General features: G+C 43.2%; 1 protein-coding gene across 4 annotated transcripts; it reads left to right on the plus strand.

Moving 5' to 3' along the window:
- The first annotated feature begins 7,145 nt into the window (after positions 1-7,145).
- Positions 7,146-104,270, plus strand: ARHGEF12 (Rho guanine nucleotide exchange factor 12). Of its 4 annotated transcripts, none has more exons than XM_072155626.1 (41): positions 7,146-7,473; positions 27,344-27,367; positions 27,576-27,682; positions 30,581-30,637; positions 36,002-36,100; positions 37,970-38,019; positions 40,232-40,289; positions 40,681-40,835; positions 41,016-41,093; positions 41,176-41,295; positions 42,488-42,577; positions 45,433-45,504; positions 45,969-46,061; positions 46,834-46,947; positions 47,997-48,095; positions 48,259-48,301; positions 50,509-50,614; positions 52,634-52,771; positions 53,191-53,223; positions 58,804-58,918; positions 60,655-60,760; positions 61,628-61,828; positions 61,913-62,036; positions 62,511-62,546; positions 63,976-64,130; positions 65,812-65,958; positions 67,037-67,122; positions 67,222-67,347; positions 71,154-71,268; positions 72,482-72,582; positions 74,809-74,886; positions 80,559-80,634; positions 82,142-82,309; positions 83,583-83,670; positions 87,039-87,134; positions 93,375-93,454; positions 95,299-95,454; positions 96,536-96,898; positions 96,985-97,226; positions 97,899-97,968; positions 102,467-104,270. In XM_072155626.1, exons 1-41 carry the CDS (start codon positions 7,442-7,444, stop codon positions 102,496-102,498), a joined length of 4,329 nt encoding a protein of 1,442 aa, XP_072011727.1. In that variant the 5' UTR covers positions 7,146-7,441; the 3' UTR covers positions 102,499-104,270. The 4 variants fall into 4 exon arrangements, with proteins under 4 accessions (XP_072011727.1, XP_072011728.1, XP_072011729.1 ...); XM_072155627.1 differs by having other exon boundaries at positions 46,837-46,947; XM_072155628.1 differs by lacking the exon at positions 30,581-30,637.
- The last annotated feature ends 17,626 nt before the right edge of the window (positions 104,271-121,896 follow it).

A 121,896-nucleotide genomic window follows, 5' to 3' on the forward strand; every position in this document is an offset into this window, starting at 1 on the left:
ATCATTTTTTTTGTTTGATACTTAAGCAAAATATTGTTTGCGGCTGAAGTAAGGCTTTAATTTGGTATCCAAACAACATATAATGGTTTATAATTTTTTAGGTTTTTATGGCAAAACATGGCAAAAACAGGGAAAAATTAAACATTTTCTGAAGTTTTATTAAAAACATGAAAGCTTTCTAGCACAGCAGAATCCCAGAATTCGGCTGGTGATGCTCTATTAAGTGTAATCTTCTTCCATTCTGTCTTTGCTAATATGAACACTGTTATACTTCTTTTCTGACATCCTTGATTGATCTGCACAACATCAACCTGTCTCCTGTGAACTCTGCTCTGGTTCGTTAACAGTTAATCCAATGTTAAGGACAAAATCTCTCCCCACTCTCATTGTTGCCCTGTCTGGTGGAAGAGAACTTCTCCAATCATCTTCTGGACCAGGGCTTTGGCATCTTATAAAAGGTTCTGTGGACTAGGTCTCTTTGCTTGGTATAGTCTTGTACTGAGCTAGTGTTTATTATGTCTTCTGGTCTCTTTGACCCTCTGCCGGATTCTTTGACTATCCATTTGCCTTGTGATTTTGTACTGCTTTTTCATCTTGGTTCTGACCCATATTTGACCACAGTCCTTCATTGTTTGTATTGTCTTGTCTTTATCTCTGTGTTTGCACTTTGGCGCAGGAAGGAAACATTAACCAGTTGGAGTAGGTAGGTCAATTATGGAGGGACAGCTGGGAAGGAGGTTTAATCACTGTCTGTCACATGGATACATTTTGTGCACTATGATTTATTTCTTTTGACAAGGAGCTGACAAGGACTGTAGAACTTGTGGCAATAATTTGCCACGTAAACTTCTTGGATGCCACATCCCTGTGCAGTACAATCTGCTGTTAAAGTTAAGACTGTAGCGAGAAGTGCAGCCTTGTTCTCAGGATCTGTAGGGAAGCCAGAAGGCAGATCCCATCAACCAGCAAGTTATAGTCTATCCTGTCGACAGGTCATAACTTGCTTCAGTGGCACAACCACTTTAAATAATGACTTAAGTGATCCTTGTTTTCCGTCCCCTGGATGATATCTGGCACTGGTGGCTTATTAGCGAGCGCATGAAAGTAATCTCAGACACTTAATTTTTTTTGTTGAAAGATCTTGTGTTGCAATTCTTATTTTTATCAGATATCATGCGGCGTTCCCTATGTAGCTTTCATGAGAGTTCTAGATACATTTTAGATAGAAAAAGTGTCTGGATATCAAGTTTTATGAAAGTAAAATTCCTGGGAAAACATGCTGGGACTTGTAATTCCACAACAGCCTAATCCTACGCTTTGCCTCCCATTGATTTACAGTGCAGCAGAAGACAAAGGATTTATTTCAGAAGGGTTTGGGTGGAGTCTTTCCGGGGAATACAACCTTTAGCACTTTTGGCACTACGGAGCACAATCCATGCACCTTTTTTCCTCTCCTAACATCTTAGAGCCTCCAGAGACAACTCTACATTACTTCTGGAATGTTGTTAATTATCATTAGATGACAATTTAATGAACTGTGGAGTGATATGTAGAGCATATAAAAAAGAAAGCACATGGTGTACCCCATATAAAGAAGAATTTGCTGCTATGAGGGGTCCATGTCTTCAGATGGCTGCAGATTATATTCCTTTTCATTTCAATGGGAAATAATTTTCTCGGCTCAATCACACACGTGAATGTAGTTAAGTTCGATGCATCAGAAACACAGAGCTGGGCCGGCTCCAGCAAAGCCACGTGCAAGGAGAAGCGTATAGCAATCGTTCCATTTAAAAATCTGATACATGACATACACCCAACTTGAAGGAAAAATAGGAGAGCATCAATCCACCTGACAAGTTTTGGACATTGTGTTGTCCTTAAGGAAAGAACTATTAACCCCTTAATGACCGCCGTATCGGGTTTTTACGGCGGTCATTAAGGGTACTTCTTCTGACGCGTACGCCTTTCTACGGCGCCGCGTCAGAAAAAGATTTCGGGACATCGGGTCAGTATAGTGCCGGTGTCGGGCTGTGATATCACAGCCCAGACCCGGCACTAACACCCGGGATCGGAAAAACTCCGATCCCGGGTGTTTAACCCCTTACACGCCGCGGTCAAGCATGACCGCGGTGTGCAAGTGTGTCCCCCGTGGATCGGACTCCCCCGGTGTGCTTACTCTGAAAACTTCCCATAATATACAATTTTTCATCAAACACCATCACAAAAAATGTTCTAAAAAGTGATAAAAAAAAGTTACATTACCTAATATGATACGACTGAAAAGAACAACTGTTTCGCAAAAAATAAGCCCTCAGCCAGATCTGACAACAGAAAAATACAGAATTTATGGCCCTGAAAAGTTGTCAATAGTAAAAACAATGCGATTTTCTCCAATATTGGTTTTGCTCAGGAAAATTGAGCAAAAATAAGAAAAACTATATAAATGAGGTATCACCGCAATCGTAGTGAACCAGAGAATAAAGATAAAATATTATTTTTACGTTACGGTGAGCGGGGGGAAAAAAATGCTAACAATCCAAAATAAAAATTGATGATTTTGTTTGTGTCCCCCTTGAAATAGTTAATAAAATCTCATGAATAAGCTATAGACTCCCAAAATAAATTATCTATACATTGTATCTCATCCCATAAAAAATAAGCCCTCAGATGTTCGCATTACCAAAAAAAATAAAAATGTATAGGTCGTACAATGTGACAATACAAATCTGCTGTGAATGGCGCCTCCATTCATCCTATACTCGGCCGTGCGCCCGTACAGCAGTCACCACCACATATGGGGTATCAGTTAACTCGGGAGGAATTGGGCATCAAGCGTTGCAGTGCGTTTCATCATTTAATTTCTTCTGAAAATGTCAGTTTTGGCCTAAATGAATGTATTTTCCAAAATCGCAGGTCCATATTTTTTAACCCATGTGAAACACTTAAAGGGTTAATAGACTTAATAGAAGTTGTTTTACATACGTTGAGGGGTGAACTTTCTATAGTGGGGTAATTTATGGGGTTTTACTATTATTTAGGCCTCTCAAAGTCACTTGAAAGCTGAGTTGTCCCTCAAAATGTGAGTTTTGGCAATTTTCATGAAAATAAGAAAAATCGCACCTAAAGTTCTGCACCTCATAACATCCTAGAAAAATGACCAGAAGCATAAAATATCATCCCAACATAAAGCAGATATTCTGTAAATGTTAATTATCAAACTTTTTGGGTAGTTTTACATCTTGTCTGGAAACCAGAACATTTCAAACTTGGAAAATGAAGAATTTTTACAAACTTTTGCCAAATTTTCACTTTTTTTCAGAACGAAACGCAAAACTTATCACTTAAATTTTATAACTAACATGAAGTACAATGTGTCACGAGAAAACATTCTCAAAATCACCCGGATATGTTAAAGCGTTCCGAAGTTATAACCACTTATCGTGAGACATGTCAGATTTGAAAAATCAAGTCTGGTCATTGAGCTGAAAACTAGTGTCGGTGATAAGGGGTTAAAGGGGTTATCCGGGTTTTAAAAATTACTTGTGGCCGGGCTGGGGAGGGCTATTTAAAAATAATAACCATGTACTTACCTCGTCCGGCACCGCCGATGTCCCGCGCCGCGGCCGGTCTTCTCTGTGCGCCGGTTTCATTACAAGGGCGCACAGGGAACTTCCGGCCGGCCGCACCATCTCCCAGCGCTTACAACGCTGGTTTTTGCTGTCATGCAACAGGAAGCTTCATCGTTTACTTCCTGTAAATAAACACTGGTCCCTGGTCATGTGATGTCACACAGGTGCACGGCTCGTTATAACACACAGATATGATTACATTGTGAGTTATAACGAGTTGTGCACAAAAAAAAAGTTAAAAAAAATCCATTACAGTATTGATGATTTTCTACTCCTCCGACCCCCCAAAAAAGTTTATAAATTTTCAATATTAGGGCATAGAACCCCCAAAATGGTACCAGTGGAAAATCTCATCAAATGGCCCCACTAATAGAAAACCTAAAATTTTATAGCTCACAAAAGGGGCGGCAATGGGGAAACTAAAATCCACTAAGTTCTATATTCATTAAAGGAAACCTACCATTTAGAATGGCAGGGGTAAGCTGTAAGTACCGAGCACCAGCTCAGGGTGAGCTGGTGCCGGTACTTACTTTAGTTAGTGTTATAAACCGCGGTAACGCGGTTTTAACACTTTTTAAACTTCAGAGCAGAAGACGCTTCGGCGCTGCGTGCGCGCGCCTACATAGGAAATAGCGGAGATGTTGCGCTCGCACGGTCGCGCGCAGCGCCGAAACCCCTTCTGCTCTAAAGTTTAAAAAGTGTTAAAACCGCGATACAGCGGTATATAACACTAATGAAAGTAAGCACCGGCACCAGCTCATCCTGAGCTGGTGCTCGGTACTTACAGCTTACACCGACCATTCTAAATGGTAGGTTTCCTTTAAGGGATCTTATAATTTATTTTTCTAACTCACTTAAATAAAAAAATGATCACAAAAATTTTAATGTACAAATTTTGGGAACAAAATGAATATCTCTGTTCGAATTGTAAGCTCTCAATCATCATATACAAATAAAAGGACTTAAAAAATAATGAAAATATAATGAATGTTGAGATATGGGATTTGTAGGTAACTCATTTTGGTGGTAAAATTATCAATTTCAAAATCAGATCATTTCAAAATTTGAAAATCAGGAATTTCTAAAAAAAATAAATGGCAGATTTTAGTTTATTTATATATAAGGGCAAAACATGTAAAGCAAAATTTACTACTAACATGAAGTATAATTTGTCATGAAAGAAACCATCACAAAATCATTTTGGTAAGTTATAATGTTCAAAAGTTATAACCATATTAAGTGACTGGATGAAAGATTGTATGCAAATGAGCCTGAGGGGCTCCAGCCTTCATTAATACCTATGAAGCTTGGAGCCACTTAGGCTCATTTGCATATAATCTTTCAGGCTAGTGAGTGGAAGCTGCTGGGCATCTCACTATTGATTTGAGGCTTCTGGATATTTCATTACTAGGGAAAGTTGTTGGGCATTTCACTAGTGAGTCAAGGCTGCTCCGCATTTTACTAGTGAGGGGAGGCTGCTGGGCATTTCACTAGTGAATGCAGGCTGCCGGGCATTAGAGAGAGGAGGTTGCTGGGCATTACACTAGTGAATAGAGGCTGCTGGGCATCTCATTAGAGAGGGGAGGTTGCTCAGCATCTCATTAGTGAGCGTAGACTGCTGGGTAATTCACTAGTGAGTGGAGGCTGCTCGGCATCTCATTACTGAGGGGAGGCTGCTGGACATTTCACTAGTGAGTGGTGGCTGCTGGGCATTTCACTAGTGAGTGGAGGCTGCTGGGCATTTCACTAGTGAGTGGAGGCTGCTGGACATTTCACTAGTGAGTGGAGGCTGCTGGGCATTTCATTAGTGAGTGGAGGCTGCTGGGCATTTCATTAGTGAGGGGAGGCTGCTGGGCATTTCATTAGTGAGGGGAGGTTGCTGGGCATTTTATTAGTGAGGGGAGGCTTCTGGGCATTTCATTACTAGGGGAGGCTGCTGGACATTTCACTAGTGAGGGGAGGCTGTTAGCCATTTTATTGGTGAGAGAAGGCTGCTGGGCAGTTCATTAGTGAGGGAAGCTGATGGGCTTTGCATTAGTGAGTGGAGCTTGCTGGGCATGTCAGTAGTGAGGGTGACCATTGCATTTCCCACCCTAGACTTATAGTAAAGTCAATGGGGCTCATTAACTAAGGGTCGCGCGCTGCTCACTTTTGTCGGAATTTGCACCTTTTTTCGGGGATTGCATGGCTGTGACAGGTATTTAACAACAAATGTCTGTGCTGGTATTGTGTTGCACGTGATCGTTTTTTGGCGCAGCTGCGCTGGCTTTCATGTGCCACAAATTTGGGGGCGAGCCGCCAGACGATCCGACTGATTGGAACTGAGTGCGGAATGAAACTTTCGAATTGTGTCGCAAGCCAAAGCACCGAGATGCAGGATATCGGGCGCACAATCTTAGTGAATGGCGGCACTAATAGCATCAGACAATGCACTTTCGGTGAAGGCCGGCGCCACACAGGGCGCTTTGTCTGCGTTTGCGTTCGCAAGCGCAGACAAAGCGCCCTGTGTGGCGCCGGCCGAACTCTAGCAGACGGGTGAGTAAATGTGCCCTAATAAGTGGTGAAGTCAGGTGCCTTGGCTTATATTCAGGTTTATAGAGTAATGATAGTCACTAGATACACTTAATGCACCACAAATATGGCAGTGTGTGAAAAAAAAAAACCCTCATACAGTGGTGGCAATATAAAAATAGAAAAGTTAGGGGCTTGGGAATATGACATTGACAAAAATTAAAAAGAAAATCCTCATAAAGTGACAGCAACAGAAAATTTAAAACATTATGGGATGGGAAAATAAAAATAAAATAGGCTTTTAAGGAGTTTATGTTATGTTTATATTATAAAAAGTCACACAATTTTCCTATATACTTTCTGTATCAATTCCTCAGGGTTTTCTAGATCTCTGTTTGCTGTCACTCTATAGAAGCTTCTATGTTTACTTCCAGGGGATAGAGATCTGTCCATGGTCACACAAGTGCACAGCTCGTTACATCACACAGCTCTGATTAGTCTCTATGATATAGCGAGCCGTGCACCTGTGTGACCATGGGCAGCTCTCTATCCACAGGTAGTAAACATAGAAGCTTTCTATAGATTGACAGCAAGCAGAGATCTAGAAAACAGTGAGGCATTAATACAGAAACTATATTAGAAAATTATATAACTTTTTATAAAAAAAAACATTAACATTAATGTGCAGAAATGGGACAATTTCTAAGCCAACAAGGCTCATAAAATGGAAGCCTTTACAGGGCTTATACAGGCCACCAGCATACAGCGCATGCGCGAAATATGTCTCACCAGAGTCGCATCGCGGCCATCGCGAGATTTGCCCGCCTAAGCTTTTTTTTTGTATTTGAGTGTGTATGTTTTTCCCCAGAGCCGCCAGTAATTGGTGGTGACGTGAGAACGCATGCGCACTCCGGTGCAGGAATCCTGCCGGACGAGCCGAGCGCTGACGCCCACTGCGCAGGCGCGGGCCTTGCTCACGTCTAGGGCGAAATCTCCCGCCGCGCGAGACTTCAATCTCCCCCCACCTTCCCCTCTTCCTCGGCGCATGCGCGCTCTGCACGATGAGTCCCGGAGAGGTGCTGGTACTTAGTACCCTTGAGTACCGGCAGAAGAAAACTCTTGTTTTGGTGACTTTTAATGCCTAGCTCTCCGGTCTCCGTTACCCCGTTGCCCTTATGAGCTACTGCTTGGAGTTACCATCCCCCTGCGGGACGGGAAGGGTTGCCCTAAGCTTGCAAATCTAGCTAGAGTTGAACTATCATGCAACTTAGCTAAGGTAAGGACTATCCCAAGGGAACCCAATGAGTGGAACACAGTCTGCGGCCTCGGACAGGTGAGTGCAGCTTTTGCATGCAGGGAGGGGGGCACTTACTTTTTTTGCAACAAGGAGATGACTTGTGATTCTGCAGATCTTGCAAGGAAGCAAAGTCAGGATGTGGAGATCTGCAAAATCTGGAGGAATTTACCTATAAAGCAACTTATTGTAAGCCAGCTGGTGTGAAACTACAACTCCCAGCATGCCCTGACATCTGGAGGCTGTCAGGGCATCCTGGGAATTGTAGTTCCTCACCAGCCAGAGCCTTCCTGTTGAATTTGGATGATTCCAGACCGCTCTTGAATTTCCCTGACGCCTTAAAGGATGCGATTTTTAAGTCATTTAGTAATTGTGACAACGCTGGCACGGAGGAGAATCCGTCATATGTCTCCAATATCATAGAAGCCTCTGACGGTATTGACATTGTTACATGTGACTCTGCCTGTTACATTGTAGCAGCTCCACCCCGGCTGCTACGTGACGCTTTTGTTTTGTTACATTATAGTTCTGTTTTTTTATTTATTTTGGTAGTATTAAGACCTTGCTCTGCATAAATGGTGTTGATTTTCATAGATTTCTGTACAGTGCGTTTGTACCTTTTGTGATTGTGACAAGGCTCAGTTCATATCGTGTTTTGGCATGTTAGGAAAATCTTGCAAAAATGACTTCTGTTTGAGGCCACGTGATGAAATAAGAAATTACTGTGTTTTGGCTGCGGTGGCTGACCCATACTGATTTATAGTGCTACGGTAAATCCCATCTATAGCCTGCATTTATATGATATTTATCTGGTAAACTTCTGCGTTGTGCCTGATGCTCCTACAGGATAGGAGATAAGTGACAGATCACTGGTGGCCTGACAACCCAGACCCCGTTGATCACAACATCAGGGCCCTGGTCATTTCTGAATGAATGGAGCACATCTCTATGGGACAGTCGGAGATAACTGATCACATGTGCTGGGATATCATTGATAGCTTATGTTTCCTATATATAACATTGAAACAGGCAGTGACTTGTGTCATTAGAGGGGAACTCCCTTTAAGGCTACTTGCAGTGCACAGGTTTGTCCACGCGTCTCCACGCGTCACCTGTCTGTCATTCGTTTTTGGAGAAAGACTGGCAAATGATACCACTAGCTTGTCCCAACCTCTTGCAGAGACATTAAATTTTCAGCAAACCATAATATAATTGGGGTTTAGGGTCCGAAACATTAAAGGGGTTGTCCACTTGATATTGTTTGTGTAATGGAAAGTTATACAATTTTCCAATATACTTTCTCTATCAATTCCTTGCAGTTTTCTAGATCTCTGCTTGCTTTCATTCTATATACATGGTCATTGTTTACTTCCTAGATCTCTGCTTGCTTTCATTCTATATACATGGTCATTGTTTACTTCCTAGATCTCTGCTTGCTTTCATTCTATATACATGGTCATTGTTTACTTCCTAGATCTCTGCTTGCTTTCATTCTATAGGAATGGTCATTGTTTACTTCCTAGATCTCTGCTTGCTTTCATTCTATAGGAATGGTCATTGTTTATTTCCTGTGGATAAAAATCTTTCCCTGGTCATGTGACGTCACACGGATGCATAGCTTGTTATATCGCTAGTCATTAGATGTCACACAGGTGCACGGCTCATTAAATCGCACAATCTCTGATTACTCTCTGTGATACTAATGAGCCGGACACCGGTGGGACATCACATGACCAGAAACAGATTTCTGTCCACAGGAAGTAAACAATGAAGCTTCCTGTGGAGTGACAGCAAGCAGCGATCTTTTTATAGGTGCTAAAACGGTAATAAAAGTGAGTAAAATTGTAAAGTAAAGGGTTAAAATGATCTTTATTGTGTAAACATCACTTGGGGATTAATATGTAAGAACTTTCTTTCATGGGCAAACCCCTTTCAGCTCGCCCTACCCTACAAAGGGGTAAACTGTGGTCTACCTACATACACATTGGGCCTCGGTACACCTTGATACAATTGAAGGATCACGTGATTGTATTACCTAGTAACTGATCCGCAAATATGGACCGCACATAGGTGGCACCTGAGTGGCATCCATGCTTTTCTTCTATGGGAAGGCTTAAGCTGCAAACATGGGCAGGAATAGGAATTGCTCTGAATTTTCTACATCCGCCATAAAGATCTGTGAATACAGGTTCATGTACATGGGTCCATTGCAGTGTGCCATCAGTACATACACACAGATGCAAACAGCAGTTGTGTGCCTGTTGCCCACAAGCAGTTCAGTTTGAGAAACTCGCTCTAGCAAGATTTTCACTTCTGTGATACAGGGTTTGGTCCAGGAAATCCCACCAGCACATGGCGTGAGCTTCATGACCTGAACTTGTGGACAATCGGCCCAAGAACTGGTTTCAGATAGATCTTGTGTAGTTATTATAAGATCACCTAATGCCAAGTACACACTGCGGCATGTATGGTAACCCTGGTGCCATAGCTCACCGCCTGCATGGTACGTGTTGGCATACTGTATGTAGTATTGGACAGGTGTAAAGGGAAAATGCAGGCAGTCCCCTACTTAAGGACACATGACTTACAGACAACCCCTAGTTACAGACGGACCCCTCTGCCCCCTGTGACCTCTGGTGAAGCTCTCTGGATGTTACTTTAGTCCCAGGCTGCAATGATCAGCTGTAAGGTGTCTGTAATGAAGCTTTATTGACAATCCTTGGTCCCATTACAGCTAAAGTTTTGAAAATTGTCACTGGGACAAAAAAACTTTTTTGTCCGGAGCTACAATTCTAAAATATAAAGTTTCGACTAACATACAAACCGGTGGACCCTATCCTGTACATAACCCAGGGACTGCCTGTATATTCATCTTACGATGGCTCCAGCTTTGTAGTCCATGGTCTGTTCGTTGGCCCTTCAGTTGTTACCTGACCTGTGTATAGTCAACACACTCCTGGTTATGTGCAGTTGGGCCAGCTAAGGGTGCTGTCACACCGGGCATTCTTGGACTGTTTTTGGTCCGTTTTAAATCGTATGTGTTTTCAGTCCGTTTAAAAAGGCTTGCGTTTTGTATGTTTACCATGCGTTTGGCTGGATTGAAACTGTTTATCTTAATTTCTAGAAATGTAGGCAGCCATGAAACGGATTGAAGCCTGCAAAACGCATGGTAAACATACAAAAACGCATGCGTTTTCAGTCCGTTTAGAAATGGTCCAAGAATGGCCCGTGTGGCAGCACCCTTAGGGTGAAGACACACATGGCGTTTTTTGGCCGTTTTTACTAAGTGCGTTTTCAGATTGTAAAAAACGCATGCGTTTTTTGAAACCGCATCCGTTTTTGTCCGTTTTTAATTGCGCAAATTCGGAAAACCGGACAAACTTTTTTAAAAACGGATGCGTTTTTTAACACATGCGTTTTTTTACAATCTGAAAACGCACTTAGTAAAAACGGCCCAAGAACGTCCCAAAAACGCCATGTGTGTCTTCACCCTTAGGGCGATGCCACACGTTAGCGTTTTGATTCCGATTTGTAACAGAATCAAAGCGCACACAGGGTGTTTTTCGTCCGTTTTCAAGCATGCGCTTCAATCCGTTTAACAACGCATCCGTTTTATACCCTTTTCCATGCGTTTGGCTGCTTTGAACCTGTTTGCTTTTAAGATGAATATGTTCAAAGCAACCAAATGCATGGTAAATGGTAAAAAATGGATGCGTTTTTAAACGGATTGAAAATGCATGCTTAAAAGCGGACCAAAAAACGCCACGTGTGGCATCACCCTGACGGTAGTGTGCAGGTGTCTCCTCATGTATCCCCCTCCCTCCCCTGCCTGCTCAATGCACATGACAAAATGAGGGAGGGAGAGGGAGCTGCCTAAGTTTTGAGGAGACTGCTGCAGCTACCTCCCTGGGAACTTCTCACATGCAGCTGGCAGGGAACCAGATAATGTGAAATAAAGTTTTATACAGTAGTGGCAGTATTCAAAATGCTGACAACGGCATTTTTAAAAATCAGGCTATTGGAACTTGTCACCAGCTAAAAATCACATTCCTGATGACGGGTTCACTTTAACTGTATGAATAGTCCAGCTGCATGATCAGCCTTTGGGCTAAAGCACATGGCCGTAGTGGGTCCATGAATCATGGACTGGTTATGGCCAGATTTCATGGACAGACCCCAGTGCGGAGAAGGCACTTTGAACAATATAGATACATATAATCATGATTACAGTTATGGTGCACTTATTTCTATACGTAGTGTGGTTCATTCATGAATTCTGGACAGTGTACGCTCCACTTTTTGGACTGCAAATTATTCCACATGGACTTCCACCATACTGGATTAGGGTACATGACACATGAACAGAGTTTGTCAGAGCAAGCTCAACCATGTATATCCTGGTCCTATGGCACTCGTAGGGTTTTTAGGATAACAATGGTGCGTTCACAAAAAAAATATTATACATGTATTTGGGATTCAGAACCTGCATCATAAATTCAAGGCCGAGAATTACGCTTGCGCTATTGAACTGGTTAGGGTCATACACTGACAATCCCTACCTAAGGCTCCATCTACAAGTAGAGTTAACGCATGTGTTTTGAGAACAGCTGAATAGAGGAGATTTGCCTAATTATATTGCTGTCAACATTACGTTTACAAAACGCATATGTTAACACCCTGTGTGTATGCAGCCTAATGGGGTAATAATCTACATGAGGCTGCCAGTCACATGGTATCTGACCATTTAGCCATGTAAGGAACTATATTTACTGAGTATTATTACATTATTAGTAGTTACCATCACAATTCTGGCAGCAGATAAGAGTATGGGGCCTCTGTGGTGATGGCCACTACCTGCTGGTCGTACCTCCTTGAATCTGCTCTATAAGGATGGTGTACTGCCCTGTATGAGGATGGACACTTACTATTGCTGCTCTTGTCCTCCTCGTACCTGCTCTCTAAGGATGCTTTACTACTCAGTGTGAGGATGGGCCATGCCTGCTACTCATATCCTCCTCATATCTGTTCTACAAGGATTGTGTACTTACTCATAGGAGGGTGCCCACTGCCTGCTTCTTGTTTCATCTTCATTTCTACTGTATAAGGATGGTGTACTGCTACTCATTTCTTCCTCATTGGTGCTTTGTAAGGATGCTGTTCTGCCTGTTACTCCTATCCGACTTGTATCTGCTCTACAAGGACCATGTACTGCCCAGTATGAGGATAGGAACTTCTTCTACTCATATGCTCCTCGTATCTGCTCTACAAGGACCATGTACTGCCCAGTATGAGGATAGGAACTTCTTCTACTCATCTGCTCCTCGTATCTGCTCTACAAGGACCATGTACTGCCCAGTATGAGGATAGGAACTTCTTCTACTCATATGCTCCTCGTATCTGCTCTACAAGGACCATGTACTGCCCAGTATGAGGATAGGAACTTCTCATATGCTCCTCGTATCTGCTCCATAAGGACCGCGTACTGCCCAGTATGAGGATGGGAACTTCTTCTACTCATATCCTCCTCATATCTGCTCCACAAGGACCGTGTACTGCCCAGTATGAGAATAGGAACTTCTTCTACTCATATGCTCCTCGTATGTGCTCTACAAGGACTGTGTACTGCCCAGTATGAGGATAGGAGCTTCTTCTACTCATATGCTCCTCGTATGTGCTCTACAAGGACTGTGTACTGCCCAGTATGAGGATAGGAGCTTCTTCTACTCATATCTCTTCTACAAGGACCGTGTACTGCCCAGTATGAGGATGGGAACAACTTCTACTCATATGCTCCTTGTATCTGCTCTAAAAGGACTGTGTACTGCCCAGTATGAGGAAAGGAACTTCTTCTACTCTTATCCTCCTCGTATCTGCTCTACAAGGACTGTGTACTGCCCAGTATGAGGATGGGAACTTCTTCTACTCTTATCCTCCTCGTATATGCTCTACAAGGACCGTGTACTGCCCAGTATGAGGATGGGAACTTCTTCTACTCTTATCCTCCTCGTATCTGCTCCACAAGTACAGTGTACTGCCCAGTATCAGGATGGGAACTTCTTCTACTCTTATCCTTTTCGTATCTGCTCTACAAGGACCGCGTACTGCCCAGTATGAGGATGGGAACTTCTTCTACTCTTATCCTACTTGTATCTGCTCTACAAGGACGGTGTACTGCCCAGTATAAGGATAGGAACTTCTTCTACTCTTCTCCTACTTGTATCTGCTCTACAAGGACCGTGTACTGCCCAGTATAAGGATAGGAACTTCTTCTACTCTTATCCTCCTCGAATCTGCTCTGTAAGGACGGTGTACTGCCCAGTATGAGGATAGGAACTTCTTCTACTCTTATCCTCCTCGAATCTGCTCTGTAAGGACGGTGTACTGCCCAGTATAAGGATAGGAACTTCTTCTACTCTTATCCTCCTCGAATCTGCTCTGTAAGGAGGGTGTACTGCCCAGTATGAGGATAGACGCTTCCTACTTGCCATCTCTTCCTCCTTTCTGCTCTGTAAGGATGGTGTACTGCCCTGCCTGCTGCTCTATGTTGTACTCTGGTATTACACACCGCATGATGTGTAACTAGAACTACTGGCTCCACAGCGACTAGGATGAGCGTGCAGGAAGTGTCGGCGCGTAAACAAAACCCTCCCTGCTCTCCGCATCTCCACATCAGGGGATTTTGTGTTTCTTCAGGACAATGACTGCATGACATTTACTTATTTTATGTAGAATAATGTGTACACTTCTATAGATACTTTCATCCAGTATGAAGACATGAAAATGACATCTAAACCAAGCACACTTACCTGCTGGTGTGTGCCCCATCTGGCAGGATCAACTCTTCTTTAAGCTTTCTATACCCTTGTCTTTATGCAAATGAGCCTGAGGGGCTCCAGGCTCCATTGACACCTATGGATCCCCTCAGGCTCATAATTTAAAAAGACTTTTTATATAGAAAAAAAAAAATAGGGCATAAGAAGCTAAAAGAAAGGCAGATCCTGCCGGAGGGGGCACACACCAGTATGTCAGTGTGCTTGGTTTACAATCCTTCATCCTGGTGGTAGATGTCCTTTAAGAGTAGAGATTTCCCACTGCGCACTCTCCCACTTTCCCATTACTGTAACAATAGAGAGAAATGCGCAAATTCGTTTTTCGGGATTGGATAAGGAAAACGTTTCCTCTTGGCTACCTTGTAAGGCAGACCCCTTAACATCAAGCATGACTTTCAAGAATCCTAATAACATGATGTGGGATGACACACTGGCGCATCCGCTTTTTCCATTCACCGACTTATACCCTTTTACATCTTATTTATAAAGAGAGCGCGTTTAGTAGAAATTATTTATAATACAGATCAGCCGTTTTGGCATGTGCGCTGTTCCCTTTATTATTTACTGTTCTGCACTTTTGGGACCATTTGTGCCTAGTATTACATCTTAACACAATTTCATTGTATTCAAGTGAATGGCACTGAGCTGTAATAACTGGCACAGCCATGAGGTAAACAGTGAAGGGCATCCTGCACCTGCTTGTATGCCATTGCCCCCCGAACTGGCTGATCGGAGAGCGTGCTAGAAGTCCGAGGCCCATTGATGTATCAGCTATTAATTTTGGAAAGCGAGATTAATCCCTTCACAGGGCACAGGCATATTTCCCTCAAACACTATTTGATGTAATCGAGAGAAAGCCATGTGGAAATTTGCCAGTGATCTGCTGATGTCCACCTCCGGTGCATGTGCGTTCAGCCTCACAACACCTTTTTGTTTGATATTGTTTGAGATTTTTCTAAATTCACAGGCAACACAACCGTGTGCTGGACTGGGCCACAAATATTCCCATTTCCGCCTAGTGAAGAATTAGAATTTAGAATTTCTAAGTCAGGCATGGGACCCTTAAGGTGCAGTTACGCATACCACTAGCGCTGCACCTACAAACACAACATTAGAGCCGGAGGGCGGGCCTTTGCCTGAATGCATATGCGTTTCCATAGAAATGAAAGCGATCGGTAACCAGCACCTACTGTCTTGCATTTAAACAATACAAGACACTGGGTGCTGGTTATTGAATGTGTTTCACTGAAAATGCGTAAGTGATTAGGCCTAGGCTCCCCCCCCCCCTAACTGAGGGTGTGACTGCACCCTCAGTTAGGAGACGAATCATCACCCTGTAATAGTATTTCAAGTTGTTAATGGGGTTGCACCAAATTTGATTGTTATACCCTGTCAACAAGATCTTATCCCATTATCCCTAATTGATGGAGTTGCAGGTTGAACATGTGACCTCTCCCACATTGCGGAACTCCATGCTCGGTTACCTCCCCCGCACTCAAAGACCGTGAAATGAAAATGATAAACCAGATTCGATTTCACTTGACCGGCAGCAGGACTCAGGACTTCCTGTGACATCCCATGTCCTGCTGTTGGATGGAGGTGGCCGAGCAGTGATTATTTTAGGCATGCCCCCTCCCTGGTCACCACTCCAACAACTGATGTGGGAGTAGTTAATGGAAGTTCTTGGCGCTTCCAAGCAATGATTTGGGAGGGGTTATCATGGAGAGGACGTGTATACAGTAATGTGGTTGCCAGCGACTACACATAGTTTACCAGGGTAAGTATAACATAGATGACTCTATACTTTTGTAGCAGTTAGTAACACCTTTTTATATAGATATTCAGCTTGTAGAAAATAATCCAGACTAGTAGTGGCAGATTTAGTTTTGTATGCTAATAAGTGGAATGAAAGAATATGAGAACTCTGATCTTCTTATCAGAGGGGTTACAGGAGTCTTTAAATTAGCAGAAACTTGTGCCAGATTTTTTCATAAGTATTTAGTGGGAAAACCCCTTTAATAGTAGTGCGGGTGCCCACGCTACACTGCACACAGAATTTGAATGCCAGGTGCACAAGTCCCATTCATTCAAGAATAACCTGCAAACCAATAGTAAGAACACAGGACTATCATATATGGTAAAATTAAGGCAGTGATTTCTTTTTTATTGAGTAAACTAATTTATTAATAATATAAAATATTCATAAATTAGTTAAATAATTAAATTAATACTGTAAAAACTGAATCTCCCCGGCATTAGCTGGGAGATGAAACCCCCTACTAACGAAACATCCCAACCCTCGGCCGGTAGGAATGTCTCTCAGCTGAGGCTCGATTGAAGACTGGGCCAGATGATCACGGCTTTTATAGGTAAGTAGCCAGGCTATGTAACCAATCCAAAGAGTGGCTGCAAACATAAGCCTGGAAACAGCATTTCTATTCGTCCATCTTGTGACGAATCACAGCTTACCTTTTACTATCACTAGGCAGGAAAAAAGTGCGGGAAGAACCAAAACCAGAAATTACCTCATAAAATACGATTACCTCATCCTGAGGTAGATTTAAGTAGCATCTAACTAATGATGGGAATTCTGGCTCTTCTTAATGAGCTGGCTCATTAGGCTCCGCTCACTAAGAAGAGCCAGCTCTAATAAATGTATAATACGGAGCTGCAGGCCAGTCAGTCACCACACAACACTCTATTTTTAACCCGATTTTATCGGGTTAAAGGGGGCGTGGTGAGGCGTTTAGGGGCAGGATTTAGTGAGCCATTGAGTCTGTTCACATTGTTCATGAAAATGAGCCGGCTCTTTGTTCAGGCTCGTTTTGCGAACATGCCATCACTAGCTATAACGAGAAAACCTGAAAGGACCGTAAAAATTACAAAATTCATGAGGGGCTATGACACCATGTTGTCCCCTCACACAATTAGTTCCATTATCTCAAATGAGGACTTGCTGGTTGACATATTTCCTTAGTATTGATAGCTGGTGGTGTATATTGCCACCAATTTTCATTTTCACTAGTTTAAACCAGATAACGTGTCACTTTCTTGTCTAAGATTATGGAGGCGGCCATCTTACCTGTGCTCTAGTAACAGCAATTGGTTAAAGTGTTTGTAGCCTGTTTCCATGGAATCCTATATATTTGCAGTAAAACTATAAACCTAACATCTAAGTTACGTATAAGCGACTACCTACAGAGATTACTATACTGGAGCAAAAAATAATTGGTTACAAAATTTGATGTGGTCTTCAGTGGGACTCTGTCTGCTCACAAATCACCTCACAAGTAAAACCAGCATTATGTGGGCCCTTTTTCCAAGTGAACCTTTCCTTTTCCCTAGATATGTCATATCAGAGAAAATTCAGTTTTTATCTTTATGTAAATGAACTTCTGAATGCACCGGGGCTGTGGCTGTAAATTATTTTCTAATATCACAGATCTGTGAGAAACGGCATAGGTATGTATGGAAAGCCTATAAAGTGTCCTACACACTGCTGGTTTACGTGTGGGGATGATATGGGTTAACCCTTTGGGTTAACGGGGTCTTCCTAAATCCTGGTCAAGATTTGTAATTACCTTACTCTGGCTCACCGCTCCACTGTCTTGTGTCAGGACCGGCGGCGGCCAATCGGTAGAATTGGAGGAACACAAGACAGCTGCTTCAACAATAGAACGGAGAGCCTACTTCTTGCTAACCCCTGATCTACTCCAAGAAGGGGTTTCTAGGCTTCCCCTTTAAAGGGGTTCTCCATTGACAACAAGTTAGCCACCATGCTATTAACTGACTAACTTGCTGATTGGTGGGGGTCTCCGTGTTGGTACCTCCACTGGTCACAAGAATGGAAGAAGTGCTGAGGAAGCAAGTGGAGAGTGAGAGCAGTGTAACAGCCTGTAAAGCCAAAGGGTAGATCTCTTCTGGCACATTAGCATTTTTTTTAAAGTTGATTTTAGAATAAAGGAGGTCATGGATAACAAATATAAGATGATTACCACAGTCCGGGTGCCTGGATCTATGAGTAATGTCCCCGGTTTATCATGATGGATTTTGATGGTAGGTTTCCTTTAAAGGGGATAGTCCCTAATAAGATACTCCTTCAGGGCAAGTACAACACAATAATAGGATCACTCACATTGTGCTTACCTCAGTAAAGTTTTCTTGATGCTTGTGGGAGTCTTGAGTCATGTGACTTCCCTGGCAGCAGGACACAGGACATCACAGGAAGTCCTAAGTTCTTCAGTCATGTGACCTGTGGACTACAGGCAAACTGGGATATGGTAGACCCTATAAGTTTGTTATTGGTGGCCAACCTAAGTCTAGAATCCCCTCAGATTTAAAAAAAAAAACAAAAAAAACCCCACATAAATCCAGAATGAAATAACGTAACAAATACTAACTTTACTGAGCTACTGCTGTTTCGGCAAATCTGTCCTGAAGACGAGCAGCAGTGCAGGACTTTTTTTTCCTTCAATTTATTGTATGCCTGGCTGTACAATCCCTTTAAATCTATGCATGTGCAGAGGGTTTGGAGATCTGTGATAGGAACTAAACACATTTATCCACACACCATTTAGAAACGTTCTCGTTATGTTGGTGGCTCATATATATGTATGTATAGTGTGTATGTATGTGATAGCTCGTTGTGTACCCTCCCCCTGTGTCTTGGTGTGTAGGGCAGTGTGTAGTGACTACTCGCTGGAGTACACAAGGCCTCTTCTGTGTCTAGGAGATGTTCCAACAGTGCTGCACCCTACAGCCAAGCTATTATCCCATCACTTTTTCCATGGGACTGGGGACACTCAGGTACTGTTCCTTCAGTTTTCTTTAGAAAAGTACACAGCCTCAGACATTGGATTTTCCATGCATGGTCTGTCTAATCCACTTCCATTACTGGGGGGAAAAAGCCTTCTCTCATATTATGCCACATTTTTCACTTCTGTTTCTCTGAAAATCCTCAAACTTTCTAGATTCTTGCAGCTTGGACTCCGTTCACATCCAGCCTGTGGTTTACGTCGGAGCACATGTAGTATATTAAAGTGTTAATCTGATCACTACACTCCTTAGTATTACTGTAGGCAGAATGCAATCCCGTGAGAAAAGACAATCCCGAATGGATATTTTCTGTGGAACGCTATTTATTTATTTATTTTTTTTTTTACATTTTTATTTTACCTTACTAAAATAGATGTGGCGACCGGTCAAAGCAAATTCTCAAGTTATCGCCTATATTTAGGAGGCCGGGACAGGTGATGCTCATTGGTGAGGGATTGATCACTGGATCTCTAACCAATCGTGGGATCAGGGTGGTCCTGATTTCAATGTGCTGGCATGTTACTGCTCCGTTCATCTCTTTAGGACTTCCTCAGATAGTGGAGTGATGTATTCTTCCATCTTTAGGAATTCTTGGCTGTAAATTGATGTTTCTGGTTAGACACGTTCACCAAAAAATACAAGATATTTTTTAAAATTTGGTCGAGCCCCGTTAACCGGATAAAGTTGGCGCTGTATAAGGCCAGGTGAACGTTTTTTAGTCGCACTGTATGTTGGCCAAATTTCCCAGACTGTTCTCTTTGCAGGTACATTGAATTGAGACATCATAATTGCCTTTAATGCTGCTGTCCCGCAGTATGTATAGATGACTAACGTGCTTGGCTTGTGAATCCCAAACAATGTGGTGGCAACATTTGGTTGACTAAACACTACAGATGAGCGTACCCAGTTTCAGGTTTGGCAGCTCACCTAACGCGGACATGTTGCTTGGTGGGCTGTAGAGCAACTAATCGGGCAGCATTACGCACCCCTGAAACTAGGCATGGCTGTGATTGGCATCATAATTGCCTTTAATGCTGTAGTCCCGCAGTATGTATAGGTGACTAACGTGCTTGGCTTGTGAATCCCAAACAATGTGGTGCCAACATTTGGTTAACTAAACACTACAGATGAGAATACACAGTTTCGGGTTTGGCAGCTCGCCTAACCCGGACATGTTGCTTGGTGGGGTGTAGAGCAACTAATCGAGCACCATTACGCACCCCCTGAAACTAGGCATGGCTGTGATTGGCCAGATAGATACCTGGTGGACCCACCTGGTATATCATACCCATGCCTAACTGCTAAGGGCGTAAAGCTGCCTGTTTAGGTGCTCTACCGCCCATCACAAGGGACATTTCCGGGTTAGGCGGGGCTGATGATTTGGAGGAGGCCGAACCTAAAGTTCAGGTCCGCTCCTTTCTACTAAACGCTGGACGGGAGTCCAAGCAACATAAGTGTGCATGATGCAAAGAGTCCTTTCATCCCTGCGGGACAACCACATGTTTCCTCCTTCACAGATCCGGACTGTGCGTGTGAATAAACCCTTATGCTACATTCCGACTAACGTAACGGGGACAAATATACACCCCCCATAGATGGCAATGGGCCTAGGCGCCCAACGGGAGCGCTTCGGTGCGGCACCATACTGCACAGTACCCCGTAGAAGGATAGGACATGTCCTATCTTTCAACGGAATACGGAGCCGTGTGCCATATAATCCTATGGAGAGAGGCGGGGATGAGCGGTGCTCACCACCTCCTCCTCCTCTCCCCTTGCGCCTCTGTGTGCCCACCGTGCTACGGTATGGCGGGCAACTGCCTTCTGAATGTAGCCTTAATACTCTGAACCTGAGTGGCAAGCAATGTTCAAGATCTATGGTCAACTGTGTTTTCACCAAACATGGTTTCTTAGGGTGACACGATGATCCTTAGTTGGGTGACGGGCATAGATCTTTAACCACCGCACCTTATTGTAAAAACAAATCCTAAAATCTTTAGGTAGACCATATTATTTCTGCAATTAAAATTTTTGCCTTTAAAACTTGAGCGTTGAAGACAATGGTCACTAAATAGATAATTATACCCTTGGCGGCCGGTAGCCCACTGTTGGACGTGCTTGCGGTTCTCCCATGGAGTGTAATTATGTTTCTAGAAAGCGCCATTGACTGTAGGCCGGTGTTGTCGCACAATCCTGCTGTTTAGGCCTTCAGAGCGGCACTAGATGTTATGTACAGGATGGTATATGGCGACATAATTATTGTTATCATTGTGTAATTATTGTTGTACATGGTTTTTATGCTCTGCCTCACAAGTTATAGTAACTGTACTTCACTGGTGACGGATGCCGTCTACCCTTGAACACCAGGTTAAACTGGTATTGTGTCTGGGGATGTGATGTGTGGAGACAAAACCTGAATAGTCTGTCGGGTTCATATAAGGTTGTTACACTAAAGCTTTTCATATATAACGTGTACTGGAGATTTATTTTTGGATCTAAAAGCCTTGCAGCGCTGGGGTCCTTGGTTCAAGTTTCACCCAGTTCAACATCTGCAAAGAGTTTGTATCTTCTCTCTGTGTTTGTGTGGGTTTCCTTTGGGTCCTCCGGTTTCCTCTCACACTCCAAAAACATAATATTAGGTTAATTAGATTGTGAGCCCCATGGGGACAGGGACTGATTTGGCAAGTGCTGTGCAGCGCTGTGTAATCTATAGGTGCTATATAAAGAGTCATTATTTAGATTGTGTTGTCGAAATGTTTTAAAAAGCATTAATCAAAAAAAAAATCTACAAAAACGTTTTTCCTATGCACAAAGTACAAGAATCGAGTCTGCTGTATAATCTAACACCACATTCACCATACAGAGATCCGCCGCTGCTCCCGATACGGCGCAGTCCCTCATCACACTTCCTGGTTCAGTGATGACATAGGTTCTTGTTATCATTGTAGCCAATCATTGTCTTCTAAGGTCACATGACTGGTGACGTCCCCCTTTTGTCTGGATGTCATTGCTAAACCAGGAACCATTTATGTGGGGAATCGGTGAGGTTTAGTGTGGCCTTTTCTCTATTCTTACACAGTCTTTTTAGATAAAAAATTTTAAATAAAAGACACCTTCAATTATGCCTGGTCTATAGTCCCAAAACATAGCGAAACACCCATCCCCCCTTTATCATATCTCAGTCATGCGGTAGGAAACTGAACTCTGTCTGTGTCAGAGTGAAGGTGGAAGAAGGTCCCTTGAATCGGCCCAAAAGTTGGCTGATTGGTAGAACTTCTTTAACTACATAATTTAGTTGATTACTTTTCAGGCCCTCAGACAATGCCTCATAGTGAGACACTAACTACCTTCAAGCTAAACAGGAAAATTATTTTGCACTTTTTCTACATGGCTCATGGTCTTCAGACGACCATGAACCACTCAAGAAACGGGATCCGTATGGCAGCCATGTTTCCTGGTCCTAGCTCCATGCTTAAGAAAAGGGGTTGAACACAGAACCTGTTAGGACCCATTCAGACAGCCATGAATTAAGTAAAATGAGCAGACCCCAACTATAGGTACGGCATCGTCCAGTACATCCGTTACGTCTAACCCAGGCATGTTGCTTGATGGGGTGCCAATCACAAAATTTTGTGCCACTAACAACTAGGAATGACTGTGATTGACCAGTTATGTCCTTCAGATCTCCATCAGACCGATTACTAACATTCCAAGTTGCTAGCGGTGGAACTGCCGAACCTAGTTTGGATCATTAAATATAATAAATGATAATAGGGGTTGAAAAACATGACTGTTTCGTTCCAAAAACAGTGCCACAACTGAGCATGGTTTGTGCTGGTATTGCACTGTATAAAGGTGACTGGAGCGTAACAGCAGTGCCGCACACTACCCATGGTTATTAGAGGAGCTGTTTTTGAAAGAAAGAAGCCATCTACTTCTTCTCTCAAAAATTCTCATAAATCTGCTGCACTGTATGAACCTGACCCCAGTTATTTTCAGTGATGTCTCAGTAGATAGAAGCGCCGGGCTGCCTGGGAGTGCAGATAAATGACTCTCTCCAGGGAGAATGTGGCTCCCACTGGAAACCTCTTGTACTCCTAGTCATGTGATGACACGTCTGATTTGACGGTGATGTTCGGAGAGTTTTACATCCAGTGTTCAGTAATGTTACTCCTTTCTATTGGAATTGTTTTTTTTTTTTTTTTTTTTTACTCCTCTGTTGTGTGTTGCGTTTCAAAATGACATGTGTAAACGCACCCCTAATCGTACAGAGGTAGGTAATAGTGGATATTGTAGCCCACGTTTTGCATATTTGTGTTATATTCAGCTATTTTGTGGTTTCCTGGTTTTGGATCTGTATCTTTCCTGTGGTCACTAGAAGACCATGGTTTGATGTAAAGTTTTTTTTTTTATTTTTTAATAAAACCTTTTAGGGAAAAAAAAAAAAAAAGTTGAATAATTCCAGCAAACTTTTCCCCTTTGTAGTCTCTCCTCCTGACAATGGCTTCAAAAACATCATCACAAAAAGTTCCTGCTATGTTGCTGAACATGTTCCGTCACGTATCTGATTGAAGTGACCGTCCAGTCTGAGGAACGAAATGTAACATTAGGTAGGGAATTCTTTGAAAAGAATTTCCACTCAAGTCTGGTCTTCTGACATGACCATCACTGATGTTCTCAAATCTCCCATGCGTGCCACGGGGTCCGTTGGTATTGTGATAGATAAGTTTGCCTTTTCTAGGAATGGTATAAGTAGTAATAGCCAAACCCAAGACATGTGGAGTGCCTCAGACTATCCCAGAACAGTGACCTCAAGAAGTCTGAGAAGAACTACCTCCCATGTTGGGAGAAAACAAGAACGGCCTAGAAATCGTTCGGTGGCACAATTATTAAAAAAGAAAGTGCCCCAGGTAACTTTATTAAGCACCCCCTACATAATACATTATTTTGTTAGACTTAAATGTTTTTTTTTTTTTAATTTTATAAATCCATCAGATGGACTTTAACCATTGGCCCCAAGATCCATTCACTTTCTGGACTTCTCTGGGATAGTGTTATGTCCACCAACTACAAAACATGGTCTTGGGAGACTTCTCTTCTATCCTAGGTCTGAAGGAGCTCCCCTACCTTCTTTGCAGAAGATTCCCGAGGTTACGGGAGGGTGGGTGAATATGGCAATAGTACCCCCTGGAATTATATTTTGTGATGTATACTCTTCATTGCCAGGTTTTTGATCTGGATATTGGTGGGTCTTTATGTCAGTATTTTCAGATGCGCTAGATTCAGGTTGTGTAGACTCTTGGGTGGTGATATTATGACTAGGAGAGGTGAGGAATAACACATTGGGGCACATTTACTTACCTGTCCAAGGAGTTCAACCAAAGTGCATTGTTCCGACGAATATGCACTGTTTCCCTAAGATCGTGCCCCGATATCCTGCATGTGTCGCTTCCCCGCTCAGGTCCGACAGAGTTCACCTTCTTCTTCCTGGTGCATGTAATTGTATTGTCTTGCAACACAATTTGAAAGTTAAATCCCGCGCTCAGTCCGAATCAGTCGGCCCGCCCCCCGATTTCTGTCGCATTAAAGACGGTGCGATAGAGAAAAAAATCTGATCGCGTGCAACACAAACCCCTTCTAAATACCATACAATCCCCGAAAACTTTGGGATGTCCAACAAAAATGCGATCCGTGGACCCTTAGTAAATTAGCCCCATTGTATTTCTTTATGTCGGCAGATCTTCCCGCAGCTCGTGGGCTTGGTTGGCTTCAATTTCTAATTGTGTTCTCCTTTGACATATTTAGAGCTCAGCACTCATCCTACCTGGAATTGTGCCTACCCCCTCCAACCCACGGCCTTGTTAATCCACCGGGCTTAAAACCTTCGTCTCTGCAGAATATTGGAAAATCCCACATTCTATTGTGGAAAGGATGGGCGCTCGCACGTGTGGGCTGCCGAGACGAGTACCTTGTATTATCGCAGTTGCAGTTCCAGATAAAATATTTTTGGATGGTTTCCAAGGCAGGTACACACCCTTCTAGCTTCAACCTGAAGAAAACATATCTGCGCTGTTGACATTACACGGCTGGAGTTGTGTTTATTAAGACGGACACACTTGGGTAGAAGTTTCTACTTATCTGCCAACTTTCTACGTAATGGTAGACTGTTTGGATTAAAGGTGAATGTTTATATGAGATTGAAAGAGGAGATGTCCTAAATGTCTGATACGTGTGACTCCCACCTGTTTCGCCTGCTCTTACGAGGTGGGATATGGATCAGGGGACCCCCATTATATATCCTAATAGTTCTACTATGCTCTCTTGATATGTAAATTGTGGTGGGCGGATTTTGTGTGTCCCCACATCATGATAGTTATATATTGGGAAGCTTGATCTCATTTTGGCATTTTTGCCTAGAGGCTCTGCGGCGACTCCTTGCATCATGATACATGGAGTCCAGTCCCTGGCTTAGTGTTTGATCCTTTAAAAATCCAATCGCCACCCGGTCCTTGATTCGCGGACTGGGCATGATCAGGATTTTTAGGTCTTAACCAGTTAAAGTACTGAGTGAGTTCTCTGGTATTGAACATGGTAGTTATGCCCTTTATTCCCATGATGTGGACATGTTATAGTCTAAACTTTTACAAATTGGACTTCTCCACTATCCACAAATATGAGTGTGTAATCGCTGCGCCCACCAGTCGTCATGAGAATTGGGGTGTACATGTGCTCAATGTAAATGGGTGGTACCACTGCTTCTTTCACATGGGGTTCTTGTTTTTTGTACTTTGGTCTCCTCCCTAGTAATAATTCCACCGGATCTTTTCTCATGTTGCACCATTTTCCTGTTATTCCTGGATACTGATGAATAAACTGGCAACAGGGTTTTAACATTCCTTTTATTTTTATGGGGTTTCCCTCTAAGAACTTATTAGCAGGTTAACATTGATCGGTCAGTATCAGACTGTGAAGCGGCACACCCACTAATGGTAACACCCACTTGTCAGTGTAGATGTATTTATACATAATTGATAATTTTTTTTTGTTTTGTTATTATTCTATGGGGCCAGAGGTGCTAGTACATAGTGGTGACGCTCAGTGATGCTTTGTTAGCTATAGTGTTATAGAGTAAACTCTAGTATGTTGTGTAACACTGGAAGGCACCAGGTGACATGTTACTGACTTCTCCGCGGACCCTGGAGAAGAGATTGAGTGGCCGGGGGATTATGTCATGGAAGGAGGCCAGACCTGTATACAGATCGGGCATTAGTGTCCTTGCGTAGCGGCAGGAAATGCAGACGTCATCCCCTTTCACAGGCTCCGGAGAACCTGCCCTCCGCCTGGCAATGAGCCCAGATGTTACTTGTAGGGAACGGGATGAGGACAGCGTAGTGTACTGGAGGCTTAACTGAGTCTCATTCATCTCCAGTGTAATACTGTAAATTACAGCGCGTGTAGTAAAGTTCTCGTACAAGACATATCTGCATCCACAGCTGAGAAAAATAAGCCCTGCCTGTGTAATAGGCCAAGCTGTCCATGCGGAAAAAGCGGTAAAATATTATGGAGCTAAAGAATGATGACGCCCGCGCTGATGAAGGCCCCTTAGCAAGCTGGAACAGTAGGCATGAATTTTGTGCCACAAATGGTGGATGGAAGCTGAATGGAGTAGTTATACCACGTTGGAGTACAGCAATGGGGGGGCAGGGGTGGGAAACACAAGAAAGCCTTCTTACTCTGCTCTGACTCCCAGTTCCTCACGTCAAGCCAATGCTTTCAGTTTTTCAAACTGCACCCGGACAAAGGTTCTGGAGGACACAGGACTTTCTTTGACCGATTAAGTGGCCTCTTCAGAACAATACTTCGATGAGCATGGGAAGTCTCCTTCCGTTATTGTCTACAAGTTTGGGAAGGCCACTCACTGGCTGAAGCAAGTTCTCCAGAACCTCTGGAGGGTAAAAACGTAAAGTACTGTCTTCTACTGTCACAAGCAAAAAACCCCACACCGATTGCACAAAGGCTACATACAGTGGACCACAGAGCCACTGTTTGTGGCCTGTGATGTGCGCTAGAGGCTAAACCTCAATGGCTAACCTGCTGTGTCTACCAACCACGGGACTTGGCCTTACCGTTACTAAGAAACTCTGATTGTAAGCTGTGGTGTCCAGACCTTCTCCGTTTCATAGACTTGTCAGTGGTTTATATGTTTCTGAAGTGCTAATATAATATACATATTCCCCAAAATAATATCCGGATTTATTTTATTTCAGGTTTCATGGAAGAAAACCAACCAGGTGAGTTCTCCTTATACTCTATTATGCTTATATACTATTTCTAGTTTATTTTTTGCTTCTTAATTTCTGCGCCTTATGTCTATTACTGTAAGAACGAAATCGGGATTTGTGGGTTTAAGGGAATATGTCATCACTTTCCACAACATGGACACCACCGGTTTGATCCCCTTCCATTTGTAGTAAGACATTTTTGGGTCTCTCTTTTCAGGCATGGGAGCGTTCTGAGCAGTGACTCATCCACTGACAAGAAGCAGAAAGTTGAGCGGAGCTTCAGCTCGTCCCATGACTTCCCATCTCATGATTTTGATCCTACAGGTAGGACTCATTTTTTTCCTTTATAACTTGTAGTTCTTGAGCTTGGCCAGTCATCTCACATCATCTCATGACCGTTACACGTGTGCGGTGAGCTGTATTCAATGGGGCGAGGTTTACATAAACCAGACAGGAGGAGATGTGTCGATCACTTGGTATTTTCTGTATTACAGAACTGTTCAAGATTTTTATTTATTTTATTTTTTTTTAATTCTCTAAAAACAAAAACCAGAACCCCTTTTTTTGCTTCCAATTTACTACTATGCATCAGTGGTCCGATGCTCTGTGTGTTAACCAGCTATGACATGTGTCCATAAAAACATCTCGTTTTAATAATTTAATTGGGTTGGCCACTTACTGCAAACTTTAACTGGGTAAGTATAAAATCCTAATTGGGTCAGCTGTATAATAATTACCCCTGTTTCGGGAGCCGCAAGGTTAACTTACCCCGGGCAGTAGGACTAGGACTTTAAGTGATCCTCTGTGTTCTGCTGGTTTTTGCCAGATGATGGGGGCCATACAGACATTACTGTATGCACGCCCCCTCCATGAACGCCGCTAACACAGGGGGCGTGCAGATGTCCTTGACACCCAAAAACTGATATGGAGGTGGTAATGATGGAGGGGGAATGCAGACAATAACAACTGCATGACCCTCTCCATCTGCCAGGAGCCAGCAGGACATGGGACGGCATAGGAAGCCCCGAGTCAGCGGAAAACGGAAAACTTTAAGGGGGTAAGTATAATATTGGTGGGTTTTATACTTGCCTTGTTAAGTAGCTAACCCCTTTAGTACACTTTTTTTGTTGTAGAAAGTCTCAAATTAAGGCGCAAACATTTACTTTACAAATCTGAGACCTTTTGCTTTGCTCTTAACAAAAAATGGGCGTGGTTCATAGAGGAGGCGGGGCCTCCGATGCCTGAGCTATTTTATATTCCACATCATGCTAGGATGAAAAAAGACACATCGCATTCTTTTTGCTTGTTTGTTTTTTAAAAAAAATGTTTACATTTGTTTTCTGATTGGTTGAAGCTAAATAACATGAAACCAGATGAATAAAAATTTGTGCTGTTTTTCTCGAAAGTTTTTTCTTTTCTGCCGATTTCTGCCAATTTTTTTGTTTTTGTTTTGTTTGGTTCTTTTTCTGTAAATCTTTGACTCCAGAAGTCTCCAGTAGTGGGGTAGAGACTTGGCAGTCAAACTATTCTCTGTGTCCAGTTTTTTGCTGCAGTTTTGTGTTATTGTTTATTTTTTTGGAATTTTCTCTCTAGCCCCTTTGGTTCAATAGAAATGAAAAATTTTAGTGGGGGTGTTTATGAGGAGTAAATATCAATTTCAGAGAGTCCCAGTTGAGTTACCCACCATTACAAAGAACCTGGATCCTTTGGTGTCTTAGAGGTAGAACCTTGTCGTCTATGTGGTTTACTATGGACTTTTTTTGGTTTGACTTGCCTTCAAGCCGTAGCGTCCTCGCTTCCACACCATTGAATATTATTTCTTACTGATACATTTTGTGTGTTGCAGCAGAACTCAGAAAATAAATCTATATTTCAAAGTTGTAGCTGGGGATCGGTGAAGTGTCTCCTGGGAACTGGAACCCCCACTGTTAGGGTTATTCTCATTGTTAACATTTCTCCCATATCCACAACATGGAGGATAAATATCTGATTGGGATGGGGTGGGGTGGGGGGGGGGGCGGCAACTGCTGGGACCCCCTGGGATGGACAGACTGTTGGACTGTAATTTCCCCTGAGGTGCCCTTGTATTTTTGTCTTTGAAATTCTGCTTGTCACTTGAGCCATATCGGAAGTCCCATAGCTATCTTGGAACAAAGAACTTTTGCTAAGCTCACAGAATTGCATGGTAGCTAAGAAGCTAAGGAGGACTTGCCACCCCCCCCCCCCCAATTTGCATACTGCAGGGGGTCTAGACAGTCTACCTCAACCCTCTATTAAACATTTATTCTTTAAAGGGAACCTGTCACAAGAGACCTCATTTTCACTAAAGACCCGTTACAGAAGCCCATCGCACCGGCATTGCAGAAATGCCTTTCGCTAAGCATTTGCATTACAATATAATTGTGTGTTATAACTTACCTTGCACCCTGACAGAATCCTCTGTGTAGTCCCAGAGGTATGCGTTTCAAGAAATAACATGTGACTTGTCTGTGCTGCAGACTCTTGGTTCAGCTCTTGGCCCCCACCTTTGTGCTCCTGTACAGCTCCTCCCTCCACCACTGATGTCAGCTCACCAGGCTGTGACCTCTGTGAAGGAGCAGGAGGGAGGAGCTGTACAGGAGCACAAATGTGGGGGCTGAGAGCTGAGTCGTCTGCAGCACAGACAAGTCACATGTTTTTTGAAATGCAAAACCCAACCCCTGGGACTACACAGAGGATTCTGTCAGGGTGCAAGGTAAGTTATAACACACTTATATTTGCAAATGCTAAGAGAAAGCAGAAAGGCATATGTGCAATGCAGCTGTGATGGGCTTCTGTAACCTGTCTTTAGTGAAAATTAGGTCCCTGGTGACAGTAATTTAGTTGAGCATGCTTTGTCCCACGTCCTTGAACATCTACTGGACGTATGGATTCCAGATCTGATTTGGCCATACAATCTCTATTATGTTGAGACTATTCTCCAGTTTTGAATAATGATGAATTTGGTCCCATTTTTGGTATCTGTAGAAGTTCGGTGTAACCTCCCATGTTCTATAGCAGCAGAATCTTGTGAAAATAAACCGGTTTCCATAAATTGACTTCTTGGAGGTCTCTGTTGCCTATTCTCCAGGCTTATGGGGAATGAATATTCCTTACTATAAGAGTTCATTGATTTCGCTATGTTACGTCACCAGTGTCCTCCTCACATCTTCATCTCTCCTTCTCTCTTCCACTGTTGCGCAGAGAGTTCGTCCAGGAAGACAAAGTCTGCTTGGGATGAGAGTAGACAGGAGACCTATGGTAAGCCCAAGCTGTGAGGGTGGCTATTTGCCACGTGCACGTCCATTGCGTTTTCTCTAATTCTCTCCATTTGCATGGCCTTTCTTGTCCTATAGTGTTGGCTCCTGGGGGCCCTAAATCTTTAAAGCATGCACTTCTATAATCTGCTCCTCCGCTACAGCTTGGCACCTGCTAAACTTCGATGGGCTCTTATGGAATCAGCACTTTAACTTTTTAAGCTTTTGTATCTTTTGATTACTTTTTTTTTGCTAATTACGTCTTTGTAATTGCTTGCAGAGTTTAGTATGAATTAGAATTTTCAATGACCCAGAGGCATATGGTCGGTCAGTGTGTCCGAGCCCATCAATAAGATATTGATAACCTATCCAAAGTAAGGGCTATTCAGGAGTAAGGGGCTGAATGAAGGAGTTCTGAAAAGCCACACAGGTCCAGAGTAAGCAATAAATATTTACGTGTACTTACCCTACTCCAGTCCTCGATTCCAACATTGCAATGGTCGTCTGCTCCCCAGCACACCTGACTGGAAGTGTCCGTCACCCATGTGGACCCACTAGTGCAATCTGATGACCTCAGGGGTCATGGTTTCTACTTCTTCTGTGGATTAGCTGCACCAGGTCCCAAGACCCCGGACACCTTCATCCAAGCCGATGGTGCAGGAGAACGGAATGCCATAGGAAAATTTTATTTTATTTGCACCACCGTATTTCCCCACATTCTGGGGAAACTCATTTACATATAAAACGGAGACAGGCAGTTGCACCCATGGACCTCATCAATGAACCCAGAGGGGACAAAAATCAAAGGGTTTGAATAGGTTTAAAAAAACAACAAACCAAAAACACAAAACTTCAATAACTGGATAGTTCCTTTATATTCACTCACTCCAAATATAGTCGTATATAAAGGGAACCTGTCAGCAGAAGCCTAATTAACCTCTACCAGTATGCAGCTAAAAATCTTTCATGTTTATTTTGTTGCTCGGTGTGTTGGAATCAACCAGGGGGGCCGTGGGGCGGCGGAGCCTCGAGCTCTTTCTGCTTCGGTCCACCCTGCTGTGATTGACATCATCCGCTGGACTTCAGCAGAGCCGGTTACCGATGTCCCTGGGCTCAGTGATGACAATTAGAGCATATCATGGGGCAGGGAGAGCTTGACTTCAGCGCTAAACTCTCCACCTTCTTACCTTTTCTACAAATATTTTGCATCTCACTTCAATGTTTGGATTCTGGATAATGCCTCCTGGTTGGGATATTGAAAAAATAGCCGTTTAATCGCCAACACCTGGTTTGTGATTTATTGGGTCAAATTCTGCTGACGGGTTCCTTTAAGAAAAAAAAGAAAATTCTTCCAGTGTTGAGGAGAAGTGGCCCGTCCACATTTTATTATTAGACTCTGATTTTGAAGTTGGAGAGTTTGACTATTTTTATCTAACCCCAGCTGATTCTCATTTCAGTTTAAGCTAAATTATGGAACAGTAAATTTCCCATCTTTCTAATTCTGAATTGTTTTGAATCTATATTTTCGGAGTTTGTCAAAAAGTGGATCTGTTTTCCAAGAATTTGATCTTTACATTTTAAGACTTTTTGGAACCATAATGTAATGTTGAGATTTGTAGTTTATTTTATTTATTTATTTATTTTTTAATATATAAACACGTGAAACACTGATTTGAAGGGGTTTACCATGGAAGTAAATCTCTTTGCGCCCGAACCACACAAAATAATTTAAATAAATAAATTAAAACTTCCAGTTTCCGACTCGGTTCCACGATGCTCTGCACTTGCCGTTCCTGTGTTGACTTCCTGACTCAAACAATTTTGTCGACACAGCAGCCAATCATTTATCCTACTGGGTCACAGTCACCAGCTGGTTATTTAAAAAAAAAAAAAATAACATTTTTACAAGTTTACATGTTGAGGAAGCGGCATCTAATTGTTATGAAATTCTCACAAATAATTTTTTTCTTTAATTTGTCCACATTTTTAGAGCCGCAGTGTGGTGAAGCCTTCGGGGGAGATTTGCTCGAATGTTTCACCAGAAATGTGGAAACTCCTTTAAAATCTTTGCTTGAATATACATTCTGGCTTGGTTCACCTGCTGTGTGGAAGTAGAGTAGCAGTGGCGTAACTATAAGCTGATGGGCCCCAGTGCAAAGTCTGTGCCAGGCCCCCGACTATAATGTATGGCTTCTAGTAATAGTCTTCTCATATGGGAAAGTGACACCATAAGGGCCCCCTAAACCTCTTGGGTGATCGCACCCTCTGCACTCCCTAAAGTTACGCACCTGTAGAGTAGACATAACTATAAGGATGCCCCTACACATGCTGGTCATCTTACATACTCTGCCCGCAGTGGGTGCTTACAGCTGAATGAAAATAGTAAGTGAACCCTCGGGAAATGCCTGTGTTTCTACATTCATGGATCAGAGTTGAACCATGTGAAGTCACTATGCTAGACAAAGGCATTGTAACTAAACTAATACCTCCCAGGGAGCAGCACCGTCTGCTGTTTTTATTGAGAAGTGATCATCCTCTACTCTAGTGGATTATAAAATAGGTAGTTTGGGCGGTAGCCCAGGGCCCAAGCCTTTCGGGGGGCCCATGGCCACCAAAACCACCCACCAAATTCTATACTGAGAAGGATCTTCACCCATGAAATCATCTTACATCTGTTCCTCCTCTCAATACACATGTCCACAAGAGCCATTTCAGGACCTTTTGAAGGTCCTCCAAAGGTCCTAAAAGCAGACAGAAGGGACGCCTCCTCCATTCCCCAAGGAGCTGATTCTAGTACAATATGTAGGAAGTGATTCCAGACTTGTAGGGGCTATAATATTCCTACAGCTCAGTCTTAATCTGCCCTTGATCCTCCACCGGTCCTCCAAACAGTTTCCCCAACATTTTCTTATAAACTTTATATTTTTGTATCCCACCAAATCTCTGTTACAGCTTCTTATAGGTTGCCCCAAGGCACGGTCCATGACCAGTAACCAGGACTCCTGTGCTTTTATTACAAATCTCCTTGGTAAACTCTGTCTCCTTATTTTTATGGTTTTTTTTCGCAATTGAAAATGCACTGAGCCTAAGGGCACCCCATGCACACGACTGTACTGTACAGGTTGGCGGTGATCTGACTGATCATCAGTTCCATTGTGGTCGGGAGATTAATCATAAGTCTCTTGGAGCAGAACTGTTTAGTTGCCCATGACAACCAATCAGAGCTCTGTTTTTATTTCCCCACAGCTGTTTATAAAATGAAAGCTGAGCTCTGATTGGTTTCCATGGGCAACTAGAACAGTTTTATCTCAGGGGAGATTTATCATCAAGGTTCTGAGGTAAAACTGTTCTAGTTGCCCATGGAAACCAATCAGAGCTCAGCTTTCATTTTCCCACAGCTCATTATAAAATTAAAGCTGAGCTCTGATTGGTTTCCTTGGGCAACTAGAACAGTTTTACCTCAGAACCTTGATGATAAATATCCCCTATCCACACTGTGACCTGGCCGGTTCCAATAGGAAGGGTGAGGATGAACCTAACAGACTTTCGAGTCCCCTCATGGATAAAAGATGCGTCTGATGTCCCAAGTGCAATCCATAATCTGTGCCTGAAAAACCCGACAGCCAGTATAGTATCCCCGTGTGAACATACCCCAAGACCAACTGCACACATAGAGGGTTGCAATGTGGATTTCTGTTGTGTAGTGTGTTTTTGTTGCAGATTTGCATGTGGTTTTTCTTAATTTTTTTGTCGGAAGAAATCATTTCCGAGAAAATTCTGCATGAAATTGACATTAATGCAAAATTTGTTTGAGGATTTTTAGCCGATAGATTTCAACGAAAAAAGGAAAAAAATAATTAACACCCACAACAGAAAAGTGACTGATTATTAAAGGGGTTGTTCACTTTCAGCTAATAGGGAAATCTACCATCAAAATCCATCTTTATAAACCAGGGACACTTACCGTGAGCCTTATAGTCAGAAAAATACGGTACTCATAGATCCAGGCACCGTGACTGTGGTAATCTTATGTAATTATGCTAATGAGCCAGAAGGGCGTCACCAGAAACCCTCTGTGCTGTAGTTTCACAAGATTCTACACGGTCTCCCTTTGCTTGCTGTAAAATCACACAGTGGGAGGGGGGGAAGTGCTTCTGCACAGCGTTAACATTCTGTAAAACTACAGCACTGAGGGGCTCTGGGAACTGCTCCAGTAGCCCTATAGGCAAATTTGAATACAGTAATTATAAAAGTCACAGTCCCGGTGCCTGGATCTATGAGTAAGTGCCCCTGGTTTATCATGATGGTTGATTTACATAAGCTACTTGATTTCAGTAGTTTCTCAGTACTTCTTCCTTTTTTTAGTAGTGATTTTTTTTTCTCCCATTTTTCTGGTGTGTCTGGATATTCTGGGTTTCCCCTGTTATACCACTCAGCTATGTAATATGTCTGTACTGTATATGTGTTGTGATGTGCTTTCCCATGTTTTCCAAGAAAATCACTTCCTATCCAATGAAATTAGTGCTTAGTCACTTGTCAATTCAGAAATATATGTTTATGCTTGCACTTGTTTTTTTTTTGTTTTTTTTGCAGCCTTAATTTGTGTTGAAAATGGAAAATGTTTATTTGCTAAATTGTGCTACAATTTGGCAAACTGTTATTGACGTGTTTAATGACTCTGAGGCAGGATGATGACTACCCTCCATTTAAACTAGACTACAGCATCATGCACCATGTACTGATTAACTTCTCCTGCTCTATAACATGCTGCCTGCAGATAGGACACTATGTACAAACTACTCGGCACCTCCTGCTCTATAACATGCTGCCTGCAGATAGGACACTATGTACAATCTGCTTAGCTCCTCCTGCTCTATAACTTGCTGCCTGCAGATAGGACACTATGTACAATCTGCTCAGCTCCTCCTGCTCTATAACATGCTGCCTGCAGATAGGACACTATGTACAATCTGCTTAGCTCCTCCTGCTCTATAACTTGCTGCCTGCAGATAGGACACTATGTACAATCTGCTCAGCTCCTCCTGCTCTATAACATGCTGCCTGCAGATAGGACACTATGTACAATCTGCTCAGCTCCTCCTGCTCTATAACATTCTGCCTGCAGATAGGACACTATGTACAATCTGCTCAGCCCCTACTGCTCTATAATATTCTACCTGCAGATTTACATGCTTCTTATGGGTTACTTGAACTTCCTGACTAAAGCCTTGCCCAGCATTTAGGTGACGGCTTCCCTTTAACAAAGTCTTGTGAAGCTTTTCATGTCGTGTGTCCAGATCATTCACAGCCTTTCGGTCCAGCTTTTGCACTGCCGCTGTGTAACGCTCTGCCTCTTCCCCCCGCGCAGGTTTAGTCCAGCGCTGTGTGATCATACAGAGAGACGAGAATGGCTTTGGGCTGACGGTCAGCGGTGATAACCCCGTCTTTGTTCAGTCGGTGAAGGAAGGTAAGCCTCGAAGATTTGTCGTAAAAGTATCACGTTGACTCCTCTCCGTGGTATTTGTTGTTCTGACGCTTTTTGTCAGATATTGTTTCTCTCCCCTCTGCCTAGGGATATTATTATTTTATGGTGAAGAGCAGATGTTATCGGATTAGGAGCGCAGTGCGAGACACCTCTCTCAGCCCGCCGGCACTTTGCTATCCTTTGTAGAGTTTATTAGGAGCACCGTAGGGCTTTATTTCTTATTCGATAGAGCACAAATCTGGTTTATTAGACTCTGCCCGCGGTGGAAAACTCGTAACCTTTTTGTTGAGCTTTGTCTTTTGTTGCCTCTTTTGTGAGGTAGACCTCCGCCGGTAATGTGAATAATGAAGGCGACTGCGCTCGTTCTCATTAGCGCTCCCTGATATACATCCTAATACGCGCTTAATAGAAGACCAAGCCATGTTTAATGCTGGAGGCATAGTATAAAGGGTCCTCCAGGAGTCACTAGACGTGATCATAAATCCTAATTTCAACTAAATTACGCTACGGTCCCAGAGTGCTATTCTTAGCACCGCGGGGATCGTTTAGTTATGCCTTGTCCGGAAATATCAAATGGTAATTATAACATCTAAATTAGACGAGTCGGATTTAAAGGGACGTTGTCGGCTCCCCCCGGTCACCCATAAAAATAAAGATATTTTCTGGTAGGTGAAATGTGGTGAATCATAAGCATATCTTACTTATGGCCTGTGCGTAGAAAGAACTTTTTTTCTTTTTAGTTATTATGCAAATTAGCAGATCGGTGCACTATGGGCGTGGCCACAAGATCTGATGCACCCTTTCTTGACACCTAAAGTCGGGTTCTATTGATCCGTTTCCTGAGAAACTCTGCAAGAGAAGGGGCATCGGAACTCAATGCCACGCCCGTGGTGTGTCACATGTCTAATTTGCATAAATATTTTAAATGTTTTTCTACATTTTCACTTTTGTTATTGGAAAATTCACCTATGACAACTTATTTAAATTTTGGCTGACAGTTGAAGAGTCCTATGGTCGTTCCCAGTCCGCTGTGTAGTCATCCAGTACATCATTTCCTCCAACTTGACCATACAAAGGTGCAGATAATGTTGCCTATCTCCAGACATGGAGATCTGTGTAACCATGCCTTATTATGTTAGTAGCAGCACAACTGTTTAAAAAAAAAAACAACAACAACAACAAACATTTATTTTCCAGTATTGTAGCTGGACTCGCCCGCTGCAGGATTCTCCTCACACTGCTGTCATTTCTGCATTAAGTCTTTCCTCTCTGTATTGTACTCTTCAACCATTAGCCCGCAACAGCTTTTACTCAGAGCAGTGACAAAATAATGTGAGGGCATGCTTCAAGTCCAGCTACAATCATGGAATATAAAATCAATTTCCCCAGTCCTGCTGCTACTGACACACTAAAACATATGGATAAACAAAGCTCCAGGGCCACTACCTATCCACACTTGCCTCCATGAACTTTTTTTTGGTAGTTTTTTGAGCATAGAGTCATCAAAGAGGATTGTTTCACTAGTGATATAGTTGTGCTTTACTGTTGGGTTTACATACCCCTGCAGAATTTTGCCTTTTTATTCAGAGAATATGAATGATAACATTAATGGTTAGTGGTGGGGTGTAGCTTCACCCAACCCCTAACCATGAGTGGGAATTTTTTCTTTTCTTTTTTTATGCGATGATTCATATTTTCGGAAAAAAGGCCAAAATTCTGCAAGGGGTATGTAAACTTTTGAGCACAACTGTACATGTTCTGTAATGTATCCAGAAATGTAGCTGTACTAAACTGTTCATGGTTATGGAAGGGGGTTAATTTTCATGACTAATTCCCTGCTCTGTGCTTTAGATGGAGCGGCCATGCGAGCCGGGGTGCAGACGGGAGATCGTATTATTAAGGTAAAATGCATTTCTTGTATGGTGTCTTGTGTCACATCGTATTGTGAATTGTGTATAGTTTACTGATGCAACATGTATGTTACTGCCCTGTAATACATTGCAAGGAAATACACTAGGGCGGCACGGTGGCTGAGTGAGTAGCACTTCTGCCTTGCAGCACTGGGGTCCTGGGTTCGAATCCCACACAGGTCAACATCTGCAAAGATTTTGTATGTTCTCTCCGTGTTTGCGTGGGTTTCCTCCGGGTACTCCGGTTTCCTCCCACACTCCAAAACATACAGTTAGGTTGTTTAGATTGTGAGCCCCATGGGGACAGGGACCAATTAGACATGCTTGTGCAGCGCTGCCTAATCAGTGTGCGCTATATAAATAAAGAATTATTATATTATACATTTCTTTCTAAATGGTTAATTCCTAAATGTTCATTGAAAAACCATGTTATCTTGTAGTATCAGACCCAGACTGCCCGACGCCCCTTACTATAAGACTCTCCCCAGATTTAGGCATCAAAAAAAGGGAAAAATATATTTCACACAAATTACAAATTGTCTGGTAGTCCCACACAATACTGCTACAGCCATTCACTCACATACGCAGTGCTGCTACAGCCATTCACTCACATACGTAGTGCTGCTACAGCCATTCACTCACATACGCAGTACTGCTACAGCCATTCACTCACATACGCAGTGCTGCTACAGCCATTCACTCACATACGCAGTGCTGCTACAGCCATTCACTCACATACGCAGTACTGCTACAGCCATTCACTCACATACGCAGTGCTGCTACAGCCATTCACTCACATACGTAGTGCTGCTACCGCCATTCACTCACATAAGCAGTGCTGCTACAGCCATTCACTCACATACGCAGTGCTGCTACAGCCATTCACTCACATACGTAGTGCTGCTACAGCCATTCACTCACATACGCAGTGCTGCTACAGCCATTCACTCACATACGCAGTGCTGCTACAGCCATTCACTCACATACGCAGTGCTGCTACAGCCATTCACTCACATACGTAGTGCTGCTACCGCCATTCACTCACATACGCAGTGCTGCTACAGCCATTCACTCGCATACGGAGTACTGCTACCGCCATTCACTCACATGCGCAGTACTGCTACAGCCATTCACTCACATACGGAGTACTGCTACCGCCATTCACTCGCATACGGAGTACTGCTACCGCCATTCACTCACATACGGAGTACTGCTACCGCCATTCACTCACATGCGCAGTACTGCTACCGCCATTCACTCGCATACGGAGTACTGCTACCGCCATTCACTCGCATACGGAGTACTGCTACAGCCATTCACTCACATGCGCAGTACTGCTACCGCCATTCACTCACATACGGAGTACTGCTACCGCCATTCACTCACATGCGCAGTACTGCTACCGCCATTCACTCACATGCGCAGTACTGCTACCGCCATTCACTCACATACGGAGTACTTCTACCGCCATTCACTCACATACGCAGTACTGCTACCGCCATTCACTCACATACGGAGTACTGCTACCGCCATTCACTCACATGCGCAGTACTGCTACCGCCATTCACTCACATACGGAGTACTTCTACCGCCATTCACTCACATACGCAGTACTGCTACCGCCATTCACTCACATACGCAGTACTGCTACAGCCATTCACTCACATGCGCAGTACTGCTACATACCCTGTCCCAGTGGCACTATAAGACTTTAAAGCGGTTATCTGAGACTAAGTGGAAAAAAAGCCTAGGTGTTGGGGTGGGCTGCATAAAAAAATTACCTCGTCCAGCGTTCCCGTGCCCCTCTTTGTGGATGGTGATGGATGGGCATGTCCTGCCGGACGGAAGCTACAGTAGGGGGCGCGGCCTGAAGAACAAGGGCCGGAGTGCGGAGCAGAACACTAGGAGCACCGGACGAGGTAAGTACTACCGTAGTTTTTTTTTTTTTTTTTTTTTTTTTTAATGCAGCCCACCCCCCGGTTAACTACATTATTTATATTTCTTTACTTAATCTGTCAACCCCTATAATTCTCCAGTCGTCGCCTCCAACCTTCCACCAAAGTTGTTTATGTGCATGTGACCTTCAGCCAATCGCTGACGGAGAGCCATTGATCGTTCCTCCACTCATGTGTTGCAAACAAAACGAATATAATGAAATCTCAAAGATTGTATAATCCCGCTAATTTTTTTTTTTTTTTTTCAGGTTAATGGGACCTTGGTCACGCACTCCAATCATCTTGAAGTTGTAAAGCTTATAAAGTGTGAGTGTTTTTATTTTTTTTTTGTTTTGCTGTTTAATCCCCGCCCCCCCCCCTTTTATCTTTATTGTTTTACCGTGAGTGTATAAACATCATTGTAAACAATTGTAAACACATATTTCTCCGAATGCTTTAGGGAATTTTTAACAGAGCCCTCTTTAAAGGTTTCCCAATATATTATTTGACACCTGAGAAGTTTTTTTTTTTTTTGGGTATATATAAATATATTAAAAATAATAATTTCATTATTAGTAGTATTATATTGTATTAAAAATAATAATTATTAATTATTATCATTATTGTTATTATTAAAAATATAATTATTGTTTGTTAATAATAATACTTAAAAATAATAATCTATATTTTTAACTCTATGTTTTTGTTTTTCTCCCAGCCGGCTCCTACGTGGCTCTAACAGTTCAAGGCCGACCTCCTGGATCTCCGCACATCCCCTTATCTGAAAGCGATCCATTCTCTCCATTGCACTTGTCACCCTTGAATCATGGACACGGGCCCTTAGAACGAATAACCAGCCCCATATTAATGGGGGTAAGTACTAGGACCCATCCTAAAATGTAAACTTTAAACGCTCCCCTCTGCACTTGAGAGACAGAAATCTATTGTGTTCTTATGGGAGACCTCTAGCACCATCGCTCATAACTGTTAACCCTTTATGTAAGGTTTGGATTATAATTTTAGACGGATGATCAAATATTTTCCCTTTTCTAGGAGGAGAACAATATTGTGCACAATCAGAAGTTGGACATCCTGAAGAAGATGCTGCAGAAGGAAAAGGAACAATTGCAGGTAGGTGTACGTTGAGGTATACACAAGGCTCTGGGGGCTTCTTTTGTTCCATGTGGTCTGACTTTTTTACTTTTCGCTTTAGTCTTCCCAGGAGGAGTACAACAGCTCACCGTCTACGCGGCTCTTTAAGGAAATCCAGGACACCAAGAAACACATACAACAGCTTCAAGAACAACTATGTAAAACCAAATCCCCCACACAGGTCAGTAGTGACAGGAATTATAACTAGGCCTCAAAGTGCAGATTTTACCTTATAGCTATGGCTCAGACTATCGATTGCTTCGTATCTAAACATCTGACATGGAAAAACTCCTTAAAAATAAATCTAAAAATGTGGGCAATGTAAGGCCTATTGTACATAAGTGTGCTCAATCGGGCTGCAAACCAGACGGACATGCAGCCTGGTGCAGGAGAGAGGAGGGGGGAGCTCTCCTCACCCCTCCCCTCTCTATAGATAGCCAAGCGGCCACCGTAAAATACATGACATGTCCCATATCTTGCAAGGCGGCCGCCTGGCTCTGTCACAATATTACTCACCGCATTGTGACCGTGCGCCATAGACCTCCATGGCAGCCATGATTTGGATGCAAATTTTACGTCCGGATCGCAACCCCCATAACTCTCATGTCATGGTGCCTTTGAGGTAGCAGTCCTGTCTGAAAAACTGTGAAACCATAAATATGTGCATAGTTGGTCACAGCAGGACCAAAAAGTGAACTTTAAATTTTGGCCTGTAGCTTTGGAAATTTACTGGGTGGGTCTTTCATCCAGAAGAGCTTTCTGCTTCCCAGCCCCTCCCCTCTGCTATGAGTAGGACTATGGTTGGATTACAACAGCCAATCAGAGCAGAGGGCTCTTCAGGCTGAAAGTCCTGCCCAGTGCACTTGCATAGCTGCAAATCTGTATTAATAGTTCACTTCTCACAGTCCTGCTGCTACTTGCTACTCAAACAGAGGTATGATTGTATAGATATTCAATACTTAAATCCTGTGGAGGATTTTTACTAAGGCTACATTCACACGACCGTATGGAGGACGTATATACGGCCGATATACGTCCTCCATAGACGGCAATGGTCGCACGGCGCCCTACGGGAGCGGTACGGGGCAGCACACGTGCGGCACCGTACCGCTCCGTACCCGGGAAAAAGATAGGACCTGTCCTATCTTTTCCCGTAATACGGCGCCGTGCACCATTACTTCCTATGGAGAGGGGCAGGGGTGAGCTGCGCTCACCTCCTCCTCCTCTCCCCGTACACTGCCGTTGCCCGCTACAGTACGGTAGGGGCGGGCAACGGCAGTGTGAATGTAGCCTAAGACTAAGTCCCAGAAGCTTGTGATGTGCAAGAATAGAAATATTGTCCTGAATGCACAGATACCATTTTCTGTCTGCAGATTAATGAGCTGGATACTTACTCCTCTGACCACGAGCGCTCGGATTACATCATCGGAGATGGATCGCGTCCAAGCAGTAATGTTACAGATGTGAGTAATGACTCCGGCGCTCGGATATGAACACGTCTTTTTATGAATGAATCCTGTATCCGTAGACTATATTCCAGTCACACAGAATAGTTTTGTTTTATTTTCAGTTTTCAGGTCTGTCATGTTTGGTTCTTGTTACATTTTTATGCTCTTTTTGTAGGAGTTGAGGTTTCATTTTATAGTCTTGTTACCAGATTTTACACCACTAAACTACTAGCCCCCACAGGTTGAGGAGCAAATGTCCTTTCAATTATTCCCTCTTTTTTTTATTTGAATTCTCCCCTGCAAACCTATGACAAAAATCCTCCAGTCACATGAAAATTGGCTGAGAAGAGTCATATTTTGCCTTAGATGAGTCAAGTTTAGAGGCTGCAGATGGAGTGTCAGTTCAGACATCCATATCTTGGGCTCCATAAGGCCTAGAATCATGCTGCTGGTGCCATATCAAAAATAAGATTCTCACTATTCAATCTTTCAGGCTTGTGGTTCTGTGATACATAGTACCAGAGATACAGGTAGTTAAAAAAAATGAAATCTGATGTGATCTGAAAGGTGATATTTTTATCTTTAATCTGACACAAAAAAAATGTGTATGTCTGTGTACATTATATGTATATATATATATATTTTTTATTTATTTTTTATAATATATTTATGTAGGCAAGCTATGTGAAGTGCTGCGTAATCTGTATCCGCTATATAAATAAAGGAATTATTATATTAATAGGTACTATAGAGCGAAAGAAGGGGTTTAAAGTTGCACTCCCCCTGTTGACTCTAAACTTGACTAATCTCAGGAAAATGACTCCTCTCTGCTGATTTTTTTTTTAACCCCTTAAAGACATGACCCTTTTTAGTTTTTTCACTTCCAATTTTTCACTCGCCACTTCATAGTGACGGTATTTAATATTCCATGGCGTGTACTGGAAAGCGGGGAAAAAAATTCCAAATACATTGAAAATGGTGAAAAAACGCATTTGCAACGTTTTCTTGTGGGCTTGGATTTTACGGCTTTCACTTTGCGCCACAAATGACATGTCTACTTTATTCTTTGGGTCGGTGCAATCGTGGGGATACCGAATTTGTATAGGTTTTATGTTTTCATACATTTACAAAAATGAAAACCTCCTGTACAAAAACTTTTTTTTTTTTTTTAATTTTGCCAACTTCTGGCGCCAATAACATTTTCATACTTTGGTGCAGGGAACTGTGGGTGCTTTCATTGTTTGCGACTTTTGATGGTGTTTTCATTGCTCGCATTTTTAGAACTGTACGTCATTCTGATTACTTTTTATTACATTTTTTTATATTTTTCAAAATGGCAAAAAAATGCCATTTTCGAATTGGGCGCTATTTTCCATTACGGGGTAAAACGCAGTGAATTACCGTTACTATGTTTTTATAGATCGGGCATTTTAGGGCGCGTCGATACCTAATGTGTTTATGATTTTTACTGTTTATTTATATTTATATCAGTTCTAGGGAAAGGGGGGTGATTTTAATTTTTAGGTTTTTTTTATTATAATTTTTCTTTAAACTTTTTTTTATTTTTACTATTTTTTAGACTCCCTAGGGTACTTTAACCCTAGGTTTTCTTATCGATCCTATCATATACTGCCATACTACAGTACTGTAACTATGACAATGCGAGTCCCCCAATGATGAGGTAATAGTAAACAACCAATCAGGAACAGGGGGTGGGAAGACAGGGGAACAGCTGATGTTTTGCAAAATTTACCTGCTGCTGATTGGATCTTTCCGAATCTTCCCACTAATGACGTCACATCACAAGGTTTTAAAAGGAGTGGAAACACGCCGAGCGCGTTAGTTCAGCTTCGATACCCCCTGAGGACGCCATAATCATGGCGAAACATGTCGGGGGGGGGGGGGGGCTGTTTGAGTGTTTACATTTTAATAAGTGGTGATATGAGGTGGGACTAAGCCAGCACAGCACTGAGTCGATCTGCAGCGACACACTGCAACCAGGCACCAATTTAGGAAAGAGTCTATAGGGAATTTTGGCTGGCAGAGTGGCTAATATAATAGCGGTTATCCAATAAGCCGCACTATAACAGGGTAGTGCTTATCATAGTGTCAATCTAAGGAGCTATCCTTGAAATATATCCAACCACCCCTTCGAGGGGACACACTGAACTAACCCCCAGCTGAACGCATCAGTACGAACATATCCACTCCAGTCAATACCCTAAATTCTACCTCTCAACCCTACTGAAATACAGTACCCACCTCCACCACGTTACGATTTTAATTCACTTTCACGTCTGACTAGCACACAATTTCTGAATTAAAAATAAGAAAAATATTACTTAGTCCTAATTATAAGGAACAATAAAAGTTAAGTTTTAAATATTGGTCCAAGGACCTCCTTTTTCCTTGCAGAAATGCAAGAAATATGATAATATATTGCTATATTTGCTGAAATATGCAGCAAAGACTTACCGGCTATGTAGAGGGCTCGGTCCGCGAGCCCTCTCCCTGCACCGGGACCCTGCTTGCAAGTCGGGAAGGGGTTAATAGGCCAATGGGTGAGATTTCACATTAAAGATAAAAATTCTAGAAAGGACATTTAATCCCCTACCTTAGAGGGCTAGTTGTTTAACGGAGTCCAATCTGGTGACGTCTAAAATGAAAATGAATGCGTCTTTGTGAATGTATCAATTGACCTATTGCCTGCCTATGAGCCGGGCCGTAAATGGTAGATTATTATTGTAAATGTCTGGTTGCCTTTTGTCCCGTTACTGTTCTGAAAGAGAACTGTTTGTTTATATTTTTGAAAACTGAATAAAATTTAATACGAAAAAAAATTTGACCTATTGCCATTTCTGTAATTTCAGAGCCCGTGCAGCGGACAAAGAGAAAAAAGTTATCTAGAAGAAAGCCCTGAAAAGAGCGAGTATCTGGATACAGTATGTATATACCATGGTCATTTACATGTTACTAGTCTCTTACTCTACTTATTACAGTAACTATCAAATCAGACTGACACTTCCTGTTCTGTAGAGATCACTCTAGTCAAACTAAGCCAGATAACACAGGATCCTACTTTCAAAATAGGTGAACTTCACATCTCGCCTCCCTGCAAAATGATCCATGTTTGTAGCAGTAACTATAGAAAAGCTCACTTGTTAAAGGGGATGTTTAGAGGTTGGAAACACGGCTGCATTCTTTCAAAGACAGTACCACGTGTGACCACGGCTTGTGCTGGTATTGTAGCTCAGCTGTGAAGAGGTGTATAAAGCTTACAATGCCACCACCCATGGTCCGGAGCAGGCTGGAAGAAAGCAGCCATGTTTTTCAACCCTTTTTCGAGTCAAAGGTCTGTCCCTGATTTACTACTTTACCATCTTTTTTTTTTTTTTTATCTCTTGAGGATTCTCAGTCCAGCATGGGAAGCCCCTCTGCTCGCTTTGCACATAGTATTATTGGTGCTGAGGATGAAGACTTTGATGCTGAACCAGAACAGGTAATTAACCCGTGCATTTCACCCCCCCCCCTTCAAAAATCTATAACTTTTTTATTTTTCCATGTGAAGAGCTGTGTTTGGGCTTGTTTTTTGTGTGACTAGTTTCACTTCGTAGTGACAATATTTAAAATTCCATGCTGTGTGCCGGTAAGCACCGATGGTGATGCAATATGCCCGTGAGCCCTCTCCAGACAACTGCAGTGGAGGGGTAACATGCTAATACGTCAAGATGGAGATGGCCATCTGATCAGTGGGTCCAACGCATGTGACCCTCAGCGATTATGAAAAAGGGGGTTTTGTTATCACTGAATGGAGCAGCAGGACGACCCATCAATCAGTGTCTGAATTTCCTGACCACAGTGCTCAATACCCCTGTTGCACACTCGTGGGTGCAGCGCCAGCGATATCGAGTGCTCATATTACTGAATAGAGTGTCGGGACACTTTTGACCTACCACTCCACCCGTTAGTGATAACAGAACCTCCGTTTTCCAGATTGTTGGGTGTCCATGTCTTGTTATCGGTTGGGGCCAAAGCAGTCGATCCTCTACTGTATCCGTAACAAAATCCTCCACTTGATGGACTATAATGGGGAAGCCTGGGTTTCCACCATGTTGTCAGCACCACTTTTTTTGCCGGAATCTAAAGCAGGGACTCCATATAGACGCCTAACCCAGTTTGAGTGATGTCTAATGTGGCCACCATTACTAAGACTTCTAGAATGTTACATTCCTGTATTTCCCATACACTCACTCAGTCTCCTCTCCTTCCAGCAGGTGACCGACCAGTGTAGCTGCTTCCAAAGTATGGACCTCCTAAAGTCTCACCCGGCTCACCTCGCAGTCTTCGTATACCACGTCGTTTCTCAGTTTGACCCCGCACCTTTGGTAGGTAACGGGAGATGGGAAAAAGCATAAAACTTTAAAGTGATGTTCCTATAAGACGTCTACCATTGCTGGAGAAGGACCGTACATGGCATAATTTGTATTCGTGCTACGTCCTGTGTGAACACCTGCGTAACCCCGCTCATTAACACCGGAGCACTCGACATGGACAGGGTATTAACGTGTCAGTGCATTTGCTAAGCCATTTTTCTGGAACCTAATAGGAATAAAATCTCATGCACCAAGCTGCGTTGCATTAACCCTTTAGATCCTGGGAGTAGCTCAAGCTGCGCTGTAATACCCGACACGGCCACTATACAGTTTTATGTGCTTAGAGAAACGCCAAGATCCAAGAATACTCCTATCAACAGCTATATCTATAGTCATTAGAAGGAGCAATTGAAGTATATACTACATATACTATATAACCCTAAAAACTTCTAGGATTCTGCAGTATTTATGGTAAAATCTAAAGGGATTGGATTTTGCTATATCTTAAAGGGGCTGTCCAGTAAACGTAAAATTACAGGGGCCCTGGCAAATATTACGTTGTTATGTGTCTCCGGACACATGGGGTCTTGCAGCAGTAGCAGTTTTAAGCTACTCCCAACACCACAGAAAACTACTACTACCTACTACTACTACTAACTACTACCGACTACTACTCACTACTACCTACTACTACTACTACCACTTAGCCTACAAACTAGATGGCATTGGGACCAGGCTGCAATACTGAGCACAGCCACTACTAAGGAGATAGTGGGCAGGTGCTCTTGATAAAGCAGCCGGTGATATGGGATTTTTATGACTGATTGGGTCATGCATATGGTAATGACTCTACTACCCCCTGCATGTGCCTGAAGCCAGCAGCACACACGACATCACTGGAAATCTAAAGTCCTCCTATCCAGGAGTCATGTGACCTGCAAACCCTGTATAATACAGGTGACCCTATTAGGGTCTTTTACTTACAGTGTTAAAGTTTTAGTATAGGTGGCCTATACCTTTTTTTTATATCTAAAAAGAGTCCATGTCTTAAATTTCCACAGCTCTGCTACCTATATGGAGACCTTTATCAGCAAACTAACCCAAAGGAGACCCGGAGAATATTTCTCGAGTTCCATCAGTTCTTCCTAGAACGGACAGCGGTAAGTTGGAAAACCGCAGCTTATTTAACCTACTACTTTTTTTTTTCATGTGTTTTTTTTTTAAATATTTCAGCCACAAGTGTTATGTCATTCATTCATACATATATATACATTATTTGCACTATATACATGGTGGATACTGATTGTCTTGATCTTCCTGTAGCATCTTCGAGTTTCTGTTCCAGAAGACCTTGCCGTTGAATTAGGTAAGAAGTGAGGGGGAAGGTCATCTCTGCTCGGGGTGCCGGGGGGATAGTTTGTCTCTGCTCGGGGTGCCGGGGGGATAGTTTGTCTCTGCTCCAGGTGCCGGGGGCATAGTTTGTCTCTGCTCGGGGTGCCGGGGGGATAGTTTGTCTCTGCTCGGGGTGCCGGGGGGATAGTTTGTCTCTGCTCCAGGTGCCGGGGGCATAGTTTGTCTCTGCTCGGGGTGCCGGGGGGATAGTTTGTCTCTGCTCGGGGTGCCGGGGGGATAGTTTGTCTCTGCTCCAGGTGCCGGGGGCATAGTTTGTCTCTGCTCGGGGTGCCGGGGGGATAGTTTGTCTCTGCTCGAGGTGACGGGGGGATAGTTTGTGACTGCTCGAGGTGCCGGGGGGATAGTTTGTCTCTGCATGGGGTGCCGGGGGGATAGTTTGTCTCTGCTTGGGGTGCCGGGGGGATAGTTTGTCTCTGCTCGGGGTGCCGGGGGGATAGTTTGTCTCTGCTCGAGGTGACGGGGGGATAGTTTGTGACTGCTCGAGGTGCCGGGGGGATAGTTTGTCTCTGCTCGGGGTGCCGGGGGGATAGTTTGTCTCTCCTCGGGGTGCCGGGGGGATAGTTTGTCTCTGCTCGGGGTGCCGGGGGGATAGTTTGTCTCTGCTCGGGGTGCCGGGGGGATAGTTTGTCTCTGCTCGAGGTGACGGGGGGATAGTTTGTGACTGCTCGAGGTGCCGGGGGGATAGTTTGTCTCTGCATGGGGTGCCGGGGGGATAGTTTGTCTCTGCTTGGGGTGCCGGGGGGATAGTTTGTCTCTGCACGGGGTGCCGGGGGGATAGTTTGTCTCTGCTCGGGGTGCCGGGGGGATAGTTTGTCTCTGCACGGGGTGCCGGGGGGATAGTTTGTCTCTCCTCGGGGTGCCGGGGGGATAGTTTGTCTCTGCTCGAGGTGCCGGGGGGATAGTTTGTCTCTGCATGGGGTGCCGGGGGGATAGTTTGTCTCTGCTTGGGGTGCCGGGGAGATAGTTTTGTCTCTGCTCGAGGTGCCGGGGGGATAGTTTGTCTCTGCTTGGGGTGCCGGGGGGATAGTTTGTCTCTGCTTGGGGTGCCGGGGGGATAGTTTGTCTCTGCTTGGGGTGCTGGGGGGATAGTTTGTCCCTGCTCGGGGTGCCGGGGGGATCGTTTGTCCCTGCTTGGGGTGCCGGGGGGATCGTTTGTCTCTGCATGGGGTGCCGGGGGGATAGTTTGTCTCTGCTTGGGGTGCCGGGGGGATAGTTTTGTCTCTGCTCGAGGTGCCGGGGGGATAGTTTGTCTCTGCTTGGGGTGCCGGGGGGATAGTTTGTCTCTGCTTGGGGTGCCGGGGGGATAGTTTGTCTCTGCTTGGGGTGCCGGGGGGATAGTTTGTCTCTGCTTGGGGTGCCGGGGGGATAGTTTGTCTCTGCTTGGGGTGCCGGGGGGATAGTTTGTCTCTGCTTGGGGTGCTGGGGGGATCGTTTGTCCCTGCTCGGGGTGCCGGGGGGATCGTTTGTCCCTGCTCGGGGTGCCGGGGGGATCGTTTGTCCCTGCTCGGGGTGCCGGGGGGATCGTTTGTCTCTGCTCGGGGTGCCGGGGGGATCGTTTGTCTCTGCTCGGGGTGCCGGGGGGATCGTTTGTCCCTGCTCGGAGTGCCGGGGGGATAGTTTTGTCCCTGCTCGGGGTGCCGGGGCGATAGTTTTGTCCCTGCTCGGGGTGCCGGGGGGATAGTTTTGTCCCTGCTCGGGGTGCCGGGGGGATAGTTTTGTCCCTGCTCGGGGTGCCGGGGGGATAGTTTTGTCCCTGCTCGGGGTGCCGGGGGGATAGTTTTGTCCCTGCTCGGGGTGCCGGGGGGATAGTTTTGTCTCTCCTCCGGGTGCCGGGGGGATAGTTTGTCTCTCCTCCGGGTGCCGGGGGGATAGTTTGTCTCTGCTCGGGGACTGTTTTTAAATATGTGTTGTTTTTTTTTTTTTTTTTTTTAAGAAAAATATAATTGCCTTGTCAGTGCTGTCTTTTTCTAGTTGGGGTTTGATTAAATAAGAGCTAAATTTACATATATTAACCCTGACCTTTTGGAAAGTAGTTATGGGAAATAATGAATCTATTTCTGGTATCACAAGATTACCCTGCCCCAGGTCCACCCCGCCTCAATAGGAATTGACTAGAAGCCTTGAAGCGATAAATAACCTATGATTTCTCATCAACTACAGAAAAAAGACGACCAGAATTTATCCCAGAAGATTTACTCCGACAGTATGTGCACACCATGCAGGAGAAGATGGGTCCAGAAGTGCAGAAACTTTTAGAAGACTTCAGGTAAACCTAGACCTATCCATATTATAGGTCAATAGTAATAAATTGGGGTAGTCATTAGTACTGCAAGATCCTGGAAAACCCCTTTTGTATTCAAATTGAATAATTGTGAAGTGGGCGGCTGCACCCAATTACCCAAACTATGGTGGCGTTTGCCTCTACATTGAGCTAATATAAGCTCATCAGTGTTGGTCATTTCGATGGACCCCCTTCTTATTAAAGATAGGCAATTGATTTACAGTCTAGGACAGTGATGGCGAACCTTTTAGAAACCGAGTGCCCAAACTACAAGCAATACCCACTTATTTATTGCAAAGTGCCAACACAGAAATGTAATTTGTGATTTATACTCCCTGCTCTGTCACAGCTTTCATTCATACCAGCACCCTGAGGACACCAATAAAGCAGAAAATAGAAGAAATTTGGATGATCATTGTAGCTTCTCTCCAGGGTCCCATAAACAGGAAGAATTGTCAGGGCCGGAGCAGGAGTTACAATGATAATCCAGATCTGTCCACACTTCCCACTCCCCCTGGAGTCCTCTCTGGTAATGGCCTGGGTGCCCACAGAAAGGGCTTTGAGTGCCACCTCTGGCACCAGTGCCATAGGTTCGCCACCACTGGTCTAGGACCTCCCTTTTAGTATTCCGAAGTTCTAAGAATATAAGACATGTAAAAGTCTTTCTAAAAAGTTCAAGTCCGACGGTTAGGAAGATCCAGTACTGCCAGACCCTTCTTACCGATCGGGTGAAGAACTGACAAAGCATTTCACCCCATCTCCAAGAGAGCAGAGCCTCTGCACTGCTCTCCCAGAGTCTGACAAGTGTTTCTGTAGGACCTAGAGTGATGTCAGAAGCATGTGACTGATCACATGCTTCCAGCATCACTGCAAGGTCCTGTAACCCTTTCATCCTGGGAGGTATACCCTTTCCAGAGCCATTGGAGGCAGAGAAGGAAAAGTGGTGTGTGTGCTAGTGGTGCTGTGCTTGGTGTGAAATGTATTTTTCCTGTGTTTTTTGTATGACTGAATCGTAGGCTACATTCACACACATGTATGGGGGACGTATATACGGCTAACGTATATACGGCCGATATACGTCCCCCATATATACGGCCGATATACGTCCCCCATATATACGGCCGATATACGTCCCCCATATATACGGCCGATATACGTCCCCCATATATACGGCCGATATACGTCCCCCATATATACGGCCGATATACGTCCCCCATATATACGGCCGATATACGGCCCCCATATATACGGCCGATATACGTCCCCCATATATACGGCCGATATACGCCCCCCATATATACGGCCGATATACGTCCCCCATATATACTGCCGATATACGCCCCCCATATATACTGCCGATATACGCCCCCCATATATACGGCCGATATACGCCCCCCATATATACGGCCGATATACGCCCCCCCATATATACGGCCGATATACGTCCCCCATATATACGGCCGATATACGTCCCCCATATATACGGCCGATATACGTCCCCCATATATACGGCCGATATACGTCCCCCATATATACGGCCGATATACGCCCCCCCATATATACGGCCGATATACGCCCCCCCATATATACGGCCGATATACGCCCCCCCATATATACGGCCGATATACGTCCCCCATATATACGGCCGATATACGTCCCCCATATATACGGCCGATATACGTCCCCCATATATACGGCCGATATACGTCCCCCATATATACGGCCGATATACGTCCCCCATATATACGGCCGATATACGTCCCCCATATATACGGCCGATATACGTCCCCCATACACTTCTAAGGGCTCACGGCACTGTACTGCTCCTCAGCCCGGTAAAAGATAGGATGTCCTATTTTTTCTCTTGTTGCGGCGCCGTGGCCCATGTGTTCCTATGGAGAGGGGCGAGGGTGAGCAGCCCTCTCCTCCTCCTCTCCCTGCGCGCTGCCGTGTGCCACCGTGCATGTAGCCTTATACTAAAAATTTCCGGCTTCCAATTTTCAGGCAAAAGCGCAACATGGGTTTGACCTTGGCTGAAAGCGAATTGGCCAAACTGGATGCGGAACGCTCACGGGAACGCAGCACTTTGGAAAAAGAGCGAGTTTGTGCAGAACCAATCTTACAGAAAATTGAAGATGTTTTGTAAGTGAACTTAATCTCTTTTTATCACCATTGTATTTTTTTTTTGTTTCCCAACAATCTGTGTCAGGGTTTTAAAGGGGTTGTCCATTTATAGTCTCAGTGATGAGACCCCCACGGTCACGAGTAACCCCGTTACACCTGAGATGACCGGAGCAGCCAGTCGCGCATGTGCCGGCAGCTTTGTTCATCTCTATGGAGCTGACGGAGATACGCGGGTGCGGCGCTGAATGGACTGCTGAGGTTCTTTACTGTAAGAGCAGTAATGAATAAGAGACTATGGAATACGTTGTCATGGGACATGCACTGAATAAGTTCTGGATTGCCGTGATTTTAACAATATGACTGATTGTGGAAATGGATATGAGGATCTTTCTTAGGAAAGTACATTTTTCTAACTCTTCTATTGCTTTTCCTCATAGACTTTCATCACAGCCCCCTGAAGACGAAAAAAGGTAAATTGTTTTTGGGGTCTTTTTTGCAGTTTTCTCTGAGATTACCAGGATATTTTATTATTAAGTATCTTTTATTAAAAGTAATAGTAAAAAATGTAAATATAAAAAAAAATCTCAGTAATAGGGATAGCTTAAAGGGGTTGTATGGGATTAATTTACCAATAACAGACAGGGTATCCTCACCTCTGGTCGGTTTGTATATAGAGGTTTAGCAGTGACGCAGCATCACTGAATCCTAGACTTAACCTTTAAAGTGCTGTCGGATTTTGATTAAATTATGGTTCTTTATTTATAGAGCGCCATTAATTTCATAATGCTGTACAATCACATAGATTACGTTAAGCTATAAACATAGAAGCGAGTCTCTCATGCTTAGGAGTCAGTGATAACTGGAACACATTGGCAGGTATTGTGTTTTTATTATTGCTTTTGCGTCTTTGTATACATATTAATAGAGGAGAGACTGTAAATCAGGAGTAGTCAAATATTAAACATGCAGGGATTCCAGTTTTCTGTGCAATAACATGCTGCCTGGAGATTTGTACATAGTGTCCTATCTGTTCAGTTGTCCCTGCTCTATAATATGACTGCAGATAGGACACTATGTGCAATCTACTCTGCTCCTTCTGCTCTATAACATGCTGGCTGCAGATAGGACCCTATGTACAATCTGCTCAGCTCCTCCTGCTCTATAACATGCTGCCTGCAGATAGGACCATATGTACAATCTGCTCAGATCCACCTGCTCTATAACATGCTGCCTGCAGATAGGACACTATGTACAATCTGCTCAGCTCCTCCTGCTCTATAACATGCTGCCTGCAGATAGGACCCTATGTACAATCTGCTCAGATCCACCTGCTCTATAACATGCTGCCTGCAGATAGAACACTATGTGCAATCTACTTTGCTCCCCCTGCTCTATAACATGCCTGCAGATAGGTCACTATGTACAATCTGCTCAGCTCCTCCTGCTCTATAATATACTGCCTGCAGATAGGACACTATGTACAATCTGCTCAGCTCCTCCTGCTCTATAACATGTTGTTGTTAGATTAAATGAAATTACATTTTAATGGCAAATGGTTCCTTTATAAACTAGAATGAACACAAAAACTATAAGTTCTTTTGCTTTTGTCCTGTTTCTGTGACAACTGCATCCGGCATAATAGATAGGAAAGTTAAAAGGGCTTCAAGGTAATACTAGCAGCCGACCTTCTTTCACTTCTATTATATAATACACTCAGCTACATGAAGTGTTCCATATTATTCTGTAGCCGGATGTCTGATTCAACAATAGTTTTTTTGTAATATGAAACGTTTTATGCTTTTTGCACGTGTATACTGGTCATTTCTTCTCTATTGTGGCCTAAAACACCCTTCCCTTCTGAGTGAGAGGCAGACCCTATGGAGCAGGTTCTCCATTACCTTCTGTGTACAGGGTAAGGCCACCGCCTGATATCCGGACCACAAACCTCAGATCCGTGGTTTGTAGTCCATACATCATCATGGTTAAATCTCTTGCTGAGCCGTCCGCAGAACCGATCCGTTTCTCCTGGAGACTGGCAAAGTATTGTGTTACCAGAACTCCACTATGATTCAAAGCCTTTTACAGTGTCTCCCCTCCCCCTCTTCTCCCTTGGCTCTTCCCTTTTCACTCTGCCTGATGTAGTGTCTCGGCATTGAGGCACTCCGCAGATTGCTTCTGGCTCATTAGCATAATTGTAAAAGTTGATTTTAGAAGGAAGGAGGTCATGGGTAACAAATATAAGAAGATTACCACAGTCCCGGTGCCTGGATCTATGAGTAATGTCCCCGGTTTATCATGATGGATTTTGTTGGTAGATTTCCTTTAACTCCTACTCGACTGCCATGTTTGCACATGCTCCATGCATACTTCACATATATACATGTCATGACAATAACCCAATTTTAATAATCGTATCCCCTGAACCATGGCACTTTATTACTTAGGAGAATACCATAATATACTGTATTTATAGGCCGGTGCGCCTTGTATATGAACTTATACAGAAATGTACTAAAGACAAGATGTACTGCACATTTACCAGTGTTTAATAGCTCCATCCCCAGAAATGTCCTGCACCATCCCACACAGTATACAGGGTCCCTAGCTCCTGAAGTGCCCTGGCACCACAACTAACATTGTGCCTATCCTGCCCTCCCCTAGCACGGAGAGACCGGAGCTGTCATAGTGCTGACCACGAGGCAATCATCATCATCAGTAACCAATCCCCCATACCTGCCAGCCCTGTAACAGGGGAAAGAGAAGGAGCCACAGGGAACCCCACAGGAATAACACCCTGGCTGAGGAGGGAAGGAGAAGGGGCAGAGGGAGACAGCTTAACCCCTACTGCATCACCCTGCATTAACCCCCAGCAGCCCATACCTCTGAGATCAGAGCTCTCTGACACGCTGAAGACAAGTTTCCCGGGAAGTGTAGCCATCTGCTGGTCATTTTTAGGTACTGCATTTGATCCTGCGCCTTATACTCCAGTGGGCCTTATACATGAACCTAGATACCTTAGCAGGCATTTATTAGAGGTGCGCCTTATACTCCAGTGCGCCTTATAGGCCGAAAAATACGGTATTATCAGGATTGTATTTCTAGGTGAAACCGAACCAGAATGACATTTTCCCAAAAAAATTTAATATTTAAAACAGATCTTAATTTCCGACTAGAACACTCTTATCCACATAAATAAAAGCGCGTTCTAACCAAAGAAATCTGTGTCATATCAACTATACACCGGACAGCGCGTCTAACTACAACCTGGTTTTTTGTACCTACTATTGACATGTAAACAAGTTGAGATACAGCATCAACATGCCTACAGCTGTCTAAAGGTAATATTTGGTTAAAAAGTGGTAGATTTCCTTTAAAGGGATATTCCCAGGAAGACAAGTTTCTTAAATATACTCAGAATTATTAAATATACTCAGGATAACAAAATAACACATTCTCTAATTTGCTGTTATTAACAAAAATGCAGCATTTCACAGATATAATTCCATCCTGTCTCTATCAGTCCTGCTGTACACAATTTTAGTTGCCCCTAGACACGACACTGTAACTTCTGAATTGGTGTCAGGCAGCCATCTTGGATGAGATGGTGCAGATGAGATTTCTGTCTCTCTCTGCTCTGAGCCTGTAGCCCCGCCCCTTGCACGGAGCTCAGAGACTCTCACTGATCACATCCTGCTAGGAGATCGTGAGCATAGAGAGAAGCTACAAACTATAAGGAGATAAGTGATCTGGGGGAATGGGGAGGCAGACGCATATCTGTGAGATGTAGCAGAGCTCACAGTGTAACTGTGTAAAAGTCTGTCAGCCTCTGTCTATCAGCCTCTGTGTAATCATCTCATGCATCTCTGATCTGTCTCCTCTCTCTCTATGTGTCAGTGTGTAAGTACAATGTCAGAAGCCAGATGAAAGTGTATATACACCTGTACCATGATAATCTAACCAGATTGTCACCCCACAGAACTAGATGGGTCATAATGTGTCTGCTTAGGGAGTCCCCGCCCACACCCTGGGAATTTACACTGAGCAACCTAGGGAGTGATTGGAGCTAAAACAGCAATAACACTGAGTAACATTGTAAACTAAAGGGGTTAAAATGATCTTTATTGGGTTAACGTCACTAGGGAATTGAGATGTGAGAATTTTCTTTGTTGGAAAAACCTTTTAAGTTAAAGTTACTGCTGGTCCTGTAAAAAAGAAGCCCGCATCCTCCAATGTCGGTTCAAAATAGAAAGAACTGGCTCTGTTAGGACAACCGTTTAAAAAAAAAAAAAAAAAAAAATAGCTATTGCTATGGCATATTTTTTTACAGAATAAATGATTATTGTATTTCTGAACTTAAAATATTTAAAGAATAGAATTAGGAGCCCATTACACCGGGACTTTTTTATTTTCAGGTTTTTTTTTGTTTTTTTTTTTGCTGACTCTAAACTGCAGCAGAGGTCGGCACATCTGTTTATCTATTTTCAGGATCACTTGGCTTCCAACTACCTGTCTTTTAGATGAAAAGGGAAATAATGGCTTGTACTGAGCTGTTTCAGAGTGTAATTGGTACCTTTTCTGGTGAACGGGAAAACCACTACCTTGCTGTATCGCAGAAATTTTTTTTCCTTTCGTCGGGGAAATAAAATTAGATTTCTTAGAGATTATATAAGCATTTAAGAGACAAAATAGGAAACCTAAAAGACTATTTTTTTTTCTAGAATTACTCGACTATTCTGAAATTGTATGTTTTTTTTTCTTTTTTCGCTTTTATACGTCATTTATAGCCTTTGCGTTTATCTTTGATTCCTTTTCGATGCAGTTTTTTTTTTAGATTTTCCATTAAAAATGGAAATGTACATTTTTAATTAAATATTTCAATTAAAATTTGAAATGTTTTTTAATTTTTTTTTATTTTGAATTTTTCATCAAATAGGTGGCTTTTACCACTGGGATTATTAATTATCATAGAATAGGGTCTTTGGTTTCATCAAATTTTACATAAGATATATCTTAGAAAGTTCTCCCTTACTTTGGCTCCTCCCTTATCAGAGCACCTCCCTCAAGGCGTACTGCACAATTATAGACGAAACTGCAGAGATGAGATCTACTGGAAAATGAAGTCACAAGTCAAATGAGTCTTCCAAAGTACACAACAGGGATCAAAAATTGTGGTAGTGTTCTCACGTGATGAGCCAAGGCTGATCCATGTAGCAACTTGCAGCAGCTGACAATGTATATGGGTTTATGAGGCAGATATTGGGTTACGGGCATGCCTATGGACCCACGTTTTTAATGTATATAATGGATGCTTTGTTATCTCTATATACTGTTGGTGTTACTTGCCATAAACCCTGTCTGTGATGATATCCAGAAGTGATCTCAACAGAACAGGAAGTATCAGTCTATTATGAGGCTTAGTAATTATAGTAAATGGTTTTAAAGAATAGGAAAGTCAGACCACCTCGGATATAAAACTGTTATGTCATCAGTATCAACTATGAAGTATAAAAACTTTTGCCCAACTCTGCACTAAGAGTAAAATTCGGCAATTTCTAATTTATTCTAATTAGCCATCTTCACTATGTCCCCCCCCAGGATAATCTCCATTTGCCATGCTTCCTGGTAACCATGGGAAACCGTATAGAACTGCTAAAAAGGAGAGGGGGTTTGTAAGGAGTGGCTGTAGGACCTGTAGTAATGTCAAAAGCATGTCACATGCTTCAGGTTGTCCAATTACAAACATGCTATCCCGATTTATATGAAAGGCTTAGTGTACTGGCAAAGGACCTTGACTGATGTCACAAGCATGTGACTCGTCACATGATTCAGGCCGTCCAATTACAAACATGGTGTCCTGATTCATATAAATGCCCTAAGTGCTGCCCTTAGTGTATATCATGACCAGGAAGTCCCGCCCACTTCAGGAAAAGCTGAAGATAGCATCATGTATCTATTAACCCATATATATATTAATTTTACAGTTGCGCTTAAAAAGGTGTAAAATACCTTAGCATTTTTGCTTAGTGATGAACCTACTTTTTTATGCGCAGTGGCACTATACAGTATGTTATTCTGACGTACATGAAGCACCTTGGTGTAAAGGTCAAAGAACCAAGAATCCTGGAACAAAGACGTGGACGGATCGGATTCCTACCAAAAATTAAGGTAAGAACATCCTCAAGTAAAACTCCGCCTTCTTCCAGCATCCTATTACATTTCATGTTCTTCTTGATATCTCAAAATTTGGACGGATCCTTCTATAAGTCTCTCTAGGTTGTCTGTATGCTTTTACCTATGTACACTCATTTATTTTATCTTGGCTAATGGCAAATACAGGATTGTCTGGACCAGTATTTTATTTTTACTCCTTAACATTAAAGGGGGGCCCGAAATCGCCTCACAAGTAAAAACAGTATTTTGAGTAGCACTTGATAAGCTTTCCAAATTTAGCCTTCCTGTTTACTAGCAGTCTGCCATTTTGGAGAAAATTAAGTTTGTATGTTTATGCAAAAGAGCATCTTCTTTCAGCGGCAGTGGGGTCCTTCCTGTTGGGGAACCCGTTTTCTTTTTATGACTCCCATTACTAATGAGCACTGTCCCTTTACACACTGATTGACATCTTGCGTGGAAAATAGGTGTCAAAAGAACGAAATAGGGTGCACCAGGAGGCGGTTCCCCCGCCCACAGTGCACCTGGAGACTCTGCCCCGCCCACAGTGCACCTGGAACCTCATTTGCATAAACTGTATTTTCTTTGAAATGACAGATAAATGGCAAATAGGAGATATATGAGTGGAAAAATTATGAAGTTCCCTACACAATTTTGTTATTACTTGGGGATTTGGGAGCTGGGGTTATTTCTAGAAGACCTGTCACGAGAATTGTACTCCTTGCACATGTAATACCTGCTGGTAAAGGGTTAACAGTCCTCCCCATATTAACTAAAATTATCTGGAGCTGAGGCACTGTACCTTAATTACAGATATTTTTCTAATATGGGGTTGAGTAGACATGACTCTTCTTTTCAGAAGTTGACTCTTGTTTCTCTGGGCTGCCAGTGAACCCCGCCTCCTTCTTTTGACTGACAGCTCAGTGTCTCTTCAACTCTCGACCTGAGAGAGAGTCTTTTTCCTGTCCACTTCCTGTCCTTACCAGATTGCTGTCCCTCTCACTGCATGATGTATTTATCAGTGAGCTCTGTGTGGGGAAACTGCAGATCTTCTCACGATTGACGGGGCCAAGTGGTGGGCGGGGCAACACCAGTGGGCGAATTTACTATAGACGAGGGCAAAAAAAAAGTTTAGGAAATGATTTTACTGGTGGGAGGAGGCCGATTTAAGCTGGGACGTTTGGGCTACACGTTTCAACAAAGGCACAGTGTGGGGGAATGAGGTTTATTGTGCCTCTTTTTGATCACCGGTTCCCTTTAAGGGCTCTGTTTGATCTCCAGTGCTTTCTGAACTATAAGCAAACACTTCATTACCATACGTTTCGCAGTTGTCCGCGACACATTACCTTGTTGACACAGATCCACGTGCTCCTGGTAAACAATGATTTTAGATAAGATAAGACTAAAGATACGAGCGCCCGGAACATGACCGTTTACATGATGGTGATCTCTGGGGCAACTTTTCTCATCCGTTTATATTGAATTCCTTTGTGTTCTCTCTGTTCCCCCGTGTTCCCTATTACAGACGCACCCCACTTAGTGACATGAGTTCTTCTTTGTAAGGTTTTATGGGATTTTATGACCTTTTATTGCCACGCTCCTGTATAGTGTGTTGCAGCGTCCTGTAGAAAGTGTATAGTCTGTAAATTACTCTTTATGGCTTGTCAGATTATACGGATCAGTCAGTCATAAAATACATGTTTCTTCACTAAACTTGCACTGGCTTCTTGTAGCAAAGCATGAAGAAGGATAAAGAAGGAGAGGAGAAGTGGAAACGACGAGGACTGTCCAGCATCTTAGGACCACCGAGGCGCCCAAGCCGGCAGGACAGCAATGCAAGTAAGTGTGGTGGTGTTTAAATACAGGCAGTCCCCGGGTTACATACAAGATAGGTTCTTAAGTTGATTTGTATGTAAGTCGGAACTGTATATTTTATAATTGTAACCCCAGTCAAATTTTTTTTGTCTCTGTGACAATTGGATTTTAAAAATGTTGGATTCTCATAAGAATCAGGATTAACACTAAAGCTTCATTACAGACACCTGTGATAACTGTTACAGCTGATCTTTGTAGACTAGGGCTAAAGTACAGTAATTACCAACATTCAGAGGTCCGTTTGTAACTAGGGGTTGTATGTAAGTCTTTTGTTCTTAAGTAGGGGACCGCCTGTACTTGTTTTTGTGTAGCTAAGGCTTCATGCACAGTTGATTCAACCAGTGGATATAGACATATATATACTTTTCTATAGGCTCCTATACATGACTGTTACCACTGACCATGTATGAGCCGACTGCCCAGGTCAAAAATGACAAAGCAGGTTCAATTCCTGCTCCGACCCGAAGACTGGGTAGGTCAAGATCCGCAACTAGGCAACATCACCCTGCTCGCCCCACTTCTACGGAAGCAAAGGGCTACCTCTTATACAATGTGGGGGAAAGAGGGCAAATATTCATGAGTTTTTTTTTTTCCATTATTCTAACCCTTGCCAGACCCCCATAGTGTCTCTATGTAAAGAGGACACTTTTCAGGGGGTAAATCCCTAGAGCAGACTTATCTGGCACTGATGTTGAGGCTTGTCAATCGGAGAATGCAGCTGTGGCTTGTAACACGCTGTGTAACTACAGGATCCATTCAAGGTATAAAGTTTTGTTTCATATAGCTCCAATGAGCTTCACTCACTTTTCCATTATTTTCTTACAACTCTAGTCTCAAGAGCTTTGCAAATGCAAAAACATCCGAAGCACTTATCTACATCATCCTCCAGCAGCCCCGAGCCGGCAGAGAGCAGGTTACGGACCAGCGGTGGCTCCGTGGATGGACACGACTCTTCCTTCAGCCCTTTCTCTCCTCCTCCTAATAATTCCTCAGCCTACAACTCTCCAGATGGTTTTAGGGAACTGGAGGGAGGTGAGTGCTTGGCTTGGGGGGTATCATGACAATCTCCCAATTTATTAGGGCATTCGGTTAGGACTGATTCTTTGTCGTTGCCAGGCACAAAATTCAGCGCAGATTCCACCGACTCTTGTGATGGAAGTTCAAGGACTTCTGGTTCCCTCTTTGACTTTCCCTCAACTCAACTGGACCTTTTGCAAGAAGAAGCGAAGGACACTGATCGGTATGAAGAGCTGTAAATAGTTGGTTACTGTCAGGGATCTTTAGCGCACGGTTAGGAATAACAAAACGGTAGCGATACAACGTAAAAGAAAAGTTATGGTTGTCCACATGTTACTATTATTTATTTGATCTAGGAAAAGCGGTAATACATAAGAGAACCTAGGTAAATTTGATAATTTACCATTTCAATTTTACTAAATAAAAAAAATTTATATTCTCACTAGTAAATGCTAAACCAAACATATTTTCTCTAAAATGGGGCAGTCGCCATCTGAAAATGCAGCTGGTCGGACAAAAAACAAGCCTCCCTGTTGGATGGGTTGAGAGAGAAATAGAAAGAAAATTTAAAATAAAATAAGCCTTTTGAAATGAGGTGATAAGACATAAACTAGAAAATGCAGTGTTTTGATCAGGGTCATTAATAGTCCCTATTAATGTTTAAGAATTTCTAACAATTATTTTTTTTAACCCATAGATTCAGTGAACATGGCACACCAAAACCTTTACGAAAGTAAGTTCTTGTTATATAGCTAAAAAAATAAATGTAGACTTGCATCATCTAGTGAAATGGGTTTTCTAGACTATAAGTAATCATAACGCATCCGTAGCATGCATGCTTAATATTAGATTAGAGGAGATGTAAAATGTAGCACCTACACAGAATAACTGTGATAAATACTGAAGGAGACAGTTTCCTTTCCTCTATAGTTCCCATTCATTTGATTGGGAGCTAAGTAGCAGTGACTTGTTTCAGCCACTACACTGACAGAGGAGCTGTTTGCTTCCTATTACATTGTCAGCTGATCTGTGGGGATGTTGGCCACCATCCAGTGTGATATGGTTGTTCGGTTAATCCATCAAAAATTTTCAGCCTGGAAAACCTCCTTATTGCTAATATACCATTTGACATTGACTGAATCTGTCAGATAACCTAACACACACTAACTAAACTTATCCTCGAAAAACTATCCCTATATTGTTCTTCCCCATGCCTGAAAAGTTCCACACTCTGTTTGTAAAGTCAACTCGCCATCTATGCACATTCATGTTCTTCTATGTTAGCCCCACCTCCTGCTTCCTGATTGACAAGGGCCTGCTTTCTCTTCAGCCCATTGAATTCGGCTCTATAACGTTATTCATGTGCTTGCTGTGTGAGTCGCTGAAGAATTACTGAGGGAGGGGTAAATTAGGGGGTTGAGAGAGACACTTTGTGTATGTGACAGAAATCAGCTCATCACTCAACAATATAGGGGTAGTTGAACTGCTGTATAATAGTTTTCAAAGATATTGTTGGTTAAAGTGACAGGTTCCCTTTAAGTTGTCCCTAAATTCAAGTTGATGGCCCTGTAGTTTTATCAGGATTGGTTGACCATCTCTTTCAGTTTAAGAGTAGCGTACACCCTCCTGGTCAACTAGTACAGCTGCATCTAAATTTCTAATAAGGAGAGATTGTGTAGCTGCATCTCCATGTGTCTATTAAAGATGCAATCATTTTTTTTTCTGCTTCCTGTACCAGAAATATTTTTTACCTATACATACATTAAGCTTAAAGGAAATCTACCACCAGGATGAAGGATTGTAAACCAAGCACAATGACATACTGGTGTGTGCCCCCTCTGGCAGGATCTGCTCTATTTTTAGCTTCTTATGTCCTAGTTTTTACAAAAAAAGCTTTTTAAATTCTGCAAATGAGCCTGAGGGGCTCCAGGGTCTTTAGGTGTTAATAGAACCTGGATCCCCTAAGGCTGATTTGCATAATTATTAAAACCTTTCTTAATAACAAGGGCATGGGGATCTTAAATGAGAGCAGATCCTGCCAGAGGGGGCACACCGAAGAATGTCGGTGTGCTTGGTTTACAATCCTTCATCCAGGTGGTAGATGTCCTTCAACACGATAATGGTAAGTGTAAGCTCAGTGCCTTACAACGCCCTCATTTCAGATTGGACAGCTTTGGAATTGGAGACGCTCAGAGTGAAGATGAGCTCCATGATCTAGATCTGGAACTAGATCCTCCCAACTGGCAGCAACTGGTCAGCCGAGATGTGTTACAGGGACTAAAACCACACGAGATCAAACAGCAAGAGGTCATACATGGTAAGAACGCCGGCCAAATGTATATCAAGGCTACCCTACAATGAATTTAATCTTGCCTACAATATTACTGTTACATACTGGTTATGGCGCCCCCATGTGCCCCCATGGCGCCCCCATGGCGCCCCCATGTGCTGATTAGCAGATGTGCTGATTAGCCCATGTGCTGCTCTTGTGCGATGAGATTGAGCTACTGAGCATGTGCGACCACCGACCTTGGATTCATTGCCCTGCATATCAATGGGAGAGATGGATTCTTCCTTATTATTGCATTTTACAAGCCCTCTAGTTATTTTATTTTTTTCAATTAGTTTTGGACAACCTTTACCACAGAGTCCTCAAGAACATGACTAGCCCAAATAAAATTTATATTCATAGATCGATCCTCCTTAGGGCAACTGCCTTGTAATTACACCACCGTGTATACATTTATACCTTCATGTATACTCGGTAAATCCCTTGACCAGAGCTTATGTCTCCTATTTTATGTGTATTTGCCGTTTTATGCTGCATTAAACCATTCCATGCTTATGGCTGTGATATGAAACAGAAAATGAAATCCCTGCATAATGCTTCCCTAGAGCAGATTATACGCAGCATGGTGATGTAAAGGCAGGAGAAATCACTCCCCCGCTGCAGCCGCATCCACATCCGACAGTCTGGAGGGGCTACAAATAGCTTTTGTCTCAGGGGGGATGCAGAGTTTTTCCGCAAGTTTTGCTGAACTGGGAAATAGTCTCATTCAATGTCTATAAATCCGTCACTTCCGCGCCGACTGATCGGGACAGATCAACTGGTGGATATTTTATGGTCAGAAGATCGATACATTGGCTGTATGTAGAGAATACGAGTCAACTGGGAACTTAGTCAAGATTTAAAGGGGTTGTCTGGGGTTTCAAAGGAACACTAAACCTAGAAATGATTGCCGAAGTTCTACAGGAATTATATTGCGAGTCTGCAGATTCTTCTGGTCTTGGTCCAATGTTGTAGGAATCCTGCAAGAACAAATCCCTTTCTGATTTTCACTGATTTGACTACAGACCTACTATGAAGGAGGAGCTAAACCAAGGGGCGGGGATAAGCAACCTTTTGAGGACTCCTTGGCTACAGCTTGTTATCTTACAGCTGATAGCCGATGTCCTAGTGTACTTTAAGACGAAAGGGAACCAAGAAAAGCAGAAGTTGAAGACAAGAGATGCTGAGTTCCTTTGCCAAACAACTAAAAAATCCCAACTTGTTACATGCCCATCTACCACCAGGATAAAGCACTGTATGCAAATGAGCCCGAGGGGCTCCATATGTGGTAATGGAGCCCTTAAGGCTCATTTGCATGCATTCTTTCATCCTGGTGGTAGATGTCCTTTAAATTCCACCTTTCCAATGAGCCTAACTGGGTTCTTTACTGATAAGAGCATTCATATGACTGTTATGTAAATGTCATTGCTGAGGCCACTGATTGGCTACAGCAGTCATGTGATTAGTTAGTTTGATGTCATGGCTTCAAGACGACGCTGAACCGGTGGTTGATCTAATAGATTGGTTGAGTTGTTTTCTTGATACTATTAAATACTCTTAGATATTTTTTTTAAAAACCCTGGACATTCCCTTTAATGAGGTTGGTATTTGTCCATGAAAATGACGTGTACTAACTACAGGCCGGCTTAATGATTCTTTTTTTTTCCAGAACTGTTCTATACGGAGAGAGCACACGTCCGTACACTTAATGTCCTCAACCAAGTCTTCCACCAAAGAGTGATCCGGGAGAGCCTCCTAACACCTGCCGAAACGAGAAGTGTCTTCTCCAATCTGGAGGAGATCCTAGAGCTTCATAGTGAGTAGTAATCGTAATATAGTGAAATATTGTATGCAGTACAGATTCAATCCACTATAATCTCAATGATCGTTATATCCGGGTTCTAGATGTACTTTTGAGTACATACTCGACCACTGTCCTATTCGGTTCTTTTGGACCGGTGGAGATGACCCTCCTTTTAAAACCCTCCTTCATGGCATTAACCTAAGTGTTCATAGACAAATCTATTCACATGATACTGCAATTTGTGGACCTCGTAATTCTTAGCAGTCATCCCCTGTGATTAAGGGGTTAAGATAATTGACCCCTATATTTCCATTTGGGGTCAGCCCACACAACCTGGACATATTGCTGGACAGTGAGTACTGCAAATTGATGCCACTAGCCATGGTCCTAATTGGCCGGGTATTTCCCACTGGCCTATCATAATAGTAACTGTGGCACCATCTTGCCGTATTGGCTGTTTGCCCGCTAATCCGGCAATATGTCTGGGTCGAGCGGGCTGAACCATAATGGAAACCTTGGATCTTCTCAATTCTTGGGGATAAATTTCACTAGGGAGGAACCCTTAGGTTAAGTGCATTAACTTTGGGGTAATTTTATTTATTGTATCTATTAGGGACCAAAAGACAGTCATTGTTCATTTTTTTTTTCTTTTGCAAATACTACTTTTTAGACTCACTGCAGGATGGTATTTACATATCCATCTCTGTGGTTACAAACCCAAAGTGGTTAGAAACACTCATTTAAGCTGATGCATGGATAATATCATATGAATTTGGCTTAAATTAGTGTTTTTAACAACGTTAGGCGATCATATTGAGCTATAAAAGTAGACCCAGGCTCTTTTCTGATGGTTTACTCTGCACAAGGTAAAAATAGCCAGCAGTGAGTGTGAGAAGAAGCAAAGAGACCCTGAACCTGAAAAAATTTTGGTTATAGAGGGTATGTTCATGTGTTATTGTGTTGTACTGAGGTTGGAATTGGTCTCAGGAATTCCTGAGGTCGCGCGTTTGCCGATTTGCAGAAGACTTTGAGCTTGGTAGTTTTTTTGTTTTATTTAAGGCCTTCTCTAATTTTGTTTCCTTAATTTCAGTGGGTCTGAAGGAGCAGATGAAAGGTGTGAAAAAACGTTATGAGAACTCGGTTATTAAGCAAATCGGAGATGAGGTTTTAAGCTGGGTAAGAATTCTGACTCTCCTTGTTAATGATTGTAGAAATTTTACTGTCTTGTTCCCTGAGCAGAAAAAAAAATCTTACAAAACATTTCCATCTCTGTAGTTTTCTGGACCTGAGGAGGAGAAGCTTAAGCAAGCAGTAGCCACTTTTTGTAGCAATCAGCCCTTTGCTTTGGAGATGATAAAGTCACGACAGAAGAAGGACATCAAGTTCTTAACGTTTGTTCAGGTAGGTCACATCTAAAGGGGCTCGCAATAAAGAACTTACTGACTCCTAAATGAAGGTAGACCTTAAATAGACACTGGTACCTCTTCTCCCACAATGCATCAGGCAGCCTACACCCATGGCCTTCACTTTTCTTGAAGGGATTGTTGGTTATGACCTGTCCACAGTGTAATTGGTGGATGTCTGACTGCCAGGACTCCCACTAATTACAAGCCGGGATCCTGTTGAATGGAGTGGCAAGTTGAGCAATGTGTCTTGCTGCTCCATTCAATGCTCTTTCTTGAGCACAGCACCCTGGTATCTCCAGCACTCTCATATACATGGGGTTTCTGATGATTACTGACCTATGTGCTCAGCAATTTCCGACACAGGATCGAATGGAGCAGCAGATTGAGCTGGTGTCCTGCTGCTCCTTTCATTACTATGGGAGTCAGAAATTTCTGAACACAATACCCTGGTATCTCCAGCACCATCCTAGATATCGCTGTCAGTTCTGGAGATACCTGACCAATGTGCTCAGCAATTTCCAACACAGAATTGTATGGAGTGGAAACCTAACTCTCAATCAAATAGCGTAAACAGGACCCACGTTCTGGTCATTATGGGGGCCTATTGGAAGGAACCCTCGGCAATTACATTATCATTACTTATCCTAAGAGATAACAATATAATTTGCCGTGTGCACCCTTAGGGTGGTGGCACACGTGGCGTTTTGAACCCGTTTTTATGCCGTCTGTAAGCAGTGCAAAAGTGACACTGTGATAAATTTGTTGAATCTTCTGTCTTATCAATTTTAATCTGCCGTAAACTTGGACTGTCTTGAATCTGCTTTTATATCAAATTATGTCAGAACTCCTGCGGGTGCTGCTTCAGTGGAGTCCGCATTTAAAGGAACAGTCCAGTCACAGCCGATTCATTGAATTACACCTTGTGCAGGGCCTGAATGCAACATAATGATAATGAGTTGAGCTCCGCCCTTCAGGCCCTGCACAAGGTATTATTCAATTAATTACATTTCACTGAAATGTTCATTTAAAGAAGCCGATGAATGTTGTCCAGACTGACCAATTTACCAGAACTTTCAGAGGGAACTTAAAGAGAACCTGTCACCATCTGCAAAGCCCCGGCGAGCTGATGAGGGCTCCCCATAAGCCATAATTTGGGGTCCGTGAAGGGTAACGTCTCCTCGGAGCTCTGTGACAGAGCCAGGAGACCCTGAGGCTCCTTTACATAATTTTCAGGAGGCACACACCAGCATGTAAGTGTGCTTGGTGTAGAAGCGCTGAATGTGGCAGATTTCCTTTTAAAGAGGTCATCAAAAATGTAAAAACCCCTGCAATTGGTATAAAACCATAGAAAGTCTATCAGTTCTCTCTCCTTTATCATACAAGTCATTGCTGTAACCACACTCCATACAACTAGTAGAAACCATTAGACCCATGAAGGGGCATAAAACGCTCCGTACAACCCCGTACACTTTATGTCGATGACCCCCGGGGGATATGGCGACAGCGTGTGACGGTGATTGTCTTTATAGCCTCTGCTAGCGAGTCATTGCATTTTATTTGGATGGTTGCTGGAGGGATGGGGCCGCCATGGTGGCTTTTATATATGTCTGTAATTCAGACCGGCGCAGTGCAAGAACGCCTAAGGATCGCATCTGTATTTCTGTATAGTGAGGAATTTGAGTTTTATAGGTTTTTGTGTTTATTTTGTGTGTATTTTTCACTAATTTGTTTAGATATTTCATAAATATTTTTGGTATTTATTCAAAATGGGCAGGAGAGTTTGGCTACTGATCATTTCTCTCAATATTTAGTCATATACACACATCATAGATGATGTACCACTACTGTGTGTATATGTATATATGTGTATGTATATGTATCCCTTTGCACACCTATGGCCTGGTCATCCTATAAACATGGCTTCCCATGAACAACTAAACTCCAGTTTTTACAATCCTAAGGTCACACGGATAACTCTCTTCAAGGATGTCACGGCCAGAGGCAGAACAATTTGATTATGATCATAAAGCGTTATGTGTGTAGATTATATGGCGATGGTTATGAATGACTGCACCGCGGGGAGTTATACTCTGCACTTCACTTCATTTGCAGAACATAAAAGCATAAACATAACCATACAGGATGCCGGGCATAAAGGGGCTGCGATGGCAGACAGTGCTCCGAAAACAAGGATGTCAGTTCCCAGAATTCCCATGGAAGGAGAGAAATTTCGTTTACAGGGTTACGAGAGAATACAAAGTATTTTGGAACTTAAAAGAGCGTTCAGAAGTCCTTAAGAGAGGCTGTGGGGGCTCGGGATAGGTCATTGATGACAAAAACTTAAATGTACAAGATAAATCAATGAATAGAGTGCGCACACTGGCAATGCACAATATTATATTACACGGAGAATGCGCACAAACGCACCAAGATTCCAATAGAAAATTACTTTATTCCATATGCAAATAATCAAAGAAAAAATAAACCTAAGACAAAAAAAAACATTTAAAGGGACCGCAGTGCACATGCAAAGTTAAATATACTTCCAGTACGATTGTGTTCTTTCCTTTATAGGGACATTGCCCACCCAGAAAAGTAATATAATTTGCTGATCAGATGGGATCCAGTTGAAGGCCCCCCCCCCCCTTTCCCCATCGATTTCACAAATGGACTCCCTTGTACACCTACTGGGTGCATGTTCACTACCGCTCCACTTACTGTTACTGGAGGTAGAATTTTAGTCTCGTGGAGAATGCTGGGTGTGCGGTTCATGGGCAGCCAGCCACTGTATTCATTCTGGGGTACAAGATAATCCAGGTCCCCTGGGGGTCTCACAGGTAGCAGCTCCTGCAACACAGTGGTGGGGGAGTCTGAATGGAGCGATGGTCACTCTGGTAGAGATAGCTGAAAGCTATCCTCTACTGTCTCCTAGACATTGAATGATGCAATAGTGGGGTGGTCAGGGGTCTGAAAATCCAATAAAAAATCCAATAATGTAAAATTGCAGACCGTTTTGTATATCAGCAATAGACAGCTGGTTGGGAATAAGTTGGTATAAATTTGATTTAATGTTAAAAGATTTTATGTTCTCCAAGTGCTCTTGGTCGTGTCCTCACCCTGCTGGTCTCTTGGATCTTTGCTTTGAAGGGCTACATAGCCTGTCTGGTCTGAGTAACTGGTGTTTGATACAGTCTAGCACGGCCTTTAGTCAAGGTAGATGTTCATAGTAGAGAACAAAGAGCCTGCAAGCGCTCTGCAGGGTGAGGGCCCCGCCCCAGAGTGCGCAGCCGGGTGGTGGCCCCGCCCCTGAGTGCGCTGCAAGCGCACAACCCCGCCTCCTGTTTGCACAGTCTTTCTGTTACTAAAACTCGCACAGATCTCCAGGGTCAATACCGAAAGGTCAAAACTGCTGACTGTTTCCTTTTCAAATGTGACTTTTTTTTATTGTAAGTTTTGGAGACTTTCCTTGGACTGGAAAGTATAAAGATGTTTTAATTGAAGTTCAGCTGTGACCTATTTAGTGAATGTACTTTGTGGTGAGAAGTGTCACTTCCTCCGCTGAACCTCTCCTCCTATATGTTCATTACATTACGTCAATTATCTATAGCCATAAATGAGTGAACATCGGCCATGGCCGGGCTGAGATGTATGTGGCCTCCTGCACTGTGTCTAATTTGGCGGCCCAGTCCGGAGCTGTTCTCCTCGTGTCCTGTGTAATGGAGTGAAGTTCTTGGTGTTGGAGATGTGGATTGCTGGTGCATGTAATCAGTCTTGTTAACCATGATGGATGTATCCTTGCAGGACGCGGAGAGTAATCCACTGTGCAGGCGCTTACAGCTCAAGGACATTATCCCAACCGAGATGCAGAGGCTGACCAAATATCCACTACTGCTGGACAACATCGCCAAGTATTCAGGTCTGTGGGGTTTACATATTTGTGATCGGCCTGTATGAAACATCATCAATGATAGATTTAGGAGAAGGTGATATTTGACCCATTAGTGTCCACTTAGTGCAGAACACTGGGGCACCACCAGCTGATCTTTTGGACTGCAGGGAGTTGTATATCCCTCCGATCAGATATCCTAAGTATCCTTCATCAATAGGAAAGTCTTGGAACAATCCTTTTATTGAAGTGAAGAAAAATGGCCTCCGTGTTAAAAAGTTTTCGTGTTCATTACGTTTCTGAAATATGTGTTGGTATAAAATGAAAAACTACAAAAATGGTGTCCCAGTCTATGCTTTATCCTGCTATGCCCAGGGTATGTAGTAATGGGGTTGTACTAACTAGGATAGGGAATAACTAGGTGATTGGTGAGGGTGCCACAAGAAAGGGACACCCCATCGATCACAAAAAAGAACCCACTTCTCGAATGATCACGAGGACAGGATCCCCCCAAATGATCATGAAAACAGGACTGCCTTCCCTAGCAATCATGAGAACAGGGACCCACCTCAACCCAACCCCCCCCTCCACCCACACAGTTATTACAAGAACAGGACTACATTCTCACTAATGGCCAGGTGGAGCATGCATCCTACCGTTCCGTACACCTGTATGGGACTGTTTGAAATTGCTGAGCACAGTGCTCAGCTATTTCCATCTCACAGGCAGTGAATAGTGTTGTAGATACTCTAGCACTGTGCTCAGCTGTTTCCTACACTCTCATTGTATTGAATAGAGCCACAAGACACATGTTGGCTCTGCCACTCTGCCCGGAAGTGGAATTCATTCTCCCGATTACCGCGGGTCCCGTTCTTGTGATCGGTGAGACTTTCTCAGAGCCGCTTGTTATCCTCTATCCTTTGAAGGGGTTAACTTAAGTAGCTGGTACAACCCCTTCAACTCGCTTATGATGTGTCTCCTGGTCCCGTGACATCACATCATTCATGATTCATTTTATTTTTCCTGATTTAGAATATTTTTGGATGATTATTGGCAACTTTAAGTACACGGCCTGTGCAGGTAGTCTCGTCACTGTCACGCTTTAATCCCTTTGTGCATCGTTTTGGGTAGCTCTTGGGCGGTGATGAAGCTTTTCCTAATAGAAGGAAGCGCTCCGCTTCACCTGTGGATTGATAAATTGCCGCTGTAGCAGCTTTACTTAAGTTTTCATTCTCTTCACTAGACCAACCCGAAGAGAAACTAAAGGTAAAGAACGCTGCGGACCATTGCCGGCGGATCCTAAATCATGTCAACCAGGCTGTTAGAGAAGCGGAGAACAAGCAGGTGAGGCCAGCGGGAACATTGTAATACATAGTTAGAGGTTACATCTAGCAGGAAGAAGTGCGGTGATATTCACAGGAAATTTCTGACACTTCCCATCATATTAAGTAGAGTGGCCATCATTGTGATTGTAGGGGGTCTCAAGCTTGGTCCCCGCAGTCAGATTGTTATCCCCCATCCTGTGGCTAAACTCAAATACAGTAAAAAAAAAAAAAAAACCCTGATCAAAAAATAAATAAAATCATAAACGTGTTTGCTTCCCTGAATGTCCAATCTATCAAAATATAAGAACAATTATTCCCCCGCAGTGAAAATGGCACCCAAATGTCTGAATTGACACTTTGAAAACAATTTATTCAAATTGTTTTGTGTTGCCAAATGGTGTAAAAGGTCAAAGCAGTGAAAACATCATCTCATCCTGCAAAAAAGACACCTTAGGCCTCATTCAGATGGGTGTTTTTGACATCCGTATGCTATCCGTTTTTTTTTCCGGATGTGCAGTCTATGTGAGAAAAATTGCTGCGTGCACTATTTTTTTTTCCCATATATGCAGACAACGGACCTCCATAGAAGTCATTTACTAAGGGCCCGAAGATCTCATTATCGCCGGGTTTCCCAAAAATTACCGGTTTGCGCTGTTTTGCCCCGGGTTTTTGGTGCACGCGATTGGATTGTGTCACATCGGCGCCGGGTTTCATGCGACAGAAATCGGTGGGCGTGGCCGTCAGAAAACCCGATGGATTCGGAAAAAACGCGGTATTTAAGGGAAAAAAAAAGTGTCGCTTGACACGCACTTGCATGCACCAGGAAGAGGATGGTGAATTCCGGCGGACCTCGGCGCAGCAGCGACACCTAGTGGATATCGGGCTCACGACCTTAGTGAATCCAGGCAGACCCGAATCCTCGTCGGAGAACGCGCCACGGGATCGCGAATGGACCGGGTAAATAAATGAGCCCCATTGGATCTACAAAAATTAAAAACTGGACAGCACACGGATAACATCTGTATTTGGTCCGTTTTTCTCAAATGTTGCCAGACAATCAACTGGGCAGGAAGTGGATTAGAAAGTTATCCAGAAAGTGTTTTGTGTTTTTTTTTTATTTTTTTTGTTTGTTTGTTTTGTCGATTTTGCCACATTTTGGAACTTTTTTTTCCCAACTTCCCACTATGGAATATTACATACTGACACTCTGAAGTACAACGTGGTTTGCAGAAAACACATCCTCACACTGCTCTAGCACATGGAAAAATAAAAAGTTCTGGATATTTTTTTTTTTAAAAGGTGGGGAGTAAAAAATTGAAACACAAAAACGAAAAAAGGGCTGGGTCTTTAACAAGTGAAAGCAAAAAAAATTATTGTAATGTATCAGACCAAAAGACTTGCCGTTCTCTCTCATCTTCCCTTTTAAATGTTCTCTAGAACGTCCACTGTATTGCTAGCAAAGCAGCTAGATAACATAGAAGTCTATGCAGGGGGGAGGGGGAGCAGGGAGTCTAGGCAGCTAGGTTTTCACCTACCAGCACAGAGAGGACTACAAGCTACAAATAAACTTTTTAGAAACCTGTAGTCGAGTCTAACAGATGATGTTACAACACAGAGCTTTATAAATAGTGATGATCGGACCCCTCGGTATTCATTATTACACATATCCACGTTACCCCTTATTAAGTGGGTCCTGTAACACCCGGGATCGGTTTTGGCACCAATCACGGGTTTTATCGTTTTATATGCTGCAAACAAAGCCACCAGATTGTTGTGGTCTTCGCTCCCCATGACGTCCTGAGGAGTGGATCCTGGTGGCCGACCGACCCCACAGAATTATAATGAGGTCTTCCAAATTTTGATAGCGAAACATAGCGCCGTATCTGAGCCTCTCATACATCTATGAGCATAGAGTAAGGAATCCCTTTTTCTTCCCGCTCCCGTCCTGTGTGGACAAGTAGTTAACGTCAGTCATGAGAAATTGGATTTCCCTTAATCCTGCTCATAGTTATTACTGGAACGGCTAAGAGATTGAATTGGATAATCTCATATAGCTAATAGATGGGAATGTGATTACCTGATATGGGTTACGTGGCCCCGTCCCAGAGCTTTTTTTTGCCGGCACTGCTGATGTTTGCTCTTCACATTATAGTGAGCAGAAAGGAGGTGAGGGGTGTTAATATCAGGGCCTTGTTCACATTTACAGTTTTCTGCTGCTGATGACTAGCTTTGTATTTGATTGCAGAGACTTGAAGACTATCAGCGAAGACTGGACCTGTCCTACCTGAAACCGGGAGAGTATCCAATGATCGATGAGCTAAGGGTAAGTAGCTCTCAAATGCACAAAGTTGCATTTAGTGGTGGCTGTCCAATAGTCTGGCCGTACAGTAACATGTTTCGTCACTCGAATGTTCCCTTTCAAATTTAGAGCTTTTCGGAAGGGGGGGGGGGGGAAGAGGGTGATTTTCCTATTACGGGGTAGATCACTGTTATAGAGCAGATGATGCTGCTTAGACTTGGGAAGAAGATTGGGAAGGCCAAATACATGGTGACCATGAAGCACTTGTAGCCTATAAGTGGTCTACTCCAACGTGGTGGACATTCTAAAAGGCCCTTTTCAAATCGGGCACCATATTAATCTTGGTGTATTCAGCCTGCCTATCACAAACTGTGTAGACTGAACATGGACCTTCCTTAGCCACGCTCTGTTAGATTGTTGCTAAGCTTTGTGAAAGCTTCTGGAAACTTAAATTTGTGCTGAGTCTGTTGTTAAATAGTTGTGTGGCTAAAGATCCATCCAGTTAAAACTTCTCTCTCTACTCAGTCTGGCCACTCTTTCACATAAGTTTTGTCCATGTGCCTTTACTGCCTTAATCCCTGAATGTTAATCAAGTGATTCAGCAGTCCTGCTACTTAATTTCTTGCTTTCTGCAGACTCTAAATGGGTCTTTATTCATTATTTGTTTGAGCACTGATGAATAGGAGGAGTTGCAGCAGGAGAGTTATGATTCATCCCGCTCTACCCCCTCCCTGTGTCAGTGAAACGGACTGTGAGAGAAAGTGGCTGAGTGGGAGACACCATTAGGACCAAAAGGGTCAGAAACAGGAATGTGTGTACATATATGTATGGCCGCATGATGAAAACTGGGAAAGGCTGAAACTATCAAAGGAGGCAAAATTACAGACATGCAGAGACATGTCTAATGGAATAGATCTATTGAAAAGTGGAAAACCCTTTTAGGAGTCCAGTGGGTGATATTAATAGCCGTTACTCCATGATAAGGACCTCCCACTTGACTCCTACAGATCAAATAGAATTTTTATTGTGAAAGTAAGTATTACAAGTAAGGTTTAAACCTAATCCCCCTGTGTAATACATTGATACCTCTGGGAATGAAATATCATTATTAACGCCCGTTGTGCCCTATTTTTTTTATTTTTTTTTTACCAATCTATGAAGGCAGAGAAGATTAATTGCCTTTTCCAAGTCAAGTACACAGCCATCTGCTTCTGTGATGGAGGCCTCTTAATATTCGCTGCAGGCAGTCACATTAAACACTCTCTCTGTGAGTGCGTGTATTGGTATTACCTTGTAGTATATTTTGATGAGATTTATGATGCTCTGCACTTCAGTATGCAGGTTTTATAGGGAATCGGTCGGCCTGTCTGAGCCACGGTATTGGTCTGATACTGTAGAAAGTGGCGATTCCCCCACAAACATCTTATAGTGTCCGATGCTAATTTGGGAACCTCAGGAATAGTTTTTGAGGCAGATTTTCCACTTCAAAAACTAAACCCATTTTACATAGGGTATTTGTAATGGACGTTTTTTGTCAATGGTCTTCCAATGTTGCGGAATCCTCATGGAACTGGTGAAGAATTCTCACAATGTTTAATATGTAACTAATAAGCTGATCGATGGGGGTCTGACTGCTGGGACCCCAATCAGTTCTGAGAAGGGAGGTCTCATTCTCCGTAATTGCTGGAGCATGTTTGTTCTGCCAATCTAGTCTTTAGTAAGAACTGGACTCCCCTTCTCCAAGTTGCTCAGGGTCCTGATCTCGTGATCACTGAGGATCCCGGGAATTGGGCCCTCATCGATCAGCTTGTTACCTCCTTTTGGGTACATAAGGGATAACTTAAAGGGAACCTGTCACCACTTTTCACACAAATACAGCAAATAACAGGTTCCCATAAAGCCCTATTACCTGACACCCTTATATTAGCTAAAAAATTTTTCCATGAAATCAACTTTGTTACATTACCTGGCATCAGAGGGGGGTGTGTCCTTATTGGACATCTCTACCTATCTAGTTTTCTTCCGTGCCTCTTCTCAGCATTCAGCACTTCATGTTATGTGACCTGGGTGATGTCATCTAAGGTCCTTTTATGCATATGTTCACATGAAATCACAGCAACCTCCATGGAGGATGGGGAGGAGTAGAAGTCTAAGGAGCCTGCTGTGATTTCATGTGACCAGATACATACATGGGGTATTTGTTGCAAATGTAACAGGGCCTTAGATGACATATCCCTGGTCACATGATATTAATTGCCCAATGATGTAACTGAGTTCTCTCTCAATGTTCCACACAGCAGCATGTCCTAGCAGTAAGACCTTCCAATCAGGAACAGGGAGTCAGGGCAGTGCAAGTAAAATGTAATATGCAGTTCTCACTTGGTGAGTAATTTTGGGTGGGTTCATTTAAACGACAGGTTCTCTTTACATACAACTCCTTTCATTCTATTGGTTTCTGTGTTCGGGGACACCATGAAATTAACTTCTAGTGGCTTCATTGCGTCATAACTTTATAGTATTTCTTTAGCAACCATAAAAAAATTGTTCCCATACATAAAAATAATTAGTTTTCTTCCCCAGACAAGGAAGCCACTTTACAAGCCTGTCAAAGTTTCCCAAACTCCAACTCCAGTCATTCCAACGCAGTTGGTATTTTTTCTTTTCCTCCACAGCAATCCATCTGTTCCGCCATGTAATATACTTAGTTGGATGTTCCTGGGCATGATCAGACATTCTAGCACTTCCCACCTGACTGAGATCCTAATTAGCATATTATATGCTGATACTAACAGAAGTGATTGCTCGAAAACAGTTGGGGGTAGAGAAACATTTCCTGACGCACCAGAATCGGTGAAGTGAAACCTATTGAAAGACGTTTGATGAAAGGTCCTCTTTACATGACTGCAGCTTGATGAACAGTCTAGTAAGATGCCACCGGCCGTGCCCATAGATCTGTAGTAAGGACTCTGAGGTCCCCCCCACACCCACCATATGGTGCCCTCAAAAGACGCCTTCTCCAAGCATAACTGCTTAGTAATTACTACCTACGTCGTACGCTACATGCACAGTGAATGGTGTGCTTCAATATTCAACTAGTCTGTTAGTTATGGAGGCATGTAGAGATGATTAATTGCATTTTCTAAGACAAATATGCAAACATCTGCTTCATTAATGTTCGTTAGCAATCTTAATATTCATTGCGGGGCACCCGATTCCTAATGATGTGCGTGTAATGGTGCCGTGGTGTATAGTACAGGACAGATAATGAAATAGTACATTTCCCCATCCGTGTTTGCCATTTCCAGCGGAGCAATTCGGAAGCTTCACAAAGGTAACATTTCAGTAGAGATGTGTTACCCAGTCCTAGATGACTCTGCAGGTACATTACTCCGGTGCCGGCCTAGTTACACGTTGCGCTTTTTTTGCAAATCCAAATGATAATGAGTTATTTTGGCATGTAAATTAGGAAAGTGATTAGACATGACAGATGAAGGTGATGTTTATTGTTCAGAAATATGAGCGCAGATGAATGCAGATTTCAGCGATACCTCATGCAGCACGCCTTCATATGTTAGATAAATTGTCATGTGGGGAGAAGAGGCTCAGGTCCGGTGTTAGCTGAGCAATGGCATCTCTGACGAATGTACCTTCAGATGACTTCCAGCGAGCGACGCAATGGAGAAACCGCCGAGAATTGATGATCGGCTGACAATGGTGCATGCCATGGGGTGGGATGTGATAGGAGCAAGTCAAGTCTCAAGGTTGATGTGTTGGAGCAACTTAGACCAGAGTTAAATTGTGATGTAGAGATGACTGGGTCAGGGTAGTTCCTATCACAAGTTATCCAAGGAAGGTCCTCCGTTGAGTGGGTTATCTACACCTCGTTGATGAATTTGAGGTGCAAGAAATAGTTCATCTGGCCTGATTCTACAGGAAAAGTACTTGAGTGCAAATAGCTTAATAATGAAGATGGCAAAATATACTGGGGCATCACAGTGTGTAGGAGAAATTTAGCTATGAACCGCTTAAAATGTTCCTAGGATGGACAAGTGTATGGATCTGGGAGCCTAATTGTGATATATAGATGACTAGGTCAGGGTATCTCCCAAATGGAAGGCTTCTATAGAGTGTTCCCCAAAATGTAGGGGTTAGTTCCTACAACATGCGGTCCAAAGAATGAGCACCAGTGGTTGGGGTCAACTATGGCTTATTGATGTATGTGAGAATGAAGAATAAGTCCATCCGGTCTGAAGAAGTTCTTCAGAAGTTCTGAATTTGGCTACAGACCAGTGAAAGTTCTTCCTACCACAAACAGACCATAACTAAGATGGAGCAGTTTTCAGTATGGGACGAAGACAAGCCAGCGAAGATGGTATGATGTTCTGGACAAAATCTGCTGGCATCATGTGGATGATACCTGAACTTGTTCCACCTCCATGGACATTGTACAGAACCTCTCTTCAGAGGAGCGAAATCTGCTAGTATTGGTTAATAGTGGCCTCTTTTAGTAAAATATTACAAACTGAGGCAAAAACGCAAAGTTTAAGGTGATTATTTGACCTCCAGATTTCAGATCTCAGCTGAGGAGGAACTTCATCTTATAAGGAACTTGTCAGGAAATTATTGACAAGTATTATAAACCTATGGCCCTATAGTTGAGGGGCCTCGCATCATTAGCAATCTTTTCTTGGGGAAATTGTTGATTTATATGCAGGTCTTTATGCATGTGCAAACAGTGTCAGACTGGGTTTCCTTACTCCCATCAGAGAAAATCAATCTGGAGGCCCACTGCCTTCAAATTATGTTGTTTTCTGATGCACCTCTGGGCTTCAGTATTGTGTTGAGCCAGGGCCCACCGGAGGATCCTCTGGTACTCTGGTGGGCCAGTCCGACACTATATGCAAATTAGTATTTTAGTGCACTTTGGACATGGCCATGATGTCCACTACACCGTGTACCTTGATTAAAGGGGTTGTCCGAGTTCTGAAAAAAAAAACTAAGGTAGGCCGGGAGGGCGCTGCTTAAAAAAATAAAGTCCTACTTACCTTCCGGACAACCCCTTTAACAGTGTCCTGCTTTTCCTATGAAACTTTTTCTGAGGGTGCACTGCATCGATTAGCCACACCCATAGTGGCTGAATTGCTAATTTGCATATTATATAGAATGAAGGTTTTCCCTGCATTCGGGCCACAGATTTTTCAAGAAATCCATGCTCATGTCTCACCACACATTACTCTGAAGACTACCGTATATGCTTAGTTTCTATATGACCAGAAAATGAGTGAGTCCCTTTATGCGTTACATCTAGAGAATACATCAAATAAATGGATGTGCGGATTATACTCTTCACTGATCTGCGAGGCAATATAGCATGGGTATCTGTACCTCTCTGATAAGAGCTGGCACTGGTGGGAGGGGCGCTGCGGACATTAAAGTGACCAGGTGAACGCAAGCGGCGATTTATTTACCGTGAGAAATGTCATTTATCAAGATAATGACTTCAAGCATTCAGACAGCCGTGATGAAGGGTAACCCGGATTTTTCATGGCTTCACGGCTAGCGCAACTAGGGCGACACGCTCCAGTGTTTTGCTATTTAGAATGAAAAAGACATGGATATAGCTCCCGAATAAGGTACATTTTCCAAATGTGGAAATTCTCCAATCCAATTAAACGCCTATCATTTGTGTATTGCAGAATCTGGATTTAACAAAGAGGAAGATGGTTCATGAAGGGCCCCTGGCCTGGAAGGTGAATAGAGACAAGATTATTGGTAAGTTTTTAGTTAATGTGTCTATGATTAGTAATGTTTTGCGTTAAATAGAACCTGTCACCAGGAATTTCAATTTTAGCTGGTGACTGATTCCAATAGTCTGTGCTATGTTGATTCTGAATCATTTCAGTTTCATTCACATTACCTGGCTCCCTGCCAGCAGCGTTTGGAGAGTCCCAGGGGAGGGGCGGCCTGTGTGTACCTTTGTCTCAATCTCCTCTACTCCACACTCATCCATCTCCTTCTCCCCTCCCTGTAATATGCATTGAGCAGGCAGTGGAGGGTGAGGGGTGGTGTGGAGAAGAGGAAGAATGCTTGAGGAAACACAGGCTGCAGCTTTTTCTCCCCCTGGACTCACCGCACACTGCTGGTAGGGAGGCTGGTAATGTGAAACAACTTATTATAATGTATTGAAATGAATTAGAATGCTGAATAAGGCATTTTTAAAATCGGCGTAGCATAGGCTTTTTTAAAAAATATATATGGCTTTACTAAATAATAAAAATGACCATGTTTATGGCACTTGTCATTGGATAGTTAATATGTACAGGTCACATGTTGGCTAGGTCAAATCTATTCAAGCCCCATACACATAAATTGCCCAAATTTTAGCAATGCTCAACTTCACTACTAACAGATGTTGAATTTCAGTGCCCCAAGTTTAATTTTTATGCCACCGGTTAGGGGATAATAATCTGATCAGTGGTGGTCCACAGCAGGTACCTCCATCGATCATGAGGGTGGACCCATGCAGAACAGAGGGTTCCTGCTCTCAATTGATGGGGTGGTTGGCCAAGCATGCATCCTGATACTCCCTTCAATATTATGGAAGTGTCGGAGATGCTTGAGCACAGCACTTTGGTCTATCCTTCTCTCCCATTTACTGTCTAGAATGTTGAAGGTGGCCATCACTGTTCTTTCCAACGCTCTCAAGACCGATGCTTGACTTTCCTCTCCAGAATTCTCGTGATCTGTAGGGTTGATCGATGGGGTCCTAGCAGTCAGACCCACTAACAATCAGAATGTTACCTCTATCCTGTGGATGGAGACGACAAGTAAACTTTTCTTTTATATTGGTGACCAGCAGTGTGAGATGGGCCTCACTGACTCATGAGTTCTGTAAAACTTTCCGCCACTTTGACGATACAGTTTATGTCGATAGGTCGTAGACGATACACAGTGGTCCAGTTATTGCCTATAACAATGAGCTGTTAATAGTCGGAGGTTGTTGCGGTACAGATCTTCCCGTTTCACCTCACTTGACTTGTTATTTAAGGTTAGCCCGTCTATGAACTCGAGTCTTTAAATGTTATTACTGTTATTTATTATCTGCGGACGGGTCTGGAGCGGTCAAGATTTCCTGGAATCGGTAACATTTTGTTGTTTTGGCGTTGGGAAATGACCATATACGTTGTTTAATCTTGTTTCCTGGGGTGCGCTAAAGGTCATCCTGTGGGCTATGCGGTAACATCGCAAAGACATAAAGTCACATAAATCTCGTTTACAGATCTGTACACGCTGCTGTTGGAGGACATCCTGGTATTGCTACAGAGACAGGATGACAAATTGATCCTTAGATGCCACAGTAAGATCCTGGCCACTTCGGCAGACAGCAAACACATCTTCAGTCCCGTCATCAAGCTGAACACGGTGCTGGTCCGACAAGTAGCCACAGGTCAGTCATTGCTTGGAATATGTCCAATGGCGGGTAGTAATACATTGATAATACATTGAAGGGTTATATTCATGCATTTACACTCAGATCTAGCTGAAAAGTGGGCTAAAAATATTGCTCAGGGAGGGTTGAAGGAGCTTCTCCTGGTCTTTTACCATACATTACACACTTCAAAAGTGAACTTCAAGGGGTTTTTCTAACTAATGACACTAGATAGGATGTCCAATCGTTTCATTCTTGACGACTTTGCTTCACGAGATTGGGGGTCAACAAGTGACCCATGTGAATGAGGTACTAATGGGCATGCTTGGCCACTGATCTCGTCATCTTTAGGAGACTATTGGAGATCCCAATGACCTAAAAGAAGCAATTTCCTTATGTAGGTTGTGCTCGCCTTACTAGGTAGGGGAGTCGTTGCATGTAGTGAGGGTCATTCCTGTGCTGGAAAATTTACTAAAGGTTGGGCTGTTATATATAATAATTATATGCATAATTAGGGCTGGACATTTAATTAATTCAATTAATTTTCCCATTTTAGGGCAAAACAACTTTTTTTGTGTGTGTTTGACCCAAAGCCCCATTACTTTAGATTTGCTCATGTGCACAGCTGTAGCCTTGGGCCTACGACCTGTGCATCATGTTATTTACTTTGCTTTGTGAGTGGCACTCACCTTTTGACGTCAAAAGAGGCTCCAAACAAGGGAGTACATTCCCATATAGGGCCTGCAAATTGCACACGTTCATAGGCAGGAGACCTAAGGGTGACATTGGCCCCATCCGTGGGGGCAGTGCTAACATCAGATTTGAGAGCTGGAAGCATCATTTGCTGCTTCGTTTTACCAATGTTGTGAGACTTAAGACTGTAGTGAGCCCCGCCCCCGAGGAGCCTGGAGCCTTCAGACAGAGATAAGTAGGAATATACTAATGAGAGATGGACATAAACAAGCAAAAAAGCAATATAGAGGAGGCTACAAGATAGAAGGGGTCATAGAGAGATAAGTACAGGTTGCTTAGAGTAATAAGTGTATACATAAAGAAAGATGGGAGAGCAGAGAGCCTTAGAGAATAAAAGAATAGAGATCGACCCCTAAGAGAACCCAATTTCTTTGTTTAGATCAGCAAGAACCTAGCAAGCGTCAGTGATGACTTATCTCTGTGATATATCATCATTCAGTTTTGTTCCGAAACCCCCTTTAACTATAGTTTGTTTTGCTTTTTTTTTTTTGTTATGTTTTTCTTCTAATCGTATTTTTCGTCTCGTATACTTCAACAGACAACAAGGCCCTCTTCGTAATATCCATGTCAGACAACGGAGCGCAGATTTATGAGCTGATCGCTAACACGGTGTCTGAGAAGAATGTGTATGTTTGATAAGTTTCATTTCGCTTTGTCTTTCCTTTATTTATTTATTTATTTATTTTATATTTTTTTTGTGCATTTGGGTTGGACAAATTTGACAAACTGCTTGCTGTAAGGGTGACTAGTATAACAGTCAAACAAAATAATTGATTTGTCAATGCAGGTCACTTGAAACTTTTATGTCGAGGATTGTGGTGATCAGCACTAGACATCTGTTCGCTAAATATGTGATCTTTTGGGCTGGAATTTATGGAAATTGGCCACCAAAAATACAAGTTAAGCCCCATATCATGTGACCGGGGTATGCATCCATTTTAGCTGTAGTCAAGAAATCCAGCCCCCTCAGTCACAGGAGCTGCCAGACATTTGGCTGTTCAGGACACCTTGGTGTGACTGAGGGGACAGGATCTCTTCATTGCAGCAGTATGAATCCAGCCCCCAATCACATGATATAATTATTCTCTGACTCTCGGGCACTGCTTCCTGGTCCCACAGACCATATCATTCATCTTAAAATTAGAGCAAAGGGGAACAAAGCTTTAAGGTAGTAACATCACTCATAGTGGATACGCTGTGGAACCACTTTAAGGAATAATGGTTCCTTTTCTCTTAAAATTGGGCCTCATCAAGTTGTGTGCTGTATTACGTTTTAATCACATTTACTTCAGTTGATTTGGCTGCAGAACCACAGACGACCTGTATACAGGTGTAGCACTGTTTCTGGAATAAGAAAAGTCACATGTTTCTAATTCTGTACAACCCCTTTAAGTAATATCACACATTCAATGTATATAAACAGTATTTGTTACCAGAATTGAAGATACACTGCAACCTCCATAAAAGTAAAAATTATATATATATGTGCGCGGTCCCCTACTTAAAGACATCGAACTTACAGACGACCCCTAGTTACAAACGGACCTCTGGATATTGGTAATTTATTGTACTTTAGCCCCAGGCAACAATAATCAGCTGTAACAGTTATCACAGGTGTCTGTAATGAAGCTTTAGTGTTATTCCTGGTTCTTATGACAACCCAACATTTTTATATCCAATTGTCACAGAGACCAAAAATAATTTGTCTGGAGTTACAATTATAAACTATACAGTTCCGACTTACATACAAATTCAACTTGGGAACAAACCTACAGAACTGATCTTGTACGTAACCTGGGGACTGCCTGTATACAAATTACCGTATATACTCAAGTATAAGCTGACCCCAGTATAAGCCGAGGCCCCTAATTTTACCACAAAAACCTGGTAAAACCTACCGTATATACTCGTGTATAAGCCGAGTTTTTCAGCACAAAAAATGTGCTGAAAAACCTAATCTCGGCTTATACACCAGTTAATTAAAAAAAAAATACACAAGTTAATTAAAAAAAAAATAATACTCACCCTCCGGCTCCCGATCCTCTGCGGCGGCTTCGCACTGTGTGTCCGCCGGCAAGTCGCATGGACGCGACTGCCGGCACGTGAAGATAGAAGAGAGAAGCCGCCGCAGAGGACCGGGAGCTGCCGCTTAGCACCAAAGGTGAGTATCGTCGGAGGGTGAGTGTTAAGTTTATTTTTTTATTATTCGCTAGGCATACTGAGGGCAGGCTGTATACTTTTTGGGGGCAGGCTGTATACTTTTTGGGGGCAGGCTGTATACTTTTTGGGGGCAGGCTGTATACTTTTTGGGGGCAGGCTGTATACTTTTTGGGGGCAGGCTGTATACTACTTGGGACAGGCTGTATACTACAGGGGGCTAGCTGGCTGTATACTACACCCTCGGCTTATACTCGAGTCAATAGGTTTTCCCATTTTTTGTGGTAAAATTAGGGGTCTCGGCTTATACTCGAGTATATACGGTATATTTTTTTTACTCCAGTAAAAGCCAAGTTTGGGTTTTCTGCACATTTTTTTGTGCTGAAAAACTAGGCTTATACTCGAGTACATATGGTATGTTACCTTTTATGTAGTTTTTTTTTTTATGTGGTAATAGCAGAGTTGCATTTTTAAGTTTCTCCCGAGCTGTGATTTTGTGAGGATGTCATTCATCCTGAAAATGTGACCTTGCGGTTTCACTGGATCAATAATTCGATTACCGGCTTCTTAAGAGAAAAGTCCTTGAACCCGCCATAAAATACATTCTCAACATTTTCGCAACCTCCGGACAAGAAAGCGCCAGCGAGGGGTTAACGTCCTCCTATTCCACAAACTGTAGTTATTTTATAAAGACAAAACACTGAATTTTTATTTTTTTTCCCCGTGGTGTTAGGACAAGTGGCTAGGTATTGTAAACACTACACCGGTCCTCAAAGTAGGAAGCTTTTTGCATTACAATAAAGCCTTGGGGGGTTGTAGCATCAAATATTTGATAAAGGGGTTATCTGGGGAAAAACACAGGTATATTTTTTGCTGGCTAGTGTTTATTAATTTGTTGCCCCATTTCTGGTTACTCTGGGGTTAAAATAATTAAATTAATAATAAAATAGTCTACGGGGCTAGGAAGCAGTGACTTTACACTGCGTTACAATGATGCTCCAACCCAGGGTCACATGTTCTCCTCCTCCAGAGAGTCCGAGCTTGATTATTTCCCCATTATTTAGGGCCTGTATCTCCCTTAGCTACTTAGAGGGAACATTAGAATGAATCTAGCTCCCGGTCACATGATTGCAAGGCGGTGTAAAGGTCCTGCTTCCATGTCCCTCAGACCAGATAAGCTGTTATAACCCCAGAGCAGTCATTGTTTTTGCCAAGTCACCTTAAAAGTCAGAACTACATTGTTTAAAGGGCATCTACCACCAGTATGGAAAACTGTACGCAAATGAGCCTCAGGGGCTCCCGGCTCCATAGGCGTTAATGGAGCCTGGAGCCCCTCAGGCTCATTTGCGTACAGTTTTTCATACTGGTGGTAGATGTCCTTTAAGGAACTTTTATGAGCTTTTCAAATATATATTCTCATCTTTCCTAGTGACTCGTTAGTTTAGAAAAAATTCTAATTCCATCTTTTTTTTCTCGAAAGCAAGAGATGGCTTGGAAACAAAGAAGCTTATAAATGCTGGTTTTACTTGTGGGATGATTTAGGAGCTAGAAAACTTTATTAATTATACCAAGTGGGTGCTGGATTTTTCGATAATCTGGGTTCTTGAAGTAAATATTAAAAGCGTAAAAAATTAAAATCCACTTTGAGACTGAATCAAACAAAATGCCGACATAAAATCTTATCACCATCAAAGGGCTGTGATAATTGCTGGCTGGTCGTGTGATATTCTTGTAATCCTATCCGGGAACACAAAGTGTCTGAATCTCAGAATTATTGGATTACAGATTAGAGATAGAAGACGATGAAATGTGAAGTTACATGTTCTTTCTTCTGTAGATGGCACGACCTGATTACAAGGATGGCTGCCGCATCCAAAGTGGAGGATCCCAGACCGGCCATTCCCATACAGGCTACACCTGGGATTGCCAATGAGTAAGTACAATGCAGATGCACTATATATACTGCTGTACGGGAGATACATACATATAGCGGAGGACATGCAGATGCACTATATATACTGCTATACGGGAGATACATACATATAGCGGAGGACATGCAGATGCACTAGATATACTGCTATACGGGAGATACATACATATAGCGGAGGACATGCAGATGCACTAGATATACTGCTATACGGGAGATACATACATATAGCGGAGGACATGCAGATGCACTACATATACTGCTATATGGGAGATACATACATATAGCGGAGGACATGCAGATGCACTAGATATACTGCTATACGGGAGATACATACATATAGCGGAGGACATGCAGATGCACTAGATATACTGCTATACGGGAGATACATACATATAGCGGAGGACATGCAGATGCACTAGATATACTGCTATACGGGAGATACATACATATAGCGGAGGACATGCAGATGCACTAGATATACTGCTATAGAGGAGATACATACATATAGCGGAGGACATGCAGATGCATTAGATATACTGCTATACGGGAGATGCATACATATAGCGGAGGACAATGCAGATGCACTATATATACTGCTATACGGGAGATACATACATATAGCGGAGGACATGCAGATGCACTATATATACTGCTATACGGGAGATATATACATATAGCGGAGGACAATGCAGATGCACTAGATATACTGCTATACGGGAGATACATACATATAGCGGAGGACATGCAGATGCACTAGATATACTGCTATACGGGAGATACATACATATAGCGGAGGACAATGCAGATGCACTAGATATACTGCTATACGGGAGATACATACATATAGCGGAGGACATGCAGATGCACTAGATATACTGCTATACGGGAGATACATACATATAGCGGAGGACATGCAGATGCACTATATATACTGCTATACGGGAGATACATACATATAGCGGAGGACAATGCAGATGCACTAGATATACTGCTATACGGGAGATACATGCATATAGCGGAGGACATGCAGATGCACTATATATACTGCTATACGGGAGATACATACATATAGCGGAGGACATGCAGATGCACTAGATATACTGCTATAGAGGAGATACATACATATAGCGGAGGACATGCAGATGCACTATATATACTGCTATAGAGGAGATACATACATATAGCGGAGGACATGCAGATGCACTAGATATACTGCTATACGGGAGATACATACATATAGCGGAGGACATGCAGATGCACTAGATATACTGCTATAGAGGAGATACATACATATAGCGGAGGACATGCAGATGCAGTATATATACTGCTATACGGGAGATACATACATATAGCGGAGGACATGCAGATGCACTAGATATACTGCTATACTGGAGATACATACATATAGCGGAGGACATGCAGATGCACTAGATATACTGCTATAGAGGAGATACATACATATAGCGGAGGACATGCAGATGCACTAGATATACTGCTATACGGGAGATACATACATATAGCGGAGGACATGCAGATGCACTAGATATACTGCTATACTGGAGATACATACATATAGCGGAGGACATGCAGATGCACTAGATATACTGCTATAGAGGAGATACATACATATAGCGGAGGACATGCAGATGCAGTATATATACTGCTATACGGGAGATACATACATATAGCGGAGGACATGCAGATGCACTAGATATACTGCTATACGGGAGATACATACATATAGCGGAGGACATGCAGATGCACTAGATATACTGCTATACGGGAGATACATGCATATAGCGGAGGACATGCAGATGCACTAGATATACTGCTATACGGGAGATATATACATATAGCGGAGGACATGCAGATGCACTAGATATACTGCTATACGGGAGATACATACATATAGCGGAGGACATGCAGATGCACTAGATATACTGCTATAGAGGAGATACATACATATAGCGGAGGACATGCAGATGCACTATATATACTGCTATACGGGAGATACATACATATAGCGGAGGACATGCAGATGCACTAGATATACTGCTATACGGGAGATACATGCATATAGCGGAGGACATGCAGATGCACTAGATATACTGCTATACGGGAGATACATACATATAGCGGAGGACATGCAGATGCACTAGATATACTGCTATACGGGAGATACATGCATATAGCGGAGGACATGCAGATGCACTAGATATACTGCTATACGGGAGATACATACATATAGCGGAGGACATGCAGATGCACTAGATATACTGCTATACGGGAGATACATACATATAGCGGAGGACAATGCAGATGCACTAGATATACTGCTATACGGGAGATACATACATATAGCGGAGGACAATGCAGATGCACTAGATATACTGCTATACGGGAGATACATACATATAGCGGAGGACATGCAGATGCACTAGATATACTGCTATAGAGGAGATACATACATATAGCGGAGGACATGCAGATGCACTAGATATACTGCTATACGGGAGATATATACATATAGCGGAGGACATGCAGATGCACTATATATACTGCTATAGAGGAGATATATACATATAGCGGAGGACATGCAGATGCACTATATATACTGCTATAGAGGAGATACATACATATAGCGGAGGACATGCAGATGCACTATATATACTGCTATAGAGGAGATACATACATATAGCGGAGGACAATGCAGATGCACTAGATATACTGCTATACGGGAGATACATACATATAGCGGAGGACATGCAGATGCACTAGATATACTGCTATACGGGAGATACATACATATAGCGGAGGACATGCAGATGCACTAGATATACTGCTATACGGGAGATATATACATATAGCGGAGGACATGCAGATGCACTATATATACTGCTATAGAGGAGATACATACATATAGCGGAGGACATGCAGATGCACTATATATACTGCTATAGAGGAGATACATACATATAGCGGAGGACAATGCAGATGCACTAGATATACTGCTATACGGGAGATACATACATATAGCGGAGGACAATTCAGATGCACTAGATATACTGCTATACGGGAGATACATACATATAGCGGAGGACAATGCAGATGCACTAGATATACTGCTATACGGGAGATACATACATATAGCGGAGGACATGCAGATGCACTATATATACTGCTATACGGGAGATACATACATATAGCGGAGGACATGCAGATGCACTATATATACTGCTATAGAGGAAATACATACATATAGCGGAGGACATGCAGATGCACTATATATACTGCTATACGGGAGATACATACATATAGCGGAGGACAATGCAGATGCACTAGATATACTGCTGTACGGGAGATACATACATATAGCGGAGGACATGCAGATGCACTATATATACTGCTATAGAGGAGATACATACATATAGCGGAGGACATGCAGATGCACTAGATATACTGCTATACGGGAGATACATACATATAGCGGAGGACATGCAGATGCACTATATATACTGCTATACGGGAGATACATACATATAGCGGAGGACATGCAGATGCACTAGATATACTGCTATAGAGGAGATACATACATATAGCGGAGGACATGCAGATGCAGTATATATACTGCTATAGAGGAGATACATACATATAGCGGAGGACATGCAGATGCACTATATATACTGCTATAGAGGAGATACATACATATAGCGGAGGACATGCAGATGCACTATATATACTGCTATAGAGGAGATACATACATATAGCGGAGGACATGCAGATGCACTAGATATACTGCTATAGAGGAGATACATACATATAGCGGAGGACATGCAGATGCACTAGATATACTGCTATACGGGAGATACATATAGCGGAGGACATGCAGATGCACTAGATATACTGCTATACGGGAGATACATACATATAGCGGAGGACATGCAGATGCACTAGATATACTGCTGTACGGGAGATACATACATATAGCGGAGGACATGCAGATGCACTATATATACTGCTATAGAGGAGATACATACATATAGCGGAGGACATGCAGATGCACTAGATATACTGCTATACGGGAGATACATACATATAGCGGAGGACATGCAGATGCACTATATATACTGCTATACGGGAGATACATACATATAGCGGAGGACATGCAGATGCACTAGATATACTGCTATAGAGGAGATACATACATATAGCGGAGGACATGCAGATGCAGTATATATACTGCTATAGAGGAGATACATACATATAGCGGAGGACATGCAGATGCACTATATATACTGCTATAGAGGAGATACATACATATAGCGGAGGACATGCAGATGCACTATATATACTGCTATAGAGGAGATACATACATATAGCGGAGGACATGCAGATGCACTAGATATACTGCTATAGAGGAGATACATACATATAGCGGAGGACATGCAGATGCACTAGATATACTGCTATACGGGAGATACATATAGCGGAGGACATGCAGATGCACTAGATATACTGCTATACGGGAGATACATACATATAGCGGAGGACATGCAGATGCACTAGATATACTGCTATACGGGAGATACATACATATAGCGGAGGACATGCAGATGCACTATATATACTGCTATACGGGAGATACATACATATAGCGGAGGACATGCAGATGCACTAGATATACTGCTATACGGGAGATACATACATACATATAGCGGAGGACATGCAGATGCACTAGATATACTGCTATAGAGGAGATACATACATATAGCGGAGGACATGCAGATGCACTATATATACTGCTATACGGGAGATACATACATATAGCGGAGGACATGCAGATGCACTATATATGCTGCTATACGGGAGATACATACATATAGCGGAGGACATGCAGATGCACTATATATACTGCTATACGGGAGATACATACATATAGCGGAGGACATGCAGATGCACTAGATATACTGCTATACGGGAGATACATGCATATAGCGGAGGACATGCAGATGCACTAGATATACTGCTATACGGGAGATACATACATATAGCGGAGGACATGCAGATGCACTATATATACTGCTATACGGGAGATACATACATATAGCGGAGGACATGCAGATGCACTAGATATACTGCTATACGGGAGATACATACATATAGCGGAGGACATGCAGATGCACTAGATATACTGCTATACGGGAGATACATACATATAGCGGAGGACATGCAGATGCACTAGATATACTGCTATACGGGAGATGCATACATATAGCGGAGGGTTGGAGGGCTTAGTCTGATTGATTGATTTATGTGTAGGTGATTTACATGCAGTAAGATATATCACCTACTAATGTAGTATCTCTAGCTGGAAGATTAAATCTGCCACCAGGATGAATGACTGTATGCAAATGAGCCTAAGGGGCTCCTGTCTCCTTATGTGTTAAAGGGGCCTGGAGCCCCTCAAGCTTATTTACATAAAGGACACCAGGATGAAGGACTTTATGTAAATAAGCCTTGAAGGGCTCCAGGCTCCATTAACACCTATGGAAACAGGAGCCCCTTAGGCTCATTTGCATGAAGTCCTTCATCCTGGCGGTAGATGTCCTTTAAGTACTGTAATCTAGTGAGCATTCAGGCACCTGTAGGTACTTTTCTGACCTTTTAATGTAATGCTAATATCACAAGGAGTGGAAACAAAAAAGGAAAAACAGCAGGATGAAGGATTGTAGACCAAGAACACTTACATACTGGTGTGTGCTCCTTCTGGCAGCATCCGCTCTTCTTTAAGCTCCTTGTGTCCTTGTTTTTACGAAAAAAGCTTTAAAAATTATGCAAATGAGCCAAATGAGGGGCTCTGGGCTCCATAACTGTTAATTGAAGCCCCTCAGGCTCATTTGTATTCTTTAATAAAAAGGGCATAAGGAGCTAAAAGAATAGTGGATCCTGCCAGAGGGGGCACACGCCAGCATGGAAGTGCGCTTTGTTTACCATCCTTGATCCTGGTGTTAAATTTCCTTTAATTACTAATGTAAATTACCTGTAACTTCTACATTTTGTAAACTAGCATGGACTGCTCAATGTTTGTGAGTGGACTCAAAGCTATCAAGTCCTAATAAATCGACTCCCAGCATCTTTACCTATGCTGTATCGGTGCCGTAATCAAACAGGGACTTAACGGAGAGAATGGAGGGAGGCGCCTGCTGCAGCCAGTTGTCTTACAATTTCTTCACTCCATTACAGAGAGGAACCTGAAGATGGCGAGAAACGGAAGGCGGAGAATGGGGATAAGGGAGTAGAGGCCCTCACTGGGCCCAGCACAGGTGGGTGACGTGTCATATGTCATTATGGTCATAAAGGGGCGGTACAATATGTCTTAAAGGGGTTGTCATGAACGCCATGAAATGTTGTCAAATAATAAACCAACCCATCCTAGAATACATAATTTCCATGCCAGCTTTAGACTCAGCTTGCGGGTAACCTCTAACCTTCAATTCAGATTCGATGCCATGAGTATAGATGTTACATCTGTGTATCACCCGCCATTACTGCACACAATCCCCAGGATCGGTATATTATATAGAAAACCAAATCTGCCCCTCATCCTATCCAGGAACAGATGTGCCTTTTGTATATTACGTGGTGAGAGATGTCTATAGCTCTGCACAATTTCTAGGGCTTTGCATTGTATACTTGGCTCCAGGAATGAGCTAACATATGGCACCCGAAATTGATCTGCTAATTCCAACCCATTATATTTGTCAATGCTCCTGATATAAAATGAGAACGGGCATAAGCAATGTTCTGATTGACTGCGCCCATACTATGCCATACATGCATTGTGGAGCAGTCATTTGCAGTAATGTTTGCTGGTGGCACTGCAGAACGATGGCGCTGGGCATTGGATGTGAGGGGAATTCATTTCTGACACATCTAATAGCCCAAGACGCCAAGTATGAAAATCCACTGAACCAGAAACACTGTCTCCTCGTGCACCTGGGTATTCGGTGTTTGGGTAAAAAAAATAGAACATGATACTGTAGAACATGAGAGAATAGGAAAAAATCAATCATTAAAGGGGTCCCGTTAATTAGAGGGGTTGGCCACTTTTCATTAAATTTTTTCCATCAGACACGTCTCTGCATGTATATGTACTTGTGTATGTACTTTTCTTCCTTTGATAGCTTCAGCCTTTCACTGTTCTCACCATACTCTGCATATATGTACATAGGGAAGCATGGTGGCTCAGTGGTTAGCACTACAGCCTTGCAGCGCAGGGGTCCTGGGTACAAGTCCCATCCAGGTCAATTTGTATGTTCTCTCTGTGTTTGTGTGGGTTTCCTCCCACACTCCAAAACATACTGGTAGGTTGATTAGATTGTGAGCCCCATTGGGGACAGGGACTGATTTGGCAAGCACAGCACAGTGCACAGTAAAGGAATTATTATACAAATAGCTTCCCTTCTCTCTCTCTCTGCTCTAAGCTGTCCTTATGGCGTCTCCCACTGTATCTCTTTTCAGACAGACTGTCCTTACTGAGACAGGACAGAGGGGGAGGGAGCAGGATGAGTTACAATCACCTACCGCAGCTCCTATTCAGCAGAGCTCAGATGTGTAAACATAGAAACATAGAGGGTCTGTACACAGTACAAAATTTAGCAGCATGTCTGCTGAGTCACTTGATGCATGTTTTGGGACCATCCACAAGGCAGTAAAGGCACATGGGCAATTTATATAGGAGTGGCCAGCCCCTTTAAGATAGACCATCACTATCTAATCATTGGGGATAGACTCTAGGCATTCTTCCAATAAGCTTCTTGAAAGGAAAACACCTTAAATGCATTAAAAACTGAGCAGAAGGGTTTTGGCAGTGGTTTTAAAAAGATTTTGTTGGCACAATAGTAACACTTATCAAGAGATTTGCTACCGACCCCTAGTTTTCTAATCTGTTTTACCGTTTTTCTTGCACAACTTAATTAATAAATCATCCAATACAACAAAACTCGGGTAGTGTAACCCTGGATGTATCTGGTCTGTGACTCGCCTCTGTGTATTATCCCCTATGACCTGCCTTTGCTTTTATATTCGACTTATACCTATATTTTATATTCATTGCTGTTATATGCAGATATGTGGATTCCTATTAGATGATGTATTTTTCTTACAGACAAGGAGTCGGGCACTGAAGGTTCAGCACCATCACAGAACATCATTGTACAACCAGCGCAGAGCAATCTGCTGCCACCGACCTCTACCAGCCCCAGCCATATGTCCTATTACACGGCGGCGGAGCACACGTGGGCACAGGACGCACTGAGAAACTGTGAGTACCTATGACAACTGGGAACTAAGGAGAACAGTCATATCAAGATCTTGTCTCGTTTTCTTTTGGTTGCAACTTCTTCATCCTTCTTCAGATTCTGGTTCCTAGAGAAGCCGTCTGCTGCTATGTTCCTCAATAGGAGCGCAAAGAAGGGTCGTCTTTATCGGAAATCCCCTTTTTAAGGAGGCCACACAACTTTTTGAACTTTCCGCATACATTCATACTAGGATGAACAAGTTTTAATTTGTTTATGGTCAACTTAACATCAGACCTGTCTCGTGCCGAGACATCTAACTCTAAAAGGATCCTCCTTCCTTCTCCTCTTAACATCTCCTTAGTTTATAGTCTTGGATATGACTCGGAAATCGATTTTCCTGATGGAGACTCGAATTCCCGAGCCAAATCACATTATATAACTGAACAGAACGCTATCATGTCTAGATTATCCTCTCGCTATGGTCCCTTGGATGCAGCGTTTCCACGGTCACCTCTGCTTGGGTCTTGATCTTCATTGAAAGGGTGTTTTACCCCAACAGGAGAATTGTATTATCACTGGGGGGGGGGTCCAATTGTCAGGACCACCAACAATCGGCAGAAGAGAGGACTGCAAGGTCCTTAAAGCTCCAATGGACTGAATAGAACTTCTGAGTTGGCTCGTCCTGTAAGCCTCCTAGAGGTCCCATAGAAGCTGGGACTACCGGGATAAATTACTAGAGGAGTCAGTCCTGGAAGTCCTATATGCTATAGGTCGGCTCAGGGGACTTTCCATTCAGCCGGTCTCTGGGAGATCATGTGATTTCTGACAATCAAATATGTATCCACAGAAAACTGCATGGATGTTTCATCATCGAGGATCGGAATAGGGGGATAAGTGTTTTTAATTTTTTTTTTTATTTATTATTATTATTATTTCAATAATTAACTAAAGGCATAATGCAAGTAGATTGGCCTGACTTGTAATTTCAGAGGCCAATCCTCTGTAACCGCTACAAATGCACTATTGAACTCCCATGTGTATCACAAGCGTTCCTCTTGATTTTTAATGCCCTCCTCATTAAACTAGAACATTTGTTTCCTGCAGTGGAACTACTCCGAGAATTATTAATGCAACAGGTCAAGCTCCTTCAGAAAGAGGAGGCTGAAAACTTCCGGCGTTTCTGCAGTCGGAGTGCCCAGCAGATGACGGACAGTGACCGACAGCCAAGACCATCGGGACACAACCACCAGAGGAAGAGAACCGCAAAGACTTGTGCAAACAAACAATCTCCTTTACAACAAAGGACTGATAGGCCATACTCTGATCATGGTTGTGTAGGACCAGAAGTGGTCGAAGAGGCTCCCGAAGACGGCGGAGAGCAGTTTTTTGATGCTCATGAACCTCAAAGCATTGAACACTCAGAAAATTACACTAAAGATTTAGAAGAAATTCAGTATCGGATATCAGGTCTGTATTGTGTGTGTAAATATATATTTGTGGGGATTTGCCTTGTTATGGTTGCTCTGGAAGTAAATCCAATGTTCTTCTATCAGGGAGATATCTGATCCTGGAGGGCTATGACAACACGCAGGAAAGTTCCACAGATGAAGACTTTGTTTACTCTGAGTCCTCTACCCAATGCACATACTCCCATCAACAAGCGGGACCCTCATATGCAGGTGACAGGCTGCACCCCCCAGTCACCGGGCACCTAGAGCCCCCGCCGCCATCAGAGACCTACAAACAGATGTTGCTTTATATTGAGAAGATTGAAACTGACTTGCAAAAGCTCAAGGTGAGAAAATGGAATCCAATATCTCCTGGTTTTTTTTTTGCAAATGTTTAGATATGGCATCACCACCTGCTTGGCCAGGGTCCATATGGTGGGCTCTTGTCCTGGACTACAGCCACACAATGCACCCACAACCACCTCTGACCATAGACACCACTGCATGTTCATGGGACTGTGTATGTTGAAATATTTGCAAATCGGAATACAACGTTAAATTGATATTACCGAAAAGGAAAACAAGTTGAGATTGCCACACAGATCACTTATCATTATTTTATACTTGGGTACACCAAGGTGGAGATGCCACCCCTGCACACAGAATGCTAATGGCTCGCCCTATGTGGAAATGGCCGAGTCTTCCAGCGTGGCTTCCGCTGACTCCCAGTCTTCCGCTACGTGGCAGAATGGAGAGTTTTCCACACATGTGCAGCCACTTTCCATACATGTCTATGGGAGTGGCCGTGCATGCGCATTAAGCTCTATACTATCACTCATACGGCAGAGGGTTAGCAGAGGGTGGGACCTGCACCTATCATGTTTTTACTGATGATGAAAAATACAAAGGTAGAACCTCTTTATAAGTGACTGGGAAATTTAATTTGCCATATTTAAAACTAGTGCATTCACACTAGCTATAGATTATTTATGTGTTTTACCTGTTTTTATCCATCACAGGGACTTGAAACCAGTTATAGTGCACTCCGGAATAAGCTGACAGCATCGGGCCTCTTGGAAGAAGAACCAGGTATCACAAAGACCTTATTTTAAATCTTCTCTCCTATTTTTGAATAAGAGAGTACAAGTGTCAAAAAAGATGTAAAAGCTTGAATTCATACACTAGATGTAAGGGCCCACAATTGATTTAGACGACAGACCACATGAATCAAGACCTCTGATGTCAGACCCAAATTATAATGTAGCGTGCAGCCCCCTGACCCTGCTGTGAGCGTGCGGCCCCCTGACCCTGCTGTGAGCGTGCGGCCCCCTGACCCTGCTGTGAGCGTGCGGCCCCCTGACCCTGCTGTGAGCGTGCGGCCCCCTGACCCTGCTGTGAGCGTGCGGCCCCCTGACCCTGCTGTGAGCGTGCGGCCCCCTGACCCTGCTGTGAGCGTGCGGCCCCCTGACCCTGCTGTGAGCGCGCGGCCCCCTGACCCTGCTGTGAGCGCGCGGCCCCCTGACCCTGCTGTGAGCGCGCGGCCCCCTGACCCTGCTGTGAGCGCGCGGCCCCCTGACCCTGCTGTGAGCGCGCGGCCCCCTGACCCTGCTGTGAGCGTGCGGCCCCCTGACCCCACCTTCCTCCTAAACCATATTGCTGTTCTGGACTCTTGCCCCAAAGCCTGTGTCTGCAGGGTGCAGATGGGGCATAATCTTGTGCACAATGCTGGTTGTAATTGGAGCCTTTGGAGAATTTTCCCTTTTATTGGAAACTGTTCAGTGACTGTAGCATTGGAAGGGATGAGCTGCAGTCATGTACACGCTGCAGACTCCTGCGACTGCTCCTCTACCTGCACAATAACTAAATGCGGGGTATTCATCAATCTAAACAGTCAGTGAGACACAGTCATAGCAGATGGTATCCCCCATGTAGTACTCCCCTCCCCCACCCCACAGCCCCCCAAACCACTGAATAGATTGGTCGTAAATAATTTTTATTAAGTCCATAGAAGGATCTTCGGTGACCACATCTGTCCCGTGGGCGACTTTCCTAGCACAACATATATTTAGTGGGTGACTCATATGTAGAAAACTGAATTATTCGGGTGGTTACCTTCAGCTGCAGAAAACTAATCCTGGAATTAAACTTTTTATCTACATTACTGGATGCAGATCTTTATAGAGTATTTATCTTATCCCTGCCGTCCTTATATTGATGATCTAACCTGAGGTCATTAATATCATATCTGGCCCGTCTAATGGAAAACCTCTTTCTGCTGTGTTCACATCACATCCGGGGACTATTTTTAGATTACGGGCTGGGAAAATCTCCCAAACTTTATGCCAAGGTAGAATATATCCTAATGCCGGCCAGTCATACACTAGATGTCAGAGTTATAGTTTGGCATAGCTTTCCAATATATACATTGGCCCCGAATGTCATTGTGCCTCGAAATCCTTCACTGTAACAACACATAGTATGACTCAAGGTCCATCCTAGTTTTGGCTGCCGATTCCTATAACAAATGTAACCTCTTAGGTTATTGCCAGTAGAGTCCGAGTCCAGACCAACCTGTATAATTGTGACGGTCAATAACTTCTCCTGACGCCCCCTGATTTGGGAATGAGGAGGACGGAAGGACCATGGATTGAAATATTGATGTCAGCAGAAGGTTTTGAGGTCCCCATATTCATGAGATGGTCAGACCCCATAAATTTGGTTGGTCTTTATAGCGTGCATTAATAACCATTAAGGCTTTGTAGTCGGGGTCATAAATAGGAGAGGCGCAGGGCCCCATAGCAGACTTTTGAAAGGAGCCCCCCTTTCCCCTTTAGAAAAAAAAAAAAAATCGACATATTTGTATACGCACACATGAGTTACAATCACGCACCATATATACATACATGTATAGTGACACGCATGTGTGTGTATATAGTATTATGTGTGTATGTGTGTGCATATATGATGTGTATAAGCTGTATGTCTGGGTATACGATGCATGTGTGTGTATATAGTATTGTATGTATCGTATACCCAGACATACAGCTTATACACATCACATATGCACACACATACACACATACAATACTATATACAGACATACAGCATATTTATACACAACAATACCTCATATACAACCCCAAAACCTAAGATGCCGGGGCCCCCTGACACTGCGAGCCCTATAGCAGCTGCTTTGGCTGCTGCCCCTGTAGTTACGCCCCTGTTTGTAATCCATGTACACCCTTTTGAAATAGCCCTGTACAGCATGAGTACCCCCTTGAGATGTAGCATGTAACCCCTGTAGCAGGTTGAGAACCTAGAAATTATAAACCCAAAACTTCCTGTCATATCCAATGGCGTGAAGTTTTGGGTTTATAATTTCTAGGTTCTCAACCTGCTACAGGGGTTACATGCTACATCTCAAGGGGGTACTCATGCTGTACAGGGCTATTTCAACCATGATGCCATGAAGGAGTTAAATGACTAGTGATGGTAATTGGTTAAGTCATGGATATTGGGAATCACTGGAGGTTGTTCTATAGGATTGTTGAGAACTGCAACTCTGCACTAAAATCATTACCAGCGATCAGCAGTTACCTGGCCGGTCCTGTGATTCACAGCCTTTCAGCTAGATGAATGAGGGATGTGTGTCAGGAAATGGTTAATATAGTAAACCTTGTCGTGTAATTATCAGCCTCGGGCTGATATGATGCACACCCCATCCTGACCGTGTGTCTGTTCACCTGCAGGGTATGAGGTGCGGGCGCACCTGTACTTCCCCATACAGCAGATACAGGTGCAGCCGCCAGTGATTATTAATAATTACCGGGTGCACCTAGACTTGTTACTGCTGAAATGCAAAGTACAGGTGCGGATTATTCAATTACCACAATCACATTGTGCTGAGCAGCCAAGTCCTAGCACCTACATGTACAATGCTATGAAAATGCACAGGCAGGAGAATCCATTGTTGCTGCTAGAGAGTATGGCCAATTTCAAAGGGTGTAATGAGAGTCCTTTAGTTTTATGACATCCCATTTGCTAAATTATATGAACCTGCTGATCACTTATCAAGGGGTGTCTAGATTAATGCCATTAGCTATGAGGTTTTCAGGCTCTAACAATTATTGATTTATTTATAGGATAGTCATCAATATGTGATGCTCATATATATGTATGTATGTGTGTGTGTGTGTGTATATATATATATGTATGTATATATTTGTATATATAGGTTTTTGCAGGATTGCCTTCCAATAACTTCAATGTGTGCTGATCCTTTCAGACCACTACTGCTTTGTGGTCCTTCCTAGACATATACATACATACATACATACATACATACGTGCATGTACATGTCTAGGAAGGACCACCAAGCAGACTCGCTCCATCCAGTATTGGTCAGGCAGGATCGGCACACATTGAAGTTATTGGTAGGCAATCCTGCAATAACCCTGAACTGTCTCTACTCAACCTATAGCGGTCTGCTTCTGGACGTATCCACCACCCAATCACATACTAATGACCTATGAAATCATATACCCCGTCCTGTAAATAGGTGTAATTTAAGCAACCATGGGCTCACATTTAAGCTACACATATGAACTTGTTGTATCATCAATATGTCTTTTTCGAGCAACTCTGTGGCCTGGCCACTGAAAGAGTGGCCACGACATGGTACAACTAAATGCTGATTAGCATAAAAGTAAAGATGAAGCTTTCTGCAGTCGGGCCACAGATTTTCTCAAGAAAATCTGATGCAGGAAACTTCCCCTACACGGTCATTAGTAGTTTATATGTTGGGCAGGTGCCACGTTCCCTCACGTTCTCACCTCCCGGGAACCACCCCAATGATAAGAAAGGGGTCCGTGTCCCATGTTTGAGTGGAACTACAATATGGGACATTCAAAGCCTATGTAACTTGGAGAGATGGCTAAGTTCTCACCAGTGATGGTGAACCAAAGTGCCAACACCGCAATTTAGGCAGTAACTTATTGCTACCAGAATCGTAGAGCTCCAATCCAATTCTCGCTCTTTGGACAGGACCAGGCAGCCCAGGATGAGTCACTTTAAAATAGCGGAGAACTGCCTGAGACTGCAGGAATATGCCATGTCGGGAAGATGGCCCGCGTGCCCAAAGAGAGTTCACTGGTGGCGAACCCATGGCACTCGCTGTCCTGTTCACTCAGACCGGGATGTGTTATCTCACTTGCCGTGGTTGTGGAGTCCCCAATAAGTTTCCTTCCAGATAAGTTTAGTGTTTGATTCTGGTCTACCGATTATCAAAGATTCCTTAATTGTTTCCACAAGATGTAATATCCGTGTACTAAAAATCTGCCATTTGGTATTGTCTGTCAATAGTCCAAATATTCCTCAGATATTTGGAAGGAAGTTAATCTTCATTACTACCCAATGTTTGATATCTGACTGCATGACAAACCCCAATATGGGGTAGCAGCTCCTTATATCCATCGAGCATCTGCTGTTTTTGTGTTTCTTAGCGTAGCATATGTATGAAATTTTCCTTCATACTGGGGGTAATGATGCACGCCTGTAAATAATTGTCTGCTTATTCCTTCATCCGCAGATATCACAATGCTCCCTACTGACAAGGGTTGAGATGAAGCTGTCTGAGCTCTGGTCCAGGAGATTCCAGCTCACTGGAGGGATCTGCCTGCAGCCCACTAACAATCCCACAACCTCTTCTAGACCTTGGGCAAACCCTGCAGACCTCTTCCAGCTCTCCCTGACTCACCATCAACCAGCACGCAAGATACACCTCACTGTAGGCTAGACGTAATGATTTGGCTATGGAAAAGAGAGCAGGTCAAGAAAAAAGTGATCAAAGTAACCGGGATGACGACTAGCGAGCGAGGAGATGTAACCAGTCTTATCCCAGTATCGCTCCGCCTGAAAGGAATATAGGATGTGAAAGATGAGAACGCGCGCTACCTGCTCGTGACGAGCCTCCGACGTGTCTGTGCCATGAAAAATTTCTCAGAAAGATAAGGCTTGAAGACAAAAAGATGATAATAATTGCCATAAATTAATGATGGGCAAACACCAGATGGTGTTTAGATTGCTTAAATTCCAGAAACATTAGTGCAGGTTGCCAAAACACTACTGAGCTAGCACCCTGGAGGCAGGCAGCCGTAAAGCAAATAATATTTAGGGCCAGTAATAAGGTTGCCTGCGCGCCTGCCTCCGTATTTGCACTGACAGTGCTAAGACCTTTATAGCTGAGGTTCTCTCTCCTCTTCTCCGTTCTCCTAGTCCCCCTGTACGTCTTCCCATCCAAGGACCAGAGCTTCACAGTCTCTCCGCAGCTTTCTACCCGCTCCTGCCAAGTTTCCTAGCGACACTGCCATCTTACCGAGACTGCCGGAATGCTCCGAAAAAAATAAAGATACTTCCTGCACGACTAAAGTGCCCCGGAGAGTGGGAAGAGAGTGCACTTAGTCCCTCAGTGAAGTGCACTTCCACAAATCAGTGTTCTGCGTTGCCAATTACTGACAAAATCGTTGCTGCTCTACACAAGATGTCCCCGCAGAGATCCTCTGCTAACCACCTCCCGGACCACGCGGACTCTTGTATACCATGTAGACAATCGCTCCTATCACGTTCAGACAGTATATAGACGGATCTATATATGCGAGCCTGCAATCACTACTTCAAGATTTATTTTGTATCCGGACTCCTTAATCCGATAGATTAGCACCAGCTACGATGAACAAAGTTTCGATGTATTATTTTCTAGGCACTGAGATCTCCACTGTGCGTTTCTAGCCAATGAACCCCGATCCTTGTATTTACTAGCCGAGGTCTCGGGATCGGCCGAGCACCGTATCGGTAAGCATAATCTGCTGCATTTGTTTCCCCGGTTCCCTTATCCCCCCTCCCCCCAATCTTCTACTTCTCCCATCGCTGGATTAGGAGGTCAGGAAGCAGTCTAGGGACGCGCCTTTGCACTTTTAGGACAGGTTATTCACGGCTATATTCAGTCGTGTTTCCCATTAAAGGGAGTTTTCTGCATCCTTTATCTGTATGTATATGTATTTAAAGAGAATCTTCCAGATATATTCCTATTGTACATGAGAAGTGTACTGTAACATTGGCTTGAGACGAGATGCGGGAGTATTATTATTATTTTTGCGTAAGGCCATATTAACATTCATACTCTGTGTTTTTAATTATTGTGGATGGGTGTCTAAACTATATAATTATCCAAAAGTATGTTTGTGACATAGTTATTTTATGATTCATAGCGGATAAAGTTGTACGATTCTGGAATGCAACTTCTCTTGGAGATCCATGCATTAAAATGGGGAGGGGGGGTGGCGAGCGGGAAGTTCAGTAATATTCTGATATTAAACGAGCTTATGGAAAGACGACTAGATGCTTATTTATTTTCAAGATTTTTCAACAGAGGCAAAAACTCCAAAGAAATGACTCAATCGAGACGAGTAAAAGGGATTCGAGGAGAATCATCCGTCTCAGTGTGAAGTATTGATTATGTATTTAGAAGAGCAATGAATGAACTTTCACCATATTTACAGCTAAAAGAAAAGAGCGCGGCTGGTTCTCCAATGTCGGCACTATATTCCCATCATAGATTTTCTACAAAAATCGGAGCAGAGAGAAAAGTTTCTTTGTGTTTTCAAGCATTAATTACTGTGTCAATACTTGCCGTATATACTCGAGTATAAGCCGACCCGAGTATAAGCCGAGGCCACTAATTTTACCACAAAATACTGGGAAAACCTATTGACTCGAGTATAAGCCGAGGGTGGAAATGCATTGGTCACAGCCTCCCCAGTATATAGCCAGCCAGCCCGGCTCTGCCCCAGTGTATATAGCCAGCCAGCCCGGCTCTGCCCCAGTGTATATAGCCAGCCAGCCCGGCTCTGCCCCAGTGTATATAGCCAGCCAGCCCGGCTCTGCCCCAGTGTATATAGCCAGCCAGCCCGGCTCTGCCCCAGTGTATATAGCCAGCCAGCCCGGCTCTGCCCCAGTGTATATAGCCAGCCAGCCCGGCTCTGCCCCAGTGTATATAGCCAGCCAGCCCGGCTCTGCCCCAGTGTATATAGCCAGCCAGCCCGGCTCTGCCCCAGTGTATATAGCCAGCCAGCCCGGCTCTGCCCCAGTGTATATAGCCAGCCAGCCCGGCTCTGCCCCAGTGTATATAGCCAGCCAGCCCGGCTCTGCCCCAGTGTATATAGCCAGCCAGCCCGGCTCTGCCCCAGTGTATATAGCCAGCCAGCCCGGCTCTGCCCCAGTGTATATAGCCAGCCAGCCCGGCTCTGCCCCAGTGTATATAGCCAGCCAGCCCGGCTCTGCCCCAGTGTATATAGCCAGCCAGCCCGGCTCTGCCCCAGTGTATATAGCCAGCCAGCCCGGCTCTGCCCCAGTGTATATAGCCAGCCAGCCCGGCTCTGCCCCAGTGTATATAGCCAGCCAGCCCGGCTCTGCCCCAGTGTATATAGCCAGCCAGCCCGGCTCTGCCCCAGTGTATATAGCCAGCCAGCCCGGCTCTGCCCCAGTGTATATAGCCAGCCAGCCCGGCTCTGCCCCAGTGTATATAGCCAGCCAGCCCGGCTCTGCCCCAGTGTATATAGCCTGCCGCCACTGCCGGACAGATCGCACAGAAGATATACAGGGGTCGCCGGAAAGGTGAGTTTAGATATATTTATTTTTTTGACTCGAGTATAAGCCGAGTTTGGGTTTTTCAGCACATTTTTTGTGCTGAAAAACTAAGCTTATACTCGAGTATATAAGGTATTACCTGGAAGGGTTATTCCCGTCTCGCCCGGCGGCTCGTCGTACATTATGTGTAGCATATTTATGATATGATATTGAAGTGCCCCCTCTCTTCTCCCATATATTATATGTAGTGTATAAGTCACTTCTAAGCAGTTGCTTCCAGCTTGCCCATAGAGTACAGTGTGATGGTCCAGTGGTGCAATAGAATTTAAGCTTTTGTATGCTTTGCACTCCTCGGGGGCGGTTCCATAGCTTATTACTTTGTTCCTCTCCCACCCCACTGTTGTATCTCAGGTTTTCCTACCATTCACTGTAATCTGGCCACACAAATTGTAGCTCAATCACAGCCACGATAGAAGTCTAGGTCAGCTGGTCACTGAGGAGACAGGCCACACGGCTATCAACGGAGAGGGGAGGGGTGATGAGCGCTCACTCCCCCCTCCCTTCTCCACTCGGCCTACTGCTAAACATAGGATTCAGTCCGGCCACACAGCTGTATAAATGAGACCTAAGAACCAACCTGAATGCCTCAATGTCTTTGTGGACTTAAGACCTCTTATGAACTTTAGATGGTCCACCTACCAGAGCTGCTACTTCTGGGTGAGAATGTTTTGCATTTGCCTACAGTAAAGGGGGCTTTCTAACCTCCCTTTGAGCCGAAATTCCATGTTTTACTGCTGAACCATTTCTCAAATACCCATTTAGGCCTCTAGCCCACAAGCGAGTGCCCTCTGGTGCTGAAGGTATCTCCAGACCTGAACCTCTGATAATTGGAATGAACTGACATGCTGAGTTCATTCTAGTGATCAGAGGTTTGGGGTGGGGGTTCCCTTCAGCACCAGAGCAGTTTTCTCTTACTGGATTTGCTTGTGGGCAAGAGGCCTAATGGGAAAGCCGAGCCTATACTCGAACTGCCTACAAAGCAGTGTCTGCAGGAGAACCTGAAGAAGAGGAAAGTAGCCAAAAAGTTTCGGCCCAACAGAGTGTAGCATTGTAGATATAGCTTTTAGAGGTTAGTTTCTCAACAATCAGGAAACGGGCATGAACAATGTTGTATTTACCAATTGGTAAACTGAAGATTGCATTATATGTTTCTAGAATCCAACGTTGTTTTCCAGGGAAATTATAGTATATAGAAAAATAATCCATAACATTGATAAAAGGGAAAACCTAAATCGGTTTTAGTCATCGGAATAGGAAATGGATTTCTTTTGTAGAAATTTTCAAACACCCGGTATTGTTTTGCTTACATTTAGAAAAGGTCATGGAATTTTCCAACTTGTCTGTCCTACTCGGGTTTATGAACTAATGTGGATGAGGAAATGGAGATTTATGGCACCTTGTCCACGCTCTCGGCATTTGGCCAGAACATGTATTTCATCGGGGGCCTCCTTGGGCTGGGGCCTCCTTGGGCTGGGGCCTCCTTGGGCTGGGGCCTCCTTGGGCTGGGGCCTCCTTGGGCTGGGGCCTCCTTGGGCTGGGGCCTCCTTGGGCTGAGGCCTCCTTGGGCTGAGGCCTCCTTGGGCTGAGGCCTCCTTGGGCTGAGACCTCCTTGGGCTGAGACCTCCTTGGGCTGAGACCTCCTTGGGCTGAGACCTCCACACATTCGATATCCGTTGACTGAAATATATTGTCAATGAAGAGACTCTGCTGGTGCCCGCAGAGCTTCCTGGGGAAACAAATATTAGACATGTGACATCATTCTTCGTGCCTTGTCCTCCATCCACATAACATGGTCAACCAGTACCACCAAAATTGTAGATTTTTTTTTTTTCTGTTGAGATTGCCCTTCTATCTATAGAAGTGTTTTCGGGTATTACTTAACAATAACTTCTAGCTACCACTAACTCTCATTTAATCTTGTAGAATTTTACTGTTTCAGTGAAGAATTCCGCCCCCCCCCCCCTCGCTCTTATCTTCTAATAAACCGCTCATTTAGTTTTTTTATTTTTTTCTAAGAAATTCTCTGTGATCCCATATACATTAGTGACTGGAACCAACACTGTTAGCGTAAATGATATTCCTCCCCGCATCCATGGAAGTACTTGTAGAAGGAATGGGAGAGATTAGTGGTTTCTTTGTTGAAGGTGAAAAGGCGTTCAAGTGGCTGCTGTTCTTACAATGCGCAGACCCTTCAGTCAAACTCATTCACATTCAAGAGGAGGAATTAAAATGTGCTACGACAAAGATAAGCACGTCATTAAACCGCTATATTAACAAGTCTTCACACCATTGTTTATCATGCAGGAGGCCTACAACGGCACATGGAGACGGCCTGCTGTGCCAGGAACGGAGGTAAGGGCCCCCTACGGATGGCCTACCGGCAAATGAATCAGAATAGACCTATGAAGGGGGATGGGGTTGTACTTCGTAGCGATGAGATTGAGGTCAACTCTAATACAACATGCCCATTCCATCTATGGCCAATCTCAAGAGTCAGTCATCCTACTTCCAAACCCAGAAGACTTCATTAAGCAGTGAACCCTGGAATAGAATGGGTCTTTCTCGATGAAAATCCAATTCTACAGGATGATGTTGCTTCCCGGTAGAAAATTACTTTTATTACACTAGTCATGTTCCAAAAACATTCACATTTCTACATCTGTACAACATGGACGATTAATATAGGACAACATGTTTGGGTTCATCACTATTTCTGGGACGCCTCGTAAGCCTCACCCTCTTAATGTAACGCCACAGTATATTTCTTGGGTATAAAGTCCCGAGTTTTTTTTTAGTTTGCCCGTTGTGATAACTTCATAGGATTTGTATCTGAATGGACAGTAGAAATAGTTCTACACCGGTACAAGGTTCTTAACAAAACTTTTCCGGCTTCATTCATATCTATAATGTGTCTTCCGAAGTTTTGGAAAAGTTTTTGTCTTTAGTCATGGTCATCACAAATCCCCTTTTATGTAGAAACGGATTTGTCAGCCCCCGGGCTTTGTGTACCTTTATTTAATGGCCAAAGTATCTGTGTATAAAACTTCTTCCATCTCTTCTCCCTCACTGAAACATCTTTTCTGTGCTTGAAGAAGTTATTAAAACTATTTATTTGTTCAGATTTTGGTTTGCCCTGCAGCGAGGTTAACGTAGCCTGTTGTAACTTCCGGACTAGGATCTGGGAAAATTATGGACTGAAACATGAATTGGATTTTTATCTGCAATTCAGACTCACAACTACATCTTTGGCTGCCTGTATCTTTGGTATTAAAGCGCACAGAACCACAAGCCTGATACCATCTGCTAGAGGAAGTTCTTGTAGTTGCACAACCATAGGCACTATAGAGCCCAAGATATGGGCATCTGAAGTGACACTTCGTCTTCAGTATCTAAAATTGACTCATTTTGGACAAAAAGTGTCTCTTCTTAACTAATTTGCAGAGGAACTTGAATGTGTGGGGTTAGAAATAAACAGATGAGATTTCACATAAAAGAGAGAATCCTAGAAAGGACCATTAATACCATCCCTTGTAGTTTAATGGTGTAAAAATTGGTAACAATATCCCTTTAAAGGAAATCTACCATTTGCTTTTGTGCTTAATGCTGTAGCTATACTGATGCAGAAACATATCTTGTTTAATCCCTGAACTGAGTGGTTTTGCTGAAAAAAATAGTTATAAAATTATGATAATGAGGCTCTGTCGCTCTTGTGGCTGCTTTGCGCTTCTCCTCTTACCTTAATTTTGCAGTGCTCCAGAGAATGATGTAATCACTGTGTTGTCCCTGACAGGCAGAAGTAATCAATCTATGCACCACCCCCAGCTCCTGTGTATAAGTCATCCACCTCAGGTTGATTAGTCCTGTCTGGACAGTTCAGGAAGCTATGTTTATGTACAGCAGCCTACACCCAGCTCTCCCAAGGTCCTGAATTTTATAATTTGTATTTTGAGCAAAACCACTTGAATCGGTGATGAAACAAGACATGTTTCTGCATCAGTGGTGCTTGGAAAAGTTTTATTGGCTTTGTTTTGTATGGCTCTTCCGCCAATGTGTTGTTGGTATCGGCTCATAGAACATCCTGGTCATATTTCTTTTTCATCTCATTTTCTCAAAGAGACGATAAGCCTGGCACCGCTCTCACCTCCAGCTTAGTCACCCCTTTACCACTTGCCAACATGTTGCATTTGTAAGCGATGCTTTCCTCTCTGATATGTGATGCCTCCGAGCACCAATCCATTGATGTGAATCTTAACTTAGAGATGTGACTTTCTCCTTTACAAAAAGTTACAAGGACATATCTTAGTGATCTTAGTGTTCAACGTTGTCCTGAAATACTATTAGATGTCTTTGTATCTATGTACTGGAGATCCAAATTGGAGAACAACACAAAATTTCCTAAACTTCAAGGACATTGTGTAGTCAAATGTGATTATATCCCGCCATGAGTAAAATAGCAGAATTTTAAGCTTATTTCATAAATAGTATATATTCTAAGTTATATGTATTAATCTGGCTCCTGGTGCTAATTTTCTTAATTATCTGACAAACCCTATGTAACTGGCAGCCTCCCTTTCCAGTTTTCATGACAGAAATGCAAAAATCTTGTGCCATTCAAAGTGACTGAAACCCTCCGGGAGCAGGTTGTCCTGATGAAGGCCAAAGGGGTTGACCCTGTCACCCGTAGCAAAAGAAGATGTTTTTCCTAGGTCAATGATTTCTAGAATATTACATCTTTACAACATCACAAAAAAACTAGTCTCCCTCAAAAGACAAATGCAAGAGAGGACAGGGTGATGCAGAGAATCTCCATGGGTAATTGTTTCAACACTGCAGCTGGGCAAGGTAAGGATCTGTTTCATCATACAGTGCCTCAATGCTGAAGAGCATCTGACTGAAAGTCCATTTGGTGACCAAACCTCTCCTTAGCAGAAATAATCAAAAGGCTTTACTCACCTTTTGCTGAGGAGCATGTTGTAGTCCACAGTTCATTTTAGTGGTTCATTTTTGCCGTAGGCAAGTAGAACATTCAAAGCTCAGTTTTAATTTTCCCACAGCTGTTTCTTAAAATTAAAGCTGAGCACTTCTGATAAATCTCCACCTATTTTTGTCTACAAATGGGGGAAAGACTGAACCCAAAGAATATCAGTGAATTCAGTGAAAGGTGATTGAGAAAGTGTCATGGTTTGGGGAATGTTTCTGCTACAGGATTTGAAGCTCTCATTCGGCTACATGACAGAGTGAAAGCAACTGTGTATCTGGACCTTCTTCAACAATACGTGGTTCCTTCATTGCATTCTGCAGACAGCAATTTTCATACAGGACATTGGGCTGTGTTTGAAGGAACTGATTTAACTATTTGGTGGGTGACTGGGCATTGTCCTGATCTAAACCCAATAGAAAACCTCTGGAAAGTTATGTCCAAGAAACCCACAGCAGTCACAGAACGGTGGAAGAGACTGGAAGAAGAGTGGACCAAAATCCCACCAGAGCAGTGTGTGAGACTAGTGGTGTCCTATGGTCATAGATGGGCTGAAGTCATCCAAAGCAAAGGCCTGTGCACTTCTTGGTGATTGGTGTAACCTGCCGAAAATGCTGTTATCATCTCTGTGCTAGTCATGGCTGTTCTCCAATTATGAGCATCGTGTCTTTTTGCTAAATCATGTTTTCATACCTTGGTAATTTAGTAAAACACTCTTCTAGTGTTATGGTGAACCCCTTGCAACAAATCAAGCTAATGCTCATCAATGGAAATTACATTATTTCTGGGGGGAAAAATTAGTGATTGAAGATTTTTGTCTCTTGATGGCTTCTATTGGATAAAAATGTGGGGAAAATTTAGTTTTATCTAAATTATCTTCGTAAGATGGATACGCTGTCTTCATAGGATTGACTCACCAACTCTAAGTTAAAGATCTGGTTCAGTGATCCCAAACTGTATCACTGGACTGAACTTGGCATGGGAAACTCTGCCGGCGCACAGAGTGTTTCTTGACGTGAAATAGCTTGTGAGCTACTGGCTTTAGGCTCCTTTTGAGGGACCTGTTGCCACCCAATGTCCTCCCCACTAAGGTTACATTCACACGCCCATATGATTTCTCCAGTCCCGTATTTACGGGCCGTATGAGCCCGTATTTACATGACGTTTTTCATCCGTATGCAGCACGTATGTAACCCGTATTTTATACATCCCCATAGACTTCTAGGGCTTACGGAACTGAAATACGGGAGAAAATAGGACATGCTCTATATTTTTACACGGCTAGTATACGGTACGGTACGCTACAGTGTCAAAAACTGCAATATAAATGGTTGGACCCGTAAAAAAAAAACGTAAAAAAACGGTACGGATATGGCCGTTTTCATACGGCCGTGTGAACATTTCACCATAGAAATAATAAAGATGGACCTCTCCTTCTGAAATCCTCATACACTTGTGCCAGTTCTCCTCACACGGGTAGACAAGAGCCCTTCCTGGACCTTCAGAGGTTCTCCAAAGGTCCTTAGACTGTAGAACTGAAACTAAAAAGAAGGGATCCCCACCGCTTTCCCATGAAGCTTTGGTTCTGGTACCATATGTCTTAATCCTCCCCTGATCTGTTTCACTACTGGACTTTGTGAGGTCCTGTGTGTATGATGGAGATAATTTACTCATTTTGCATAATGAAATTGTTAAATAATCTACAGGAGAAAATACTTCAAATGCCAAATTCTTTAGAAAATAAAGATTTATCGAAAATCCCAAAATCATTGAATTGATGGAATTTACATAAATGGGACTTGGATATGGCTCTACATCCTCTACAATAAGAAAGAAGTCTTCACGCCTTATTTATGTCTCTAAAATCATTGTAAAGCGCCCGATGCACTACAAACAAGGTGAAATGTATGAAAATATAGAAGAGATACAAAAAGCTAAATATTTACAGAATGCAACAAAGAGAACACATACATAAAAGGATATCAGTGGAGGTCATCGAATATACATTTTCCTGTAGGAAATAGATGCGGGTCACTATCTGCACATCAATAAGTGGTTGTTAGAGATGTTATTCAGTTAAAGGAAATCTCCCATCAAAATCCATTATGATAAACCAGGGACACTTACTCCTAGATCCCGGCACCTTGATTGTGGAAATCTTCTTGTACTTGTGATTCATTCCTTCTAAAATCAACTGTCATAATTATGCTAATGAACCTGAAGAGCTTCCGGGGCAATTCTCAGAACCCCTCTGTGCAGCAGATTTACAGGCTGTTACACTGTGTAAGGGCACTTCTCCCCCTGCCACTGTGAGCTGAAACTTCTACTGCTGCAGTGAGACTACATTAGGCAGGTGGGAGGGGGAGCAGGTGGGAGACAGTGTAACAGCCTGTGAATCTGCAGCAGGGTGTCCCCGTTGCCTTTTGTGCTCACTTAAAATTATAAAATTTGACTGAAGAAGGAAGGAGACCGTGGATGACAAATATAAGAAGATTATCACAGTCACAGTGTCTGGATCTATGAGTAATGTCACTGGTTTATCAGGATGGATTTTGATGAGACATTTCCTTTAACTGTACAGAGTGGGGGGGGGGGGGGGGACAATATGAGGAGTAATAATTATCTTTCAGCTAATGAAGCACCTGCTTCCCACTGACCTCTGCTTCCGGAATCTTTACTGACACTAGAAGAGGACACTCAGCCAATCACTGACTAGACTAAGCCCCTGCAACTCTGGAGTCATTAAAACGTGCAACACCCTGTAAAACTAATTACATCATAAACTGCCCTCAGTCCATTGCAGTATATACAGTGTTTCCATTTTAATTATAGTATATTCCGCACCATCCCCAACTTAGTATATATGCTGCTGCTAAAAAAAAAAACTGTATATCCAACAGTAGCACTCAATATATACATAAAGCAGCTGAACCAAGCTCAGTATAAAGAGCACCAGAAACACAATCTGTTCAAAAGTACAGCACCAGAACTAAGCTGAGTATATAAAAACAGTACCACAGCCAGGCATCATACAGAAACACCTCACCAGAACCAAGCTGGGAATATAAAAACGGTACCACAGCCAGGCATCATACAGAAACACCTCACCAGAACCAAGCTGGGAATATAAAAACGGTACCACAGCCAGGCATCATACGGAAACACCTCACCAGAACCAAGCTGGGAATATAAAAACGGTACCACAGCCAGGCATCATACGGAAACACCTCACCAGAACCAAGCTGAGAATATAAAAACGGTACCACAGCCAGGCATCATACGGAAACACCTCACCAGAACCAAGCTGAGAATATAAAAACAGTACTACAGCCAGGCATCATACAGAAACACCTCACCAGAACCAAGCTGAGAATATAAAAAAAACAGTACTACAGCCAGGCATCATACAGAAACACCTCACCAGAACCAAGCTGAGAATATAAAAAAAACAGTACTACAGCCAGGCATCATACAGAAACACCTCACCAGAACCAAGCTGAGAATATAAAAAAAACAGTACTACAGCCAGGCATCATACAGAAACACCTCACCAGAACCAAGCTGAGAATATAAAAACAGTACCACAGCCAGGCATCATACAAAAACACCTCACCAGAACCAAGCTGAGAATATAATAACAGTACCACAGCCAGGCATCATACAGAAACACCTCACCAGAACCAAGCTGAGAATATAAAAACAGTACCACAGCCAGGCATCATACGGAAACACCTCACCAGAACCAAGCTGAGAATATAAAAACAGTACCAAAGCCAGGCATTATACAGAAACACCTCACCAGAACCAAGCTGAGTATAAAAACTGTACCACAGCCAGGCATCATACGGAAACACCTCACCAGAACCAAGCTGAGTATAAAACAGTACTACAGCCAGGCATCATACGGAAACACCTCACCAGAACCAAGCTGAGAATATAAAAATAGTACCACAGCCAGGCATCATATGGAAACACCTCACCAGAACCAAGCTGAGAATATAAAAACAGTACCACAGCCAGGCATCATATGGAAACACCTCACCAGAACCAGGCTGCGAATATAAAAACAGTACCCCGCAGGCAGGCATACGGAAACACCTCACCAGAACCAAGCTGAGAATTTAAAAACAGTACCACAGCCAGGCATCATACGGAAACACCTCACCAGAACCAAGCTGAGAATATAAAAACAGTACCACAGCCAGGCATCATACGGAAACACCTCACCAGAACCAAGCTGAGAATATAAAAACAGTATAGGCATCATACAAAAATACCTCACCAGAACCAAGCTTTGTACGGAAGTAAAGTGGATCTGGATTTCCTTTGTTACATGGAAAAATCACAAATCAGGCCAGGAATTTGTCACAGTGTCCGATTTGGCACCTAATGGGTGCATTTGATTCCATGGATACATTCAGGTTTTCCGGCCTCGTACACGTCTTCGCGTTACGAGATGTGATCAGACATAAGTACTATTTTGGGGGTTTTCCTTCAGCTGCCGAGACAAATCTTTTGACGAGTCCCTGATATTATGTTGATGGATGTGTTATAGAGCGATTAGTCAGGAAAACATTGTGCGCTTTGGGAATTTTAAAGCAAATTATCTTAATTTACTCCCTGATATTTGTCTTAAACGTGTCAAATAATAGGCCATTTCTATTGAGTGGATTTAATTTCTGGAATTAGACGATTTCCCCGGGTCCTCGTTCGGCACGTGTTATTCCCTTGAATGGATTGATTTACTGTCTATGAAGCCGAGACCTTCATAGAAATTTATGGTGGGCGCCTGACTGTAACATTATATACGGCGTATTACGAAAATGCAACTGCAGAGGAAGCGACAAGATGGAGCTTCAGCAACCCTGGAGTGAGGAATATCTGAAAAGGAGATGACAAACGGAGGCCCGCAGTCAGATAATCCGACATGTATGTAGAGTTACTTGAATTGCCATCGAAAAAACATGGAAATGTCTCAAAACTGACGCTCTGTACAGATAGAAACCGAAATCAATATACAGATAGTTTGTAGACTTTGTAGACCTATATCTAATCTGACTATGCAAATTTATAATAGTTTTACAAATATCACAGAACATCAGAGGGGAATCCACCACCACAGATATCAGGGCCGGCACCAGCATTGTGAATACCTGGGCAAGTGCCGGGGCCCAGAGATGCTGGGGGGGCTGTACATAAGGAATCCATGGGGGTGAGGGGGGCTTATATAAAATAACCATGAGGGGGGCTGTTTGGTATAGTAAACTAGGGAATATTTTAGGGAGCGGGAGACTGTTTTAGTTTCTGGATTTTTAATCCCACCACGTGAGTTCACTGCAAAGGGGCCCACTAAGGCACTGTCGCCCAGGGGCCTACTGTAACCTGGAGCTGACCCTGACACAACTAATCCATCCATACTTCACTGAATTGAGTCTATATTTGGAACTATGGAACAAGTCACAATCCTCAGGCAATGCTTGAAATGCCACCTGGTCTCAAGTGGTCCCCAATAGGAAACCAGATGGCCTCCACACTTAAACGCCATCGGCACCACGTGAAAATAACCTATCAAGGCCATACCCATTAGATAGAAGAAAAGCAATCATCTGGTGAAGTAACATTTTTGTACTCATTCTCATACCTCCCTACTTCTGCAGGAGATGAGAACGGACAAAAGATACGGGTAGCATGCTGCGAAAATGTTTTCTTGTGCTTTAAGCTAAGCCTTTTGCTTTGCCCTTTACTCCACCCCCGCCCCCAGACACAGTATAATTTCTCTGTTAGTGCCTCCATCTCCCCCTCACATTGTTTCCCACTAGCTCCCTGTCACATTGTAGCCCCCCTGATATTGTGTCCCAGCTCCACCATACACAATGTTAAAATCCCCCCAGCAGCTCCCAATCTTTTTGTGCCCATCCGCAGTATCCCAGCAGCTCCCTCTCTTATTTTTCCTTCCCTCCCCAGCATTCTTGTGACTCCCCACAGTAAAATAATAAACACAGATACTCACCTTTCCCCCACAGCAGCTCCTCCTCTCTTCTCTCCTTCTACTGTTTGCAGTAGTGCAGTGATGATCACATGATCATCACATACCGGCCATTAGTTCACCACATTGTCCATACATGGTCAATAATCCCAGATGATGAACAAGAAAACTTCTTTAGAATGGTCTCCAAAAAAAAACTAACCTGACTGTCTCTTCTTTGAGACTAGGACAATGTCCCTGATATCTCATGCCTTGTAGGTTAGTTTCCTGGTTTAGAAGGCAAGTAAAAGCCACAACCCTGGGCACGCCTTTGGCGTATATATTGATTCTGGAGTACAAGTTCTGTACTGAAGCTGGAATCGCTCAGTTATTCCGGTTTGTCACATGCTGAGTTGGCTGATCATTAAGACTGGCGCACAACATCAGCCCCCATAGGTTTTGTTTATTGATTTGATCCAACAAACGCTGGTTTCGGTGGAAATCGTGTAACCATAGTTCAGGAGAGTCAATGGTTAAGTTTTGGTTTCCTATTAAGCCGCTTCTCTAGGGAGGGGGTCATCAGAAGAGATGACCAATAAACACTCTTCCAAACATTTGGGGATTTTTTTTTCAAAGAGATGGTTAACGATGGACCATTTTACGAAGAAACTTCTATCCATGCACAAGATGCATCAGAAGTCGTCTGAGACAATTGCCTTCAATAGTCTGCAATGGTTGTTTCCAGAATGGGCTTACGGTAAGTAGTATGTGTAACTATTTGGCTGTGTGCATTGCAGTGTACACAACTACACATCACACATGGACAGCACAATGATCAATGATGTAATTAAGTTCTTTAAAGCTTTTGGGGATTTCCAGAAGATCTCATGGATGTGATGGATTTAAAATGTGGGGTCTAAAAAAAAAAGGTCTTACTGTATTTCTGCATAGTCAGTCTTAAAGGAGGAAGATGGTCAGTCTCAAGGAGGACTTTAACAATTTTTTCTTCAAAAATTAATACACTTTTTTTTGCAACCATTGGATGCAAAGAAGTAAGAAGGTCTCTTGTGTCATCAGTAAACCAATTTGACAAATGAACCTAATCTTTTAGGAGTTTTAATTGATGCACATTTTATTTTGCCATATGATTATCAAGATACACTCACCAGCCACTTTATTAGGTACACCATGCTAGTAACGGGTTGGACCCCCTTTTGCCTTCAGAACTGCCTCAATTCTTCGTGGCATAGATTCAACAAGGTGCTGGAAGCTCCTCAGAGATTTTGGTCCATATTGACATGATGGCATCACACAGTTGCCGCAGATTTGTCGGCTGCACATCCATGATGCGAATCTCCCGTTCCACCACATCCCAAAGATGCTCTATTGGATTGAGATCTGGTGACTGTGGAGGCCATTTGAGTCCAGTGACCTCATTGTCATGTTCAAGAAACCATTCTGAGATGATTCCAGCTTTATGACATGGCGCATTATCCTGCTGAAAGTAGCCATCAGATGTTACAGGGTACATTGTGGTCATAAAGGGATGGACATGGTCAGCAACAATACTCAGGTAGGCTGTGGCGTTGCAACGATGCTCAATTGGTACCAAGGGGCCCAAAGAGTGCCAAGAAAATATTCTCCACACCATGACACCACCACCACCAGCCTGAACCGTTGATACAAGGCAGGATGGATCCATGCTTTCATGTTGTTGACGCCAAATTCTGACCCTACCATCCGAATGTCGCAGCAGAAATCGAGACTCATCAGACCAGGCAACGTTTTTCCAATCTTCTACTGTCCAATTTTGATGAGCTTGTGCAAATTGTAGCCTCAGTTTCCTGTTCTTAGCTGAAAGGAGTGGCACCCGGTGTGGTCTTCTGCTGCTGTAGCCCATCTGCCTCAAAGTTCGACGTACTTTGCGTTCAGAGATGCTCTTCTGCCTACCTTGGTTGTAACGGGTGGCGATTTGAGTCACAGTTGCTTTTCTATCAGCTCGAACCAGTCTGCCCATTCTCCTCTGACCTCTGGCATCAACAAGGCATTTCCGCCCACAGAACTGCCGCTCACTGGATATTTTTTTCTTTTTGGGACCATTGTCTGTAAACCCTATAGATGGTGGTGCGTGAAAATCCCAGTAGATCAGCAGTTTCTGAAATACTCAGACCAGCCCTTCTGGCACCAACAACCATGCCACGTTCAAAGGCCTCAAATCACCTTTCTTCCCCATACTGATGCTCGGTTTGAACTGCAGGAGATTGTCTTGACCATGTCTACATGCCTAAATGCACTGAGTTGCCGCCATGTGATTGGCTGATTAGAAATTAAGTGTTAACGAGCAGTTGGACAGGTGTACCTAATAAAGTGGCCGGTGAGTGTATACTGTATATAATATCCAGATGTCCTGCACCACCAGCCCTTATAATGATTTGCCCACTTCTATTCCTTATACTGTACTTTCTGGTGACTTCTCAGCTGTCATCTCTGTGACCACTTCATAAAAACTTTAAAAAAAGAAACATATAGTTAACCTGCTCCGGCTTATAGATCCTTTAACCCTTCGGTACCAGCAGTTTTCCACTCTGCACCCAGCCAGACATTCAGGGACTCATTTTGGCCAATAAATGGCCTCCATGAAACATGGGACCTGTGGTCTGAGAGGGCATTCGTTTGTGGAAGCAGGTCTGTTGACCTCCTAGAACTTCTAGTTGAGCACCAGGTTAAAAACCAGAGTGACCCGATAGTGCCCCAGACTACTTATGGTCTTCTGGAATTCCTTGAAATTCCTTCAAAGGAATTAATCTCCATATCCATGTTACTAATAAAAAGAATATTCTAAATGCTGTTAAAAGCAGCTCAGACAAGATGGCCGCCCTCATAATTCTGTATAGAAAATAGACAAATAAATATTTTATTATCTAGTATGGACTAGTAAAAAACACGTAATGCACTCCCTTTAATACATGGAACTCCCTTTAATACATGACCTGGGCTTAATCCTTTAATGCATTGTCCTTTAAAGAGGGAAGGATGAGTAAAAGATATAGAAAAGAGTATAATCAGCAGAATGATAAAGAAGGAAATAAGTGGGGAAAATCTTTGCGGAGAGTCGGTAGGAGGTCAAGTGAAGGACGTCTCCAAGCTACTGCTTCCCCAGAACATAAAGGAGACGAGGTGGGAAGCAGACAGTGATGTGTCTCCGGAGCACCTCCTGCAATGTTACAGACTGTCACAGTATAATGTGTTTTCCAGACGACAAGATGCACTGGGTGATAAGACTAAGTCAAGCTTACCTGGCGGAAAAGAAATCTACAACCCATCGCCTCATATGGGATATAAGATGCACAAGGAATCTTACAAGATGCATCTGTATCGCTAACAAGGTCGAAAGTTGTAAAAGAAGACGCCTTAGATGTAGTTTTCCAATTACTAAGACAATGGGGGTAATTTATTAAAATTGGCGTTTAGAACACCAGTCTTAAAATTGCCCCTGCTGGACGCCAGACTAGACCAGATCAGAACTGGTGGAGACTTTGGCTCTGGTCTCCGCCGATTTTTCCAGTCCTACGCCCGTGGAGAAAGATATTTATATGGTTTCTTCAACAGAAAACTGGCTAAGAGGCCATAGTAAATCTGGACCAATCTCTAGTGACCACAAAGACATGGGGCCTATTTAGAGTTGGTCTGTCTCTTAAGGTTTTATCAACACAACAGTTGGGTGAATGGGGTCCATGAAAGTCATGGGTGGCATTGATTAGCCTAAACCAGGAGTGCAGAAAGCCACACAATGGTGGTTACCACCATTTGGGGCCATTGACCTCCGCTAGACCCAACAGGGAAATTAACTATTCCTCGTCATCCAGTTTTCTACTGGGTAAAGCAGTAAAAAGCGTAAGTACAGAATTTTGGACGGTTTTATGCCCCACTTTCAAGTGGGCTTGATGGAGTGGGGCAGGTGGCGGTGTGAACACTCTGATCTCTTGTAATTACTGTAGATTTAACAGGAGAACAAACAGAAGCAAGAGCTGAAATCTGATAGTAATCCCGCCAGGTTTACTGAAAGGTCGGAGCCTCCTTGTAAATCCAGTGCGTGGGCACGATGCCTTGTGTGAAAGATCCATGAAATCTTCTTCATATGGAGCGTAGATGGCAAATGTATGAAGAGAGCCCAATAATTATATATTTTGATTTTGGAGAGATGATAACTACTATATCTGGCTCAGCAATATTGAAGTCACCTATATTTGATCTGACCAGCCCACACCTCATCCCCATAAATGCAAGTTTCCTAAGTATGCTTTCTAAACCAAAAATCCCTTGCCAAGGAAAGTCTGACATTACTGCTTAGGCTGTTTTCACATGTTCCTGATGTGTTATGATTATTTGTTAGTTGCCTTTGTGGAACATTGTCCATGCATGTGGCATCAGGTAGAGATGGCAGATAATGTGGAGCACTTCTCTCTTCCTACATATGGGTGCCACCTGTGCCAGGGCCCTAACCAGCGCACCACCGGCCTTGAGGGCACCTGCCAGCACAGGCCTGACGACTGCACAGACACCAGGCTTCATAGAAGTGTAAGGTACCAGGTGCACTAGAGCTCCAGAACCTGGTTGGACACAGCGCCTCATCTAGATGCAGAAATGTAAGTCTCGGTACTGGATATGCTACAAGCTGGTTTATGTATGTAACTAAAAAGTAACTAAGCAAGTGAAAAACAAGCCAACGTCCCGATTTAACATGTACGGAACTGTTTGTAACCGTATCTGTATACAGGCAGGCATGCATTACATCTTAGGCTATATTCACAATGCCGTTGCCCGCCCGTACCGTACCATAGCGGGCAAACGGCAGTGCATGGGGAGAGGAGGAGGAGGTGAGCGCAGCTCACCCCGCCCCTCTCCATAGGAAGATATGGTGCACGGCGCCGTACTACGGACAAAGATAGAACATGTCCTATCTTTTTCCGGGGTACGGAGCGGTACGGTGCCGCTCCCGTAGGGCGCCGTGCGCCCATTGCCGTCTATGGGGGACGTACACTCACCGGCCACTTTATTAGGTACACCTGTCCAACTGCTCGTTAACACTTAATTTCTAATCAGCCAATCACATGGCGGCAACTCAGTGCATTTAGGCATGTAGACATGGTCAAGACAATCTCCTGCAGTTCAAACCGAGCATCAGTATGGGGAAGAAAGGTGATTTGAGGCCTTTGAACGTGGCATGGTTGTTGGAGCCAGAAGGGCTGGTCTGAGTATTTCAGAAACTGCTGATCTACTGGGATTTTCACGCACAACCATCTCTAGGGTTTACAGAGAATGGTCCGAAAAAGAAAAAACATCCAGTGAGCGGCAGTTCTGTGGGCGGCAA

The sequence above is a fragment of the Engystomops pustulosus genome, chromosome 6, assembly GCF_040894005.1.
Source record: "Engystomops pustulosus chromosome 6, aEngPut4.maternal, whole genome shotgun sequence".
Lineage (NCBI taxonomy): Eukaryota > Metazoa > Chordata > Amphibia > Anura > Leptodactylidae > Engystomops > Engystomops pustulosus.

Coding starts and splice junctions, on each gene's coding strand:
- ARHGEF12 (XM_072155626.1), top strand. CDS start 7,442: ATGAGTGGAACACAGTCTGCGGCCTCGGACAG. Junction 83,671..87,038: donor ACGGTGTCTGAGAAGAATGT/GTATGTTTGATA, acceptor TTTCTTCTGTAG/ATGGCACGACCTGATTACAA. Junction 95,455..96,535: donor ACAGGACGCACTGAGAAACT/GTGAGTACCTAT, acceptor TGTTTCCTGCAG/TGGAACTACTCCGAGAATTA.